Source organism: Talpa occidentalis, unplaced genomic scaffold (genome assembly GCF_014898055.3).
Source record: "Talpa occidentalis isolate TD23 unplaced genomic scaffold, MPIMG_talOcc4v2.1 talOcc4.15, whole genome shotgun sequence".
Taxonomy (NCBI): Eukaryota; Metazoa; Chordata; class Mammalia; order Eulipotyphla; family Talpidae; genus Talpa; species Talpa occidentalis.
This window is the reverse complement of record NW_023601543.1, coordinates 28,464,353-28,581,419: the sequence shown is the minus strand read 5'-3', so window position 1 is coordinate 28,581,419 and position 117,067 is coordinate 28,464,353. Positions and strand designations below refer to the sequence as shown.

At 46.3% G+C, this 117,067-nt stretch overlaps 1 protein-coding gene across 4 annotated transcripts; it reads right to left on the bottom strand.

The window, feature by feature from the left end:
* Positions 1-15,380: 15,380 nt before the first annotated feature.
* TSC22D3 (TSC22 domain family member 3) lies at positions 15,381-87,446 on the bottom strand. Of its 4 annotated transcripts, XM_054695617.1 has the most exons (4): positions 87,260-87,446; positions 86,588-87,004; positions 17,974-18,025; positions 15,381-16,871 (listed from the first exon to the last, which is right to left on the bottom strand). In XM_054695617.1, the coding sequence occupies exons 2-4, from the start codon at positions 86,905-86,907 to the stop codon at positions 16,641-16,643; spliced, it is 603 nt and encodes a 200-aa protein (XP_054551592.1). In that variant the 5' UTR covers positions 86,908-87,004; positions 87,260-87,446; the 3' UTR covers positions 15,381-16,640. The 4 variants fall into 4 exon arrangements, with proteins under 4 accessions (XP_054551592.1, XP_037368006.1, XP_037368005.1 ...); XM_037512109.2 differs by lacking the exons at positions 86,588-87,004; positions 87,260-87,446 and adding an exon at positions 25,883-25,958; XM_037512108.1 differs by lacking the exons at positions 86,588-87,004; positions 87,260-87,446 and adding an exon at positions 18,740-19,089.
* Between the last annotated feature and the right edge of the window lie 29,621 nt (positions 87,447-117,067).

The window sequence follows — 117,067 nt, the reverse complement described above, 5'->3', positions numbered from 1 at the left end:
TGTTCATGAGAGATTTTTTTTAAAGATTTATTTTATTTATTTATACTAGAACTGGGGTACAGGCTAGATGCACGGGAGGGTGACAGGATTCACCAGAGACAGAGTGGGGAGCAGAACAGGCAAACTGATGAAATACACTGCTGAGGGGAGCAGCGGGCGAGATAGGAGAGGTCTGCCACAACATGTGGGATTCTCACCAGCCGGCCAGAATAGAACCCGTGCTGTAGAGGCTGCGGACAGCTTCACAGTGCGGCGTTCAACCGCCTGCGCCACCAGGGAGGCCCCCATAAGAGAGATTGATCTACAGTTTCCTTATAAAGTCTTTGTCTGGTTTTGGCATTAGGATACTACTGCTGTTATAAAATGAGTTAGAAAAGTTATTTTCTCTGCTTCTATCTTCTGGAAAAGATTATAAAAATTTGGTATGAGATCTTCTTTAAACGTTTGGTAGAATTTACCAGTGAAACCATCTGGGCCTGATGCTTTCTGTTTGGGAAGGTTATTAATTATCGATTCAGGGGCCTCCCCGGTGGCGCAGTGGTTGAGCGCTGGGTTGCGAATCTGCCCGCGGCCTCTGCTGCGCCGGTTCGATCCCCGGCTGCTCCCAGGCCACCGGAGGAGGGTCCCACATGGCGCGCAGACCTCTCCTGCCGCCCGCTGCTCCCCTCAGCAGTGTACCTCGGTCCTTCTGCCTGCTCTGCTCCCTGCTCTGGCTCTGGTGAATTCTCTCACCCTCCTGTGCTTCTGACTGTACCCAGTGCATCATGTATAAACAAAACAAACAAATAAATAAATAAAATAAACATGCCTCTATAAAAAAAAAAAATTATCGATTCAATTTCTTTAATAGATAAGGCCTATTCAGATTCTCTATTTCATCTTGTGTGAGTTTTAATAGAGTATGTGTTTCAAGGAATTTGTCCATCTCATCTAGGTCATCAAATTTGGGGCACAGAATTGTTCATAATATTCTTTTATTAACCTTTGAATGTCCATGGGATCTGTCATGATAGCCCTCTTTAATTTCTGACATTAGTAGTTTGTGCCTTCTCTGTTTTTTGGTTTTTTTTTTTTGTTTTTTTTTTTTTTGTTAGCCTGACAACGGGCTTATCAATTTAAAGCTCTTTCCACATAACTAACTTTTGATTTTGTTGATTTTCTCTACTGATTTCCTGTTTTCAATTTCATTGATTTCTGCTGTTTGTTATTATTTATAGTCTTCTGAATACATTGGGTTTAACTGCTCTTCTTGTTCTACTTTCCTCAAATGGAAGCTTAGATTTTTTCCCTCTCTTTTCTAATACAAGCATTCAGGGCTATAAATTTCCCTCTAACCAGAGTTTTCATTGCACCCCACAAATATCAATGTTTTACTTTCATTTTCACTAGGTTCAAAATATTTTTAAGTTTCTCTTGAGAGTTCTTCTTTGACCTATGTGTTATTTAAAGTGTGTTGTTTAATCTCTATGTATTTTGAGGTTCTCTAGCCAATTTTCTGTTAGTGCTTTCTAGTTCAATTCCACTGTGGCCTGAGAGCAGACAGTTTATGATATCTAGTCTTTCAATTTTTTTAAGGTGTGTTTTATGGCCAAGTGTACAGTGCATCTTGGTGAATGTTTCATGTAAACTTGAGAAGAATGTATACTCTGCTTTATTGGATGAAGTAATCTATAGATGTCAATTACATCCAGTTGATTAATGGTGTTATTGGGATCAACTATGTTTTTACTTATGTCTAATTGCTGGATTTGTCCATTTCTGAGAGAAGCATGTTAAAGTCTCTAACTGTAATAGTACAGTCATCAATTTCTCCGCACTTCTGTTGTCTTATACATCTTGCCACTATGTTGTTGGGTGCATATGCATTAAGGATTAATATGATTTCTTGAAACTGGCCCTTTTATCACTATGTAATGCCTCTATCCCTGATCACTTTTCTTGCTCTGAAATCTTCTCTGTCTGCAATTAATATAAATACTCCTATCTTCTTTTTTTTTTTTTTTTTTTTTTTGTGGGACCCTCACCTGTGGCCGGGGAATGAACCAGCGCTGCAGAGGCTGCGGGCAGCCTCGCAGCCCAGCGCTCAGACGCTGCACCACCAGGGGAGGCCCCTACTACTCCTATCTTCTGTTGATTAAGGTTAGCATGGTACATTTCTCTTTGTCCTTTCCTTTTAATCCATGTGTCTTTATATTTAAAGTAGATTTCTTATATATAACGTATACTTGGGTCTTATGTTGCGATCCACTTTTACAATATCTGCCTTTTAATCACTATATTTAGATCATAAATTTTTAAAGTGATTATTGATACAGCTAAATAAATATCTGCCATATTTGTTACTGTTTTCTATTTTTTTCTTCACACTTTTTCTGCCTTTTGTGGTTTTAATTGAGCATTTTTGCATGATTTAATTTTCTGTCCTTTCTTAGTATATCAACTATAATTTTTTTTAGTGGTTGCCCTAAAATTTGCAATGTACATTTACAATTAATCCAAAACCACTTTCAAATAACAGTATACTACTTCATGTATAGCATAAATTACATCTTATAATAACAAAATATTTCTAATCCTTTCTCCTGACCCTTGTATCATATTTTGCCTATATATAAACTTATATAATCAAATATGTTATTGCTATTATTATTTTGAGTAGACCGTTATCTGTTAGGTCAGTTTAAGAATGAGAAAACAAAAGTTTTGATTTTACCTTCATTTGTTCATTTTTGGTTCTTTCTTTATGTAGATCTACATTTCTGACCTATTATAGTTTTCCTTGCCAATTAAGAACTTTCAACATTTTTGTGTGGTAGGTGTACTGGCAACTAACTTCCTTAATATTTCTTTCTTTGAGAAAGCCTATTTTCCCTTCACTTTTGAAGAATAATTTTGCAGGATTCAAAATTCTATGTTGGTACCTTTTTTCCCTCAACACTTGAAATATTTCACATGCAAGGTTTCTGAAGAGAAAAATAAAACCCTTACATTCTCTTATAAGTATTTTATCCTCTGATTTCTTTCTAGATTTTTTTTTCTTTGTTTCACTTTCTTCAGGCTTGACTGTGATATGCCTATGTGTGGTTCCTTGGGCATTTATTCTGCTTCGTGTTCCCTGAGCTTCCTAGATCTGCAGTTTGATGTCTGATGTTAGTTTGAAGGAGTAGGTATTTTTCAATCATTTCTCCTGTCCTTTTCTCTTTCTTTTTTTTTTTTTAAGATTTATGTATTTATTTATTTACTTATTTTTTTTATTTATTTATACAAGCACTGGGTACAGTCAGAAGCACGGGAGGGTGAGAGAATTCACCAGAGCCAGAGGGGAGAGCAGAGCAGGCAGACTGACGAAGTACACTGCTGAGGGGAGCAGCGGGCGGCAGGAGGGGTCTGCGCGCCATGTGGGACCCTCCTCTGGTGGCCGGGGAGCAGCCGGGGATCGAACCGGCGCTGCAGAGGCTGCGGGCAGCTTCGCAACCCAGCGTTCAACCGCTGCGCCACGGGGGAGGCCCTTCTCTTTCTTTTCCTTCTGGTATTCCCACTATGCGTATGTTATACCTTTTGTGGTGGCTGTTCCGCCGTTCTTGGATATTCTGTTCTGTGTTTTTTTCCCCTCTCTGCTTTTCAACTTGGGAAAATTTTATTGCGATATCCTCATGTTCAGAGATTCTTTTCTCAGCTGTGTCCAGTGTATTAATGGAACCCATCCAAGGCATTCTTCATTTCTTAGTGTTTTTGAACTCTAATATTTTTTATTCCTTCTTAGACTTTTCAACTCTCTGTTTGTATTATCTAACCTGTTCTTGCAGGTTGTTTACCCGTTAAAAACCTCAGCACATTAATCGTAGTTTTAAAAAATTCCTAGTTTGCTAATTCCAACATTCCTGCCATATCTGACTCTGTTTCTGATGCTTGTTCAGTCTCTTCAAAATGTGATTTTTTTGCCCTTTGGTGTGTTTTATAATTTTTTGTTTCATGGCTGGATACAAGGAACTGAAATAGGGCCTCCCTGGTGGTGCAAGGGGTTAAGATGCAACCTATGAGGTTATCCGCAGCCTCTGCAGCACAAGTTCGATCCCCGGCCAGGGAGCTACCCACATGGTGCAGCAGACCTCTCCTGACTTGCCCGCTGCTCCCCTCAGCAGTGTATTTCCATCAATCTGCCTGTTCTGTTCCCCACTCTGTCTCTGGTGAATCCTCTCACCCCCTCCCCGTGCCTCTGGCCCGTACCCCAGTTCTTCTATGCATAAATAAATAAATAAATCTTTTTTAAAAAGGAACTGAAGTAAAAATGCCTTTAGTAGTGTGTGGTAAGACGGGGGAAGGGGAGTAGTCTATGGTCCTAGGATCAGGTATGAGTCTTCCAGTCATGCTGTGCCACTGGACTGTGAACATCATTAGTGCTTCCAGATTCTTTTCCCCTCTTAGGTGGGACAGGATGTTCACAGAGTGGGCTGGAGTTGAACATTTCTCTATCCCTATGTGGAAGGCTGGAGCTGAATATTTCCTTTCCCCAGGTGGATTTGGGTGTGATATAACCCAAGCAGGTCTGGTTCTGGTAAAATAATTTTACCTGCAGCCAGGCTTTATTAAAAACAGAATTTGCTGCTCTGACAAACTTCAAAATGGTGACTTCTCCACTCCCCCTGCCAGAAGACAAGGGACATTTTTGTAATATTCGCTTGAAAAATCTGGTTGAGCTTCTGGAGATAACATTCACAGAAGCATGGTGGCTTCCTTTAAGTCTGGGCTCCTTTGATTTTTCAAATCTCAGACTTGTCCGTGTTGAAACATCGGCGTTTCTTCGATTATAGTTCAGGTTTTCCTACTCCAGTACCGATCCTAGGAGGTTTCTGCTCCCTGTTACGATTCTTTGTATTCTTGTCTAGCTCTCCAATTTGAGTTCAGTTTTCCCTGCGAGTTAATTTATCTCATGGATCTAAGAAGAGTTGTTGGTTTTTAAGCTTTTTACTTGTTGTTAGAAGGGAATGATGACTTCCATGCTCCTTACATGTGAGACCGGAAACTGAAAGTTTGCGTATGCATATACAGTTTGTCTCCTTGACAATATTATAAGTACTGTGAGGACAGGAACCATGTCTGTCATGCCTCTTATATCCTCAATGTCTCCCGCTGTGCCCGGCACATGGTAGGTATTCAATGTTCAATAAATGTTCATGACAAAAACGAGGGTCTGGGAGTCAGAAGACCTGGACTGTGTGATCTTGGACAAGTCCTTTCCTCTCTCCCAGTCCCAGCTTCCTTTGTCCGAACTTATTCTTGTTTGCTTCTCTTTCGTCTCTCTCCCTCCACTAGAATGGAGGCTCCGTGAGATCAGGAGCCTTACCTGGCAGAGATTCTGAAACACAATTTGTTCTTTTTTAATATTTGTTGAATGAATAAATGAATGACCGAACGATCGAGTCGACAAAAGGAAGGGGTGGCCCTGATAATTTGATGGTAGGGGTTTCTGAGAACTTCCCCTTTCCCATACTCTAATGGGGTGCCTGTCTGGGCTAGTTTCATGTACTCCTAAGAGAACTTAATGCCTTTCTAGGAGAGGAATGCAAATAGGTCACGTGGGCTAAGATGATCAGAAGTGTATGGAAAAACAACTTGCCAAACTTTGGAACTCAGCAATTCCCTTTGTGTCACTCAGGAGAACACAGGCCGTGCTCCAACATGTGTGTCTGACAACAATGTGCGGCTTGGTGCTGAGCCCTCCAAAACCACATAGGCTTCGGGTAATGTGACCCAATTCCTTGGTTTTGCAAACAACGGGGTGTGCAACTGGGAGAAGAGAACACACTTATTTACAAGTTTCTTCCTAAGGGCAAAAACAGAATGTTCAGCATTCGTGGGAGGGGCGGGAGTTGTGTTCTGCCTGAGGAATTCTTACTCCCTGGATGGGCAGGGTCAGGGGACAAACTTCCATAGTTTGGCTTGGCACCAGAATGGGTCCTGCCCAGAGGCAGGAAAAATGTTTTCGTTAAGTCCTAGTTTCCCCGGAAGTTTGTAACAACGCCCCAGTGTCCCAATTCAGACTTGATGGTGCAGGTTGAAGGTAATTAAGTTATAGGACCTTCAAAGGAAACTCTTGTAGAAGGGATCAGTTAGTATCCACCCCCACCCCCAGGACCAAAGTTCTAAAAAGCCCTTTGCCTTTTGCTAATTGCATGAGAAATCCTCTGCAAGGCAGAAAGTGTCCACATGATATGGATGCCTTCGGAGTGAGAAGAAGGGACTCGCAGGGAGCATCTCATTCAGTGACACGTAGTTGTCTATGTCATTCTCTAAAGGGTTAGCAACTGCTCTTCAGCAAGTTTGAAGACTGTTGAAACAGATCCTGTATTCCTGGTTTGGGGAACTGGATATTATTGGGCAATTTTTTACCCACAAAAATCTTTTAGTTTTGAAAAAGCTGCATTCCCATAGAAAACAATCCCCTCAAATGAACTTCTAAGGCAGCCTGTTTGTTCCAAGAGCGTGAGGTTGAAGGGTGGAAGGTGGTGGTGATTGGTGGCTGAAGCTGCACTGAATTACTTGTAAGGGTTATTCCAGATTTGAAGATTCTGAGCTGCTGTTCCCTTTACAGCCACCAAAAACTAAAAGGGCCTTTTCTGGACTTTTGGCTTTGGGTCCGGGAGCCCCAGATTTTGACCCGAGGTTGCCTATTCTAGAAATCACTATCCATTTTTGCCTTTATAAAGATGTTTAAGAGGATAGTCTGGGCTTCCAGTTCCTGGAATCTCTCTGGTGAGAGGCCTCTTGGGTTACTTCCTAGGGCCCCTTTGGTTGAGCCATTCTGGGAAACCCGTTCAACAGCAGCAGAGACTTCCCAGGAGTTTCTGCCCCATTGGAGTAGGCACACGTCTGGTGTGGAAGTCTATGGTCACAGACCCTTGTATGAAGACTTTTCTATGCTCTCTTACTCTTTTTTCTTCTCCCTCCTTTCCATCTCTCAATATACCCAATCACCTGAAGAAGAAATTGCTAGTTGCTCCTCAAATTCATTCTTCTCCTAATAAGAGAAACTTACATTTGTGTGGGGATGGCAATATACCCATTTAACAAAGGCTTCCTATTGTTGTTGTCAGGAGTGACCAGACTAAGTTCCAGCCAATGAAATGTAAGCAGAAGTGTCCTGCAGTATTTCTGGGAAGTGTCCTCAAGGAAGCAATTCTTCATTCCCTTTTTCTTTTCTGCTTATGGATTATGGATACAGTGCCTGGAGCTTGGATACAATGCCTGGAGCTTGAGCAGCCATTGTGGGCAATGAGATAGCAAGGTGAAGCAGCATCATGGAAGAAGTTTGGGTTCCTGATGAGCATGCAGTGGTGAACAGAATAGTTATGGGCCCTGCCCTCAGGGAGCTTCCAGAGTAGTAAGGCAGACAAAAACATGAGAAGTAGTTATTACAATCTGGGATAAGTACAATGAAACAAACAATAATGGTAAACCTTCTTTAAATAGGGTTATGGATGAAAGTCTCTCAGAAGAAGGGAGAGAGCTGAAGGATAGGAATAGTCATCCAAAGAATGGGTTGGCAGTGCTGGTAGAAGCATCCTGAGCCAAGGGAACCACATGCACAAACACTCTGAAGTGTGATTAAGGAAAGAAAGAAATTCAGTAGGGTTGGAGGTTGATAAGAGCAGGGGAGTGACACTTGGAAATATTGAGACAATCAGCAGAGCCAGAACACGTAGGCACTTGTAGGTCTTGGGAAGGAGTTTGGACTTTATTCTAAGAACAATGATAAGCCATTGATAAGCTTAAAGCAGGGAACACCATGATCTGATTTTGCATTAAGAAAGTTACTCTGTCTGTTGTGTGAAGTTGAGCAGAGTCCACAGTGCAAGCAGGGAGACCAACGTATGTCTCCATGTGAGCGAGGAGAGATGGGGGGTGGTGTGCGTGTTCCCTTCCCCAATTAGCAAGACTTGCCCTGCTTCCCCTTCCAAACTCCCAGCATGTCTCCTTTGCCACATCCATATGGAGACATGAAATGAGCTCCAGGAGTTCAGAGCCCATATATGATTTGCTCTGTGCCTGGCACACAGAGAGACCAGGTAGTTCAATGGAACTAGAGAGAAACAGAGTGATTTGGGTCAAGAACTGGAGAGCAAGTGCACCACACTGATGTACTGAACATGAGGGGGTGAGAGAAGTTGTGGGATCTGGTGTGAGCAGCTATGAGGATGGTGGTATCTTGCACAGAAATGGGGTACACTGTGGGAGGTGGGAGTCAAGACTTTGATTATTGTCATGTAGTTATTGACACACTTGTGAAAAATGCCAATGGAGCTGTCCAGTTGAAAGTTGCATATGTGAGTCTGGAACTTCGGGGAACACTCATAACTGGAGACAGAAATTTCAGAGATGTTACTTAAGTCCTCAGGAATACATGGAACTGAGGAAGAGAATGTGGAAGGTTGAGCTCAGTGACACCCCAGGGGTGAGAGGAAGAGAGCAGCCCATAAAGGTGACTGAGAAGGAACCACAGAATGATTTGTCTACTGCTGTCATCCCCAACAGAATGTTTTAGAGTTTGAGGAGGCTGATAAATAGGAGCTCTTTTTTTCTGCCTGAAATCAGAATCACTCAAGAGAGACATGCACACCAGTCAGACAGGAGATAAGAATATTGTTTTTATTAATCATTCAGCTGCTTGGAGAAAGAGGAGTAGAGTTGCTGCTCAATAGGCCTGTTAATACACTCCACTCCCCAATTAGTTAAATTTACCCAGCCTATCCCTGCCACAGATGGATGAGCACAGGCCTCCCCTGCTGAGCCTGCCACACTCCAGCTGCTGCAGGGGGTCAGAGCAGCTGAGAGCATGCATCCGGTGCAGGCTGAGAGAACCCAAAGGGTGGACAGAGAGAATGGGGTAATGCTAAGTGTGCCCCACTCCCTCTTTCAAATTCCCCAGCCCATCTACTTTGCAACCCATGTATGGAAATATGAAATGAGCTCCAGGAGCAGGGGCCCATGTCTGATCTGCTCGGGGCCTGGCACACAGTAGGTGGACATTGCTGAATGAATGAATGAATGGATCCAGATGGCAAGATTGAAACAACCCTCAGAGTTCATCCAAGAATCACCTGGGGTACTTAAAAATGCCTGCCATAATCCCCGGCCAATTTTATAAACATTTTGGCGGGGGGTGAGGTTCAGGCATCAGTATCTCTTTAAACGCTCTCCAGATTGTTCCACTTTACAGTCAAGTTTAAGAACTATTGCTCTGGTCCAATCCTTCATTTTACAGATGGGGACACTGAGGCCTAGAGCAAGAGGGCCATCTGTAACACTAGGGGCTGGTCCTGGCTCTGCTGTTGGGTGCATGAATGTCTGGGATAAGCATGTTTCTCTCTCTGGGTTTCACGGGCTTCCTCTGGGAAATGAGGAAGTTGGAGCTGTTGATCTTTGGAGCCCCTTCCAGCTCTAATACTGTATTGCTCTCGTCTCTGACCCAGGTGTGACTTAAGTCACTGGAACATGGCTTGTGCCTCACAAGATGCTCCTGCACAGGGGTTAGATTCGTTTTACACTTGAAATGATTGGGCTCTGAATTGCAATGGACAGCAAAGATGTGATCTTTGGGACAGTTCAGGACCCACAGAACCAGTCTTTGATGGAGAATTTTTCCTGTTTCCTGTTAGGTGTTGGCAGTGGGAAGTTCACCAGTGGGAGAGCTTTGAAATAGCAGAGGCACTCAGCTGAGGAAGTGTCAATGGGCTGGAGCTGCCCTTTTTGTTCACACTCCTAATTCTTGTCTTCCCCTGTTTACCCACTCCAAACCATCTTTTCCATTCCTTTCCTACCCTCTCCACTTTATCTGTACCAATCACAAGTCTTTTAAAGGCAGCCTGGTCCCTCTGCCTACCTAAGCCTTCTCATGAATTCCACCCACCTCTCTTGGTCTTGAGAAGTGGGTATTTCCTGGAAACTTGATAAGAACTAGAGATGACAACGAATAGAACCTGGAGGCTGGAAGGGAAACCCAGCTGTGGAGCAAAGAAGTAATGTGTACAAATCTCGCAAGTGGATGGCTTTTTCTGGCCCAGACAACTGCTAAGCTCCTGGCTTAGAACGGAACCTGGGTAGCCATTTTGCTTTGCAAATTGGAAAACAGGTCTGGAGGCGCCAATGACTTGCCCAAGGGCATATGGCTTGCTAGCCAAAAACTAGGACTACAGCCAGGGCTCCTAACCCCTCTTACTAGAATACCTCAGCTGCCTTGCTCTTGCTCAAAGAGACCTTTAGGGACTAGTTTACTTTTCTAAGCTGGTGGGCCTTGTGGTAAGGACCCTGAAGAAGAATTGTCCAAAGGAACAGACAGAAAGATAAAAATGCAGAGATCCTCAATAGTCAGGTTGCTTGTGGCTTTTTCTATCTGTTTCTTTGATATCTGCCCAGTGGACCCTTCCTCCTCCCTGGGAAGGCCTCACTATGGGTGGCTCTGGGCCTTCTGCTTGGCATCCTTGCTTCCCCCTTCATGGGTGCAGGTCCACTCATAGCGTTTCAGCTCTGGTAACAAGAAGACACACCCACATTTGCTGCCTCAGCCCTGGACTGAGCTAGTTCTGGGGGATTTCCAGATGTTTAGCTCAGGCAGAAATTAAAATTGGAATTCATCTTCTCTCTGAAAATCTATAGTCTCCATTTGCGTCGGTGCTTCCATAGTCTCCCAATTCCCCAGACTTAACTATTGTGTCATCGGAGATGGGGGAAGGTGTACACAGCAAGTGGTGTTTAATGGGTCTACAATTTCAGTTTGGGAAGATGAGAAAGTTCTGGAGATGTATGGCGGAGATGGTCACATGACATACATGGATTTAGCTACACTGGACTGAACACTTACAAATGGTTGCAATGGTAAATTGTGTTATATGTATTTTACCACGATGGAAAAAAACACAAAAAACCAAAATATCTTTCATGGCAACCTTGACTCATGGCTACTTTGCTCTCCCCCACCCTGCCCCCAAACTACTCCGTCACCAGGTCATGCTGATTTTGGCTTTAGTGGAGGGTACTCAAATGTTCACATACTCCCACATCGCTAGGGAAGCTTGCATGAGTTACTGATTCCTGAGCCCCAAGCCCCCAATTTAGTTTGAGGCTGGGGTCTGTGGTCTGCATTTTATTTTTTTAAAAGATTTATTTATTTATGCATACAACAGCTGGGGTACAGGCCAGAGATGTGGGGGGTGAGAGGATTCACCAGCGACAGAGTAGGGAGCAGAACAGGCAGACTGACTGAAATACACTGCTGAGAGAGCAGTGGGCGAGACAGGAGAGGTCTGCTGTGCCATGTGGGTAGCTCCCTGGCCAGACAGGGATCGAACTCAAGCTGCAGAGGCTGCGGATTGCTTCATAGTGCGGTGCTTAACCCCTTGCACCACCAGGGAGGCCCTGCGGTCTGTGTTTTTAAACAAACTTCCCAACAAACCTGATGCGAGTGGACCGCAGGCTTCGCTTGGAGAAACACTGCCTCTCAGTGTTTTTCGCTTCTGTCTCCTTTCCACCACCCTCTCCTGGCCCGGCTGGTCCTTGTCACCTCACACCTGGATTACAGTAACAGCTGGCCTGCCTTCGGCTAGCCTCTCTCTGCTCTAGCTTTTCCAGCTGCCAGAGCCCATCTTCTGCGCATATCTTTGAAATCACATCACTTCCCTGCACAAGTGCCTATCGTGGCTCCCCGGACCTGTTAGATCCTATCTCAATCCATTTGGCTGGGCGCCACATAAGTGAGCCTCCCGTTCTCCCTCCTTCATCCTTCCCTGTTCCCTCCCATTCCTCCGGGCTCATGGGTCATTTGTTATTTTTTCAAATTAATTTCCATAGCTTTGTGTTTATTCCTTTTAAAACAATAATTTAACTTTTAATTTATTTAATTATTATTATTTTTAAGATTTATTTATTTATTTATACAAGCCCTGGGTACAGTCAGAAGTGGGGGAGGGTGAGAGAACTCACCAGAGCGGGGAACAGAACAAGCAGACTGATGAAACACACTGCTGAGGGGAGCAGCGGGCGTGGCAGGAGAGGTCTGCGCGCCATGTGGGACCCTCACCACCGGCTGGGGATCGAACCGGCGTTGCAGAGCCTGAGGGCAGCTTCACAACCCAGTGCTCAACCGCTGTGCCACCAGGGGAGGCCCATTTAATTATTTTTAAATCGAGGTGACATTAGGATCCCTCCATCAGGCCTCAGCACCTTGATGCTCCACCACCAAATCACCCCTAGTCCACGCCCATATGCCATTGTGCTTCCTCCCCTCCTTGTTCTTACCCCTCCCCCACCAGTCATTTATAATCTGTGAGTCCCTCTAATACTTGGGGTGATCTCCTTTCCACCTCCCCTCTTTCCACCCCCAGAACACTTTTGGTTACATGGCAGGAATTAGCAAAACCCTTGCCATTCTCCGTCTTGTTTCTCAGTGCATCCATCTCCCCTCTCTCCAGCCTTAGCTCTGCGATCCCCCAGCCTTATGACTTTGGGCAAGTTGTTTCACCTCCCCCCGCCCATACCTTGGGGTTCCCATTTTCTCATCTGTAAGATGGGGATCTTACTGGTACATCCTCCTAAGTTTGGGTGAACATTTAAAAAAGCAATCAATGTAAAAGGGCTTAGAATAATAGTGTCTGGCACAAAGTGGGTGCCATGTAAGTGTTAGCATTTTTATCGATTGCTCTTCTGGCCCCTTCCAGCTCTTTCCTTCTTGGAAATCACTTCAGCTTGGGAGAGCTAAGCAATGGGGTTCTCAGTCAGAATTTGCTTGACCAGCAAGTGGAGGTGGTTAAGTATTAAGTCTTTGGGCTCCACTGAGATTGTCTGCATGACCACCTGAGGAACCCGGCTGCCTACGAAGCTTTAATTATGCCCATTAATTTCTAACCAAGTAGGAAGAGGGGAGGTGAGTTTTGAAAGCAAGATTTTTTTTCCAGGATAAGTAAGATGATGTTAGGGATGACTTCTAAACACCCTGAGAGGCAGTGAGTTGTGTGCCTTTCTGCCCTGTGGTCTGTACCCCCCATGCTCTGCATCCTCGTCTGCTTGGCCCCTGGGCGGCAAGAACACCTTTTCTGCTGTCCCTTCCTGACCCGACGGCTTTGTGCCTTGCATCCCAGCTGTCCTTGTCTGCAAATAACTGTCTGCCAACATTTCCACTCTACTTCTCAAATCCACCTCTCTGCTTTGGTGGCAAATACAATATATTCCTTTAAAAGTCCTGTTGAACTCACAGTCAGTTTGCCATTATGTGTGCTTGCTTTCTCTCACTCAATGAGAGACATTTTGACATCTAAAAAATGTCAGGAGGCTGGAACCACTGACTCCTGGGATACCTGGGGACCATGGGAGTAGCACCTCGACTCTCTGGCTCTGTTTTCTTGTCTGTCCAATGGAGGTAAATCGTAACTGCCTCTTTTTCGAAGGGCAGGAAGCTCTGTTCCCTATTCTCAAGGAGGGGTGCTGAGCAGCACTCTTGTGATGCTTGTGGGAGGGGTACTTCGAGGACTAGATCAGACAGGAGGCCCCGGCCTAGGGGTCCTGCCTGGGGGAGGGGTGGGGAGTTGCCTCTGCTCCTGTTGTTCTTTTCCTTGTCCTGGCTGCAGCTGCTCCATCTGCGTCCCAAAACCCAAAAGCCGTGAAGGCCTTTCCAGGAGCACCGTGTTCTCCTGTTTGTCCCCACCCTGGTCTGGTTTGGAACAACAACGAAGAGCTACTCCTATATATGAGTAACAAACAGCCGCCAGTTCCTCTTATCTAGTGAAGCAACCGCTGTGACCTCAGAAGTTGCAGTGTTTGTCTCTGTTTAGTGGGGTTGCCAAGGAAACAAAGTTCTCTCTTTCCCACTGTGTGACTGTGGGCAAGTTTTTCCCCTTTCTCGTAGGGAAGGGCAGGATGACCAGAGACGCCTGTGTGTTTGCTGGGCCCATCTTCTGGGTTTCTTTTTTTCATCTCTTGACTCTTGTTTGCTGGAAATCGGGTGTGGGAAGTCTACAGATGAGCTGAGAAGTCAAAAGTCTCTCAGCTCATCTTGAAAGGCGAGGGCTAGGAGTAACAGAGGGCTTGGGAGAGCTGAGTTGAATTTGGGTCTGGGTCTGGGGCCCAAAGTTTGTATCTGTTCCAGCAGCTGTGGAATCTGCACGCCATGACCAACCTGGCAGATGAAGACCATGAACTTGGCATCATGAATGAAGACTTTAGGGACTGGTGGTGAAATTGGAATTTGAGAGGCCAGCAAACAGGTTTGCAACTTTCTGAAGAAGAGACTTGGTGGCTGGAAAAGAAGAGGCCACTGGGTGTGACCGTTACAGGAAAGAAGCCTGATATTTGGAATAAGTTTGGGCAGTGATTGACACAGGGAGGTGGCCAAGACCTCTTCTTCCTTGAGGGGTGCAACTCAGGAAAATCAAGGAGCTCTGTTAAATTTGGGGTGTTAAAGGGCTAGGTATATATACTCTAGGAAGCAGAGGTTGGAGGGAGTCACTAACATTGGGTTGACAGCCTCCCCTGGCAACACGGCTCAGAGTCCAGGGTGGGTCCTGGTCGGGATGTGGTTGAGGAGACATGGATTGCACACCTATGAATCCGAGAAATGGCAGGATTCTGGATGCCCCAGATAGAGCCAGGTAAAGGGTTATGGGTGAGGATGAACCCCAAAGAGAGGTGGGGAAGGGGACCTGGAGCCCAGAGCCTCAGACCTGGCCTGCCCACACAGCTGGTAGGTTTAGGGAGTGAACTTTCCTTGGTGCCAAATGGAGCAGCAGGGCCTGAGCATCTTTCCTTGTGCGGTGTGGGGGATGGGATGGGGGGGGGACATCATACACCCTTTTCTCACCAAGCCCTTCCAAGCGCCTTCACCAAGGTCAAGGGTCTCATGGGGATCGGTATTAAGGAGAATGCACTAAGTGCTCTCCATGGGCATTTTCAGAAGAGAGAGAAGGCCCACCTGTATTCATTCCGTTTTTCTTTTCTTGTTCCCTCACAGGTATGCTCTGCCTCTTTCTTTTGGGCCTCCTTCGGGGTCTTTCTACCTAGTCACCCCCTCAAGCTGAGGTTGGGTCAGCAGTCACCTTGCCACCCACCCCGAAGCTGTCCCATGAGAGCAAGAGTGAGACAGAGGGGAATGATGATGTGGGGGTGAGCCCCATTTTACCAAAATAGGGACAACACCTGCATTGTCTCGCTTCCCTCACCTGTATGCTGGGTATCGTGAGAGTTACAGAAGATGGTGGATACAGCCCGGGTCTGCCACTCAGGGGAGCTTGTGAATGTTCAGTGGGCCAGAAACACAGCGTCCCTAACTATGCCAGGGCCCCCTACCACCCACTCCATTTATACTCGGTCAGACACCAGGGTTATTTTTAGAAAAAAAAAAAAGAGCAAAGTTTATTGAAAGTTCAAGCTTACATTTAAACAATCAAAATCCGAATCCTGTAGACATACATTGGGATATGGTGTCAGAAAGTGGAATTCACTGCTACAGAACCCTCTGGAGACAGGCTCCTTGAACACATCACCCAGGCACCGTGGGATCGAAGCCATTCCCTTGTCTAGCCCTTGTCAAGAGGAAACCAGGAAACCGATCTCTGTTCACTTGAAAGTTTCCCACCAGCATTAAGAAAGTTTTTGAAGGACACCGTGAAACCCTAACTGATCTCCTCTCAACCCCATTCTATGTAATCAGCACCAGTGAATGGTGGGTTTGGCGTTCAAAAGAGGACCTCACGTGTCCGCAGGGGACAGATGGGACAAGGGTCACAGCAGCAAGGCATCCGTGGCTGCGTTCAGAGGCTGGCCCCCTGCCTCCCTTTACTCTTCGCTCTCACTTAACCTAAAGGACAAACTGGATCAACGTGGTAAATGAACACAGTCAGAGATTAGGGACCAGTCAATACTCCCGAAGCTGGTTAGGCCCTTCAACGCTTAGATGTATGTGTGTATGTATACAACCTACACTAAGATATAGATCTAGCCCTATGGGTATATATACGCATGGATGGCTATATAGAAAAACTAAGCCAATACTAACCAAACAGAACTTTGTAAGCGGTCATCCCAAAGCCATAATCCCACACTGGGCTGTGCACAAAGCCATGCATTATATCGTATTAACCAACAGAAGGCGGACTTGGCTCAATCTCTCCCATCTGGGACCCTGCCTTGGCGGGACAGGGAGAAGAGAGAGGTTGCCTCTGCTTAAAACACAAGTGGCTTCTCATAGGAACAGTCGTTGTCAGATGAAGCTGTTGAAGATGTCCATGGAAATGAAAACAGACCCCTTATACTTTCTGGAGCAAACTGGCATTACATCGCAAACTACCTTTCTCCTTTGCCAGCTGCAGCTAAGTTACCCAGGCCCTGGGAGCCCCCAGGGCGCGATGGCATGAAGAGGCTCACTGGCTTGGGGTGATAAGGCCCCAGTGCAACTCAGCCTCCAGAGACCTGCTCTTTGTCAGGGGTCTGTCACTGGAGTGGACCCAGGTGGCCATGTCCTTGGGACATCTCTTGGCACCAGCTATGCTAGGTGTAAAGTTCTCCACGTGAGATGACGCTTGGGGAGCCAAAAACAAACTGGAAAGAACTAGGTAGAACAAGTTTAGTGGCTCTGCCCACCCTGAGGACAGAGCCACTTACACCGCAGAACCACCGGGGGCCTCAGGTGCTTGCGGGGCTTCAGGAGCGGGCTCTTCAGGGCTCAGGCGCGACTGGAACTTCTCCAGCTGCTCTGGGCTTGCCAGGGTCTTCAGGAGGGTGTTCTCACGCTCCAGCTGGGAGTTCTTCTCCACCAGCTCTCTGATCTGCTCCTTCAGGATCTCCACCTCCTCTCTCACAGCATACATCAGATGATTCTTCACCAGATCCTACACAGGTAACCACACCAGAAGAAATCACACCAGAGCCACTCATCGGCTACCACAGCCCCCTCCAAAGCACCTTCACTCTGCCGGCAGGGTCCCCGCATTGTCCCTCACACCACTGACCGCCAACCTGCCTCTTGGCACCCTGGCCAGTCCTCCCGTGCCCTCATTCAGGACACCTGAAGTATTGGAGCCAGGTCTGAGTGGGGAGCCCAGTTTTGAACTACAGAGCAGCCCCTGTCCCTGCAAGTTTCTAATGATGTTCAAAGCTGGCTGCTAAGGAACCTTCTGGGTGAAACTTCTGCTGGCAGCTGGTGGTTTGCTATGTCCTCGTTTTCATGTTAGGTCCTGCTGCTGGCCCGGATCCCAGGGAGGACCTGCAAGGCACCCCGGACGGTCTGTCTACTTTACACATCTTTACTGAGAAAATAAAATGGGCTATGGGGGTGTCTTCCTCCTTTCCATGCAACCCAGCACACTGAGTGGTAGCTGCCCTGCAGCTCAGCCAGACTAGACCTGGGGCCTGAGGGAAGGTGTGGGTAACTGGGATTGCTGCATCCTTGGGGAACTGTGTCATTAGGCCCCAGGGCACAATTAAATGGTTGTTAGCGGCTGGAAGCCCTAGCCCCCTGCAGCCATTCTGGCAGCTCCCTGGACTGTGACCTCTACCAGGGAGGGAGAAGAGGTGGGGGGCTTTGCTTCCTGTTTCCTCCCAACTCCTGACCCCAGCCCGGGCTCTGCAGAGGCACTGCAGTGCGCTTGTATCCAATGAGCTCTAGGCCCTGCCAACTGCAGGAGGCACATAAATGCAAGCATCTGAGCTCCCGATCCAACACCCGACCCAGAAGGGAGCCAGAGGCTGAGGCTGCTGCAACGCCCCAGCCCCCAGGGTGGGAGAAGGAAGAGAAAAAGAAGGGTCCCTGCCAGGTTACACAGGAAATGCCTGAAAGGTGCCACTGGGATGGACCTTGACTCAAGGTCTCTAAGGGGTAGGAAGCAGGCTGTTTCCTTGGGCTTTTGGCTTGGGACCCATCCTCTCAGTCCTGCCCCATGTTACATAAGCAGCAAGGTCTGGGGATGGGAATGACGCAGTGATGCCACTTACCATGGCCTGCTCGATCTTGTTGTCTATGGCCACCACGCTGGCTCCGGAGGCACTGCCAAGACAAAAAGGGAAGCGTCCACGTTACCCACTCGGTTCCCATCAGACTCCCTGGCAGCTGCGGTCAAAGTCTTCCATCTGTCCCTGCTCCTCCTCTCCCCCGCCTCCGTGGCCCCGTGCACCGTGCAGCCTGTCCCCACGTCCCTGCCTGGTCCCTGCAGGAAGCTGCACCTCCCCACCCTGGCTGGCTCCCCGCCGCCGCCCAGAGATCCGCGTGGAGCAGCGCGCGGGTGGGTCATGGGGGCGCACGGACCAATGTGGCCTGCTGGGCCAGCCCAGGCGGGCGACGTGCAAACAATGGGGCCGCCCAGAAGGTCGGGGCAAACCTACCCGGCTCCGAAGCTAGCTAGGAATTCCTTCCCTGCTGGTAAGCTTCCGGCCTGCTCCCCAGCGGCGCTCGGCGTGCCACCAGCCCCCTGCCCTGCCCTGCCCGGCCCTGCCCGGCCCCGCCGCCCCTCTGCCTCTGGCTGCCTCCGCCTCGGGCTGCAGCAGCTCGTTTTCACGGCGCAGCGGCCGCAGGGACGCGCCGACGGCGACGGATCCCAGCGCGGCGGTGACCCCCCTCCCTGCGTCCCCTCCCCCCGCCCCTTCCAGGATGCCGCACCGCGGGGAACAGGGACGGCGGCGCAGTGCTCGCTCCGAGATCCCGCTCGCAGCCCAGCCCCCGCTGGCACCCTGGATCGACTGGGGAGCTGGGACCAGTGGTTACCTGTTATCCAGCTTAACGGAAACCACATCCCCTCCAAGCAGGGAAGAGAAGAAGGAGATGTTGAAATTGTGCAGTTGATAAACCGCCACCTCCATGGGGGTCTGATACATTTCGGTGTTCATGGCTCGGGCTGCCGGGGAGCGCTGCCGGGCTGGGCGGACTGGGAGGGCTGCTGGAGCTGCTGCTGCGCGGGGCTGGGCTTTGCGTCCGGCCTGGGGCTAGGAAGGGGTCGAAGGCTGCCGCGCAGAGCCAAAGTCGGTCAGAGCTGAAGGAAGTGACTCGAGGGGTGTCACCTAGTGTGTCACAAACTCCAAGGCCGCCAGTCCAACCCAGACTCGGAGATATTTCGGCTCCTGCTTCTTTATATAGGAGGAGTCGGCTGCGTCACATGGCGTCAGGGGCCATGCAAATGAGTCCTGTACCGAGCTTTGTGGCCCAGTTAAACCACATCCCCTCCCTGAACCTTAGGCTGGGACTGTAAACAGTTCAGCACTTTCTTGTGCCAACTGGCATCTGCAGAGAGGGCTCTGGAGATTGGTAAAAACCAAACTGGAGCGGATTCGAGAGAAAGAAGTCCAAATGCCAGAACAGGAGGTGGAAAGCATTTAGTAGAGGGAAGAGCTGGTTTTGAAAGCTCTTCTTGAAGTGTCAGCCGATCTCACCCCCCCCACCCCCACGGCTTTGCAATGCTGTCCACACCATTGTCCCTGCACATCCACCTTACAGCATCGGGAGTCTCACCTTCTTCCCTCAGCCTGCCTTCTTAGTTTCGCTCCTGCACACACAAACTTAGTCACCTGCATGTCACCTCATCCAGCCAGCTGGCCCACTCGCCTGTCCCCAACTCCAGCAACCAGCCACTCACATCCTCCTTTGGAGTCCCTGTCCATGTTGTTGACTCATACACAGATCTGTGACATGCACCGGGCAGTGCACAGGTCTGAGCCAATCTGTGCATGCCAGAAGGCATATATGGAGGAGAGGGTGTCCAGGAAGTCAAACATGTACCAGGGAGAAGCTGGGGGCCAGGTGGGAGCAGGAGGGAAGGGAATGGGTAGGTGAACACGGGCCATTCTACAAATAGAAGTATCCAAGCCATTCCCTACTGCTCTAGCCCAGGCAGCCCTTTCCTTTGTGGTCTTCACACCCTACTCTGCCTAGAAAATACATTCAACTTGATCCAGGATCACGTGATGCTACCTTAAAAAAAATTTCGATACTTTACTATAAACAGCAAACGACAACAAAACTAAAAACACAGGCTATGTATATAAACCATCCCAGGAAAACACCTGCCCTGGGATGGGTCCAGCCAAATTTAGGGTTAGAGGCCATTCAGGAACAAACAGATCTCAAATCACAGGCAAAAGGAGGTTATTGTTGCCTGCTAAGAATTACATGTTTCCGTTAAAATATATTTTTGGTTTTTTCCCCAGCCTTAAACTTTTTTTTTTAAAAAAAAGGCATCTGAGGCTTGATAGCCTTTTCTCCCGCTTTTTCCTTAGTGCTCCATCTGGTGGACAGACGCAGAATTGCAGCAGCCAGAGGCGCAATCTAGACAGTACAAGGGACAGGTGATGCAACTGGGAGTGTTATTTACACCAACTCAGGGCCATAAGGAGAACATTGGGTTCCACTACATATACAATAGTTTGGATGAAGTTATGGCCAATACCCATGAATCCGTCTGTGATTCAGGCTGCGGTCCAAAGAAATGCTGAATGCAATCGTGCTGTTGGAAAAGTACCGGGGCCTCTTATCAGCAAAGAAGGTAATTATTATTTGCTTCAGGATATTTCTCCTAACCAGGTGCCTGGCACTGACACCCTGGCCAAGGCCCCAGTTAAGCCTGGTCCGAAGACCTTGATTTTTCTCCAGGCTGCCAGTGCAACCTATGCCGCTGAACAGACAGTATTTCTCACAATGACTTGTGGCTCCCACTGGACCCCACCAGTGCTAACATGTGGACAAGGACCACACTGTTTGCAAAGGGCTGACCAGTATTCCAAGCAACCCCCTACTGCACTAGCCCAGGATGGTGTTTCCCTTCACCCCAGTTTAGATGGGAAACCATCCCAATCTCAGGATATTCTGTTAACTTTGGGCCATAAGCTTTTCTGAACACGGTGTTTGTACTAAGCTCCATGGAGTATATAGAACAAAGTTCACACTATATTTATAGGTTATCAAGAACATTAGCTGAGAAAGAACAACACTACCTTCTTAAATGAGGAGCTTAATTGATAGTGGAATTCCTTGATCTATTCATCTGCCCTTTGTGCTACACAGAGCTTTCTAGGTCCAGGAAGAGCCTCTAGGTCGACCTCTCGTGGGTTTGCTAATCTTTTCTAAACTAAATATTACTACCCACCCCGAGATTCCAAAGAGGTGATAAAATAAAAGGGACAGAGATAAATTAACTGGGTTGGAAGGGAAAAACACCACCAGGAGAATAGGACAGGGGTGGAAAGGCTCCTTCAGTGGGACAGCTTATATGGCGACGTTGGGAGAGAAACCCAGGTAGTTTAGGGAGGGAAAGGAAAAGAGGTTATGTTTGCTAGTCAGACTTGCCTTGGAATTGTATGTTCATTATACTTGAATTAAAAAATAAACTGGGGCCTCCCTGGTGGCGCAAGGGATTAAGCACAGCACTGTGAAGCTAACCCCTTTGCAGCACGAGTTCGATCCCCAGCCGGCCAGGAAGCTACCCACATGGCGCGGCAGACCTCTCCTGACTTGCCTACTGCTCCCCTCAGCAGTGTATTACAGTCAGTCTGCCTGTTCTGCTCCCCACTCTGTCTCTGGTGAATCCTCTCACCACCACCACCCCCACACCTCTGGCCTGTACCCCAGTTCTTGTATGCATAAATAAATAAATCTTTAAAAAAAACTGTATTTGAGACCCACTAATAATAGCTGTCATTAGCTGAGCATCAGTTATGGGCCAGACACTGCTGGCTGTGCCTTGAACTCTGAACCAGTCACTGTCATTTTACAGATGAAGAAACCGAGGGTCCTAAAAGCTACCCAGTCGAAAATGGCACAGCTAAGAAAATGCAGAGCTGAAATTCCAGCTCATGTCTTCCTGCCCTTGAGAACAGTTTGGTTTTATGATGCTTACAAGTGAGCAGGGAATAGGTCTGTTGAATGCGGGAGTCAAGGCAGTTGGGGGATGGGCTGGAGGTGGCAGGAAAATGGTGAGGAGGAAACTAGGGCTAGAGGCAGGAAAAGTGCCTCCAGGCTGCCTGCAGCTCCTACTCAACAGGGACCATCTAGCTTTTTGGCCATTCACAGTAAAGCAGCACTGGGGTGCCAGAAGAAGCCCTGGGGTGCCAGAAGAATATCCAAAGCGCCTGAATGAATTTCATAAGAAGGCTGTGTTCACCCATGTTATTTGAGCCCCAGCATCCTCAGAGTTCCCCCTGTCTTAAGAAAATAGGAAACATCCATCCAACCACCTGGCTTCCAGAATGGACCATGTAGTCCCCGGGCATACAACATCCGCAATAGGTTATGGAGCCCTGCAATGATAACCGCAGTCTAGTCAAACCTCCAGTTCGGAGGCCCCCACCCCCCAACCCCGCCCCTCCTGCTGTGCTCAGCTTTTTAGGACAATGAAGTCAAGGAGAAAACAAGCTCCTATCAGGAATTTCGTTAAGAAAACAACTTGCGAAAGGCTGTCCACACTCAGTCAATCTCCGGTCCCCTCTAAACCTATAGCTGGCCAGTGAAAAGTGCTCACCCCGTGGCCTCGTGATCCTCCATGAGCAAACAACGGGCTGATCCCAGGATCCTGGGCTAGCCAAGGAAGACAATGGAAGTAAATGTCCTTGGAAAGGGATTCTCAAATAACAAGGGCATGAAAGTTCGGGGTCAAATAACAAGGGCAAGGAAGTTAGTGGTGAAGCTGTAGGAGGTTTCCTGTGCCATCCCGGGCACACCGTAAAATTCCTCTGGCTGCACCAAACTTTGTCGTGAGTGGAAGTCTGTGCTGGACAAGACATCTGTGATCTGACCTAACTTTTCTGAGCAAGGTGCTGATCCACGAGGACCTCAGTGTCCTTGTGTCCTGTGGCGGTGGGCCCCAGGCAGGAATGCGTGGCCTTGGGATTCAACAGCTCAACAACTCCAATGTTTCCAAATGTTTCCAAACCTCCTTTTCTCCACCCTCCCGCAGGGCTGGCTCTGGACAGCACCCAGCTGAAAAGTGAGGTCCTTTGCCTGAAGGCTATCAGATCTAGTCCTAAGACCACATGATTCTGCAATGAAACAGACACAGCTGGCCCCCTTCACTCAGGGGGGACTTTCTAGATGGAGGGGAACAGGATGAGGACCCCAAGACCAGCTCGTTCCATTTTAGGAGACCCTGGAAGCCACCTTGTTCCCTTCGACCCGGAAGAAGCGTCTCAGCATTCTCACCAGTCTGTTCCCCTTCCAAAGCCAGACTCTTTAGGACATGAGCCTTTCCTACTCTGGTTCCCACAGGGCAGTCTGGGCCACAGAACCCGTGGGCAGGAACTCAGCACGCGGGCAAGGGGTGGGGAGCAGACTCAGGGTGGGTGCGGTAGGTTGGGGGTTGCGATTAGGGAGAACATCTCACTTCCCTTTTTGTCACACTCGAAGCATTGTGTACCACACAGCCCAGAGGAAACTATTTATAGGCAAGTCTTCCTTATTTTCTACAGGGAACATTCCACCCAGAGATTCGGCAACCTTGCCAGCAAAACACAGGGTCTTGTGTCAGGAGAGGCGGAAAAAGACACGATGCAAGAGGTGCGGGACAAGCTACAAAGCAAACACTGGGTTAGGAGCTGGCAAAGGAAATCAAAAAGGATATTGAGCACTGGAGCGTTAGCGCAGTTAATGGGACGGCTGAAAAACAGCCGTCCTGGCTGGGCGGACGCCTCCACCGCGGGCCCCCTTCCGGCTGAAGCTCTGTGTACTGATTACTTACTTGTCCCTTTTTCTGAAGAGGCTGGGGGAAAAAGGAGGCCGAAACGCCATCACTTAATCTGCCCTTGTTTCTGTCTTATCTTCTCTCTTCCCCTGATCCCACTCCAGTGGGGAATATTCTAGACGGGAAGGCTGCTGCCACTTACACGGTTACTCTGGTTTTGTGGAAAATCCCCAAAGTCCAGAAGAAGGGAAGTAAGCAGGAAAGACGGTGACAGAGAAAGTGCCTTGTCCTCGGTGGGTCATGTGAAGTGCCCTGTGTGGCCAGGGTCCAGAACCCCGACTTTGAGGGTAGGAAAATGGGAGGAGGAGGCAGAAGGCTCTGGTGGGCGGGAGGGAGCCCAAGAAGAATCCTAGTAGAGATGGACATGCTATTGAAAAACCAGCTCCAGCAACTGATTTGGGCCCAAGCCTGGCAGGGGATGATGGCAGGAGTGATGAATTGTGCCTTTCAGCTCCCTCCAGGACAGGGTCCCATGTGAGCGTCATAAACAATCTCTGAGTGACACCAAGGATGACAGGCAGAACCAAACCCCATTTGACAGGGCCTTCTTCCCCTCCCACCCGCGTTCAGACAAGTCAAAAACTGTTCTTGTCAAATCCCCTCCATCACCCCAACTTTGATGGCTAACTCAGTGGGGGCAGGGACAGCGTCCTGTCCTGGTCTCAGCGGGACTGGAAGTATCGGCAACATTATCCAAGAATGCAGTGTAGCTTGGTGGATCTTAAATTTCGTGAATCTTGTGTCAATATTTATGCCTGTCTCCCTTCCCCGTATGCCCTGCAGCTGAAAACTGACCTCCATGACTCTTCCTAGCCCTCTTCTCATTTTCCGGCCTTCCCTTGCCCGTCTCACAAGTACCATATAGGTAGTCCTGAAAAAAGAGATTTCTAAAATTCACTTTGGTAAATGGAATCACCTCCTCGTTCCCCCTCTCTGCACTAGTTGCCAGCGCCGTTCAAATCAGGTCAAAGTCACCTGCACGCCCAGTCAATGTGCAAGGCACAATTCAGGGAAAGTTTTTACAAAACAAACTGGTAGTGCAAGTCAAAAAGTGTGCTTCTTTCCACAGTATCCTGGGCCTGTGGCAAACTCAGAAGTTTCCCTACTGGTTAGATCTCTGTGAAATGCTGGCTTCAGGGAAAAAAACAGAGCTTACAGATAGTAGGGAGGGCAGCCCGGGGTTCCAGAGGGCTGCGCCGCTGCCAATCTGGAACCTCACTTCATTTCTCAGAACGGGGCAGTGCTTTTCCTCTCCTCGCCCTGGCTCTTGGCCCGTGCCCACTAAGATGGAGATAACACAGCAGCCACATAAGCTTGCAGTTTCTGTGGGCCCTCTGGCTTCTCTGGCTTTGGGGGCCACAATGCCAGGGTCCCTCACTCAGATTCCTTTTCTTAACCCCCCAGGTTTGGAAACCAAGGGAGCATAGCCCAGTTCTTTGCTCTCTGAGCCTGTCCATTCCTTCAAAGAAGGGGGGGGGGCGGTCTATGTGTCTATGTTTAACACTCTGTGTGTGTGTGTGCTGGGGGGGGGTCGCCTCTACCTGCCAACAGCCCCTTGACCTTCCTTCTTTGGCTGTCTCCTCTTGCTTTTACCCTTGCTCTGTCTTGCCCTCCCAGACCAGTGTGTCTCTTCAGGCAACAAACACCCCCAGGTCTCAGCCCACCTGCTGGGCCCACTGCTGTTGCAGGCATGGAGAAGCGCTCATCAAGGACGCGGTCTCTCTCCACATTTGCTTGTCTGCACCAGCCCTCCACTGGCCTGCTGGAGCAGGGACACACTGGCGGGGACTCCCCTTGTCCTTTCTGCTCTGTGGAGTTGTCCCAAAAGCCAAACTGGCAAGTCATTTTTTTTCTGACAGTTGCCAGGGTTACTTTGAGAGGTATGCAAAGGTCTTGGGGCCAATGGTACTGCTTGGAAGATGAGGCCCAGGAGGATCTTGCTGGGGACGCAGAGCCAGCAGGCCTGGGGTCTGTGAAGAGGTCAGGGGCTCCGAGGTGGAGCACCTGGCTCCATTGTGGGCCCCCTGCTATAGAATGGGTGACCTTTGAAGTGGCACAGGTTCCCTGGGAAACAAAATGACGGTAATAATGCTGGCCTCTTCAGGCGCTGGGCTCTTGGGCGATGATGGGTAGGCATTATGAGCCTCCCCGGGCCCTCACATTGTGCTCCCCAGGCCCTCGCTTACCTCATAGCAGAGCTATTCACCCTGGGCTCACTTGAGGCAGCTCCTTGATCCTCTGTTGTGGGACTCTATGACTTGTGAAGAGGGGCTCTCTCAGCAGATTGCAAAGGGGCTGCCAGGCCCTCCCCATCCCCACCCCCACCTTGGACTTCCTGGATGGAAAGAAGGCAGCCCAGCTGGAGTGGGGGCAGTGGCAGGAGGGAGGTAGGGGTTGCAGGGGGGGGGCGGGGGGGGGGAGACACTGCTCCCAGAACAGAAAGAAAGGAGAGAAACAAGGCCGGCTCCTCCCTGGGCAGGGCCCCCCAGCCTTGGGAACAGCGCCAGGGAACTCAAAGGAGTGCTGGGAGGGGTTAAGAAAGGCCTCCGGCCCAGTTTAAGAACTGCTGACATGAAATACACACACCTTATCAGGAAGAAAGAGAAGCACAGAAGCACACGCACTTTTATGCAAACACCCTCTACGCCTTTCATGAACTCCAATTCACTGAGATAAGCCGGCAGAAGGACATCATTCTTTCTCTCTGCCTCTCTTCCTCTCCCTCCTCCCTCACTCAATCAATCCATGCATCAATCTCTCTCCCCTGCTGCTGCTGTTACGAATGCCACCTTCCCCATAAACCCAAAGGGCAATAAGGCAGAGGACGTGGCAAGATGGCAAGGCAGGACACTGATGTCCAGAGCTGTGCAGGGGTCCCCGGTGACAGGGTCTCTGGGGAAGCCCTGGTGCTGTCAGGTCCCCTGTTTCAACGATGTCAAACACATATTCAAATGAAGAGAAATGAAAACAAGCACCGTTTGTGCACAATTGTATCAATGCTTAAGAAATGGTTTCCACAGGCTCCTCTTGAGGACAGTTCTCTCTGGAGGCAGGCTGGGCTCAGATGCCCTAGGTGAGTGTCTACCTGAGAGGTGTGATCGGAAGGGCACCGAGACCAAATTCCTCTCAGTCCAAGCTATTTCCCCAACCTGACTACTACTCAGTGCCTACCCATGTCACCCTCTGAGTCATACCCTTGGGATTTAATGATCTCTCCTGAAGTTCCTTGCCCGTTCAGGAATTAGGAAATTTTTTTTTTTTTTTTTTGCAATGCAGAAAAACTTGGGAAAATGCCATATTCTACCACTTTAGTCCCAATACTTAAATGTGAACTATATTTGCATATTACTTTCAATAGAGTGGCCTTAGACAGAAGGCTGGGCTCCCAGAAGGTAAACCTTGATGGTGGACTATGTCAGGAAAGAAATGGGTCCAGAAAAGGCGCTTAACATCAGGATCACCTGAGGGAGCTTGTGGAGAGTACAGACGTACTGGCTTCCAGCCCATGAAAATCTAGTGGAATGGGTCCGCACTGGAAAGGTATTTTTCAGGTGAGGTGGAGGCAGCTCTTCTGGCCCCAGTTCATGGAACTCTTGGGGGAGCCACAGGCCTAAAGATGAAAGCCAAGATGGGGTCTACCCAAAGAGCCAGTGTCACCACAAACCACTATGTATGACACGCCATGTATGACATTAGGCGTATCTCAGGGCCTAATGTCTATTCGGCCATCTCTTTCTCTCACCCCCACAAGCTGGATCAGAATGTAAATAAATGAAAGCTGCTACTTAGAAGGCTAACCCGAACCTGCTCTGATATATAACCCAATCTTTGGTAAACGTTGCCTGTCTGTTACGAGGCGCAGATTGCTTCTAAGATACTGCACAGCTGTCAGTGGGAACCCTTGTTGGCCTGAGAGGTTGAAGATGTGGGGGGTGGGCATCACAGGGTGCGAAGGGAGAAAAATCAGGGGAGAGCAGGGAGGGGCTAATTTTTCTCCAACTGGATAGTTTGGTCCATTAACTGGCCCTACCTCCCTTCCACGGAAGCCGGCGCTCCTTCAGCCCTGTGGCTGTCACTGCCAGGGTCAAGTGTGAGTCTGTTCCAAGGTTGGCTGCAGGGGTATGACTCACGGCCCCCTCAGGAGCCTGCTAGGGCTGACTACAAAGACTTGCCAGGATCTCTGCAAACATACCCATCCCCACCCTGATCCAAGCCTTGCCCTCCTGGCCCCTGCCATCCTCACCCCACCCCATGGCTGTGAGCCCCTCCCTGGCAAACTTGCGGTCTCACTGGTGCTCACCGACACCCCTCTCCCAAGAGAAGGCAGACAGGGAATTGGCTGCTCTCTGTGGTACACATCCGGCCTGTGTTTTGGTATTTTATTTTATTTTTATGTTTAATTTACACTGCCTGCTAGGTTTGGGGCTTAAATAAACAAAAGCTATGCTTCCCCCAAGGCCTGAACTTCCTGGTTGCCTGTCAGCAACGGAGTGACCCTTTAACCTCTTCTCTTGCTCCTTGAGACAGGCAGTGCGGGGGCGGGGGCGGGGGGTTGGTAGGGGAAGATATTTTGGGTCAAAAGCCTGGAAATTCTTCCTACCAGCCTAAAATACCACCCCCAGTCGTTCTTGACAGCTGGAACGTTAAATCCTGAAGCCACCGAACCTACTACAAACTTCTTTGAAAGGCCACAGCAAGATGGTAAGGGTAAAGCACAAAAATGGAAAATTCAGAGTAGCTGCACTGATTTGGGGGGGGGGAATCTTTGTCTCACTGAGCAAAGACAGAGTGCCTGTGTTTGCGGCATGAGCAGTGCTGCAGACCCAAAGACTGGGCGAGCGTGGTGGGCCTACCCGGGAAAGGGTTTCTGCCAAAGCTCATAGACCTTAAAAAATAAGAGGAACACTGGCCCCTATGTCCCAGGACAGAGCTCTACCAGCAAGGTAACGAATCATGGTCAACAGTTCTGACATCCTGTTATTTGCTAAAACTAATAATACTGTGGAGTTTGTTGACAGAGTTGCAGAAGAGCTAAAGTAAATATGGAAACTGAGGAACAGCCAAGTATGGACAGTTACTAGCTCAGCAGTTGAGAAGAAGGGAGTTTCACAGATATTCCTTGGGCATCTTGGGGAAGTAGGGCCTAAGCACAGTGGGGAGACCATCCAGAGCCATCTGTCATGTCACTGCGATTTCTCTGCAGCTATAGGTTGCAGCAGTAATGGGCTTGGCCCACAGGACTGGTCCTGAGTCCTTTGACAGAGTGTAGGGTAAATGGTTTTCAGGCTGTTCTGCCCTCCCCATTAGGATTGCCCTGCCTGATGGGGCTCCTGCATTTTGTTACATTGTTATAATTATATTGTTTACTTCTGGGAGCCATGACTGCCCTATGGAGATATCTGCCAGGAGAGGCAGAGGCAGGAGAAAGGAGAAAGACCACCAGAGAAGGCCAGAGTGAAGACTTGTCCGGGGCTCAGAGGCCTACCTGCCCCCTGGCCCTCCTGCCTGCTGTGTACCTGGTTGCTGCACTACATGTAAAAGCTAAATAAAAGCCTGAGAAAGCCACCGAGGGCTCCAGGATTCTCCTTTACCTCGGTCTGCTCGTATCATAGAAATCCTGCTCTGTCCCATCCTGCCCCTACACAGAGTTATGATAAGAATTAAAACAGCAAGTGCTGGTGAGGATGTGGAGAAAGGAACCCTCGTGCACTATGGGTGGGAATATAGACTGGTCCAGCCCCTATGAAAACAGCATGCTGGTTTCTCAGAAGATTAAAAATGGATCTGCCACAGGATTCAGCATTTCCACTTCTAGGTATCTACCTGAAGAATACAAAAACACTAATTGGAAGGGCTGTATACACTCCTATGTCCGTGGCAGCACTATTGACAATAGCCAAGCTGTGGAAACAACCTAAGCGCCGTCACAGATGAGTGGATCAGGAAGATGTGATATATGTATGCAATGGAATACTACTCAGCTATCAAAAAAGATAAACGTTTGCCGTTTGCAGTTAGCATGGATTATGCTAAGTGAAATAAACCAGAAGGAGCAAGACAGACAGGGGATATAGTGTCGCTTATGTGTGGAACATAGAGAGACAAAACAAAGCATCGGTTAAAGCCAAACCAATAACAAACCCTAGAAATCTGACTGTAGAACTGAGGCTACCTGAGATCCCGGGATGAGGAGGGGAAAGGACAAAGTGGGGAGGGAACACTGTAGACTATGGGTGCTTTGATGGGGGCACATGGGGTTGTAACAGCACCTGAGGGGGAAATACTATATTTTTAAAAAAAAAAAATATTTTTTATACAAGAGCTGGGGTCTGTCCCCTCCTGGGAAATATAATCCCCAAACTATTTATTCATTTCATTTATTACAAGTTGGCAGAGGCGCGGGAGGGTGAGAGGATTCACCAGAGAGAGCGGGGAGCAGAACAGGCAGATCTACTGAAATACACTGCTGAGGGGAGCAGTGGGGGAGATAGGAGGGGTCTGCCGCGCCATGTGGGTAGCTCCCTGGCCGGCTGGGAATCGAACCCGCGCTGCGGAGGCTGCAGATAGCTTCACAGCGCTGCGCTCAACCCACTGCGCCACCGGGGAGGCCTGAGATCCTATACTTCTAAAACACAAACATGATGTCAGCCAATGGATCATTGCCTCAATAACAAAAAAAAAAAGATTCAAAAACAACCACTTAAACAATGAAAATACAAAGGAAGGACTCCCCTAGTGCTTAAGCTGGGGAAGGTGCCCCCAAAGATGCCTCTAGCACTCGTAATAAACAACTTGGTCAAAGGGGAGAGGGAGCACATACGTCAGGAGACCAGAGTTCATTTTCTACCTTGGCTCCACGCCAGCAACAAGATTGCTTAGAAAGTTTTTAAACCCCTTGTGGTGCTAGTTCCTCATCCATGAAATGGAAGTGATCCTCCCCTCTCCGACAAATCCACCACACCAGGTGTAGACTGTTTATGAATATCCAAAAGTCTGGAAACAGAGATAATGTTGTCTTTCTTTTTCTTTCTTTCTTTTTTTTTTTTTTTTTTGCAGGCTATGTCCTTGACAACACTATACATATTTGTGTTTTCAGACTTGGTGGTCATCATGTGGGCAGCATAGCTGGGTTCTTTGCAGAGTAAGACCAACCATTTGACTGTTACATGCTCTCTGAAGAGTAAGGGCCCTGGTCCCCAACACTGCCGGCCCATGGCTGGCCAAAGAGCAGCCCCCTCCTGGGAAATATAATCCCCGAGCTATTTATTCATTTCATTTATTACAAGTTGGCAGAGGTGATACATTGCCCCTGCCCCCAGGAATCAATGCTGTTTCAAAGCCTAGTGTTTCTAATTCTCTGTCTAGTTCTGAATTTGGCTTCCACAGTTTCCCCTGTTACCCATACTGCTTATGGGGAAGGGGCAGTTTGAGGGATTGATGTTAAAATGGAATCAGCATTGACATTTAGTCTCTGGAAGGTCTCAGCTATCTTACCCTGTACGTAGGCCTTGAAACTTGCATAACTTTTTGGCCTTGAGAGGCTCTGCAATGGTACAATCAGCACAGCCTCTGTTCTTTGCAGCGGAACAGAAGGCACAGCCAGATGAGACCAGGACCGATGTGCAAGGTCTTGAGTGAGCATCGATCGGCTTCCTAGACGAGAAGAAGCTGTGCCAGGGCAGGGGCTTATTGTAGTTACCCGCACACCTCCAGCGTCTGGACCTGGGCTTGGCACACCGGCTCAGTGCAGTTAAATATGTGCTTAATAAATGAATGAAAGTTTTGGAAAGTGTTTGAACTTTGCTCATGGCCCCAGTGAGGCAAAATTATAGGCACATTCACGAATTCACCTTCTGCTAGCACTTTAATTTGGGGATGATCATTGTTTGAGAGCAATTCTGCAGTTAAAAACATGAAAGAGGATGAAAAAATCACACATACTTGGAAAACCCAACCCAAACACAGTTTAATTGAGTAAGTGGCCACTAAATGATCTGGAACCAAGGCCCGACCTCTTCAGGAAAAGGGATGATTCACCCAGAGTGTGTGCTCCTGGTTCTCCACTAATGCTGAGACTTTGGCCATTTTCCACCTTAGCTGAAGGGGCTGGGTCAGTTGGGAATAGGGCACCCATAGGCAGCAGAGGGGGGTGATGAAGCCCCAGGGCAGGGCATCCAAATCTCGGCTGGCAGCAACATCAAAGAGGGATTTCGGACTAACAGTCTGATTCTGAGCAAGTGACAGTCATGGAACTGGAATGGGGGGGGGGCACAAAAAACCCATCCTGACTAAAAATACCCTGCTGTCCGCCAAGATGAAGGAAATTCTCGCCATGAATGTGACCCTTGGATTTGAAGTCTGGAGGATCCCTGTTCAAATGCTGTTTAGTTGTTCTCAGGGAATGAACAATGTGGGCTAAATAGTAGTGGGGGGGGGGCGAGGGAGCTTCTAGAAGAAATAAGTACAGACTGAGGGACTACCCAGGGTGGGGTATCACAATGGGTCCTGGGTAACCATTAGTCTTGGGCTTTCAATTGATAAGTAAATATCTCCCTATATTCCTGGACTCTGTCAAGAAACCAAACTGCCTGAGTGGGCAGCTCTAAGAGTTAACAGAGTTTACAACAAAGGAGATTGTTTTCTCCTCCCCTCTGGGTCAACATCAGCAAGTTGTTCTGAAGATGCGCGAGGAGCGTGATAGGCCCCGGCCTTACCAGGGACATTTATCATCAGCCTTCCTTGTTCAGGTGATCTCCTTTGCTTACTCATCAAAGTTTCCTCCTGGGACACAGGGCTCCTCAAACTCGACTTTCTCAGCTATAAACTGTAATAGGTGAGAGATTGAGCCCCAGGAAGCTTCAGTGGCTGATAAGGGGTGGATGGATACTCCTTCAGGGTCATTTCTTTTTACCGACAGCCCCCTGTTAACCCGAAGGAATGAGTCTAGTGGGGGAAATGCCAGGCAGAAGGGCAGGTTACTCGGGGAGCTTTCTTTGGCCATTTTCCGCCACCCTCTCTTGGCAGTTGGCCTTCTCTGCCTGTGCACCAGACAGCCCTGGCAGCGGACACAAGACTCGCACCAGAGCTAGCCAGGCGGCCCCTACCTACCTTCAGCACCCCTCCTTCTTGCCTTGTAAAATTCTGGCAAAATCTTAGCCCTGGAGCCCCTCTGGCTTCACCAGGGCATGGCCAGCCTTCTGACGCCAAGCGGAGCTGAGCCGATGGAGGGAGGCAGCAGGGGAGAAGGCCTGGGCAGCCCCCCACCACCACCGTGGCCCTGGTGTGAGGCGCTGACAGCTGGGAGAGGACCTGAAACCAGTTAGTCCGGGGCTCTCAGCCAGCAGTGTATTTTCATCTTGTTTTGACTGGGACTGTCCTCCCCTGTGTAAACACATCCATGTCAGGGGGAAGAAAATGTAGAACAGCTTAAAATAGGTGGGTGGAATGCATCCCACCCATGAATCACCAGTACAGGGAATACCCTGCAGGTGAGCCTCGCTTTAAGCAAACCCGGCATATGAAAACCATGCTGCAGCCAGTAGGCAGGGATGGATAGCTGTGAGATCTTAACCTATCACTGGGAGAGTGCAAAGCCACATCTGGTTCAAATAATAACATCAGCAGCTCCTGGGTACTGATTACTTAGCGGGCACTGTGTGAAAAACATTATATACATTAGCCTTTTGAACAGAGTCAGCAGTTGGACAGTTGATGGTAGAGGCTGGGGAATCTTATCATCTAGACCCATTTTGTAGATGAGGCAATGGAGGCTCAGAGAGGTGAAATAACCTCCAGGGTCACTCAGTAGGTGGCAGAAGCCAGATCTGAACACCTGGCTTCAGTTCAGGGCTATGTCTGGCCAGGCATTTTTTTTTTTTAAGATCTATTCATCTATGCATACAAGAGCTGGGGTGTAGACCACAGGTGTGGGGGGTGAGAGGATTCACCAGAGACAGGGCGGGAAGCAGAACAGGCAGATCGCCGGAAACACACTGCTGAGGGGAGCAGCGGGCGAGGCAGGAGAGGTCTGCCGTGCCGTGTGGGCTGCTCCCTCGCAGGCCAGGGATCGAACTCCTGCCCTAGAGGCTGCGGACCGCTCCAAAGTGCTGTGCTCAACCCCTTGCGCCACCAGGGAGGCCCTTTCTTTTGTTTTGAGGAGCTTTCCCGGCAGGGTCCTATTCTGGGAACCAAAGTTCCTACACCCTGAACGAACCCCCTTTATTGCAGCTGCAGGCTACTCAGAGACAGGCATATGTGGGGTCAGGGTGGGGGAGACCTCGGGCTGGGGCTGGTTCTCTCCCTGTCCCACCCCCCCATCTCCCCAAGACAGGAGGGGCCTACATGTCAATTCAGGGACAAGCAGTCTGCGGGCCCAGCCTCAGGGAAGGCCCCTCTGTAACTGCAAAGGAGTCCCAGTGACTCAGACACCAGGCTGAGGAAGGGACAAAGACTCAGTATGATGCAGTGTAAGGAAAGACCAAATGTAAATGTGTATTTTGAAATAAAATGTCACCAATCCCAGTGTTAGTGCAGGGCTGGCCCCGGGCTGAACTGTGAAGTAGGAGTCTGTCTTCAAAACCTTCCTGCTTCCTTTTCAGGTACCTTCCTCCTGCCTGTCCCCTCAGGGAACCTCTGCCCTCCTACTGCCTGAACTTCATGGGGCCCCTTACTGTCTCTGGGGGGCGGGCACAGTGCCCTCCCTAGCCATGTCTCCCCTTAAGAAAGACTCAATCTCCTGCCTCCTGAATCAACAGTACCTGGCCTTGAGGCCAATCCTATAGGACAAATCGGAGAATTGTGTTTGTGTAAATGGCAGGTAATGGCTTAACAAGTTTTTCTCAGTCAGGTTGCAGGGGGATTTTAGCCAGTGGCAGTGCTTGGTATGGGTGGGGAGATGGGGCGAGAACTAGCAGGGGGTGGGGGGCAAGGGTGGGATGGGGGAGAGGGTTTATCAGTGATCTTCCAGTCTTCCCAAGAAGGCCCCGTGCTACTCTGACCATAGGTAAGGCTGGTTCTACATATAGGGACACGACATTCTTACTATGCACTGCACTTGCTAGAACATGATGAAAAGAGCACCGAATAGTAGGCAAAAATACCCGACTTCTGGTCTGCTTTTGCCCTTAGCTAGCAGTACAACCTTGGAAAAGTTGCATGATCACTGGGGGCCCCGGTTTCCCCTAAATGTAAAATGAAAGGATCAGGACTATAAAATTCTATTTATGTGGGTGTTTATTTGATGAATGGTACCTCTATTTAGACTGGGAATGCCATGATGCCAGGAGCCAAATACCAAGGGTCTATCAGTGTCTGGCACATGGTAAATACTAAAGAAATGGAATAACTGAATGAATGAATAGCAAAAGTGACTTCTAAGGTTACTGACAGTTCTACCTGACCCAGCCTTCACTGCCTCAAGTGCAGCTATTTACAGTTGTGCCCATGAGTGGAGAGGCCCAGGCCAAGGGCTGCGTGAGGCCTTTAGGCCCCTGTCCTCAGGATGATCAGGTGCAGGGGCAACCTCTGGGACCAAAGGCTGAGGCGCAAGCCTCCATGAGGCCCAAGAGGCTTACAGGACATTAGGAGTGGTGGAGGTGAGTGCCTTAGGAAGGGCAGGGTAGGCAAAAGAGTCACTTTTTACAGTTTTCTGTAAAACGGGAAGCTGAGATAACAGACCTGATGGGTGTCTGGGCTGAGGTAGGAAAAGTGCCGAGTTGCATGGTGACTCAAGGTCAGAAGCTGGAATGGGGCCCAGTGCTCTCAAGCCTCCGCTCACCCCCTTGGGACTGGCCCCTGGCTCCAGGCCAGCTCCCTGAATAGCTCGCTCCCCCCTCCACAGTTTCAACTTCTTCGGCCAACCTGCTTCCTTGTGCAGCACCACCTCTGCTGCCCTCCCCTCCGTCTCCCCGGAGGCTACATGGAAGTCCTCCCCCAACCTGCCTCCAAGGACTCCGGTGCAGGCACTCATTAGAGGTCTCTGAGGCCAGCTTCTGGGCCTACTTGCCCCCCTTCTCAGTGAGGCTCACATTTGCACTCTGACGCAACCCCTCCCCTGGTTACGCAAAATGGGGAGGTTTGCCAGTGCTGCCGTCTCTGCCCTCCCCTCTTAACACACCCCCTGTCCTCTTCTCCCCCACCCCACTCCATGACCCCAGCCCTCTCCTGGGAACATTCCCAGGTCTTATTCTGAGGGGTGGAGGTGTTTCAAGCGATCCCCCTTTTTCTTTCAGCACCTTTCCACATTTGAACAGGGACCACAGTTTCAATCTAAAAGAATGAATCTCTAGGAGTGAAATATCAGGTATTAGTAGCAGGGAGAAAGTGCTTCATGGGGCAGGGGTCCTTCCCAGAACTCCTGAGGTAACACTGTGGAGGTGGTTACCTTTATGCACTGGACGCACATCAGGTCTTCACCACTTTGGGGGTCAGGTGACAAAAGTTTTGGTCCCAACTCTGGTGTTAAAACTGTCTGTGTGACTTTGGGTTACTCACTTAAGCCCTCTGTCAAATGGGAGTAATTAATTACCCTTGCTCTACCCACCTTGACAGGGCTATTATGAAAATGAAAGGAGATATTGTGTGTGTGTGTGTGTGTGTGTGTGTGTGTGTATGTGGGAGGCGGGGAGAGGGAAGAGCAGAGAAGGGAGAGAGGAGAGAGCTTGCTAAATAGCAAGGTTCTGGACAAGCAGGAAGGATTATAATTTCTTCTCTGGTGCTATGCTTGAAGGACTCATTCAAGTTACAAGGTGGAACCCTCTTTACAGAAAAAAATGGTAGTGTGCCTTCAGCTTACCCCTTTTCTCTCCCCCATTCTGTTTCTCCACCTGGACTTGGCCCTTAGCTAGATTTGGTCCCCTGTGTACCTCCACCCTGCTCAAAGAACATCTCCCGCCCCATTCCTCTAACCACCCATCTTGTCACCCTGGGGTCTTCCTTCATCATCCAAGGGCCTCTTATCACGTTCTCTCCCTCTCTGGCCACCCAGGGCCATCAGTGGGTGTGCTATGTGCTGCTGTGCTAAATGACCCTGTTCTCCAAGTCCTGACAGCCACCCGTTCCCATCAAAGCTTTCAAGAGGAAGGACTCTGGGGGGTAATGACTGAAGTTGACAATTTGCGACAAAGGCCAAGCACAATGTGGGAACACCCAGCATGGGCTCAAGAAACAACATTGTTTGCTTACATGTGCTGACGGAGACTTTGGGGATGGAGTCTGCTTTGGGGCCCCTGAAATCATGCCAGATAGACAATGGTCTGCTCCACCTCTAGTTGACCAGGCCCTGCTCACCTGCTCTTTCTACCCATCTTCTCCTTCGCCTCTCAACATAGAGAATGGGCTGGGCTCTTTCATGTCCGGGACCTGCACACTAGAATGTGATTTCAGGTTTCCCTGGCCTAGTTCCAATGAGTTTCTCTGGTGTCTGCACCTTCCCCCTATGGATAAGAGGCTGGGAACAGTTTGGGGCACCCTCTGAATTCCCCAGAACAATCAGCTCCCTCTGGAGGGCCACACCCTAGAGTCTTCTTACCTGGGTTTCCCTTCTCAGAATTAGGGGCTCCTGGGCTCTTCCAAGGGCCTGAGAAGAAAAGGTCTGCCACAGTTCAGCGCAGACCTAATGAGCTCTCATCCAATACAAGGCCCAACAGTTCCCTGGCTGGAATGTATATTGGTCTGGCAAATACTGCAGAGAGGGTTTCTCCCAAATGGAGGCGGAAAGACCTTTCTCCACCTAATGCTCACTCAGGACTTCATTTCAACCCTCCTCTCCCCAAAGGAGGAAATTAGAAGCAAAAGGTGACCTTGCTAAGGCCTTGCCAGGGAACTGGTGGCAGGGCAGCAACGCATGGCCTCATTTTGTTGGCCCCTGCCACCTGTCTCCCTCCCTCCGCCTGCTGCTGGGGCCCCAAGTTGGCAGGCAAGTTGTGAGGAGGTGGGACTCTCTAGAATGACCACTGGGGAAAGCTGGTCTCTTCATGAAGATAATGAAGGTGGTCTCAGGCTCATAGCTCGGCAGCCAAAGCTCTGGTGGCAAGTGTGGGAAGAGGGAAGGTGATAGCACAGGGCTACGTCTTGATTGGCGCGGGAGGTTGGTGAAAAAAATTACAAACTCTCACATTTGTTAAAGCAGTAACAAAAAAAGTTATGCTAACAGTAATAGGTACTACTCATTGTGAGCTTATTATGTACTAGGCATTGTGCCAAATAACTTTTTGGGCATTATTTCAATTTTTTCTCACAACAACCCTGTGTAAAAAAAAATATATATGTGAGCAAACAGAAGTGTCACAAACCTAAAATTTACTAGAACTGGGATTTGAGGTGGATTCTGGAACCCAGACTCTTCATCCCTATCCAGCCCCAAGCATGGTTCTTGTCACTGAAGAGTCCACCGGGCACCACCCAGTGTGTTTAGGACATCCAAGAAGTGGATTTTCTTCACTCCCGTTTTTCCCCTAAGAGGCCTCCAATTCCATTCAGGGATTGGTTTAAGAGCATATGACAAGTGGGGCAGGAGTCACACAAGAATACTGGGGCCTGTTATCAGGGGAGACCAATTATTGTTCACGTGACCACAGACGGGGGGGGGGGGGCTTGGTTTCCACAGGGATCAGTCAGACACAAGATCCAAGAGTATCAAGGACTTAATGATGGGCCCCTGAACATCTTCTCCACCGTGCTTGAAGAAGGGCTGCCAATTTGAAAGTTTCCCAACTTCCCACGTTCCACATGGGTTTGGTGAGTCTGCTGTGGCACTCACCAACACCCTCAACATCTGGTCTGAAGCCCACTTAAGACCTCCATGCCAGGTGGTGGCTCATTACCCTCTAAGAAAGCCCCCTCTCACCAAACATGCATCAATGTCCTTTCCCATCACCACTGTGAGAAGATCTTGCCTTGCCTTTTCCTTCCCTTTCCCCTTCGTCACTCCCCTGACCACTCTTGCTCTGGGAATACCATCCTTCTTTTCTTCTGACATATGTGTCTGAACCACACTGGCTAGCTTCCTCCTGGAACACACGATTCTCCCCTTTGGCCTATTTGGCGTCTTCTAGCCTCTTTTTGTTATTGTTGTTTTTAATCTGCTCACATATTGGAAGGAGATATGGAAAGAAACTTGAAGATCAACTAGTTCAATCCCTTCCTGTTATGTATGGGTGAGGGAACTGAAATTGAGATAGAGCAAATGACTTGCCCAGGGTCACACAGTCAGGCAGGGACAGAGCTAATAATCCATCCAGATCTGTCCAATTTTAGGGCTGACCTTCTTTTGCAGTGCTGCCTGGCCCTGCAGGCAAGGCCTCAGCCCAATAGCCACCATTGCCCTGCCTCCTCCTCCCCAATGTACCAATTGTCCATGTTACATCATTGAGCACTGAGTCTGTCCCCACGTGTCTGTCTAGGTTTTCCAACAACAAATTGGGGAGTGGGTACCAACTCCTTCCTCCCACTTGGATGAGGTACAAAAAGGGGAAACGACCTGCCTACAGTCCTGAGTGGCAGAACTGGGAAGGGGATCTCTCAACTCAGGGCTACTTCCACTACACTCCAATGTCGTGCCCCCCTCCTTTTCCCCCCCTTCCTTACTGCACTGGAATGTTCCATTCTTGCCCTTTCTTCTCTTCTTTATATCATCCTCCTTCCTAATGTCTATACGTTTCACAAAACTGGTGGAGTTTAGAGCTGAAAGGGACCTCCACGGTCGTTTAGCTTCATCTATCACTGAGCAGAAGAGAAAACTGAGGCCAGGAGAGGGGAAGTCAGTGACTTGAGATCAGGCAGCCAATGAGTGACCCAGAGGGGACGTCAGCCACCCAGGGCTAGCTCAGAGCTCTTTCAACCATCTTCTTCCTGTCTGAGTTTCATGTTTAGCGTCTTTTCTGCTTGAACAGCCCCCCCCCTCCCCTGCCACGTAGGATTAGCAGGATCTGAGAGTGTTTGGGCCCTGGGGTCACACACAGGGAAAGGAGGGGAAGGACCAGACACGCCTGTAACCCCCTACATCCACCCGTGTCCTCCCACATCCCACGCCAGGAGGCCCCAGCCTGGCCTTGCCGAGAGTGGTGACTATCAAGTATGTGTCGAGATAAAGCCATAGCCTCGGAGTCTAGGTTCATGGCCTAGAGAGTGGCGTCAAAGCCCGAGCTGGCTGCAAAACGAGGTCAGTTCACTGTCCTCCCAATGGAAAAATCTTGTAAAATCAATAGCACTTATAACGTCAACAGACCCGGAGACCTTTCCTCTGTTTATTTTGTCCTCCTGGGCCGCTCTTTCTCACCTACCCTGCTGTGAAGGCATAGACAACACAGGAATGTGGTGAGCAAAGCTGTAAAGGCCAGACCACAGCTCCCAGAGCCCCTGGCCCGATGGGGGAGAAGGGCCATGCAGAGGTATGAGTGACTTGCAAAGACCGTGGCCAGGACCCTCCTAGCTCCCCGAGGCAATGCTCATCAGATCCAAGGCCTCTGCGGCAACTGACACCTGGTTGGGAATAAGCGGGAGCTTCTGGAAGCTCGGCCCTACCCTAGCTTTGCCACACTGGCCTTCACTAAGGAAGAGAACAACTAGCAAGACAATTAGACAACACCATGGGGCCTTCCTGTGCTGGGAAGTGTCTGAGGCCCTCAGACTGGAGTGGATGTTGGCCCTTTTCCCAGACATCCTTCCCCCGTCCCCAGTGGGTGTAGACTACCTCCCATCCAGGCACACAGAGGGTGGCTGCCCCCATGCTGTTACTTGCATGGTCACAAACAGGCTTCCTTCTCCTGGCCTCAACCTGATCCTACCATGGAGGCCGAAAATTCTACCAGTAAATGCAGTCCTTTAGATGACAGCCTTGTGAGTTTACTCCAGCCTGGATTCCTTTGACAAATATTTATTGAGCACTTACAGTGTGTGAGACACTGGTAGCTTCTACCAACTGTGTTCTGTGCTATTGAAGACTATTAGAGCCTGATGTGTTCCCACCGATCACGTAAAGCCAGGTGAAATAGCAGACCTGTTGCTACCTGGCAGAGGAAGCCTGGGTAAGTGATATGAAGGCAGGGCCTGAGAGTAAGTGTATACCCCTCCAGGGGTCTCTGCACATTGGGGATATTGAGGCATGGGCACCTGGGGTGTTGAGCTGGGAGATGCATCTTCCGTACAGATTCCTAAGCCCAAGGACAAGGAGCACATTGCAGGGAACTTATCCTGAGAGACAGAAGAGAGGACAATCATAGGTCTTTCTGCACGAAAGACTACTGTGCCCTCTCTCCTCAGGCCTTGCAGTGAGGTTCCTTGCTTCCCAAGAAAAGCAAAGGACAGGACATTTCAGAAGAAGCAGAGTCCACTTTTTTTTGCCCTGTCCCCTGGGCACCTGTTTCTTCCTTTGCTCGTCAGGATACATGCAAGGCATTTAAAGGCGCCTCTTTGGTGGAAAGTTTTCCTGGTTAAACACCCCATCCCTGCCTCCCAAATGCATGAACTGGATTTCAGAGCTCATCTTCTCCCAGGCAAGGCTTTGGCCCTGTGCCTGCTCCCCCAACCCTGCCCTCTGGGTGATCTTGCTCAAGGACGCCAAGGGAGTTGGTGGCAGGGGCTGGGAGCAGAGCCCAGGTTTCCTGGATCCTGGCCTGGCACTCCTGCCACCAGACCCCGCTGCTGCTGCCTCTCCTCTCTTGCCCTTTGTGCTCTGTCTGTACCCTCTGGAGGCGCACGCCCCATACCCCACTAGCTTTCACTGGGCGAGACGTTTCTGTCCAACACCAGTCAGTATTTCAGCCATATGGGGCATAGGCAGTCTGGCCATCTGCTGCCCACGGGGTCAGGCCCTAGCAGGGGAGTGGGAGGGGAGCCACTTTGCTGGTCTGAGACCTGCAGTGCTGGGTCCCTAAGGCAGTCGTTTTTATTTTTTTACGAAGGGTCCTAAGTGGAGCCCTTAAGTTTGGGCCAGGTCACCCCGGGGCCCCCACTCCCAGGCCTGTTGCTATGCCACATGGTTCTACAAGTGCTGAGCGGCATTGTCCGGGCCGGATGCAAGCGGCACGCAGCAGGGTCTAGCTGTGAGCCAGTTGGCCAGCTGACATTTCAGGGTCCAAAGAGCTTGTGTGTACTGGACAAGCTGTTTATTGTGGTCTTGGCACTGCCCGGCCCTTCAGACAGCAACAAATGCTCCCAAACTGGGAAAGGAGAGGAAATAAGGAATCAGCCGTAGCCAGAGAAGACCTGGAATCTCTTCCCTCACACCATTTGCTCCCTGCAGCTGACATGCTGCTGGTGCCAACCATCGGAAGTGCCCCTGCGAGGGAACTGGAGGGGGCAAGCCCCAAAAGTCTCCATTCGTGAAGACTCGGCTCACAAATCGTGTCCGTGCTCACGTCAGCATCCTTCAGAGGCTACTGCCAATGGAAAGTCGAGCAGTCAGTATAGGGACCGGGAATGAGAAATCTTGATATCACAAGATTTAAACACGCAGAGAAACCTGGACCCCAAAGCTGCTGGCCGCACACACATACACACCCCCTCAGCAACATGGTCACGAGCAGGCCATAATAGAAATGGTCTCTTCAAGTGCTGGTCTCCAGTACCTTTCAAATGCCTTCAAGGTTGACCACTTGCTGGGGAAGCATGGCAAGGCCATGTGTGTTACAGCACAGGGTGGGGGGGGGCAGGGGAGACCAAGAAGACCCCAAATGAGGGAAGCTGGGAAGCCAGAGTCAGAGAAGTCTGCGGGGGAAGCCTTCCAGAAGCCATTTGGTTCCACCCACCCCCTGCAGCCTACCTGGTCTGCCCTGTGCCCTGAGGGGGAACCCCACTTAGGAGAGGTGCAATCAAGAACAGAGTTGAACTCTGCCTCAAGCTCTTGACTTCTATACCTTGTTCCACTTAATGGTTACCAGGGCTGGACACATGGAATTGCTCAACTGTGTTCTGAGTGACCCAGTCAGGGTCTCTTGTATGTCTGTGGCTTAGCACACAGTCAGTCCTATGAGCCCAGCTGTGCGTGAAAGACCCCTCAGTCACTGCACGCACACACACAAAAGGCAGCAGTCACGACCCCCGGCAGTTCGCATTCGCTGAGTGCCTTGTATGCACCAAACATAGTTGAAAGCACTTTCTACACAGTACATATATATTATCTCAATTAATGCTCCCCAGATCCCATAGGGTCAGTATTATTTGTATCATTCTCAGTTTACAACGGGGAAATCAGGCTCAGAGAAGTGAAATAACTTACTCAAAATCCCATCAGGTAGAGTGAGTGGTTGAATAAGGATTTTTGAGGTCTGTCTGGCTCCAGAATCTATGCTCACGACACTACACTCCCCTTGTGACTAGGTGTATGGACACCCACATTTGTACAGGAGCCTCGGGGAAGCAAAAGGAAAAGAGGGATAAGAGGGAAAACGTAAGAACTTGGCCTTGGGAGAGCCATGATGGTGGGACAGTGGGTGGGGAAGAGCAAGGGTGGGCAGCAGAATTCCCACCAGACACCAGGAACTAAGATGACCTAAGTTTGCAGTCTCACCACTCTCGAGAACCCCCAAGTCTCTGGCATGGTGCCTGCCATCTCCCCAGTACTCATTCAATAAAACTGCTTGAGAGTCCAACGTGGCAGTCTTGGGGAATGCACGCACATCAAATTGCTGCCTCCCACTTGGTAAGACCAAGTCACCAGACCCTGCCCTCAAGAAGTGGCTGGGCTGGCAGAAGAGATGATAGATTTGTTCTGAGCCATCCCCAGGATTCAGTGGAGTCCCAGGGGGCAGGCCGTACAGCATCAGGGAACAGAATGAAGCCCCTGGGCTTCCCCAGGGATTAGGTTGCTGCCTTTAACCCCCGCCACCCTGCCCAAGTCCACCACGCAGGGAGCAAGGCAGCCCTGGGGGACACCACTCTTCATGAAGTTGCTTCCACAAACGCAGCCCTTCAGGACTTTAGCAGGCGAGCTGGGAGTCTGCAATGAGCGAGACCTGGGAGAAGGGGTGAAGGCCACAAGTGGTTACCCCCAACCTCTCTCCTTGGCATCTGACAATGTGCCCCCATCCCCAGGAAGGGAGATCACCCCTCTTCAGAGTTCTCCCTCACCCGCACATCATCTCCTCCCTCCCTGGGAAGCCCAAGGCTTAGAGAAATGAATCCAAGTAATTAACTAATTAATGAATATGGATGACAAAGTTGCTGAGGTTGCTGGAAAACACCCCACTGCCGCCAACACACACAGCCCAGCCAGGCACCTGCCTCCCACTGTGGTCGCAAAGGAGGCTGCGGGGCACTATTCCATGGTGTCTCCCCTCGCCTCCAGCTGCAGCAGGAGCGCCCTCCACCCAGCAGCCCTTCGCCCAAAGCCAGGAGACCCCGCTTGCGGGCAGCGCCTCCCCTTGCTGTGCCAGCCTCCCCCAGCACAGCAGGGGTTGCAATCTGCACAGCTACTCCAAGGAAGTCCATCTGTGGGTTCTCCCAAGCAAAGTGCAGGGCTGCAGGAGATAGATGGACGGAGATAGGAGAAGGGGAGAGAAAAGGAGGAGAGACCAAGAGGCACACACAGCTGGCAGGAGCCCATCTCCAGCTGTTGGGCGGGCTGTTTCCTTTGATAAAGCACTTGGCAGTACTCCCAGTTCTGTAGTTTCTGGCCTGCAAAAGCACACCCAGAGCACGAGCCTGCCTGTGGGAGGACTTCAGCCTTGCTTTGTTTTCCTTCCTTGTTTCTCTCTCTCTCTCTCTCTCTCTCTCTCTCCCTCCCTCCCTCCTTCATTCTCTCTCTCTCTCTCTCTCTCTCTCTCTCTCTCTCTCTCTCTCTCTCTCTCTGTAAGCTTCAGAAAAATGCCCCTCCCCTTTCAAGGAACCCTGCCCCTCCCCCACACCTGGGCAACCTAAAATTCAACCAATGGGTGACACGGGCTGAGCCACCAGGTTGTCTTCTCAAACAGTCGGTGCCAGAGAGCTACACACGAGGGCCTGGGACAGATGTACAGTGCGGCTTCACCATACATGTGTACACATGCACGTGTGTGTGTGTGTGTGTGTGTGTGTGTGTGAGCGAGAGAGAGCGAGCGAGAGAGACAGAGACGGTTTAAGCCTGTGTTTGTCTGAGAGCTGTGCTTGTTCGTTGTGGCTGACACTGCCTTGTCGGTGGCACATCATCACTGTTTCCCTGCCTAAGATCTTTCCAGCTCACTAATGTTTCCCCAGAAAGGACTGGGAAATAGGGGGGAGTCCCGGGGTCACGTGATCACACAGAACAATCAGCCCTCCCTCCGCCCCTGGTCCTATGACTTCGTGGAAACCTGTCTCTTTCCTCCCTTGAACAAAGAGGAGGCCTCCAAGCTCCCCTGAAGTTCCCTCTTCTCAGGAGCCCCGCCAGAAGCACCCACTCTGGCAGTCAGCCAACCTGGGGTGCCTGGCAGCCCGGGCCTCTGAGAGGACATCTGAGGCTGCCATCAAGGGTGGAACAGATGGGCATGAGACCGAGGCTCAGCAGGAGTAACAGAACTTCCTCAGGTGGAGCCCCAGGTGGAGGTGGTCGCCTGGGGCGGGGCGGCTCAGGGGGGCCACGAACCACTGACCGCCCTCTGCAGCATCCGTGGTCTGAAACAATGTGGCTGTTGGCCCTTAGCGATGGGAGAAACCAGCGGGGAAGAAGCAAGCACAACACCAAAAGCAACACAGCCTGGGAATTTTGGGGGCCATCTTCCAAACTGAAAGTCCTTAAATTTGAGAATTCTGCTTACCCCTGCCCTCCAAAAAAAGCATTTATCTGTGAAAAAAAAGAGGAGAGGATACTTAGATTCACAGGATGTCAGAGCCAGAGGTATCTTAGGGCTCAACTAGCACAACCATTTCATCTTACATATAGGGAAACTGAGGCCTAGAGTGAAGCAGAAACTTTTGCTGGTTAGCAAAAGAGCTAGCACTAGACTAAGTCAGGGCATTATCCCAAAGACTTCTGGTCCTTAGCCATGACTGGAAGAAGATATACCAACCTAAAGCCCAAGCAGAAACTTTAGGGCTAAGGAGGTATAGACCTAGCTACCAAGTTGAAGTTGACAGAGTAGCCTGACAAGCTAAGGTTGGCCTGAGTGTGGTATGGGGCTGTGAACACTCCATACCCTGTTTTCTTATCAAGAGACAGGGCTGTTGGCACTGCTGGGCTTGGTGGGCATCACATCTGAGTCTTAATGTCAAGCCTGAGTTGATTAAAGATTCCTGCTCCTCCCTGCCTTTATCCTTTCTAGAATATTCTTTCTATTTCGGGCTCAAGCTCTGCAAGGGGGTAGAAGCCCTGCTTTAGTTATTCCCAAAGGTTACAGGGGCAGTGTAGGGGGCAAACCCAGGTATGTGACCTTTACCACTCCTTTGGGATTCAGAGACCACTTTGCTTCTTCCTAGCCCAGATATAATACTCCAGTTATAAACACGGAAGTGGGTGGGTGGGAGTGCCTACCAGTTTTTTTTTTAAGATTTATTTTATTTTTATGCATACAAGAGCTGGGGTACAGGGCAGAGGTGTGGGGGGTGGGGTGGGGTGAGAGGATTCACCAGAGACAGAGTGCGGAACAGAAGAGGGAGATTGACTGAAATACACTGCTGAGGGGAGCAGCAGGCAAGTCAGGAGAGGTCTGCTGCACCATGTTGGTTTCTCCCTGGCTGGGGATTGAACTCATGCTTGCAGTGGCTGCGTTTAGCTTCATAGGTTGCATCTTAACCCCTTGTGACACCAGGAGGCCCTGCCTACCAGTTTTGATAATGTGATAAGCCACGGATAGCATTCTTAACTTTGAGCAAGCACTGGGGACAGATTGTAAGCCGATGGCAAGGTCCACAAGGCTGACCTTGGCATGCTTAGACCAAAATTAAATCGACCAAGTCTGTGCTCAAGTCATGGGCTGGAGATGAAACTGAGAGAGCCATGTACTCTCTGATATGGCCAGCCCTCTACTTCTAGAAGCAACCAACCCTTCACTATGGCCTGTGTGAAGCCAGTACCTGCTGTTTTCTGAGACAGGGTGACTTGGATATTTGGAGAGCCGCCATTAACAAAAAGAGCTCAATAATGGACTATAATGGAGGACTATGGGTGCTTCGGTGGTGGGAGAGCTACAGTGACCACACCTAAGGGGAGAAACCCTAAACTGTCAAAATATTAACAAGATGTAAAACAATGGTGCTTCAATTAAAAAAATGATAAAAATAATAAAGAGTGCAGCAAGGAAGACAATCATGCCCACTGCTTTCAACATTTAAACACATATTTTGGAACCTACTCTAACCACCTCCACATCCCTAGAGTAGGCTCCAAAACATAAGTGGGTGGTGGTATGCAAGTGACACATAGAACAAGTGACACATAGAACTTCCACTCATAAAGTCCTGCACTAAGATTCTAGAAAGTTGCAATTGCCACTGCATTCCAGAGTCTGTGATCTTATAGGACCTTTTGGCATGGGTTATTTTGTACCTGTGCACATTTATGCTTATAATTGTTCTTCTGTCATGTCTTTGCATGTATTCTGTCTCCTTTGCATGTATTCTGTCTCCTTGATTTGACCCAAAGCTCCCGAAGGGTGGGAAGCAGGCCTCTGGTGGGTGTTTTTGTTCTTCCCTCCTCCCTCCCTCTGTGGCACCCAGGACAGTGGTATGACCAAGAGGATAGTCTCAATAGTGCTTGTTCAACTCAGTAAAAACAATTGGGGAGGCCAGTATAATTTCTGAATTCATCTGCAAGTGAATCCAGTGATGACGGAAATCTGCAGCTGGATGTGTCCATTACAGCAAAGAAAGAGCTATTCTTGAAGGGAGGGCCACCCAAAGCCAGCATGTCAGTTGACTTAACCACCTCCTCCCTGTCCCATCTTGATGAAATAACAAGCAAGCAGTTGAGAGAGGGTGTGGTACCTCACACCACGCAGCCATTAAGCCCAGGAGCTGGACATTCCATTTCCCAGCATCTTTTATCCTGTTTCATCTATCTCTTTGGCAACAGGGGTTTAGGCTGCTTTCTAGGTTCCTTTCCAGAAGTGGCAGTCCCTCTGCATCTAGCTATATGACAACATTGGCCTGAGAGTAAGTTGTTGATAGGAAATTCTTTGAAATTAAAGATCTGGGTTGTTCATTAATAGGATTAATTAACATGCACCTTGTTGATGGGTTTACCTAGGAGAAGATATGGAAGGGGACTAGTTTTGAGAGCAGTTACACATTTATGGATGGGAATGCTAGTATTTTAGAACACTTTTCTGGAAACATTCATTCCAATGGGAACGGCCTCTATGTTTTCCTTCTTTCTTCCTTCACAAGTGGCTTCACAAACGAAGTAGGTAGAACTCTTTCATTCCAACTGGAAGGATACAAAGGTAGCCTAGAGACCTATGCTATAGCTAAGACTGAGAGTTTAGCTAAATTCTTTTTAGAGTGAACTACTTACTATTAACCAAGCCATTAATTAGGATCATGTTTGCACTTCAATTGTCAGCCCCAAACATCTATTTGTTTAAACCCAGGTCACTTTAGTTTATTACAGTTATAGTCACTGGTGAGATAATCTGCTTAGATTTCACAAGTATGTGTGAATTGCCTACCTCAGCCCTTATTTTCACAGAATAAGAGTTCTCTTGAAGGCATAGGGTCAGACTAAAGATAATAAATGATTTTCCTTCTCAATAGAACTAAAAACAAGGCTTAATTAATTCATCAAAATTCTAGGATTGAATATCTATATTACATTTCTTAATGATGTTAATCCGTCCAAGACTGACCCACAGGATTCTCATTGATCCAAGAACAATCTTTAGGCAGACATTTCATTGGCTTGGGGATTGTTTCCCAATCACTGAACACTGCCTTTTTCAACGGTGGAGTCACTCCCACTTTGTTGGGAGAGACAGCAGGTGGCCTGGGAGAGGGGGTTATGATAGAGATCATGAAACAAGAAAGGGGGGCATTACAGGGCAGAAAAGATTTCTCTAAAGAGGAGGAAGCTGCAGCAGAGAACTTAAGAAGTGGAGAAAAGAGAATAGGGGTCAAATAATTCTCCCAGGTAAGCCTGAGACTTGATAGCCCAGACACATATACCCTCACAAACCCTCAACACACACACACACACACACACACACACACACACACAAGCACATAACTCTTTCACATCTACTTTTCTCACCCTGACTCTCGAGCCCCATATACAGAAACAGACCCAGACGAACACCAACCCTCCCGGGTGCCACCCTTCCACCTGTCTTTTCACAAATACAGATATCCCACCTGCACATAAATATAGTTACCATACATTTTTTCATAGCTTGCTTTCCATACAATTTAAATTTGTGTACATTCACATTACTACACAAACCTCCACACACCCAAATCCTGACATGTGTACATAGTTACACACGCTCACATACATGCATTCTCCTTCCAACAAAGGCCAAAGGAGTCTGTGCTCAATAAATCCTAGTGCTTTCTTCCTTGGCAGGCAGGATTTGAAGGAGGGACTGGATAGCTAGGTGAACTGCAGAAGTACTTTTTTGAATGGTTCTTAGCATGGTGGAAAAGTCCATCAAGGACATTTAAAAACCCTCACAGAGTTCATTCCCTTGGCCTATAGACAAGACACCAGCAGTAACCTTTAGTGACTGCCAAAAGGCTCTAAGACTCTCTTAGTCCTGCTATGCTAGCTGACCTTTGCAAGGAATCCTGGGTATTCTGAACTAGGAACATTGAGTATAAGAAACAAAACAAAAGAAAACAAAAACAAAAACTGTTCCCTAACATTCAAGAACAATAGTCTAGTGCCTGTCCAAATTCACCTGGCAGGCCTGGCATGTGGCAAAATGGTGAAGAAGGAAAAGTTGATTTTAAAGTCCACTGGTCATGGATAAACCTATGGAGCCTGCTCCCCTGCCCTCCCCATACATGCCTGGAACCTCATCTTGCCCCCACCAGGCTTGCTCTGTTCTGGCCAAAGAAGACTAGAACTGGGGAAAAGGCTTTTGGATTCCACTAGAAGAAAGTCATGCACCAGCTTAGAAGGAGCATTGAGTCTGTTAGGTCTAAGATCCAAGTGGTGGGCACTGCCATCTCTGCAGTGTCATCTGCATTGAAATCTAAGGTTCGGTGAGTTTTATCCAAGTCCCACCAGCCTGCCCATTAAAAAAGTTCAAATGTGGCTTGGCTGCAAGGCAATCAGATCTGTTATTGACACTGTTTCGTTCTGAATAGTGCAGAGGACTAAAGGCTTTCTTTACTTAGTTCATTAGTTAGCTAACAAGCATTTTCCAAGCACCTACTGTGCATGGGGCACTGTCCCAGACACTCAGCTCTTGCCGTTGCTGCTCCTGCTATTGAATTTCTGAATACAGACTGTTGCCAGACATCCAATTTTCTGAGTGCTTGCTCTGACAGGGAACAATGACTAATGAACCAAACATCAGGGAGGGCCCTCAGATCTCCAGCACAGAACATGCCCATAAAGGCAGAGTCTAATTTGTTCAGCAAGCAGCTGCCAATTCTTCTGGGATCTTAATTACCTGGAGCAGTTTATATGGGTGAATCCCCTTGGGAGAGAAATCCTGAAACCTGTCTTTCTCACACCTTATCATACCCCAGGCACCTATAAATGGACTTAAGTCCCAGCCACTGCACATGGGTGCAAAGTCCAGGCTATCGCAGTTCACCAAACAGGTATTTGGGTATAGCACACAGCCCTCCTTCACACCTCTACACAGAGACACACATGTATACAAGTGTGCACACACACATGTGCAGGCAGCAGTGGGTTATAGCAGAAAGCACTTTGGACTGCAACTTGGGAGATCTGTCTTAGTATCAATCCATCTCTGCACCTCTGCTTCTCTGTGACCTTGGGCAAGACTTTTTTTTTTGTCTCTGGATTTCTGCTTTCTCTCCTACAAAACGAGGGTTAGAACTAGATATCTTTATGTGCCTTTGAAGTTCTGGGACTTGATGTTCTGCTTCCTAAATCTCAAGGGAGCTGTGTGACTAGATCAGGTTTGTAAAATGCAGATGAGCCAAGTCGGGGGCAGTGGCTGGCTCAGGAGCCTTAGCCCCAGCAGCCACCCTTATCGAGAAGGGGGAAGTTCTCTGCCTCAGTGGGTTGGCCCTTGCTGAAGTTCCATACTACTTCGGAAGCATTTCGTACATAGGCCGTACTGGGCTTTGGTCTTCCCTTCAGCCTCATCTCCCTTCCAGGTCACTGGTTTTATAACTCTTGTTCCGATTCTTGTTCTTTTTAACCAGCCCTTCAACTCATACTGACTAGTTCCTTTAGTCAGTTCTTCAGAGAGGCCAGTGATTAAATGGTCTCCTGAGTCTGTAAAATGTAAATAACAGCCCCTTCCCTGGCTGCCTTCACAGGCTCTCCAAAGAACAAACTAGATAAAAGTGTGTAAAAGTGGTTTGGAAATCATCGAGTGCTATGCAAATGTGAGGGATTATTGATGGGTAGGGAGGCAGCCATGAGATGCTATGAGGAGCAGGGTGCCACCAACTTGCCTGCTCTCCTCACTACCTTCCCTGGGTAAAGACACTGCCAGCCAGTCTCCAGGCAGCTAACACCCCCCCACCCCATGGTCCCCTAGTGTAGCCCGAAGAAAGACAACAAGTAGTAGGTTAACTTGGGTATTGAGAGAGAAAAGCCAATAGTAATGATTTAAAAAAAAAAAAAGTGGACATTTTCCTTGACACAGTTTCACATGGAAAGCCCAATTTATAAAACAAATGAAAAGCAGAGCTACTCTGAAGTTGGGGAGAAGGGCATGGAGCCCCAGTAGTTGGGCCCTCCACTTGCCTTTGACATCACTCTGGTAGATCCCCAGGGCATTCGGGAAGCAGCTAGAGCCAGTGTGCTAGACGGGATGGGGTCAAGGTTCCAGTCACAGGGAAGGGGATGAGAGAATGCTAGAGACAGAGTGAGAGGCAAACCCTCTGTGGGCACCACAGCTTGGTCCAGGGTCCCAGGCCAGCTTGCTCAGGTGACCCTATAATGGGCTTGCAGCTTCGGCAAATCACTGCTGGAAGCCTTGTGCAAACCGTGGCTCTAGAAATGGATAAAACAAAGAGCAGGACGAAATGAACATGAAAAGTGTTCCTCTGTTTTCTCATTTAGCTTTGTGGGGGAAGGAGTCGCTCCCCAGGGTGAGTCTGCTGAAACAGCTCCTGCTAATCTGTGGCCCCACCAGGAATTCGCATCCCTGGCAGAGTGAAGAGGAAAAAGCCAGAAGGAATTGGCTAGACAGCTTTAGGTGGGCTCAGTGGCCAGAAACCTGCCATCAGCCCAGGAGCGGAGCAGAGCAGCAGCCCTGCAGGCAGGGAAGACTGGGCCTGGCCAGGAGTGGAGCCCAGAAAGAGGAGCTAGAGAACAAGGAGGATGAGCTGGGGAGGTGGGAGGTTGGGGAACGGAGAAGCGCTCCCTCCTGGAGCGCTTGTTCCATCTTCCCACCCTCCCCACCCAAACTGGCTCAGCCACAGGGCACAGATGACTGACTAGGCAGAAAGTGATCAGATACCACGGGGACAAGTAGAAGGATCCAGGCTGGATACGGGTATGTGTGCCCAACTTTCACACAGCCAGGACATGGGTGGTTGCTAACTCCCTGAGGCTGATGGAACTGTGTCAAGGCTTTCGTTAGAGTTGCTGCAACTAGAAAGATATAATAATAATTAAAAAAAAAATCACCTTAGAGTAAATGATGCTGGCATCCTAGAAACATCCGGTGCTGGTATTTCTATATTATTCAGGCCCTTTGCAGAGAGAGAGAGAGAGAGAGAGAGAGAGAGAGAGAGAGAGAAGCCCAGCATCTTTCTCTAGGAGATTCTTATTCCACATGTGTCTTGCCCTGATTCCTTTTCCACATGTGGTGGCCTAGAGCTCCTTCTCAAATTACCCTGAGGTGGCTGCTACAGAGACACGTTTGCTGTGCCAGGGCTGAGCAGGAAATGGGTAACCCAGAGCAGAGGATCAGCAGCAAAAGCCATTTGTGCTCGAAGGAAACGAGAGCATTTGGAATTCCGGTGTCCTTGGGCGGAGGGGAAGAGGTCGTTACATCGGCCCAGACAGTCTTTGTCCCTGCTCTTCTGGAAGGCAGCAGTGGGACCATCCCAGAAAATGTGTTGGATGAGAGAATTACTTGGCTAGGGGTTACTTCCCCTGCATAAGCCTGTGTGAGCACAGACATCGGGAAGGAGGTGGAGAGGGGGCTCCTGAGGGGCCTGGAGAAAAGAAGAGCAAATGGGCCAAAAATAGCTGTGCAGCAGACCCTCGGAAGGACCGTAACCCTTGCTCTGTAAGTGGTCAGAGCTCCTCCCTTCAAGCCAGAATGGTTTTGCCATTACAAGTAATTGCCTCGCTCTTGCCTTCTCTGATTTTTAAAAAAGTCAGCGGAGCCAGGTACACACAAACAGGGGGGCATTTTCCAGTTTCTTCCCTGCATCTTCCGAAAGTACAGACCAGGCTGGTGGGGGCAGGGCGCAGAGGTCCCTGTGTTGCGACTTCTATGGGGCCAGGGCGGGCACAGCCAGGACTTTCTGAGTCTCCTTCGCTAAAGCCAACCACCTCTCCAGGGATGACCCTACACAGATGGAGAAGGCGGAGGGGCTAATGGGCAGAGGAAGCCCGCCCAGAGCTCAGCTCTACTAGTCCGCGGCTGAGCCTGCAATTCTCACTTTGCTTACTGCTACTGAAGTGCCAGGTTTAAACAGCATGGTGACTTGGGAGCGGGAAACACATCCAGCGACTACCAGGTGTTTACGCGGAGTGGGATTCAGTCTTAACACCTAAGCAGTAGCAGAAAGTGAAAGCATTCCCCAAGGGAATGGCCACGAAGCCTGGAGATCAAGAAAGTTCTGGAACATGAGCTATGACTCTATAGTTGAGAGCCCTAAGCAGCTGGGGTAGTTGGAAGGAGTTTGTGCTAGGAGTGGGGGAGAGAAGAGAGTATCAAAACCAAATTCTATCCAGTTCCCTATTTTCACAGGATGTGCCCACTTGCTCTTCCCCTGCTGAAAGTGGTTACAACTAGACAACTAGGTTTACAGTGAGGGAGATAGGATCTCCTCTCTAGACTGAGACATTTCCCCAGAATTCATATTCATTTCTTCCTACGGAATGCCGGGACAGGTGTTGGCGAGGAGGGACAAGGTCAAGATCTTGGGTGCCATTCACCTTCCCTGTTGGGCTTCAAGGTCTGGCATGACCTGCTCTTGCTTCCTGAGAAGAGGTGTAGTGAAAAGTCATGAAATTCTTTGTCATGGCAAGGGATGGGGAAGTGGATCCCTTGGCCAAGCCCCTGCCCTAGAAACAAAGAGCAGGGAAGGAATGCATAAAGAGCTGTACCTGGAGGTCGGAGGCCTGTGGCCATGGGTGCTGGGCACACGTGGAGTGGGGGTTCCCCCAGACAGCTGGCTTGGATTTTGCAGTTGGGGTCCCCTTGCACTGGAGCGCTTAGAAGCCATCTGGACAACTACAGCCCTAAAGACGGAGCACTGCTGCCCAGTTTAGATTCCCCAGAGATACCACAGGAGCCTAATGAGGTTGCCAAGGGAGCAGGTCTGGCAGCTTCGCAGCAGGGGAAGGGACACGGAACGAAGGCACAGTCCCAGCAGAGGGCCCGCAGCCAAGATTCGCACAGCAGGCAAAAAGGCAGAAATCAATTCACAAACACAGCAAGAATGAAGTCTAGAGAGAGTCCCTGACAGAGTGAACCCCCTGGCTCCTGTAGGCGATAGGCACTGGAGGAACCCCACCCGCCCAAGTTGCCACAGCACCAGCCACGGTGACATGGCATCAGCTGCAAGGCTGCCGTGGCCGGCTCGAGGGCCTGGAGCCATCCCCTTGGCCTCTAACTGCAGTACAAGCCTCTGCTCTCCTCCCTCACCTACAGCTTGGCTCCTGGCAGGGCACACCTGGCCAGCTCCTCTTTGCTTTCTTAAGTGTGTGTTGAGCCAGAGAGAAGCTGTGAGGGAAGGAGGAAGGGAGCGAGGGAGAAAGGAGGAAGATGGACTTGAGAAAGAGGAAGGGCTGGGGTGCTGGCCTCCTGAGGAAGCATGGATTCTGAAGGAATCCACTACTGACTGAGAAAGGTAGCAGTGCTGCCTCTTCCAATTCTAGCACTTCTGGGAGTCATTTCTCAGCTCACACTTCCCTCCTGTGACAGATACATAAATCCTTGGCTGAAGAGGCTGCCGTGCCCCTTCCTGTCTCAGACGTGATTTTCCTCAGATGAATTGCACCACCTCCTTCAGACTTGCATAGATTAGACGACCAGACCAGGCAGAGATATGGCAGATCAGGCTATGGGTGAAGAGGGAGCAGGGAACTAGCATTCTCTGAGTTTGTGTCTCCCCAGGCCTCTTAGACCTTCCTGGACAAACCTGTGGCACAAACAAACATATGACACATTCCAAAGACACCCAGAAATGACTTCTGTATGTCTGAAAGTGAACTGCCAAGTAGTTCTGGGTGATTTTTCCACTTTGTGAAATGTCTGTGGCAATCTTTGGTCTCAGCTGAGTTTTTCCCTATGCCCAGTTTCTCCTCCCAGTTTCCGTATACTCCAAGGACACAAGCTTATTTTCATATCCATACAGTCCAAATAATTAGAAAGGCAGAACCACTGAAAAAAAAATTTGGACCCACAGTGCAATTTCAAAGCTAGTTATCCAGGATTCTTTGTCGCGTTACCTTTTATTCTGGATTATCTATGTTGCACGTCTGATGTTATGAGCTACACGAAATTTAATCTTGCTTGGATTTGGAATCCATGTGTGATAGGATCATTCCTTTTTTGCAAGAACCTTCTTTTATTAATGCTTGACTTGGACTGGTGTCAAAGTGACCCTGCATGCCTGAGTCCAGAGACTAGCTAGAAAGGGGGATGGGGCAATTTGGGATTTAGCAGCTGCCATGGATAAAGTGCAAAGTGGACAAGGAATATAGGAATACTCGAAACGTGACTGAACCCCGATACAAGAATGGGACTGTGTGGGTAAAGCAGCTAAAGGCCGAGACGGCAATGCAATGAGCTGCTAACACACACTTTAGTATCGTTAAGGAATGAGCATGATCCTGGATGCTCGAAATAGGCCAGAAGCATGTAGGAACCGTGAGGTCATCTTCCTTCTCTATTCCATGGCCATCGGCCACTGATGAAACCCTACACCGCTCCAGTTTTCTGTAGGACAGCTAGCTCCGAGGGTTAGGGCAAGCGCTTAGGTCTTCCTCAGCCCAGTCATTTTTGCTCCTTTTCTAACCTGCCATCTTGCCAATCTGTGTCACTGCTCAGAGGAGAGACGGGCGACTGCCTGAAGACAAAAGTGTGCCTGCTGCACTCTCAGCCATGACAGAGGACAGAGTGAAATCTCTGGGGGTGAATGTAGAGAGTGTCTAAAAAGATAGAGAAATACAAGCTGGTTCAAAATGTTTCTCTTTAAATAGATTTAGCTGATGTGGAAAAGAGGGCCGACGAGGGACATAGGAACTGTGTAGGCATATGAAGAGCTGCCTAAGAAAGCTGGAGGAGTGACTTGAGAAGGAACAGTTTAGGGGAGCAGAGGTTTTAAAACACTGAAAGGGAAGGCCAGGGAACATCAGGCTCTTTCTTTTCCTTGAGGTGTTTGAAGCTCAACACCCTGTCGGACTCTGCTCGAGTCTATCGCTAAAGACAGTTCCAGGGACCACACAACACAAACGAGACACTTGGGGCTCCTGAGGTACAACCCTGTTACAACCTTTATTAACCTTTCTGCTTCCTTCCAAGGTTCACCCTCAAAATCCACAAGGTGAGCCCTGGAAGGAAGCAGGACTAGGAATCATGCTCTCTAGTTCAGGGCCCTGGAAGGAGAAAGTAGACCAAGCTTACGTACACAGAGCACATCACAAACTCCTGGCAGAAGTGAGAACCTTCGAACAGTTAAGATTTTGTACCAATTTTCCACCAAATCTGGTCCAAATCCATCCGGAAATGGGCAAAAGTCCATGTGAAATTGCCTCAGTGACACGTTTCCTGTCCTTCTACGGCTTTGTGCATGCAGGGAAAGATTATAACCTCTTTCATTTGCTTCCGGGAAACACCTCCTTAAACTTGGTGGAATATGCCCGCGAACAATGCTGAGAAGAAATCAGTGGACGCTGGTGAGAACAGCCCCACCAACTTTCCAGCGGCTGTTTCCCCATGTGTTCAGGGAGCTTGGGAGAGACAGTGCCCTCGAGCAAGGGAAAGGCCTGCTGCTAATCTGGAGTGTTGAGTGTCACAGGGCAGAGCAGGACACCAGGGATATAAAAATAGCAGGATGTCCTTACACTTGGAATAAGGCTGTCAGAGAGGGCCTACAAGCTAGGTCTATGTGGAAAAGCCCATCTCCAGCCATGCTGCCTGTCTCCTATAATCCTCTGGTTTCTCTGGCCCACCTGTGCCAACACAGGGCGGGTAGCACAGTGCTCAGAGCCAGGGCTTTGCCCAGTATGGAGATTCTGGCCCCATTTGAGTCCCACCAGCCAATATTGTTATTGACTTTATATTTCATCTAAAATAACTTTAAGCAGATTCACCTTTTCAAAACACCTCCGCCTTCGACATATTTCTGAAATCTTAGGGTGTATGCATAAGGCATTTTCCCCCTGTGGATACATGGTAAATAAATAAATAAATAAATAGCAATAAAAGTAGAAAAACAAAGTTCGTCCGCCTACCACCTAAAATCATTTCGCACACCACCAGCGTGTTTACCACACTCGGGGAAACAGTGCTCCCTGTATGGCGTCCACAGATGGTCCCCACCGCCAACAAGCGGGCCTTTATTTCCTCCCGCAGTGTAAAGCGGGCAGGGCTGTAGACCCCGGGAACGGTCAGCATACCATCCTAAGCCTGGCTCCCTCAGCCTTCCTCTCAGGGCTAGGGCCGGGCCCTTACTATTCTCCTCCCTTTCAGGTGCCAGCCCCAGCCAAGGCTGGAGTTTGCAACAGAACACAGGGCCCTTATTCTCAGTCAAGTGCTCCTTCCCTCGAGCTATTTCCCCTGCTGAGAATTCCACACTAGACCTCACTTAACTAGGACAGTGCCCTCCGTGGAGTGGACTTCCTCAGCCCTGGCCCCAGGGGCTGCATGGGCTAGAGAGCCTCAAGCCCACATCAGTAGCCTGACTGTTCCGCGCTCACACAGGCCCCGGGAACTGGCTGGAGAGCTGGAAGCACATGGTGCCCCTAGCTGGGGACACTCTCTTCCCTGGGAGGCCAGTGACCCCATCCCCCTCTCTGAGTCTGCTGCCCAGGTGGTCAGGAGACAAAGGAGCCCTAGCCCCCAACACAAGATGGGGGGCCAAAGTACTCTGCAGGCCGGAAAGATGTGTGCAGATGATACTGGCTCAACAGAAGGACGAGCAATCAGGGCTGACCAACAAGGGAACTGGTTTGTGCTTAGATGCCTTCAAGTCAAGAGGGCATGTCCACCCCCTGGAGACGCTTTAGAAGAGATTCCTGTTTCAGATGGAGTTGAAGTTCTACGTGGCTTCCAACTTTTGTTCTTGAACAGATAATCATCTCCACCCTCTTCCCTCCCCTGGGCTAACATGGATGCTCTCAGGGTTTCTGGACACAAAGTCCATAGAGGAGCAGAACTGCCCCGAGGGTGGAGGCTGGTCTGAGGTGGGGAGCTCCGCCCACCCGGCTCTGGGCACTCCCACCACCTGACTTCCACCACCCTGGTGAAGTCGCTGTGTAGTTCAGGGGAGCCCAGCCTGAAAACCCTCTGATGAAGATAAGCGCAAGCCAGGTGAGGCCCCAAAACCCTACAAACTTTGAGACACATGTAAATTCTTATGTGACCTTGTTTGCTTCAAGGTGTAATCTCTACTTGGTGTGGGCAGTGGCACAGCTAACCTTCCCTCTTTCTTTTTGTCCTCCTCCAGACTCTCTCCCCCTGAAACTGACCTCCTCCCCACCCCCAAACTCCTTCCTGCCGTTCTCCCTTCTCCCCTCTGGCAGCCAAGGAGGACCATAAGGGCTATATATAGTGCAGCACTGTTCTCCACAGGGGTTCTCAGATCCCTTCCAACCTTAGGGATTTATAATTGGTAAATGAGTGGCAAGAACTGATTATTGAACCAACTGAGTCAAGCAGAAGGAGGGCTAGTAGTGTGGAGGAGGCAGAGAGTGGTGGTGAGGATGAGGGTGCTGGGACAGAGGGCAGGTGTCTGGACAGGTGGGGGGTGGTTCCCCTTCTATTCAGTCCCCCCAGTGCAGTTTCCCCAGCAGTGCAGACGCTAGTGGGTACGTGGTTGGCAGAGGGCATTGGAAGTGATCTGGCATACAAGAAGCCCCGAGCTCTCATGCTTAACCTGGCAAGGAACTCTGGGATTAGTGAAATGCCACCTACTATGGCTTAGAGAGCCTCACCATATAACCCAGGGAGGGATGACCAACTTTGAGGGAATCGGAATGCTTTGAAATGTACCAAGCACCAACATTTACCCAGCAGATTGGTTGTTGGTAGCTCATCTGTGCATTGGGGGGAGGAAGGGATAGTAGCTATATATATAAAAGCTGTCAAACTCCCAAAGGGACCCACATTAAGTTATGCAGCGGTGGGTCTGGTGAGAGTGGGGGGTAACCAAGAAAGTGGGTTTTTAAGAAAAGCTGGTTCCTCTTGGTAGGCTCCTTTTTAAATCTGGATGTGAAGATCCCAGACCTGCCCCCGCCCCCGCCCCCATCCAATTGAAAATTTCTGTAGAGAGAGACATGGAGAACTCAAGAAAAAACATTCTAGGCTGAGTACCTGCATTTTGGCACTGAAGGGGCCGCTGGGACACATTTGGTGGAGCAGCTCATTAGCAACTGTTCGTTGACCACACCCCCAAACACCCTGGTTCTCATTACTAGCCCATTCTAAGTTCATCATCCTTGAGCTCTGAAAAGCGACCCTAATGTTCTGTTCAGCCTGGACCCCCTCTTGGGGTCATGACACATTTACCACCTTCTCCTTCCCTTTCCTTATTCATGTAACCCCCCTCTCACCACCCCCACCATTCTGACATTCGGGGATTCAATGACTTGTCCACACATCCCATTCATATATCTCAAGATTTTAGGAAGTATAATCTTCCAGAATATTTGAATTGCAAGAGACCCTAGAGACCATCTTGTCTCTCTCCTTGATTGCATTCTGTAAGTAGGGAAGCAGCCCGCAGAAAGGCAGGGATTACTTACTCAAGCTCAAGCATCAGATTGGTAGCAAAGTCAGGACTCGAACCCAGATCTTCTGGATCCAGATCTGACCCGCTTTCCACCACCTCGAGCTGTAGCTCCTCCAGGAACTGTGCCTCCTCCATGAGCTCAGGGTCCTCCCCAAGCTGGGGCTCCTCCACGAGCTGGGGCTCCTCCAGCCTTTCCCCCTTCATCTCACCGCTGCCCAGGGAAGCCTTGCCTTGGTTGCCAGGCTGGGGTTGGTTCTCTCCCCCCTGTCTCTATCTCTGTCTCTGTCTCTATCTCTGTCTCTCTGGCTCTGTAGCTTGTTCTCTCTCTCTCTCTCTCTCTCTCTCTCTCTATCTCCCCCCCCCCAACTCTTCCCCCTCCCCTTTCTGTAGCTGCCGGGCTAGGGCGGGAGCAACTGGAAACTCTTTCCCAGGCTCAGAAGAAAAAGTGCTCAGGGAGCCTCGGGGCCAGCCTGGGCTGGCTCAGCTGTGGAGGCGGGAGGAAGTTCCCGGCCCTGAGTGCCTTCGGGGGCTCCCAGGCTCTGAGGGAAGGCTGGAGCTCCTGGGGAGAGTGCTGCCCTCCGGATCTTCTGCCGAGGCCGGGCCAGTTTCCTAAACTAACTCCCAGACTGAAGGGGAGGGCCGGATCCTCCGGGGAGCCCAGACGGCGACTCTGCCAGCCAGCCCCTGTGGTTGGAACTTTCAAAAAGACCAATGTTTCAGCAACTGATTTCTTTTCCAACCCGAACAGCAGGCCTTTCTGTCCCCCTCGCATGACTGTGGCTGTGGCATGCAGCCCCAGCCCGAGGAGAAGCAGGATTCCAGGGCTGGGGCTCCATAACACCCAAACCACTGGTCAATTCCATTAAATAAAATCAAATAAAAAAACACCGTTTTTGGCATCAGGTGGACCCAACGCTGGTCTCCTGGCAAGGAGATATTGTGTACCTACTGGGATGGGATGTGCACAGCCGTCTAGAGACCAAAAGTCGGCAGACCATTGGGTCAGAGAATCAGGAGACATGGTTTCTCTTCCCAGCTGGCCATTAATTGGCTGTTCAGTTTTGGGCAGGTCCCCACCTCACTCTGGGCCTCAGTTTCCTCCTGGGTAATGGGAGGTGGTTAGACCGAACAGCTACAAAAGCCCTACCAGTTCTGAGCCTCCACATCTGGGTCTAAGATGCAGCCAACCCAGGGGAGGGGGCCCGCTCAGGGTGCTGAACAGGCAGAGACTCTCCGCTTCCACTGCCCTCTGAAATCCCTCCCCACTCAATGGCCATGCCAGTAGGGTGCCTTCCAGGCTTCTGTGGGTTTTGCTCTCTGATAAAAATTTCAAAGCTTGCCTCTCAGCAGGAGGAAAAAGCCAATGGCTCCTCAGTCATTCACACTAGAGTGTAAATGAAGAAGTTTCCCTAAGACAGAGCAGAAGCCTTGACAGGGTTTGCCAGGCTGCAGTCGCAGGTGTCAGCTGGCTTGGGGCTGGAGAGGCTGTGTGACTGATTGGTGGAGCAAGGGGAGGGGTCGGTGAGGGGTTTGGTGAAAGAGGAAGGGCAAGGTAGTCAGAAGTTTCATTCTGGCTCACCATCCGACTTGCCTAATGAGATTGGAGGATTCCCCGTACTGATTAGGAAGCAGTCTTCCCACTTAACCTTCCCAACCACACTTCCGCCACTTTCTAGGTGGACACACTGAGGTCCAGAGAAGCTGTTACATGTCAGCGTCAGAGTCTGTCAGCGGTAGTCTGTCAGATGCCAAGCTTCATGGCTTAATGAGCATAAGGTAGCCGATGTCCTTCTTTGTTCCTCTGTGGCTTCCCTTTAGGGCCTTGTGAGGGCAGAGAAGCCCATCCCAGCTACCTACATCAGGGAGAGAGAGATGGGAAGGCAGAATGGGGCCCTGTCTTTCTAGGATCCTGGATCTCCAAGACAGGGCTCCTGTTCAGTAGTCCTGGGCACACCTAGAATATTCTAGCAAAGCCTCCCACACTTGAAAAGGAGCCTGCAGACGCGACATTTTGGAGACATGGTCATTTCAGAGGTGTCAATTTAGTTTTCAGTGAACTAGTTCTTAATAGTCTTCATTGACTTTCGTCATGTGCCTAGCAGGTGACGAGCTCTTCAAAGTCTTTCTGATCCTGATTTTCAGCTGATAGGCCATAATCAGAGATTGTAATTAGAGAATCACCTGGTCTAAATCAAGACTGATCAATGTTGGCAATGAGAAAATTTCCTTGGGGGGTTGCTCCTATCTGAGGGCATCAGTGAGCCAGAGCAGCTTCAAAATCCACATCTTAGGGCATCAGCAGTGACTGGGTTCATTTTGTCTTTCCTGGCTACTGATCTGGGGCACACTCCTTCACAGAGGGGCACATGCAGTGTCCATGGTTTTCACAGGATGACTTTTCCTCCGGTGGATTTTCTAATCCTGGGTGAAGCCACCTCTCCCCCTTACCCTGTATTCTTGCAACTTCCTGCACCTTTCCTTCATTATGATCAACTGTAATGATAGAGTTATTTGTCTAATTATTATTTGATGTCTGTCTTCACCACTAGATTGTAAGGGATCCTGCCTGGTTTCTTGGTTGTCACTGTATCCCCTGCATCTCCTTTTCATTGCCCGAGTGGAAGGAGAAAATCTTCTCCTGCTCAAATATGTGGTGCGGGCGGTCTGACCACACAAGGGTGCTCCCACTAATTGTTAGACTGGAGGGTGGGTACCCAATGAGCCTATGTTGGTCAAGAGATGAGAAGGCTGAAGGAAGCGGGAAGGAACCCTACCACTTCCTTAGTCCATCTCTCCACACCATTTCAGTCCCAGGGGAGTATATGCTAATTGGGATGACTGACGGCCAATGGAAATTTCATGGACATTTTTACGATGAAAGTATTTTCATGAAAACACTCTCATCTATCACACACACACTTTCCTTTTCATGAGAAGCACCTGCTTCTGACTCCTTTCCCACCTGTCTGTCCCCTTCTGTCTATGGTCCTTATAACCTGCTTTCTCATACTTTTATCCAGTCCCTCACTGCTGTCATCACCTTCCTATATTTATAAATTACATATAACATTCTCTGGTAATTTCATCTAGCTTCTCTGGATGCTGGTAGTCAGGAAGTCCTTTCTGCTATCTAATCTCAATTCTTCATGCTACAGTCTAGGCCTGTTTCCTCTTGTTGTGTTCCTAGTGTGGTCTGGAAACAGCTAGTCACCATCTCTGAGTTGTGACTTTTCTTATAATTGAAGATCTACTCTCTTCTCCTTCTCCACCACCCTTCACCACACTCTTAGACCTCTCAGATCTATTATCTTGGTTCCTTTATTCTAGCCCCATGACTCTTTCAAGTTCCAGGTTTACCTCCTGTTGGCTATACAAGTCTTGTTCTTATCCTTATCTTGACCATTCACAATTAGATTCCCTTGGATCACACTGAGCTCTCAGCTGTCACCTACTTTGCCTGTGTGTGTGTGTGTGTGTGTGTGTGTGTGTGTGTGTGTGTGGTGGGGGTGGGGGCAGAGGGCATCTTTTTCAAATAAACCTCCTTGGAGTTCCTTGATCAATTTACTTATGCTTCTCAGAGGTGTAGCCTCCCTTCCCTTCAGCTTTCAAGTTCTTTTCAGCCTGGACAGATACCTGACATTTGCAACCCAGAAAAATGTAACCCTGCTAGAGTCCTAGAAGTGGGTGCAGCCTGAAACTCTGTGCCCAGTGCTCCTCTACCCCTACAACCCTCCCCCCACAATGACAAGAGTTCATAACTCATAAGGAGGCCCGCAAAGAGGAAAAGAAAACCCAGATGACCCTCCCTTTCTTTTTTCTTTACAGCAAATAATTTACAAAAACAAATTTTCCTCCCCACAGGCTATACCCACTTTATCACCGGTCCCCAGGGCCAGCCAGTACACATTTCCATACTGTCATGAACTATTTTTAGCAAAGGATGACATTAAGTATTAGTTGCCCCCTGGGTTTGAAACTCATCTCTTCCTCTTGTCACAATGTCAGCTCTCCCCTTTTGGACCTGCTGGCCACTCAGGGTCTGTAGATATTTCCCAGGGTGTGAGCAGCTACCTATATGGAATGACTTCAGGGGTTCATTAGAAAGTTCTTTGTCTAAAATGTCCCCTTTGGCCTGGATCTGACTATTAAAATTTTATCATTTGAGATTCATTTCTTTAACTCAAGTATCACTTCCTCAGGAAGTCTTGTCTGATCCTCATTATATTCTTGGAGAGAAGCTTAGTCTCCCCTGGCACTTACTCAGTTTGTAATTGTACATTCATTAATTTGATTATTTGGTTAATGTCTGTCTCCCCCACTCCACCAACTGTTCTATGATGGTGGTGACCAAGCCTTGTGTGCATTTCCCATTGTATTCCCACCACCTAAGACTGAGCTGGGCACATGAAAAGTGTGTAAGAAATAGCTGCTGCTGACGAAATCTTTTCATGAACTTACATGTGAATTCTCCAGCACACTAGTGGGGAATTTCAAATGTGGACACAGGCACACAGGACACTAGTTGGGGCAGAGGACCCCAGAAAGTCAGGGTAGAGTGCAGACCATAAATAACACCTCCCTTCCCCAGGTTTCCTGAGTTGGTTCCTCCCCTGCCCCACCATACCCAGCTCCCTCTCCTTTCCTGTCAGCCTGAGGCTCCCCTCCTTCCTCAGTCCAGCCTCAAGACCTTCATTTCCGGGGCATCTGAGAAAGAAAGGTCTGATCAAGATCCAAACAAGGCCATACATGACATCCTGCAGGGCGCCGCATCTTTTTTTCCAGAGAGACTGGGGAGAGTGGAATATGTGTATATTCTCATGGCAGCGCCTGGCCGTGGCCCTGGTTCTATTGCCCACCGCAGAGGAGCTCTTGTGGAGACCCAGGCCAGAGGCGCACAGATGTGAAGCCATCCCACTACCCACCCCAGCATCCTCTGGTGCCTGTCCTTGACTGCACTCCCCACCTCAAGCCTCCTGGTTCCAATGGACTTTCTTCCCTCAAGAAGAGCTGCCTTCCTGCTCCCAGATGCCACCGAAGGCCTCCATCTGCTTAGAGCTAGCCCAGGTACTCTGAGGAAGAAAGGGTAGCAGGGACAGCTACTCAAGGGAGCGGCAATGAGATGGGGGCATTTTCCTCTTGTTCCTAAAGCTTGGTGACTGGGGTCCAGCCCAGAAGAATGGAAAGTATTCCTCGCTGTTCCCCCCCCCCCACCGCCCCGGCCAGCCCCTTTCTAGCCATGATCTGCACTGAACTGGCAAGGTTCACGTCCTTCTTCCCTCCCAACCAGCCAGCTGCTTTGTTTCGCTTCCTACCCTGCCAAAGCCAAGCCATTCTTGAAGGCCCTGCTGGAAGCTGCTGAGGTATAAAGACTCTCACTTTCTAGTTTGCTTTGGCACCGCCCAGGGGCCTTGGGACCCAGGGGCAGTAAGCTTGAGATCTTTCTCTCAAGACAGGCTGGCTCTCCCAGGCCTGCAGTCACTCCAAGGGATGGCTTTGTACCCAGGTTTCAGCGCAGCTGCCCGAGTCCCACTCCCACACCCTAGCCTCTGTTGCCTCATGTCACCTCCATGTCCTCTACAACGCTCAGCAGGGTAGGTACTCAATAAATCCACAGTGGGCACTGGATAAAAAGCAGGCCCTTGATCAATAAATGATGGATTGATTAACTGAAGTGCTTGATCACTCAGCACAAGGCCGAATGAGGTGCCGCCATCATTCATTTGTCTGTGCACCTGGGCAGGCGGACTTAAAACTGAGCAGGGCTTTTTCTTATACTTTCTTTCTTTCTTGACTGCAAGTAAATATTAAACTGAAAGGGGGGAATAGAGAAGACAGAAGCAGGAAGCCGGGAAAGGGTCTCAAGAAAGGGAAATTCTACACCTCCACCTCACTCCATTTTCACTGGATTCTGGTTATCCTCCAGCGGGACTGGCATGCCCAGTTTTCCTGAACCCTGAGATAGTGGTGGTCTTGAGCTTGTCTGAGTATTCACGAGTTTGAGCTTTGGATGCAAACATGCTTGCTGACAATTCCCATGTCACCTTTTGGACTTTATTTCCTTGTTTTATTGGAGGAATAGTATGCCCTGAATGAACCCTACCCACTGATGTTTTACAGACTCCAACCCCACCTCTATGCCAAAGAGATCTCAGACACTGGGGTTTACAACTCCCATCATGCCATGAATCAGCCATGATGCTTGACTGCCTGAATGGGGTTGCTGGGAACTAAGGGTGGGGTTAAGTACTCATGCTTGGTATAAAACTTAACACATGTGGGTTTGTGCTCTCTCTGGCTTTTCCTGCTTTCAGCTTGCATTGGGGTCTCAGCTCAGATAATGTTGCCAGTAGGACATAATAACCAGTTAGTTAGTCTCTCTTTCTCACTCCCTTTTGAATATATTTTATATTCAAGTTGCCAGTTGGGCAACACACAGCTCCAACACAGCTTCCTATACATGGAAAAGTGTGCAAGCCCTCTCCTTGGTCATGACCTCTTAAGTAAACTTAATGTGCAGATTACTTTCTTGCCCCAAGATCACAGGCTGCAATTACATGTACCCTTAGAACATGTTCTGCAGTTTCAGATGCTACTCATTCAAGATGCTCCACCTAAAGGTGAAGTGCTACCTCCAGACATCTTCGAAAGAGTAAAGTGGTATGGCTGATGGAACCCCAGACATGCCAAAAATGCAGAGTCTGTAAGGATAGAGGTGGTGGAGGGAAGCAGAACCCCGGGAAGAAAGTGATATCCTTTGAAAGAGGAGGTCTTGAGGGGAACTAAGCTAGTACTGAAAAATTTTCTTCGATCTGGACTCATTTTGCCCTGGTGCTTCCCATACAACATGCCAATTTTGCCAGTAAAGAAACCCCACATAAATGAGTACCGCTTTATTAAGGATTTGAGGGCCATTAATGAAATTGTGCAGAACATACATCCAACTGTACCAAATCCTTACACCTTATTAATTTTAGCCAGACCTAGAGATTTTTGCTGGTTCTCAGTATTAGACTTGAAGGATGCCTTTTTCTATATCTCGATAGATGCCTGTGATCAGTTTCTCTTTGCATTTGAATGGAAGGACTCTAATGGAATGGAAGGACACTCCAATATTGCTGTATTGTGCTTCCACAGGCATTTGAGAACTCCCCAACTATTTTTGGAGAAATAATGGTTAGGATCCCAGAAATATTCAACTAAAACAGGGCATCTTATTACAATATGTGGATGATTCACTAACTGCCAGCCCAGACTATGAATCTTGTTTAGAGAAGACAAGATTGGTTTTGAACAACCTTGTGGGTTGTGGCTAGAAGGTGTCACCTCACAAGGCACAGATATGCAAACAAAAGATGACATATTTGGGGTTTGAGATTTAGAAAGGCAAATGAAACCTGATGACTGGGAGAAGACAGGTAATTTCAGTCTTCAAAGTCCCTGGCAGTACAAGACAATTACATGGGTTTTGGGGAATGAATGGCTTGGTTTTGTAGAATTTGGATCCCTAACTTTGGATTAATAGCAAAACCCTTATATGTAACTCTGAAAAGCCCAAACTCTGAACCTTTGTCTTGGATTCTGGAATATTAATGAACCTTTGATAAAATAAAAGGAAGGTTGACCTCAGCACCAGCCTTAGGACTGCCAGATCCCAGGAAGCCATTCAGACTCTATGTGCATAAAAGGCAGGGAGTTGGCCTATGAGTGCTAGTCCAATTATTAGGACCAGAAATGAAGCCCATTGCATATCTGTCCAAGCAATTGGCCCACACCACTTAGGGATGGCCTCCATGTTTTCGTGTTGTAGCTGTCACTTGTGACCTTCTACATGAGGCAGAGAAATTTATATAAGGTCAGTCCATCACTGCGCATGTGCCACATCAATTTTTGACATTGTTAGAGCAAAAGGATGGAATTTGGTTGACTGCTAGGCACATGGGAAAATATCAAGTAGCTTTATTAGATATTCCTAAGGTGAAGCTGCCAGTTACTAGTTCCTTAAATCCAGCTCCATTTTTTTCTAAGCAATGGAGAAGGACTTGAGGATGAAAACAGCCCATAACTGTTTGGAAACCACTGAAACAGTGTATGCCAGCCAACCAGACTTGACTAACCAGCCTCTGCCAGATCCAGAGTGGGAGCTATTTACAGATGGCAGCTGTTTCATGGAACAAGGCTGCTGATGTGCAGGTTATGCAGTGGTGACACTTCAGAACACCATAGAAGTCAAGGCCCTTCCAGCAGGATGTCAGCACAGAAAGCTGAATTGATAGCCCTGACCTGAGCCCTGGAACTCTCTAAATGTAAGAGGGCAAATGTATTTACTGATTTGAAGTATGCCTTCATGATTCTCTATGCACATGGGGCCATCTGGAAAGAGAGGAGACTCCTTACAGCCAGCAATAAAGACATTAAGCACCCATTAGAAATCCTGGTCTTGGTGAAGGCAGCAGCTTCACCATCAGCTGTAGCAGTGAAACACTGCCCCAGCCACCAAAGGGACAGATCTGAAGTTGTAGAGGGCAACAGAGAAGCTGACAATGTGGCTGGGGCTGCTGCTTGCTCTGCTATCCAGGGCGCACTCACGTCTCTCATGAACTTCTCAGTTTGCTCCTGAATTTACTGACTGAAATGAGGAAAGGGAGTGGACGGGGATTTACTAATTTTGACCTCAGCTCCACTTGGAGAATAAACTCACATAGTATGATACTCCTCCCAGAGGCCCTGGTATATCCAGTGTTGAACATCTACTATGGGAGATATACCCTACTAGAGTCTGTGTGCCCATATGTGAAGACCCCTTATGTACACAAAGTAGCTCAAAAAATACCCAAGGTTGCCAGATATGTGCCAAGAATAACCCCAAGGCTAACTCGAACCCTAAAGACACTTGGGTCCAGTATCACAGTAAGTGCCCTTTTGAGGACTGGCAAGTGGAATTTACTCATGCCCAGAACCACTGGCAACTATAAGTATCTATTAGATTTTGTGGATATCTTCTCAGGATGGATGGAAGCATTCCCCACCAAGTCAGAAAAAGCTTTAGAGGTTGTTAAACAGCTGTTGAAGGAAATAATTCCTGGATTTGGACTGCCCAACTCCATTCAGAGTGATAATGGACCTGCAGATAATGTCTCTGAAGTTACTCAGAAAATAAGCAATGCCTTACAGCTCAGTTGGAAGTTACATGCTGCTTGGAGACCACAATCTACTGAAAAGATAAACTGAAAAGATAAACCATACTCTGAAAAATACTTTGGCGAAACTATGCCAAGAAACCCACATACATTGGGATCTGCTATTGTCTTATCCTTCGGATAAGAGTGGCACCTGGAAGTGGGCTATGATTAAGCCAGTTTGAAATTGTGTTTCGGAGACCCTTTCAGGCCTCAGTTGTGAATGCCACACCAGAAATAGGACAAGACTGAGCAACAAACTATATAGAAAACATATTCAAGAGATTTTGGTGGTAACTCATAACTTTTCACTCTCTAGGCTCTCTAAGCTTCCAGATGAACCATTGCATCCCTTCAGACCTGGCGATCAGGTCTTACTCAAGACCTGGCGGAGTGGAGATACCCAAGCTCAACTGTCAGAGAAATGGTCCAGTCTGTATGGTGTTTTATTAACCACTCATACTTCTTTAAAATTTGCAGTCTTTTTAAAACCCTGGACACACCATTCCAGAGTTTAGAAAGCCCCAGAAGGTATTGACCCGGAGCCCAAAAACCATTGGTCTTGTGAACTTGCTGAAGCCCTGAGATATCTGTTCAAGAAAAAGACAAAAACTTAAATGTTATCTTCTCTTTAAGCTACAGCTTCAGGATACCCCAGGATTAATTTCCTGGGAAACCTTGAGATGATGAATGAGGCTGTGAGCCTCCCATGGTAATTGCTACAACTAAACTTTTTTTTTTCTTTTCAAAGTCTAAGGCATGTGGAATGGCATCTGGAACCATGTGACTTCTGCTGGCAATACTCCACTGTTTTTAGTAATTTGATTTTGATTCCATAGAAAGAACTTGGTCTTGATTTTGGCTTTTTAACTTTTTTTTCAACTTTGATTTCTTTGAGAGGTTTTTCCCCTGAGCCTATGAGTAAAAGTGCAGTTGCAGAAGGTATTTCACATGGGATAATAGAAGACAGCTAAGGGAATGGTCTGTATCTATATATTGTATGTCTGTATGTCTTCCCCTTTCTGTCTGGTTGTTTTGACCACCAGAAGATATAAAATTGGTATAGATGGTGTCTACAGACATTTTGAGCTTAGAAATATAATGGGAACTGGTACAAGTAGTTCCAGGAAGCATGGTCTGGGATATTTTTTGGCTAATGGAAACTAATTTGAAATTTAATGGGTTGTTTTGAAACATGTATGCCTATAAGGTTGTATTGACTGTAACTTTTTTTCTCTTCTATCTGGGTTATTGATGTTGGGTACACAAAGTCTTTTCATGTCAGGTAGAATGGGAATTGGGAAAATGTAAGGTTTTTTTGAAAGTTAAAAGAATTCAGTTAAATAAAAGGTTATGGCTTGACTATCAACATTGTACTGCTGAGCTTGGCTGGAACTTTCATAAAAATGAAATGGTTTTTCAGTTTGTTTGTTTGTTTGTTTTCTAATACTTATGACAAAACTTCCCAGAAATTTAAAATGAAAAAAAAAATTGGTAGTCTTTTATTTGGTAGATCAGAGGAAATTTTGTGGAACCTCAATAGAGCTCCTGAAACACTCCATAAAATTTCTCATTTTTCGAGATGTAGGAACAGAGAAAATATTCCAGGAGATAATTGAAGAGAACTTCCCAAATGTGAAGAAGGAGCTGAAAATTGATATACAAGAAGCAAGAAGAACACCAAACTTCCATGACGAAAGGAAAAATACAGCAAGACACATAATAGTGAAGCTCCCAAGAATCCAGGACAAGGAAAAAATAATGAAGCTGACAAGAGGGAAGAAACAAATAACATTCAAAGGAAAACCAATCAGGCTGACATCAGACTTCTCTGAAGAAACACTATGGGCAAGGAGAGTGGAAGGACATAGTCAACAGACTCCAAGAAAACAGATGTCAACCAAGAATAGTCTATCCCGCAAAGCTTTCCTTCCTCTATGAAGAAAGAATAAGGACCTTCCCAGACAAACAGAAACTATGGAACTTCATTACCAATAAACCCCCACTCCAAAAAATACTACAAGGAATCCTAAAGCCAGAACCTCAGAGGGACGAATAACAACGAAAGAAGGCAAGGAAAAAAAAAGATATTAAAAGAATAAATAAATCAAAGGAAAGACAAACACAATGGCAAATACAGATGCTAGCATATCAATATTAACCCTAAATGTAAATGGACTAAACTCTTCAATAAAAAGACACAGAGTTGCAGCCTGGATTAAGAAACAAAACCCAACCTTTTGCTGTCTCCAGGAAACACATTTAGCTACAAAAGATAAAAATAGACTCAAAGTTAAAGGATGGAAAACAATCCTACAAGCAAATGGACCAAAAAAGAAAGCAGGAACAGCTATAATCATATCAGATAAAACAGATTTCAAACTAAAAAAATAAAAAGGGATCCCAACGGTCACTACATTATGATCAAAGGGACAATACCTCAAGAAGAAATAACACTCATTAACATATACTCACCAAACGAAGGAGCACCAAAATATATCAGACAACTGTTGTCATCTCTGAAAACAGACATCAGAGAAAACACATATGTAGTGGGAGACTTCAACACACCACTATCAACAATGGATAGATCAACAAGACAAAAAATAAGTAAAGAAACTAAAGCTCTAAATAAGGACCTAGAGCATTTGGGCTTAACAGACATCTATAGAACACTAAACCCCCAAAAAACGGAGTACACATTTTTCACAAGCGCACACGGATCATTCTCCAGGATCGATCACATACTGGGGCACAAGACAAACATCAACAGATACACCAAGATTGAAATCATACCAACCATCTTTTCTGACCATGAAGGCATCAAGCTAGAAATAAACCATAAAAAGAAGGCAAGGAACTTTCCTACCTCATGGAGACTAAAAACCACACTACTGGAAGACCACTGGACTAATGAGGAGATCAAAGAGGAAATTAAAAAATTCTTTGAATTGAATGACAAGGAGGACACCAATATCCTAAATGTATGGGACGCAGCAAAAGCAGTAATAGAGGAAAATATATAGCAATAGAAGCTCACATCAAGAAAACAAGAAAGAACTCAAAGAAACAACCTAATCTCGAAGCTCAAAGATCTAGAAAAAGAACAACAAAAAAACCCCAAAACCAGTAGAAAGAAAAGAAATAATAAAAACCAAAGCAGAAATAAATGAAATTGAAACTAAAAAACAATGCAAAAGATTAATGAAACCAAGAGCAGGTTCTTCGAAAAAATCAATAAAATAGACAAACCCCTAGCCAGGCTCACAAAGGAAAAAAGGGAGAAAGCACAAATAAACAGGATCAGAAATGAAAGAGGAGAAATCACAACGGACACAGCAGAAATAAAAAGAATAATCAGTAACTACTATGAAGAGTTGTATGGAAACAAGTTCAACAATCTAGAGGAGATGGACAAATTCCTACAACTCTACAATCACCCAAAGCTAGATAAAGAAGAAATAGAACACCTAAACAGACCAATTACAAGCAGCGAAATTGAAATGGTAATCAAAAACCTCCCCAAAAACAAAAGCCCAGGACCTGATGGATTTACAAACGAATTCTACCAAACATTCAGAGATGAATTGGTGCCTATCCTTCACAAACTCTTCCAAAAAATTGAGAAGGAAGAGACAATACCAAACATGTTCTATGAAGCCAACATTACACTAACACCAAAACCGAATAAGGACAACACAAAAAGGAAAACTACAGGCCAATCTCCCTAATGAACACTGATGCAAAATCCTCAACAAAAATTTTAGCTATCAGAATCCAACAATGTATCCATAAGATAATTCACCACGACCAAGTAGGATTCATTCCAGGGACACAAGGATGGTTTAACATCCGAAAATCAATCAACGTTATCCAACACATCAACAAAAAGAAATATATAACCATATGATAATATCAATAGATGCTGAGAAAGCTTTTGACAAAGTGCAACACCCATTCATGATAAAAGCCCTTGAATTCTTGGGATACAAGGAACATACCTCAACATCATAAAGGCCATCTATGACAAGCCAACAGCCAGTATCATTCTCAATGGTGAAAAGCTGAAAGCATTTCCATTAAGATCTGGAACAAGACAAGGATGTCCACTCTCACCACTGCTTTTCAATATAATACTGGAAGTCCTAGCCAGAGCAATAAGACAAGAGAAAGACATACAAGGAATCCAAATAGGAAAAGAAGAAGTCAAACTATCACTATTTGCAGATGATATGATAATATACATAGAGAACCCCAAAAACTCCACAGAAAAACTAATTCAACTCATCAATCAGTTCATAAAGTGGCAGGATACAAAATCAACACACAAAAGTCAGTAGCCTTCCTATACACAAAACATAAATCTGAAGAAGAAGAAATCAAAAAAAACATCCCTTTTATTATTGAAACAAAAAAAAAAAAACAAATGTTTGGGAATAAATCTAACAAAAGAGGTAAAGGACCTATACAAAGAAAACTATAAAACACTGTTAAAAGAAATAGAAGAAGACACAAAGAAATGGAAAGACATCCCCTGCTCATGGATTGGAAGAATAAACATTATTAAAATGGCCATGCTACCAAAGCAATATACAGATTCAATGCTATTCCAATCAAAGTTTCAATGTCATTCTTCAAAGAAATAGAACAATTATTGATGAAATTCATATGGAATCACAAAAAACCCAAATTGCCAAAGCTCTCCTGAAAAAGAAAGAAGGGAATGGAGGCATCACACTCCCAGACTTCAAATTCTACTACAAAGCCATAATCATCAAAACTGCATGGTATTGGAACAAGAACAGACATACAGACCAATGGAATTGAATAGAAAATCCAGAAATAAACCCACAGATTTATGGTCAACTAATCTTTGACAAAGGAGCAAAGACTATGCATTGGAGCAAAGAAAGTTTGTTCAATAAATGGTGCTGGGAAAACTGGGTCGCTACATGCAAAAGAATGAAGCTGACCACTACCTCACACCATACACAAAAATCAACTCAAAATGGATTAAAGAACTAGACATAAGACCTGAAACCATAAAATATATAGAAGGGAATATAGGCGAAACACTACGTGATTTGCACATCAAAGACATCTTTACAGATACATCACCCAAAGCAGTGATAGTGAAGGCAAAGATAAACAGCTGGGACTACATCAAATTAAAGAGCTTCTGCACAGCAAAAGAGACAATAACAAAAACAAAGAGAAACCCACTGACTGGGAGAACATTTTTGCACCCAACACTAATGATAAAGGACTGATCACAAAAATCTGCAAAGAGCTGATGAGACTCAACAACAAAGAAAATAACCCAGTCAAAAAATGGGCAGAAGAGCTAAAAAGAAACTTCTCTGAAGAGGAAATGCAAATGGCCAACAGGCATATGAAAAATTGCTCAACATCACTTGTAATCAGGGAAATGCAAATCAAAACTACCATGAGATACCATCTTACACCAGTGAGAATGGCACATATTAAAAAAAACTAGCAACAACAAATGTTGGCGAGGGTGTGGAGAAAAAGGAACTCTCCTGCACTGTTGGTGGGAGTGCAAACTGGTCCAACCACTATGGAGAGCTGTGTGGAGATTTCTGGACCTACTAAACATAGAGCTTCCATATGATCCAGCAATTCCACTCCTAGGTATTTACCCAAAGGACACAGAAACAACAATTCCAAAGAGCACCTGCACACCTATGTTTATAGCAGCACTGTTTACAATAGCTAAGCTTTGGAAACAGCCCAAATGCCCAAAAATAGATGACTGGATCAAGAAGATGTGGTACATATATACCATGGAATATTACTCAGCATTCAAAAAAGATAAACACATGCAATTTGCAGCAACATGGATGGCGCTGGAAGGGATCATGCTCAGCGAAATAAGCCAGAAAGAAAAAGAAAATACCGGATGGTCTCACTCATAGCAGGAATCTAGAAAACTTAAATAAGGGACCAGGAAAATGAATAACTATAGAAAGTGAAAATCAAAATCAACAAAAAACTATGAACCAGAGACACTTTTTGGGGGGTGGGGGGCGGGAGGGGAGGGATTGGGGTCAGAATGGGGGGGTTGCAATTGTATGGGGAATATAAAAATAAAATTTATTATAAAAAAATAAATAAATAAATAAAATAAAACACAAAGTTTTACATAAATGCCCGTCTTCAAAAATAGCAGCTTTGAACAATAGCAACAAAAATGATATTGTGTTACACAGGGAAAATGGGCAATTTCCAATATATTTATGGGTGAAGAGGTAACAAAACCTTTTTCATCCTGCATGAGAATCTGACCTTCATTTAACTTTATGCTAGATTAATCTGTTAAGGATAGTTGGCTATGTGGCTAACTAATGTTAATAGTAAGATGTGATCCATGGTTAATAAACTGATTAGGAGGCACAAAAAAAAATTCTCATTTTTCTCATGGGAAAGACACTACATTAATTGGACTTATTTGGTATTTATCTGATAAACTGAAACTTAATGGGCAAGCATTGTCACTCAGAAAAATTTAACCTTGGCATATACAAAAATATTAACATTGAGGTTCTAAAATTTACATAAAACATTTTAAGTGTCTGATATATAAATTGCTTGTCAGTTTTGATTGTTGTTCTATAATATTAAGTTATAAAGCTGAATACATTTCTTTATCTATTATGTTATCAGGTTTTATTTTTGGTTGTTTCAACACATGACATTTGCAGAAGTTGTTTCTGGAGAAATTAATGGGAGAAAGACCTCAACTAATACTAGTTGATGAGAGTGCAAATTTCCTACATGGGACTGAATGAACTACTGGAGATGAACACAATTTTTAATGAATTTTTGTTTTAAATAATACTTTTTACTGTTGTTTTATTTTGACTCATTTTTTTTTTCTTCTTTTAGCTGACCAGGAACTGCAGCAATGTTTAATTGCCTTTTTGCAAACAGAACTAATTTGTGTTTGCATTTTCTCTCTCTCCTTGATAAAATTCTACTATGAAAAATAGTACTAAGTATTCTTTATACTCATGGCAATGTGTCTATCTTTGCATAATCTCAGTAGGGAATTTTATTTGTCTCTCCTTAAACTAGAGAACTGGAAACATGTTTCACTATGTGGCTTTGATGGAAGCTCTTCTGGGAGTTCAACTTGAGCTTAACCAAGAAGAGGAGAACCTGCCACATTTCTTGCCGGGGCCCTCCAATGAAAGTGGGAAAGCTTTTCACCACTGGCAGGACTGGAAAACCCCCAGAGAAAAATCCCTAAGAACCTCGAAAATAGGGCATCTGAGGTGGAGTCTAGTAAGCCCATGGCCTTGATCCTGCAGCCCGTGCTGACCGGATGTTGAGAGCTAGCTCACTCTCAGGCCTTATGCAGAGTTCCAAACAAAGTCAGCAAAATACTACTTGGTTATTCTGCCCTTTGAGTTTATGCAAAAACAGGTCAAATGGATTGGAAATAGATTCGGTTTACAAAAGCATTTTGCTGAATATTAGGACTGTGATGAAGGTGGAGCAAAAAGGATTTTAAACATGTAGAACCAGTTTTAAGATTCTTCTTGTTTTTTTTTTTTTTTCTCTCTCTTAGTTTTCTTGTTCTTTCTGATATTGCCTGCTATTTTTTCTTTTTTTTGACTAATGCCTCCAGATGTTTTTTCCTTTTGGCTTGGACTGATCAACTATTTTCCAGAAATGGAAGACTTTGCCACACTGGCCACCCATGAACAATGCCCGGAGACTGTTATTTCTTTTGAAACCCTGGAACCCTAGAAAGGACTGCCTTCTGAGGCTGCATCTCAGCTGACCGACACATTTGACCTTCATCACCATAGAAATGGTAACAAAATTGAAAGGGGGAAAATGTTGAAGGAACAGTATGTCCTGAATGAACTCCACCCACTGATGTTTTACAGACTCCAAGCCCACCTCCATGCCAAAGAGATTTCAGAAGCTGAAGACTACAACTCCCATCATGCCATGAGTTGGCCATGATGCTTGACTTCCTGAAGAGGGGTTGCTGGGAACTTAGGGTAGAGTTAAGCATCCAAGGTTGGTATAAAACTGAACACATGTGGGCTTGCATGCTCTCTGGCTTTTCTGTTTCAGCTTGCACCTGGGATCTCAGATCAGACGGTGTTATTGGTAGGCTGTATTCACTAATTAATCTCTCTGTTCTCCCTCTTCTCATTTCCCTTGTAAATAAACATTTTAACTTTTCTCTGCATGTCTGCTCTTAAGTCTTGTCCTGAGTTCTTAAGCCTGCGGGTGAGGACTCACACCCAGATCATCCTGTTTCCCTTTGGGGCTGCCCTGTAACAGCTTCTTCCTCTTTTTCTCAGACTGGAGTGCAATGTCCCCAACTACCCTCTGCCTATAAGCCATTTACCTGCTGGCAACACATGGGAACAGACCAGACAAAGGCAAGGGAAGAGAAGAGGACCTATTGGTTTAGTCACAAATGCAAGCTCTTGGAATATCAAGTTGATGAAGCCATTTTGTGTTGTAGGTCATCAAGTGAGCTTATTAGAGAAATATATGACAGAAGTCAGCAATCCCAACTTCACCGGGTGTTGTGCACCAAGGCATTAGTAGGACTTTCTGAACAGGCCAGGAAGAGAACCAAGAATCACTGTCAATTCAGGCCAGCTTGAGGACTTTGAGACTTCATGTAGACTTGGCTGGGACTTTGCTCCTTAAGGTTCTTGCTTTAAACAGCTCTTCTACCTTCTGGTAAACCCTTCTGCCTAGGGACTCCAGAACAGTCCCTGAACCTTAATAAGCAGATACAAAAGGAAGAGATACTTCTGAGACCTGTTCTGGGGCCCCTCCAGATATGTCTGGTTGTCTCTAGCAGTGTCCTATCAGAGAGCAGGAGCACCCTACCTTTCCCCCAAATGTCCCCAAACCTCACTTAGCCCACAGCAGCTTACCTGCCTGCTTACATTTGCTGCTGAGTGTGGGGACTCAGGACAGAATCACTTTTGCAGCCTAGCATGTGCCCCTCAGCAGACTGGCCTGACACTTGGAAGAGCAGGCTTTTCTTCTACAAGTATGATGAGTTTTTCTCTTGGACCCTCAGCAGGCTTCTGAATACCTGGCCCCAGGGAAGCCTGCCACTCAGCAAGCAGCAGCTTGAAGCCTTGGTAACCTGACTGTGTTACATAAGGGGACTATAGGAGATATGAGTCAGGGCCCTCAGGCTGGCCTAGGCCCAGTCTAGTCTGGGAGTAAGGCTAAAGGGGAGGGGAGTGTGTGTGTGTGTGTGTGTGTGTGTGTGTGTGTGTGTGTGTGTGTGAAAGAGAGAGAGAAAGAGAGGAATGGGAGGGGGAGTAAACCAGGTAAGGAGTCTCTGAACCACTTTCCTTCCTCTCACTTCTCATCCCCCTTTCTTCCTCAGGGATAGCCAGAGCCAATCACCTGCCTAGATGGCTGGAGCAGGAATCCCAACCAGACCCCTTACTGTGAGCAGCTGCTCTCCATCTCCCCTGATAAGAAGACAAGAGGAAGTGGGTTGCGTGCCCAGGGCTATTTCATGAGTAAATTCTTTCGAGGAAGGATGGGGAAGGTCCCTGTGGGGCTTTGTCCACAGGAAGGGGCCTGATTTCAGGCTGGGCCTATTTAAGGAAAGTGGCTTCCAGGGAAGGAAAGCTGACAGCCTGCCTGGGGCATCACTGACTGAGGAGCCTGCTTCCAGCTCTTACTTTTCCTTGGGCTAGTTGTCTGCACCCTGGGACGCCTTGCCTTGAATACCTCTGACTTAAACTGCTTCCAAAAGTGCAATAGCTTCTTTGGGGCTAGAATTTCTAGCTAGAAGGTACCACTGAATTTGCCGTCCCAAGGGATAAGAGTCCCTCCATCCTGGATTAGGAGATTTCTACTCTCGCAGATGCCTATGTTGATCCCGCTATGACACTTTAGGGAAACTGGATTCAGCATGGTTACACAGAGGCCTTCATGAGCCATTTTCCCTGCCCTGATTCCTCATCAAACCTGTTTTGAGAAAGGGACCTAGCCTTCTGACCTTCACTGGGCTCCCTTTAGCCCTCGGGGTTCTATGGAGAACCCGCTCTGCCAAAGTGATGGGCCCACAATGAGGCCCTAACCCTTGTCCCATTATTGCGGGCGGGCGTTGATTAAGACAGCACAGCATGTCTCCAGCCATTGCTCGCTTCATCTGAAGGGGAAATTTCATCTTTTTCATCCCTGTGGTCACAGAATGCTCTCCCTTAAATGCACTGAGCACACAGAGTACCCCACCAAATGGGCCTAAGCTTTAGTCCCACTCAGTTATTTGGCTTCTGTGTGGCTCAAGAGGCTATTACATGATACCAAGCAATTTGTTATGTAAACCCAGCCAGCCATGGCAGATTATGGCTTTGTAGTTATCTTGAGGGATGCCTTACATAAGAGGAGAAAGTTCAGGTAGGAGCAGAATCATGATGAGCAAACACAGCTCAACGGCCACTGCCAGGTGCAGACACGGCAGACGGTCCTCGTTCCTCTCAACCAACCCACACGGAGAAGGGGGCAGTGCTCTGTTGGGCTCCATCACTCAGGGGACCTGAAGACCCTGGCAGTCCTGGCCAGACATGTCCATTTCCTTCTACCCAGACACCCTAGCCTTTAGGACCTGTTCTGGAAAGGAGCCAACACTGTACCTGGAATTGTGAGCTTGTTAGTTTATCTGGAAGTACAAATATAAGCAGGAGTGTTAACCTTCTCTTCGGGTAGTGAGGGAAAATAAGGTCACCCTGGAAAGAGTTATTTTCTGAGGTGTGGGTTCACATGGACCCACTTCTGGCAAACTCAAGGAACAGGTGAAATTCATGCTCTGTTCTTGCCACCTTTTTTTAAGACCAAAAACCTTCCACCCAGATCTCTTGCTGCCCAGAGCCCCACACAGCAGCAGTCTTTTCATGGGCCCTGGCCTGTGTCTTTACCTCCCAGACTTGCCTTTCTCACGTCCCATCCCCATAGAACACTAACCGCAGTGAGCTGTCTGATAAACAAATCCACACAAAGTAGCCAATGATGAGCAATGGTGTCACACACCACTCTTTCAAAAAGTACAGTAGATACTGGCCATTAATCACAGAGACACACTAAAACGAAAAGTTCTCTGAACACCACGAAAGCATATCCTGTCCCCCATAAAACTCCCACTTTCATCACTTTGTTAAGCTTCTTAGTTTTCTTTTCACTGCAGACCACTAGCACTAGCAGCTGAGACTGAATGGGCATCTCCTTAACCAAACAGACATTTGCTTATTTCATGAGAGTTGCTACGTATGGCTGGTCTATGAATAGAGGACCCCCAAATTGGGTTAGAAAGTAGGTGCTGGGCAATTCCATTCCTAAGTAGAGGCTCCAAAGAATTAAAAGCAAGGACTTAAGAAGATACCTGTACACCCATATTCACAGCAGCATTATTCACATTAGCCCACAGGTGGGCAAAACCCCAAGTGTCCATGGACAGACGAATGGCTAAACAAAATACATCCATACAACGGAATATTCTTCAGTCATACAAAGAAATGAAGACATTTCTGTTGCATGAGACATCGTGGATCAACCTTGAAAACATTATGGTGACTGAAACTAGCCAGACACAAAAAGCTACATACTGCGTGATTCTACGTCCATAAAACATCTAAATTGGTAAATTCAAACAGACACAAAGTAGAATAGAAATTACCAGGGTGCCATGGGCAGAGGAGAGTGGGAAGTTATTGTTTAATAGGTACAGATTTCGGTTTGGGATGATCAGAAGTTTCTGGAAATGGATAATGGTGAGGGTTGCACATTGTGAACGTACCTAATGTGACTGCCTGGATATTTTTTAAAATGTCTGAAATAAATAGCAAACTCTATGTTTTACATATTTTACTGCTATATATATAAAATATAGGTGCATATCTATAACACATGTAACACACATATACAGTAAGTGCTGGTAGAGCCCCTACAGTCATTCACTGGCAAAAACCTCTTGGCACACAGTCACATCTAAGCCTCAGCAAAAAAACAATTTCTTGTATGTTGGGGTTCTCATGATGTATCTAAACCATGAATGTTAAGTTTGCAAATGCATTTGTGTTTTTAACAGGGATTGTGTCTTAATCCAAGAGTGCATATTCTTTATCAGACCACTAGGCACTCAGGAAATAGCTATTTTAAATTACCTTAGGCTAGGGAAGCTTGATACCAAATGCAAAAAAATCACAAAGACAAAGAATGACAGGCTTAACCACAGAGAAACCCAAAACCTTTCTCCGGCAAAGAACTCCATCCTCAAAATCAAATGGCAAATTAGTTGACAAAGGGTTGCAATCTCTAATTCAGGGTTTCTCACAGTGTGGTCCACATACCACTGGAACTACTGAAGAGGAGTTTTAGATGGTGCATCAACAGAGAAATGAAGTTTAGAGAATGAATTTAGTAGCCTTGCCTCCTCAAGTCACACTGTGTCAGCGGCTACCTCCTCAGAAGTCAGGTAGAGGAATATAAACTAAATCATTAGTTCTCAGACTCACTAGAGAAGCAAGGAACTTTTCATGTAAAATTTTCTTGGAAATCTGATCTCTAAATGTATATCCTTCCCCTGGCTGGTATGTATCAGCTCAACAGGGAAGGTTAGATGAATGAGCACACATAAAGCAATTAGAAAGCTTTGCTATTATCATTTTGTGAGCATCTAAGTGTAGGAACCAGTTGTTGCCAGGTCAGAAGCGTAAAGGTAGTCTCTTAGGGATTTTAGAGTTCAGATTCAGAGTATCTCAGACCATATTAGGCAGGTGTGCTCAGATTGAGTAAGAAGTTTTGAATAAAATCTTGGAAATAACTTTGAATGACAATAGAATGTGGTAAAAGCACCATTCTAGCTTGCTACACCTTACAGATGAGAAGCTCAGACCCCTCAAATTTAACCTTCGCAAGTTTCTTTCCATGGGCTACATTTAAATGGGAACTTCTGGGGCCTCTTTGGTGTCGCAAGGGGTTAAGATGCAACCTATGAAGCAATTCGCAGCCACTGCACCAGGAGTTCGATCCCTGGCCAGGGAGGTGACGCACACGGCACAGCAGACTTCTCCTGTCTCTCCCGCTGCTCCCCTCAGCAGTGTATTTCAGTCAGTCTGCCTGTTTTGTTCCCCACTCTGTCTCTGGTGAATCCTCTAGCCCCCCACACCTCTGTCCTGTACCCCAGTTTTTGTATGCAAAAATAAATTAAAAAGTAAAATAAAATACATGGGAAATTTTAACTGCATATCCTAACTCCTACCTAAGATTTCCAGTTTCAGAAGCATATTCCAGTGATAAGGTAGAGTCCCCTAATAACAGTTTCATGGGGACTCTTCCAGTTTGAGCATTGAAAACCCTGTGTCTCCAGGCCAAGATGGTTGGTCACCTTATCGAACAAGAATTTTTGATGCTCTGGTTAGTTTCTGGGTTAATATTGACCTCTGCCTAGCAATTATTTCTTAATGCATAATTGTTTAGTGTCTGACTGATCTTAGGTAGAGTTCTACTATTCATTGTGAGGCATGGGGCAACTTATTTAATTTTCCCAAGCCTCAATTCCCTTCATGATCAAATGAACAAGGGTAGTAATAGTACCCACTTCATTGAGTTGGTGTAAACATGAAATGAGGTTGTGCTGATATAATATTTAGGATATATTACAGACACTCAAAATAAATGTTAGCTATTAATCTATTATAGCTATTAGTTACCAAACACAAGATTGAAGGGATAGTGTTTAAAACACTTCTCTCCTTCCCCCCCTCAATATAAAGTTTAGAGGCACCATTTACATACCAATGAGGTGCACCTGCATGCCCCTTAACACTGATCCCTCTGCATACACAGCACTGTCCACCAGGACATCTACCAGGCTCTAGAGTACTGTATGTGATTAGACATCCCCTCCATTACATTTAGACCTTAATAAGGATTTTTCAAAACCAAGTTAAATTTGTAAAATCTTTACATGGAACCATACCAACAATTAAGCAGTTGTCTAACTAAACCCTTTGCTGACTACTGTTTGTACAACTAGAAGCCCAGTAAAACCTAAGCAAGTATAAAACACAGCCCTACCTTCAAATTGCTTACACTCTTGCGCCCCAAAGAAACCAAGAGGTGGGCCTCCCCGTGGCTCAGCAGTTGAGCGCTGGGTTGCGAAGCTGCCTGCAGCCTCTGCAGTGCCAGTTCGCCAGTTCGATCCTGAGGCCGCCGGGCGAGGGTCCCACATGGCGCGCAGACCTCTCCTGCCGCCCGCTGCTCCCCTCAGCAGTGTACTTCGGTCCTTCTGCCTGTTCTGCTCCCTGCTCTGGCTCTGGTGAATTCTCTCACCCTCCCGCGCTTCTGACTGTACCCCAGTACTTGTATAAAAAAATAAAATAAATCTTAAAAAAGAAAAAAGAAACCAAGAGGTAAGCTGGGAGTCTGGGACAGGTCAAAGCACACAACTAGACAGAAATGAAGAATGTGCCCCACCCTTCCTCCAAAGAATACAGGAGCCCTGGCAGTAGGGGAATGAGCTGCAGAAGGAAGGGCAAGAAAGTCGCTTCTCCAGGGGAAGAGACGGCCTTGGAAGTGGACAAAGTGGAGGAAAAAGACAACTGAGCAGGAACTTTAAATATCAAATGATGAAGTAAAACAGAGGTAAAATGGGTGAACTGGTGGTGGGAATTCTATGGGAACTACACCTGAGAGGAGAAAGCAAACATCGTACAAAAATGAACAATGATGTAAAATATATATATAACATTATATTAAAAAGTTAAAAAAATAGGGATTTGAAAGTGATGAAAATGTTCTGGAGTTAGTAACAATGGCTGCACAACATTGTCATTATAGTAAGAGATCACTAAATTGTATTCTTTACAACGGTTAACACGGTGAATTTTATCTCAATTAGTAAAACAAATATTGATCAAAATAATCCTCACTAAGATGTAATCACTAATTCTGTGAAGTAAAAGTGTATTTTAATGAATGTTTTGAGCCTAAATAAAGTCTTGACTTGGAATTAATTACCCAAAAAATGGTGGCACTTGAAATATTAAATCATTAAATGGAACTCAAGTAAAAATGATAGCCAAGGCGTGAAGATAGAAGCTCTGCAAATAAATGAAGTAAGAAAGAGGAACTTTTTGCTATGGAGCAGGCTGCCCAGCTCAGGCATGGGGGAAGTCTCGTGACCAGCAATAATGGTCTCCTGCTTTACTAATGAGCATGTCATTCTGGGAAAAACCTAACCCAGTTCAGAACCTCTGATTGTGAAGGTCCCAGTGATCAAGGAAAATGAGAGAAAGCTTTGTCCTGCTATAACTAGAAGGACCACAGGATCCTGCCACTCTCCAGCCTCAGCAAAGCCCGAGGGCTTGCTGGCTCCCTGCTCAGCTGTTTTGGATGCTGAGTAGCTCTGATCCCAAGAAGCAGGGTGCTCAGGTTCCCCTTTCCTAAGAATTCACCCTCCTCCCCGACCAGTGCCCTCTGTGCCCCCTCACCTCTACCCCGCAGCATTTCTAGGCTTTGCCTAGAACCAAGCGTGGACAAAGGAAATCTTTCCACTCGGGAAACTCAGACAACCAGAAGGCCTCCCAAAGTGTGGCACGAGGGAGCATTTTGATTGCAGACTCTTAGCCCCACACCTCACTTCCCTCTCTTATTTCTCAGCCCCGAACCTAAAAACCAGAACTGAAGGAGTGCCCCCTCTTACACTTCATCAAGGTCACCCAGGGGCTGTGTCTCTTCCAGATGAAAGAGGGCAAATGCTACAGCCACTCTTTCCAGGTGTCGCTGCCACCCCTCCCCGCCTGCGCAACTCTCCCAGCGAGCGAGCGGGATTGCTAGGAGTCTATTAGGGCTTTAGCTTGGCCAGACTCTCAGCGTCTGTGGTCTGAATACACTTGTAGTAATCTTTCCCCAGAAATGAAGATTCCCTCAAAAACTGTTTTATATGTGGCCTGGTTTCTTTGAAGCAATGAGATCATTTGATCCCTAAAGTGAGATAATAGATGCGAAAGGACTTTAATGACGATGTGGAAAATACCTGAGAAATTCAACTTGTTATCATAATGCTAACAAGGTCTGAGGTCTGCAGCCTGGCTTGCCCTCTTCCCGAAAAGTCTGGGGCTGAAAGGAAGAGATGTGATGGTGGGTTTCGCCTTGGGATTAGGGGAAGTAAACCTGGTTTGTGCACAAAGTGGCAGTAGCTCCTGCATTTCTTGATTTCTTAAAAATTTTTCTTATTTGTGCCTCACCGAAAAGCCATCCATTCACCTGCCACCAAAACACCGATACGGCATGTGCACCTATGGACGGGTAAAGTCATTCTCTCGAAATTACAGTGCTATAAACAACTACAAACCAATAAAATAAAGTCATCCAATTATTCAAATATTTTGTGGGCAGGATATTTCAATTCTTTTCTATTACCTTGTCTGCTTACAACCTAGAATCTCAAAACTAGAAGGATATTTACACACCAGAGAGGTCAGGCAACTTCTCCGGCTCACAGAGCGAAGTAAAGTTATAACTTGAACTACAACCCAGGTCTCCTACAGTGGCGTTCTCTTTCTCTTACATAACCTGCGTGGTTGAGAAAGAATAAAATCCACCCCCAGTCACATATACACCCTTGTCCCAATGGCTCTAAGAACACCAACCCCACAGCTGGGTTTCCTGAAGTTGCCTCCTCTGTTTCTTTCTCTAAATTGTCTCAACTGTCCCTCAATACTAGCTCTTACCAGAGTCTGAGACTGGAGGCCAGCAACCACCTTGGGTCTTCTCACTGTGTTTCTCCCCTGTTCTCTCCCTTTCCCTTCCGGGGGGATTTCTAGAAAGTCTGACCCACATTCAACACGCGCCTGTGATGACAGGGATTCATCCACCAACCCATCCTAGAATGTTCTCTGGGGCTACTTTAACCGTCATTCAAAATTAAAGGTTGTAATCCAGGGAAGAGGTGGGGGGTCTTCCCAATCCAGAGTCTCCAGAAATTCTCAAGGTCTCAAATTTTTCTATTTCCCTGCACTCCCCCACAGCAGCAACAGCTTAATTTGTCTTGACATTTTGCTTGCCTTTACTCTCAGGGCCGCCCAGACATTTAAAGGCCCGAGTTTGCATGTTTAGAAATGGGCTTTTGAGAAGGTTGGAACCCAGATCCCAGGCGCAGAATCTCCAAAGTGACTGTGGAAATGTATGCATTTGAGAAGGTGGGGCGGGGGCACGACGACAGGCAGCTAGCTACACCTAAACCATCTGGGGGCACTGCCCACCATCTCGGCCCCAGCAACTCCCTAAGAAAGCCCCTGCAGGAACACCTCCCCAGACGGGGCTCCCTACTGCCAGGCCTCCCCTGGGCCCCAGACGCCTCCAGGCAGGCTCCAGGTCGGGTCCTGGCAGCAGGGAGCTGACCTCCCCACCCCTCCCGGTGAACTTCCTGGTCGCCCCTTTGGGCAGAAGTGAGGGTTCAGCAGAAGCGGGTGCGGGCCGGTCTTGTGCCCACTCGTGTGCTCGGCCACTCACCTGTGGAAGAAGAGCAGTATGGACAGCATGGTCTGGTCGATGTTTCGGTTGCAGATGCCTTCGTTGATCAGGTAGCAGGGGTCCCGCAGCACCGGCTCTAGCGAATCCTGCCGCATTATGCTGTTAAGCTTGTCGGCGTTAAGGTTCTCGAAGACCAGCTTTTCCTGCAGCTGCCGAAAGTTGCTCACGGTCGGGCTGCCGGGGTTGTTGTTCTCCCCGCTGCTGTCGCGCTGGAGCCCGCTCCGGTGGGCCAGGTCCAGGCAGCAGTTGCAGCAGTCGAGGCCGACAGGTGAGCGGCACTCGCTCTTGGGCTGGGCCATCTTTTCAGGCTCGGGAGCCGCCTGGTCTGCGAGGTCAGGGGCGGCTGGCAGGTGCGCGCCCGCCGGGCCGGCCTGAGGGGACTCCAGGGTGTCTAAGCTGCGGGCAGAAGAGTTGGAAATTTAGCGCCTAAAGCCAGCCACCCTCGGCTCGGCCCCCTTCTGGCAGCGCAGCTCGGGGTGCGAATAGAAACAGCTGGACAAACAGCTCCGAGCGGATCCTTCGGGCTCACTTCCTCCTCTTCCTCCTCCCCCTCCTCTAGAGGCTGGGGCCGCCCCCCCCCCTTCCCCGAGGTGCCACCCGCGGTCCCAGCACGGTCCCAAGTTTCCCAAGTGTGAGCGGGGCTGGGCGGACCTGTGGCAGCAGGAAGGGCGGGCGGCGGGGCCGAAGGAGAGCCGGGCGCGCCCTCGCTCCCTCCCTTTTTTGCTCCCTCCCTCCCGGCTCGCAGGCTCTCCCGCGCTCGGGCTCCCCGGGGCTGTGCCGGCCGAGCGGTGGCAGAAGCCGAGAGCGGGCGAGCTGCACGCCCAGGAGTCCGCCCGGGCGGTGACAGCATGTAAATTACCCTAGAGGGGCCGGCGGAGAACGCTCCTCCGACGCGTCCCTGGCGGCTGCTGGCCCGGGAGCCGACTCCGTCCTGCCCCCCAACCCCCGCCCTCCCGCCCCCTTGCGCCCTCGCCCCCACGCGTCTCGCACCCTTGCCCGCGCTCCCGGGAGCCGGCCCGGCTCGCCCTCCCTCCGCGCGCCCGCCGCCTGGCTCCGGCTCTCTCGCGGCTCGCGGCGCATCCTCAGCTAGAAATCCTCACGCAGCCGGCCCGGGCCGCCGCGCCACCCTGGGCTGGAGCTCGGCGGGAGGCCAAATCTCCCTTGTCCCGCCGCGGTTGGGTCCCCCTACAGGAGAGACGCCGCCCCTCGAGAGCGCGTGTCTTCAAAGGTTTACACCGCCGTCCGCCACGGCTTTTCTGGGGCGTGCAAAGAGAATGGTTGCCCCTGCAGAGAGTTCCAGAGTGCCGGGCACGTATCAGAAGTACCCGCTAAAGACCTCGGGGCGAAACTCGCAGAAGCACGCTCAAAGTCGCCTCAGTTTTTGGCCCTTTCTGTTCACTTCACTCATCTTCCCCTTTTCCCCGCAACATGTTTCTGAGCCCCATCTTGGGCGATCTCCGTCCTGGCTTCCGGGAATGCCAGTTGCCTATAGCGGGGTCCCCGCGTCTTGCCCCTTCGCCCTCTGATTTTTTCTTTTCTGTTCTTCCTTTACCCAGTTCCCCCCTCTCCCTTTCTTTCTTTCCCCCCATCTCTTTGCTCATTTCTTTTTCTCCTTTTCTCTGTTTCTTCACTCGCCCCTCTCTCTCCCTTTCCTGTTTTCTCATTTTTCTCCCCCCTTCTTTCCCTCATTTTATTTCCCTTTCGTTTCCCTCACTGAGTCCCCCTCTTTCTCCCCACTTCGCTTATTTGCCTAAACTTGCTTCCCCCTCCCATGTTCTGAGCCCCCCTTGCCACCTTAGGTTATCCTCTGTCCTTACCCTTCTAAGAAATGTGATTGACTGTTCATGGGCACTGGGAAGGTGCTCAAACTGTTGGTTGAGGGGTTCTTGTGTCTAGGGAGAAGGCGATTCTAGAGCTGAGGTAAAGTGAAAGAGCGGCTCTGTGGATAGTAAGGCTGGCTCGTGCCCTGGGTCGTACCCCAGGTTGGTGAGATGCGGGGATGTGCTGGGTGGGCAAGGGGTAAGATTTCAGGGTGTCTCAGGACTTAGAGACTTGGCATACGTTGTATAGGTAGAAGTCAATATTTTTTGGCTCCTGAAAATAATTAAAGTGTACATGATATTCAGTTTTCACATCTAACAAGTAGATTTCAGTTTGTCAGCACTCCCTACCCCCCCCTTTCGCTCGCCTCATCCACAGGTCCACTGCTGTTGCCATCGAACGGTGTATACTGCCATCTTGTGCTGTAGAGATGGAACGTTCTTCGCTTAGGTCACAGAGGCGGAACTTTGGGACATGCCAGAGGCGCCTCCTAGTGCAATAAGCACTGCCTTGGGTCTGAGCGTAAGAAGGAGGCGCCATATCATTTACACGAGGGGGTTTCGTGGCCAAACTGTGCTCCTGAACAGTAGTCAGGGTCAGAGCCACCCCTTTTCTGTTGGAGCTTCATTTGCCTGGGTCCCTGTGAACTGAGCTTCCATAGATTTGAAATGCCCATAGATCTGTGCACAGTGGCAAAAAGCATCCAACTGACTTCTGCTCAAGTTCCCCCTGGGTGTTACAGGCGCCCCTGCAATTTGTGGAAGAGCAGACTGCTGTAGGGGCCAAACATCTAGAAACAAACTGTATCCCTGGTACCTGACTGCATCCCAAGATGGGAGATGAAAGAGGAGGTTGGGGGTTACTGATCAGACCAGCAGAACCGACAGTATGAGCCCTGTTGTACACACAGACTGCTGAGGATTCAGTGTGTTCTCTCAAAAGTCGACCTTTAATTTATTTTTATTTGTTCAACTGTTTTCTTGAGTTTTTTTTAGTATTCTTGAGTTCTTTAATATTCTTTCTTAATGTTCTTTTTACTATTCTTTTATTGATAGAACATTAATTTACAACAATAGATATATAATTTTAGAGGTATAAGATCACTCCCTTTTAGGTGTTGTTACCACACCACAATACCCACAGTCCACCAAAGTTCATTATGTGCCCTTCCCACTTGTTCTCTCCTCTCTCCCCCTCTGGCAGCCTTAGTTTTGCAATGAGATTTCTAGGGTTTCTTGTTGGTTTGCTTTTATCTGACCCTTTCTTCTGTTTCTCTATATTTCACGAGTAAGTGGCACTATCTGGTATTTGTCTTTCTCCTTCGGACTTTTTCCCTTAGCATAATCCCCTTATCCGTGCTGTTGCAAATGGTAAGAGTTCAACATTTTTTTTTTTTTGTAGCTGACTAGTATTCCTCTCTCTCTCTCTCCCTCTCTCTCTCTCTCTCTCTTTCTCTGTGTGTGTGTGTGTGCACGCATCACATTTTTCTGATTCAATCATCTCTCCTTGGACACTTAGGTTGTTTCCATAACTTGGCTGTTGTAAGTAAGGGCTGCAATGGACATGGAGTGCTTGTATCCCTTTAAAATAGTGTTAAAATGATGTTTTTGCATTTTTCAAGTAGATACCTAGGAGTGGACTTGCTGGATCTTATAAAAGATCCATTTTTAATATTTTGACAACTCTCCTTACTGTTTTCCATGGGGGGAAAGGCAATCTTTTAGATGCATTAATTTCCCTCTTTTTTTTCTGGTGCTTTTTATTTTTAAATGTTCTTGGGTAAAAGCCAGAGGAGGTAGTAGAATATGAAATTTCATATGCATTCTGTGTACTTATAGCCTACTGAATTGTTTTTTTAATTACAGTGTTTATGACTTTCCCTCTTGTTTATAATTATTTTATGTTAAATGTTGTAACAATATATTAGCTCCATAAATGTTTGTTTAAATTCTGTTTTGAGAATTGCTAGGGCCCTTTGCTTGGATACATGTCTGAATCCTCATATCTTTGTGTATAACCTTGAGCTGAGGCCTTGGTGGAAGTACTTCCTTCTTGGCACTTCTCACCATTAAACTCAAGATTTTGTCCCCTTGATATTTACTTCGTTGTTGTCCTTGCTCTTCAGCAAGTATTGTTAATAATTCAGTATAGCTTTGCATACTATATCCATGGTCATCCAGAGCAAATATAACTTAGGATATAGAAAAATCTAGATAGTTCAGAGAGAGAGAGACAGTTCAGAAAGCTGTGGTGTGTGTGTATGCAAGTCCGGAGTGTACTGACATATAGCATACTTCCCAGGGAAGGCTGGTTGGGCAGGGCCTCCTTGGCTCCTCTCCGTGAAGTCTTGCTTTGCTCACATAGCAAACGTTGCATGGAGAGACTCCAAGTAGCAAAATATTCTTGCATAAATCCAGGGAGCAGAGAGGGGCCCTACTTCCAGACAGAGCTGGTTTCTGGAAAGAGCAGAGAAAGAAGACAAAGGGTGGCTCCTTTCCAGATGGAGTACTTCAACCATCCCTTACTCTGCGCTTGCCCTGTGCCAGGTACAGTGTCAGTGGGCATTCAGAGGTAAATAGGACAGACCCAGGCTCCCACAGAACTAACGGTCTATCTGGCAAAACAAATACGGAAACAGAGACAGTCCAAATCAGAAGTGATGACAGAGGCCTGGTGTGTGGAGAGGGAGGGTGCTGTGGGAATGTGGAGGAGGGGGCAGCTAGGAATAAAGAAAGGCCCCTCTAGGTGGAGAGACTAGGGATCAGAGGCCTGGAGGTGAGAACAATGTGGATTCAGGGGGGTCAGTTGTGGATCACAAATCCAGGTCAGTGTTCTTGGAGACAAAATTGTGTGAGATGAAACAATGAGAGCTGAGGCTCAAAGGGATTCAGAGACCAGGTCTCAGGAAATCTCGTATGAAACACTAAGGAAATCCTCTCACATCACAGGTTTGCCGTGCAGTTAGCAAGTATTAAGAAAAAGAGTAGATACTGTTTATTGAGGCCCTGCTACGTATTTTACATATATTATCTCATTTAATTGTCATAACAACCCTATGATTGTTATCATAGGTACTATGATTCCAGTGCAGAAATGCACTGGAAAAGTTAAACCCTCATGTCATATCAATAGTAAGGAATGACATTTGGATTTGAAGCCACAGTTCTCTACCTCCAAGGCTTGTGCCTTTAACCATTATGTGACTTTTTAACAATGGCTTTATCAAATACTTACGAAGCATAAAACATTTGTTTTAAGATTGTGTACTCAAAAAACAGTGCAATCAATGATTTACTGACTAATATGTGTAAGCACTTTTATTTTACTGTGGAGAGCCAAGAAGGAAATTGGCAATTCTGATATAATGGTATTATTATAGCTGAATTTTTGATTGCCTGCCATGTGCCAGGCACTGTGCTAACTACTTTACATGGCATCATCCAGTTTGTCACAATGATACTATTAAGAGACAAGCTATTACCATCATCACCTCTTAAGAGACAAGGAAACTGAGGCTCAGAGAGGTTAAGAAAGCATATCTAGAGAATAAATAGCTGCTCTCTAAGCACTTACAGTGTAGTTAGGGTCAAGTTAATGCACACAACAGTTATTTTTATGCAAGTCCATTTCGCTACCATTGATATTCAATTTTGCAAACCTTTCCCAACAGGGGAAAGGAGATTCTCCTTCCTGAGACTTTTCACAATTGTTCATCACCAAATTGTAGGCTATTATAATTGGTATTTAAGACCTTCTAGTTCAGGGATTCTTAACCTTTTTTTGTGACAAGGACCCTCGTGACAGTATAGTGAAGTTTATGAGCTGCTTCTCAGAATAAAAGCTTTTAGAGTGGGCCTCCCTGATGGCGCAGCGGTTGAGCGTTGGGTTGCGAAGCTGCCCGCGACCTCTGCGGCACCGGTTCGATCCCCGGCTGCTCCCCGGCCACCGGAGGAGGGTCCCACATGGCGCGCAGACCTCTCCTGCCGCCCGCTGCTCCCCTCAGCAGTGTACTTCGGTCCTTCTGCCTGCTCTGCTCCCCACTCTGGCTCTGGTGAATTCTCTCACCCTCCCGCGCTTCTGACTGTACCCAGTGCATGTATAAACAAAACAAACAAACAAATAAATAAATAAAACATGCCTCTATTAAAAAAAAAATTAAAAAAAAATATTTATAAAAAAAAGCTTTTAGATATAGAAAATATTTAAAAAAATGTATAATCACAAAGGCAATCTATATTGAAATGCAGTTATCAAAATATTTCAAAGAGAAAAGTGTGATATAATTATATAAGTGCTTGTTATGGATGTAGTAAATAACAAGATCGAGATGCAGTTCTGGAAACCATGGCAATTCCAGAGTAATGAATATAAAAATTATTTAAAGACACTTGTGATAACAGTAATGTGACATAAAACTATTTGTGTCACAGGTACTGCTAATACTATTCCGAGCTGTTCTCTGCATTTATAGTTATCATTTAGAGGTTGATAAAAGTAGAGACGTAATCTTTTTCTATTGAAATTCATTTATTTGATGAAGTTTTAAGAGTCCCTGCTGTAGATCAATCATCTTAATATATTAAAACAATAACTAGCATGAATGAGTCTATTTTCTAAGGGGCTTTGCCATTTTCCCTTTATTACTCATTGCAAGTCTATGAGGTATCCTTGTTTTACAGCTCTCAGAGAGATAGAATTAATTTTCTAGGGTTATGTAGCTGGCAAGTGGAAGAGAATGGCAGACATTTATTTTCTTATAGTTCTAGAGGCTAGAAGTTTGAGATCAAGGTTGCGCCATGACTGGTTGTTTCTGAAGCCTCTCTCCTTGACTTGTAGAGGCTAGTCCCTCTGTATCCTCACGTGGTCTTCCCTCTGGATGGGAAAAGAATGAGGGGAAGAGGCATTTTAGTTTTATCATTTGCCAAAATTTTGTATGTTTTGCTTCCATAAAATAAAATTTTTTATTACAAAAGTAATACAGGATTATTTTAGAAAATTGTTGAAAAGAAGCCTTTAAATTCACCCATAATTCTGCCACCGGAGAGCAACTTTTATCTCAGCCCCTCTCTTTCTAGAACTGTTTCATGGAGGTCGTGTGTTATTTGCATCCTAATATCTACAGTGTTTTCTTCTGGAGCTGATAGGCTGGTATTTGAGTTTGTGTGTGAATATGGGTGTGTGTGTGTGTGTGTGTGTATGAGAGAGAGACACACACAGAGAGAGAGAGAGACATTGCAAAAGAAGGAAGCACAGGGTGGTGTTGGGGGGAACAGAGAGTAAGCATACATAACCCCGAGTGGAATGGTCAAGGAGGACTTCCTGGAAGATGCGAAACCAGAAGTGGGCCTTGAAGGATGAACTGGGAAGACCATACCCATTTTCTACTGCCTGGCAGGCTGTCACCTAATGAAATCGTGGCTATAAAACACTTCATGCCTGGTACATAGTAAGAGATCAATAAACGGTAGCTATTATTATTACTACCTGATTATTTTTCAAATGAATTTGAATGACAACTTGTGTTTATTACAAGGAATAAATGAGTTGATGCATGTATTGTAATTGAGATAACGGCTGGCGCATAAGTGTACAGTAAATGTTGGCAGTTGATAGTGTTGGTGGTTGTGTTTTTACTATTTTTAAGTTCTATTGGACTGAGATGGAATCTTCTGTGTCTGATCTATGCAGTTTTTTATATTATTTTAGATGTCTTATGATATTATTTTAGACATGATGTCTCCAAGCATGATTATGTTCAGAGCCATTTTTTTTTTTTAAAGAGGCACGTATTTTATTTATTTATTTATTTGTTTGTTTGTTTATACAAGCACTGGGTACAGTCAGAAGTGCGGGAGGGTGAGAGAATTCACGAGAGCCAGAGCGGGGAGCAGAGCAGGCAGAAGGACCGAAGCAGCGGGCGGCAGGAGACGTCTGCGCGCCATGTGGGACCCTCCTCCGGTGGCCGGGGAGCAGCCGGGGATTGAACCAGCGCCGTGGAGGTCGCGGGGAGCTTCGCAACCCAGCACTCAACCGCTGCGCCACCGGGGAGGCCCTCTTTTTTTTTTTTTTTTTTTTTTTTAAAGTGTTTTTTTATACAAGAGCTGGGGTATAGGCCAGAGTCACGGGAGGGTGAGAGGAGTCACCAGAGACAGAGTGGGGGAGTAGAACAGGCAGACTGACCGAAGGCACGGCTGAGGGGAGCAGCGGAGCGAGACAGGAGAGGTCTGCCTCGCCATGTGGGATTCTCTCCGGCTGGCCAGAATTGAACCGGCGCTGCAGAGGCTGCAGACAGCCCCACAGTGCACAGTGCGGCGCTCAACCTGCTGCGCCACCGGGGAGGCCCAGAGCCTTTCTTTATAATCATATAAGGAACTCAAACACCAGCACCATCACCAGGCACATAGTGTACTCAGGTTGTAGTCTACAAAAACCTAGAAAATAGAGGTGCTGGTGATGAAAAAGTGAAGCAAAATGCTGCTTGCCTCAGAAAACATTTTCCGCATAGTAGAAGGATAGCCTCTGATTTTCTGATTAGCATGACCCTGTGTTGTTAGCTGAAGATAGCTGGTAGAAGTAAATCAAATACTTTTCCCTCTTTCTTGAGCACATTTGTGGTTATGGGCCAGCGTGTAGTGTATAGGGTGTGCAGAGGCCATAAGTAGTTTCCTTATCATACACTGTCGTCTCATAACAACCAGGAAAATTCCTTCCCCACTAGCAGGTGGCAGGAACCTTTTGTCCTTGCTAGTACAACTCAGTGCTCGCAGAATCTCATGGATATTCCAAAGGACATTTGCAAATAGTGGGTCTATTTGCAAATAGCTTGCTGCCTTCTTAATCCAGAGTTCCTCCAGATATAATCCATCTTCTTTTTTTAAAAGATTTATTTTTTTATGCATATGAGAACTGGGTGCAGGCCAGTGGTGCAGGGGGAGTCAGAGGATTCACCAGAGACAGAGTGGGGAACAGAACAGGAAGATTGACTGAAATACACTGCTGAGGGGAGCAGCGGGTAAGACAGGAGAGGTCTGCTGTGCCATGTGGATTAGCTCCCTGGCCAGGGATTGAGCTGGTGCTGCAGAGGTTTCAGATAGCTTCATAGTGCTGAGACTTAACCCCTATGCCACCAGGGAGGTCCCTAATCCATCTTCTTCTAAAGACTTCAGCGAGAAGGCACAAACTCATTTGGCCTTTTCATGGTCCTTTGTAAGTAGCTCCCCACCCCTCCTCATTCTGAGAACACTGTTTTTACCAGTTATCTCATTTTAACCAAGATAGGAGTCTTCTTCCTTTTCGTAAGGAAAAACAAGAAGCTTTGAAGTTCTCCAGAAAGAAGGAGGAGATGGGCAGGGGAAAGCTGACTGAACCTGGACAATGGCTGTAGGAGTGTGGGGTGAAGAGGATTGAGAGGTGGCGGTAGGGACTCTGCTCTGTCGTACCCGCAAATTGCAGAGAGCAGGGTGGGAGGAGGTAACCGTCTTGGAGACATAGCTTGTAAAGCCTTGCTATTTTTTGTAGATCCTAAACTGCTGATTAAAGGTCTCTGACCTAATATAGTAGAAAACTGGTTTTTCGATGTTGTTACTGTTTTTCAATAACCTTTCCTGAGGTATATTGTTCTTCCTGTATTAGCTTTCTAAATCTTGAGAGTGTGCCCTTATATTGATCTATTTGCCCTACTTTTCACTCCTTTTAGCTTTCTCATGGACCTTTCAGTCACCTCTGGAATTTTGGAATTAGTTTATCTAACTCATTGTCACCTCCCCATATGTTGACACACAAGCAGCCTCCCGTTGTACACAACTGGAACTCAAAGTTCATTCTGAAGGCAATTGTATGCAGTTTTCCATGGGAGAAAAAAATATTATAGTTATATTTCCAGGCCAGCCCACACAAAAAAATATTAGTTTCAATGTACTAGAAGCGCAGGCTATTTACAATGAAAAAGTAGAAAATCTTGGCAATTCAGGAAAATAAAAGAAAAGCAATCTAATGGAATAAGAAATGCTTTAGCTTGATTGCTGGCTAGAGACAAGGAGGAGCAGATGGGGCTTCCACGGAAGCTCTTAAGGGAACTTTCGGGGACTTTGGAAGGCTGCAGAGGGTCATTAATACTACTTTTTATTATTTCTAATTCACTTCGAAAGTGATGGTTTTCAATAGTAACGGATACTATACACTAAGTACCTACTGTGAGTTAGGCACTGTGCCGGAAGGTTTACATACTTTTTTCTCCACTCCTTTTCATAAGGGCACTAGGAAGAAATTACTATAATGACCTTTATTTTACAGGCGAGAAGACCGAGGCTAGAATAAGCCAAAGATTATTTTATTGATTTCTTTCTCTTCTAGTTCATTGTTTGCATATAGGAATACAACCAATCTTTATATATTGATTTTGTTGCCTTCCACTTTACTGTATTGATTTATTATCTCTAATAATCTTTCAGTGGAATCTTTAGAAATTTTTTGTATATATTATCATGTTGTCTGCAAAAAATGATAACTTTACTTCTTTCCCAACTTGGGTTCCTTTATTATCTTTCTCTTTTTTTATCTTTCTCTTTTTTAATTGTTCTAGCTAGGATTCCCAATGCTCTGTTATAGTAGGGGAGATCCTTGTCTTGTTCCTGATCTTAGATGAAAAGCTTTCAGTTTTTCCCCTTTGAGTATGATGCTGGTTGTGAGTTTGTCATATATGACCTTTATTATGTTGAGGTATTTTCCATTTATCCCCATTTTTGAAAGTTTCTATTATAGATTTTGAATCTAATCGCCAAATGCTTTCTCTGCATCTATTGATATGACCATGTGATTTTTGTCTTTCCTTTTGTTGATGTGGTGAATAACATTGATTAATTTGTGGTAAAATTCAGATTATTGTTCAGTAGGTTTGGAGTGGGGCCTTAGAGCATGCATTTCTATCAGGCAATGCTGCTCCTGTTCATCCATGTGTAACACCTTGAACAGCAATGTTACATAAAATAAATGATAAACTTCATGAAATTTAAGCAATCATTAATACATTCTTCCTAACTTAATCAGGTTCAACTTCCACACTAAAAAGCCACCGTTTATTCTCTTTTCTACTGTAGGCTGTCCAAGGCCACTGTCTCTGATTTCGGCCTGCCTGTTCTACCCTGTGCTCAAATGCTCTTTTATAAACAGGTACTAAAGACACATAAGCATCTATACCTCTCCGAACTCTAAGTAGTCACATCTAGGTACTAGCTTCTTTTGGTTTTTCCACAACCTGGATCTGTGGCCATAGGGAACTTCCAGAGCAGGCCTCAACAGCTACTCTCAGCTATCTTTCTCTACCACTAGGAATAGTCTATAAAGGTAAGGCATATACCACATATACCACTACTTTCTTTCTCATTTTCTTTCTAGGAGCTACTACCTTCATCTGGAGCAGGAAACAACATGGCTTTTTAAGAGTCCAAATCCTGATTTCTTCCGCCCAGTTGAAATAATAACCAAGTATTAATTTAAGGTAACATTGGAAAGGTCTTTTGCAGAGTCTTCCCACCAGTTCCAGTGGCCAGTAAAATTTGTTTCCTGGAAGGTTATTTGCTTTATTTTCCCACTTCTCTCCCTCCTCTTAGGATTTTGATTGTGCTCATTTTGAACCCCTCTCTAAGTTTTTCTTCTAGGTTTGAATTTTCTGACTCATTCTTTCCCAATAGCAAGAGTCACGGAGGGCCTTCTACTATAGCCAAGCTCTGCACTTTAAAAGTAGGAAATAGTTTCTCCTACTGTCTACAAATCAGCTTGATCCGTGGCCCACAACAACTTGATTGTTTTTTCCATCTTCTGTAAGTATGGTCGTTCTGGGCCTCCCTGGTGGCGCAAGGGGTTAAGCTTAGCGCTGTGACGCTATCCACAGCTTCTGCAGCATGAGTTCGATCCCCGGCCTGCCGGGGAGATACCCACATGGTGCAGCAGACCTCTCCTGCCTCGTCTGCTGCTCCCCTCAGCCGTATTTTCAGTCAATCTGCCTGTTCTGCTCCCCACTCTGTCTCTGGTGAATCCTCTCACCCTCCCGCACCTCTGGCCTGTACCAGTTCTTGTATGCATAAATAAATAAGTCTTTGAAAAAAAAAAAAAGTATGGCCATTCTAACTTCCTTCCCAGGTTGATATCCAGCTGCCCCCACTTGGAACTTTACATTTCATCACTGGATGAAGGAAAAAGAATCACAATTTTCTCTTTGTAATTTCTTTTTTTGTTTAAAGATTTATTTATTTATGTATACAAGAATTGGGGTACAGGCCAGAGGTGCAGATGGCGAGAGATATCACCAGAGACAGAGTAGGGAACAGAACAGGCAGACTGACTGAAATACACTGCTGAGGGGAGCAGTGGGTGAGGCACGTCTGCTGCGCCATGTGGGTTGCTCCCTGGCTGGCCGGGGATCGAACCTGTGCTGCAGAGGCTGCAGATAGCTTCACAGTGTAGTGCGTAACCAACCCCTTGCGCCACCAGGGAGGCCCTCTTTGTAACTTCTAAACATTAATCTTGCTTTTACCATGTTTAGCAGAAATAACCCTTTAAATGTTTCCTGACATCTACCATCCTCTTTTAGCCATCTCTTTACTAGACTAAACATGTCCAATACCTAGTCAGTCCTTAGTGATTTCTTGGCCCTTATCTAGATGCGCTATAGTTTGTAATTTTTCACTTAAAAATAAGGTACCTAGAAATTGACATACTGCTCCATGAGTGGTTTGACCAGCACTGAGTCTATTGAGATTGTTACTTCCTGTGAGTTACTACTGCAATTTTATGGTCATGTTGACTTAAGAAAAGAGTAAGTGCTTTCTTCACAATTATTGAACACCTACTCTGGATGAGGGGCTTAGCATCTACTAAACCACCTCTTCAAGTTTTTTTTTTTTTTTTAAAGATTTATTTATTTATTTATACAAGCACTGTGTACAGTCAGAGGCACGGGAGGTTGAGAGAATTCACCAGAGCTAGAGCGGAGAATAGAACAGGTAGAGTGACAAAGTACACTGTTGAGGGGAGCAGTGGGAGGCAGGAGAGGTCTGCGTGCCATGTGGGACCCTCCCTGGCAGCCGGGGATGGATCTGGTGGCCGGGGATTGAACCGGCGTCCGGGGATTGAACCGGCGGCCAGGGCTGCGGGCAGCATCGCAACCCTGCGCTCAACCGCTGCGCCCCTGGGGAGGCCCCACCTCTCCAAGTTTTGGTGGTAGAGTTTCTCTGTTCTCTCTTACTTGGTGAGATGACTTCTAGTCTTTCCTACTGTTACCTACTGTCCACCACTTATTGAGGAACTCAGCACCTCATTAATAATCTTATTCCTACCCCAATACTAGCCATCATTTTGAGTGATTTTAGTGTCCTTGTAAATGACCTATCCACAAGCTTCATCTTTCCAAACATTTATATTTCTTCCACTTCATCCACCTATTCCCATGATCCACTTATTCTCAGCATGACCTCACCTATTATTTCATTATGCAGATCTAGGCCATCAGAGGCTAACTTTCATTTTTCTTCCCTCACTCCACCCTGCCACATAGCTGTGTCCCTGCATGTCCTAACTGCCTTTCTTTTAGTCTAGCAGCAATAGACCTAGATTCTCCAGTTCAAGGATAATCCATCTACCTATGGTTTAGAGCTCATTCTCTCCCACCTCCTTCGGAAACTTACTTTATTTGTTATCCCCGTTTTCATCTGTATCTTCAACCACTCTTTTTCCTGCTACTGACTACTTCCCATCAGCATTTAGATATGCTCATCTTTCTCCCACTTAAAAAAGGAACAAGCAAATCTCTCCTTCAACTCTGTCCCCAACTGGCACTTGCCCTATTTCTCTACTTCCACCATCATGGAAGATTTTCTAAAGAGTAAAGAATATTCTATACTTGCTGTCTCTATTTCCTTACCTCCTTTTGAAAACTCCCTCTCCCTAATCTGGCTTTTCTAATACCACTATTAATTGTTCTTGTTAAGGAACCAGTGACAAACTGATTGCCACATCCAACAATTTTTAAGTTTTTATATTACTGGACTTCTTTGTGCTGTATGTAAGGATGGATCACTTATATTTCTGTCTACAGGCCTTTGTTGAAAGTGCCTACTGTTTGGCTTGTGTGATGCTGCTCCTCTCCTGACTCTTCTCATTTCTCTTTGATTACTCCTCATGCTCTTGTGGACTCTTCCTTCATCACCCTTTCTTTTTTTTTTTTTTTTTTATTTTTATTTTTTATAGAGGCATGCTTTATTTATTTGTTTGCTGGTTTGTTTGTTTGTTTTGTTTATACATGCACTGGGTACAGTCAGAAGCGCGGGAGGGCGAGAGAATTCACCAGAGCCAGAGCGGGGAGCAGAGCAGGCAGAAGGACCGAAGTACACTGCTGAGGGGAGCAGCGGGCGGCAGGAGAGGTCTGCGCGCCATGTGGGACCCTCCTCTGGTGGCCGGGGAGCAGCCGGGGATCGAACCGGCGCCGCAGAGGCCGCGCGCAGCTTCGCAACCCAGCGCTCAACCGCTGCGCCACCGGGGAGGCCCCCTTCATCACCCTTTCAATGCCAGTCTTTTCCAGTATTTTTTTTATTCTATACCATTTACTTAGATCATCTCATCCACTGTGCTGATGTCTATATCTATAGACCCAGATCTTTCTTGTAAGTTACAAACTTGAATACTCAATTGAGATTAGACACGTAGGACATGGTGTGTCCATAGGTGCCTCAAAACCAAACTCAGTATTGTCACAAATTAATCTTTTTTACTCATATCTGCCCCTCCTCCTCTCCCTACCCCACTACCATCATTATGGTGATTCAGACCTCTATCCACCCAGTTGTCCAAGCCTGAAACTTGGAGTCATCTTAGACTCTTCATTCAAGCTGCCAAGACCCTTTACACCTACCTTCTAAGTCTCTATTTGGTATCTTTCTGTGTGTTCCTACAGCATGTTAGTTCAGACTCTCCATCATCCCTTTTTTTTTTTTTTTTTTGGCTACTCAAACAGCTACTTGACTGATCTCCCTACCCCTTGCCTTACTCCTCTTTAATGTGTTCTTCACCGTGATGCCTGCATTTTCTGTAATGCAAATCAGATCACATAACCCCTGTGCTTCAAGCCCTATCATGACTCCCTATTGTTTACTGGTAGGGTCCAAGCTGCTTCACATGCTTTATAAGGCCTTTCATGACCTGGCCCTGTCTATCTTTCCAGTATTATCTCCTATAATCTTTTCGTTATCCTCTTGCTCAAATAATGTCAAACCAAACATCCCATTTTGCCTATGAACACAGTTTTCTCTGCTTTCTCAGTTTTCTTTGTATGACCTCTTGTCTTCCAGCCAAAGGCTTATTCAGCTTTCAAAAGCAGATTCCAAAAATGTCCAGATAGCTCTGTAAGAAACCAGTGATAGTGAGTTGTTTCTGTGCAAAACGGAGTGGGGTTGTGAGTGGGGCACAGGGCTGGGAGGAAGAGTTACTTTATTCATCCTATACATTTTGTATTTTACACCACAAATCTCCATTGGTTATTCAAAAAATAAATATAATGTAATCATTTTATAAAAAGATTTTTTATTTATGCATACAAGAACTGGGGTACAGGCCAGAGATGCTGGGGGGAAGAGGGGTGAGAGGATTCACCAGAGACAGAGTAGGGAGCAGAACAGGTGGATTGACTGAAATACACTGCTGAGGGGAGCAGCGGGTGAGACAGGAGAGGTCTGCTGCGCCATATGGATCAGACAGGAGAGGTCTGCTGTGCCATGTGGGTCAGCTCCCTGGCAAGGGATTGAACTCGTGTTGCAATGGATGCAGAGAGCTTCATGGTGCTCTTCATTACAGGGAAGCCCTGTAATCATTTTTAAGAAGACGCAGGGATCTTGATATCTAGGAAGTTGTCTCCCACTCCGTAGTTTTCCCTCCCTTTACAGAGCTGCCTCTGGACCTAATATATGCTCTTGTAATTAGAATAATCACTTTGTATTGTAACTTATCTTCTATGTTGTCTGTCCTCCTTGAGGGCAGAGCCTGAATCTTTTTTTTAATGTTTTCCCAGAATCCAGCACAGTGCTCCATAAATGTTTATTCAGTGAATGAAGAAGGAACATCATGCTGTACTTTTAGCATGTGTTGAATCTAGAAGTTGTACTTTCTATAAATTGTTGTCCCTCACCTTGTCAGTTTAGGTTCAGCATCATTCCAAGGCTGCCCAGATCATTTCAAAGTCCTTCCTACCTTGTGTCACCTGCAGATTTAACATATATTTATATGTCTTCATTTTAGTCACCAGATCACAGAACTAGAATCATTCTTCTAATACCTAGTGTTCATTGAATGCATACAGTGTGTCAAACACCATGCTGGGTGTTTTTTACATATGATATTTTCATGGCATTTGCTGCAGGGGAGGTATTTTGATCCCGATTTATAAATCAAGAAATTAAACTCAGTATGGTTAAGCACCTTGCCTGCGATCACAATTGCTGGAGCATGGAGAATCTGAGATTTGAACTGAGATTTTTTGATTTCAAAATTCAAGCTTAATTCATAACATTACACTGGTTAAAAGGGGCCTCTCCACTGCTTGACCACAGGGCAAGCTGTTCTTAAATCCCTCAGTGCCTAGGGTTCAATGCTCCCTGAGGTAGCCCTTTGGGCAGTTCTGTTTTAAAAGCTATTATTTGTAGTTAGCCAAAACTATAAATGCTGAACAAGACTCTGCCAACAATAAAGACTATTGGCTCACTGCTAGAATTTCTTTTCTAGTCTGACACCAAACCAATTGTTTAACTAGTTGCAGACTCATCTCAACAAACAGCTGGAGCATCTAGCCTATATTTTGCCAATCTCATCCATGAGGAAATCATTGGGAAATGTGTCCAACTCCTGGAAGGAACGAAATCCACGATAGCTATCACATTTTCTGATCTTCCAATCTTGTAATCAGTTTTCTTTTTGAAGGAAATGAAGTCTGGGAGGGATATTTGTTTTTTAACGGGGCAATTTGTCAATGACTCAAAGTAATGATTTTCCAGTGGCAGACTTTCACATATAATGGACAGGCTGTCAAGAAGATGATTTTTGGGCAGTGGGCTTTCTACTGCTCTTCAAATGACATCTAAATGGGCAGGACCCCCATTTTCATTGCTTTGAATTATGCAGCACTGTCGTTTGCACCTGGTTTTATTTATGCTTGTATTTCAGTTTCTGATGCTTTTATTTTTCCTTGTGTTCCACCCTTGCACATGGTTTCTCTATCTGGCTCATTCCCTAAATTTCTACATCCTCTTCCAAAACACACACACACACACACACACACACACACACACACACACACACACTCCTTGTCCTTTTAGAGTCAGTGTGTGCTGCCCTATTCTCTGGAAACTTTATCTGATGCCCGATGCTGGGTGACTGCTTCTCTTCCTGTGTGAAATATTGGAAAGTGCACACAGTATCCTGTCATGAAGTAGGGCATCAATAGCTCATGAAGGGCCTCCCTGGTGGCGCAGCGGTTGAGCGCTGGGTTGCGAAGCTGCCCGCAGCCTCTGCAGCACCAGTTCAATCCCTGGCTGCTTCCCGGTCACTGGAGGAGGGTCCCACATGATGCGCAGACCTCTCCTGCTGGCCCGCTGCTCCCCTCAGCAGTGTACCTCTGTCCTTCTGCCTGCTCTGCTCCCTGCTCTGACTCTGGTGAGTTCTCTCACCCTCCCATGTTTGCATAAATAAATAAATAAATAAATAAATAAATAAATAAATAAATAAATAAATCTTAAAAAAAATTAGTTCATGAAGCATTCATTCCCTTCTCATGTTCTCCCTTGTATATCGCTAAAATAGTATTGATCGCACTGCATTGTATTTCCTTGTTTACTTATCTAGTTTCATCACTCAATTATTTATTTATTTATTTGTTTGTTTGCTTATTTATTTATTTATTTATATAAGCACTGGGTACAGTCAGAAGCGTGGGAGTGTGAGAGAATTCACCAGAGCCAGAGTGGGGAACAGAATAGGCAGACCAACAAAATACACTGCTGAGGGGAGCAGCGGGATGGCAGTAAAGGTCTGCGAGCCATGTGGGACCCTCTCCGGTGGCCTGGGATTGAACCAGAGCTGCAGAGGCTGAGGGCATCTTCGCAGTCCAGCGCTCAACCGCTGCGCCATCAGGGGAGACCCTCATCACTCAATTCTGAACGTATGTGCTTCTTCATTCAACAGACATTTATTTCATGGCTAATATGTATGAAAGTTGTTGTTCATGCTAGGTGCTGGAAATACAGTGATTTCTGAAAATAGTACTTCCACTATGTCTTTTTCATTGTTGTATCCCTAGAATCTAGCATAGTGCCTCTCAAATAGAGAGTGCTCATTAACTATTTGTTAAGGAAAGACATTTCTTCAGTAGAGTTTATCCAAGTATGATCCTTGGATATCTTGCATATGGATAGCTAAGGGGTGCTGGTGAAATAACAGTTCCTGGGTCTCACTGTAGAGCTACAGAATCAGAATCTCTTAGGAATCTGCTTTTCCAAGCAACAACAAATGTTGGCGAGGATGTGGTAAAAAGGAACTCTCCTACATTGCTGGTGGGAGTGCAAACTGGTCCAACCACTAGGGAAAGCTGTCTGGAGGTTCCTCAGCCTACTAAAAAATGGAGCTACCATATGACCTGACAATTCCCCTCCTAGGGATCTACCCATAGGACACAAAAACATTGATTCAAAAGAACACCTGTACACCTATGTTTATTGCAGCACTATTTACAATAGGTAAAACCTGGAAACAACCCAAATGTCCAAAAATAGATGACTGGATCAAGAAGATGTGGCATATATACACAATGGAATATTATTCAGCAATCAAAAAAGATAAACTCATGCCATTTGCAGTGACGTGGATAGAACTGAAGGAATTTTATGCTCAGTGAAATAAGCCAGAAAGAAAAAGAAAAATATCGGATGGTTTCACTTATAGCAGGAATATAGGGGAACCAAATAAGACATCAGTGTAAAAACAATAATAACAGTACAAAACACTGCAAAGCAAAAACAGACAATTATAAACCAGAGACATCCTGCAGGGGAGGAGGAGGGAGAGGGATCAGAGGGAGGGAGGGAGGAGCACAGGGGACTGAGGTGATGGTGCACGGGTGCCCTGGGGAAGGAAACTCTGTGTGGACTACACCTGAGGGGGTGAGGGGAAGCAAATACTGTTTAAAAATGAGCAATGATGTAAAAAATTAAAAAATATATAAATAAAATATATAAAGAATTAAAAAAAGAATCTGTTTTTCAATGTAACTCTGCAGGTATTTATTTCACACTAAAATTTGGAAACCATTGCAAAATAAGAAAGGGAGGAACCATTGCTTATTTCCAAAAAATATAACTAAAACCAACTTAATAATTTTAATACCCCTGACTGCTGTGGGAAAATTTAATAAATGGTAAAAAGAGCATTAGTTAAAATTGTCTGAGAAGGGTTTTTTTTTTTAAAAAAAATAGACTTGTAATATTCAAGTGATTAAATAAAAGCTCTTCTGAAGTCTAAGATGACAAGTGGAATTATTACTAATAAAACCTAACCTTGATTTAGGTCAAATTTAAGATGTCAGAGTTTTCATTTCTATAGAGCTACTTGTATACTTGATAGTATATATCTCTCTGTCTAACCTAACAATATAATATATTGCTTACCATGTATTATTATATAGGAATCATATAATATAAACTTAAATCACAAATGTATTATTTTAAATTATGAGGGTATGTCTTACCTGTATTTGTGTTTTGTTTTTTTTTTTTTACAGGAGGATTTTTATTTTTTCATGTAATGATATAAAACACAAATGTTGGCTTGACAAATATTCACATATAACATCTCACATTAAAAACTCAACAGACTGGGGTCCAGAGGAACTGTTGTATCACTCTATGGAGCATACTGTGTTAGTATTCCAAAAGTTTATTCCAATCCATTCCTTCTTTTATACTCTAAAACAGCTTCATTATGCTGCTTGATGAGATAGAACCACAGAAAGGCCGAGGTGCCCAAGGTCAGGCCAACTTTCAGCCAGTCTGGCTGGGCGTGTGGCGGGTTCCGCATGTAGAACTTCGCCCGCGCAGCGGAAACGCTCGGGAGCCTGGCCGGGGCCAGCAGCAGGGAGCAGCGGCTCAGCCACACGGGCGCCGCCATGTTGCCGGTCTGTATTTGTGTTTTGACTGTTATTATATATATATATGATTTATTTGAGCCTAGTCCTTTATCAGGAATAATATCACTCATTCTCCATTAAAATTTGATACATTCTACTGTTTCATGTGACACTTTCCAAAAGCATACTGTTAAATAAATGTGTTCTTTGCTAATAGATTATTTATGTAAGATGAGTCAACCAAAGACAGCACAACTTCTTTTGAGGAAGACATGCACAATTGGATTTGATGACCATATTCTTGAGACCTGGAACTGTACGTTTTGGGTTTGCTTTCATGTGAGCCTCATAGTCAATTGCTGAGGTGTTCTGATATCTGGACCCACACCTTGTAAATATTCAATGTTTTGTATTCTTGCTTCCTTTCTTGTAAATTTTCTTAAACAATTAGAGTTTTGTTAGTGCTGCTACGGCTGAACTGGATTATGAACTGTGGAAGCCGTGGTGCCATGTTCAACAACCTGAGTTCTGCTAGCCACTCCTCCCTGGAGCTGAGTGAGTCCAGGCACCAGCATTTTGGTAGAGATACAATGAGCATGAAACATTATGGAAGGAAAGCCCTGCACTATATGTGGGGAATCTTTCTGCTTCTACAACTAAAGAACAAGTGCACGAGCTCTTCAGTAGATGTGGTAAAATCAGGAATATATTTACAGGCCTGGATAGAATAAAGTGCATGTGGTTTCTGTTTTGTAGAATACTGTAGTAGCTGATGCTGAAGGTGCCATGGGGTTCCTAGATGGGACCCAGTTAGGTGACTTGATCATACGCATGGATTGGGATCTGGGTTATACAGAGGGCAGTAGTATGGTTGTGGCCTATCTGGGGGCCAGGTAAGAGATGATATTTGTGAAGACTATGATATTGGCAGAGGAGGCTTTGGAAAACAGACTCCACTCTGTGACAGGACAGGAGGCCACCAGTGAAAAACGGCAGCTCTAGCCCCTCAAAAGAGTGGACTAAAGAATACCACCAAGGTGCCCTGGTATCCTAGGGGTTAAGTCTCAGCACTATCACCTCTACAGCCTGAGTTCAATCCCTGGCCAGGGAGCTACCCACATGGTGCAGCAGATCTCTTCTGTCTTACTTCTCCCCTTGATAGATTGCCTGTTCTTTTTTTTTTTTAATGTTACCACTGATTTTATTTATTCATTCATTCATTCATTTATTTATCTATTTATTTATTTTTAAAGATTTATTTATTTATTTATTCATACAAGAACCGGGGTACAGGCCAGATGTGCAGGAGGGTGAGAGGATTCACCAGAGACAGAGCCTGGAACAGAACAGGCAGACTGACGAAATACACTGCTGAGGGGAGCAGCGGGCGAGACAGGAGAGATTCACAGCGCAGCGCTCAACCGCCTGCGCCACCAGGGTAGGCCCTAGATTGCCTATTCTGCTCCCCACTCTGTCTCTGGTGAATTCTTTCACCACCACCACCCCGATCGCACCTCTGACCTACACCCCAGTTCTTCTACACACACACAAAAAAAAAAAATTAAAAAAAAGGAACACCACCAGGTCAGCAGTTGGCCCTTTACATAACAGGTTTAAATTGCTTTTCTTGCTCAGCAGAAACCCTTTTGATGTATTTTTCTTCTCTGAAAAATTACTAAATGACACACAAAAAAACACACAAAAAATCATGTCTTAATTCTGAAAATGGTTTGACCAGCAATTAGACCATCAGGTGGTCAAAATTAAGTGTTCTTCAGGAAGAAATCAGGTTTGTAAGATTTGAGTCAACGAAAGCACAACTCTCCTTTCACAGGAGGCCTTCCGTTGGATTTCATGACTATGTTCCTGGGGTCCCAAATGATCATCGTTTAAAGCTTACATAAAATAAGCTATCCTATGCTTATACAAAATAAGCTACCCTATGCTTAAACAAATAGAAGTCTTAAAAAGTACATTATTTAAAGGGCCTCCCTGGTGGCACAAGGGGTTAAGACACAACCTATGAAGCTATCTGCAGCCACTGTGGCACAAGTTCGATCCCCAGCTGGGGAGATACCCACATGGTGCTGCAGACCTCTCCTGACTCGCTTGCTGCTCCCCTCAGCAGTGTATTTCAGTCAGTCTGCCTGTTCTGTTCCCTGCTCTGTCTCACCCCCTGCATCTCTGGCCTGTACCCCAGTTCTTGTATGCATAAATGAATAAATCCTTTTAAAAAGTGCATTATTTAAAACATTGAAAAAATGCGGAAGAGTTTATAATGAAAACAAAAATCCTCCTCCTCTTCCTTTTCCAAACCAAGGCCTAGTCCCTGGACAATAACTTTTTAACTTCATTTTGTTGTTGCTTTTTTCCTGGTAGTTTCCTCCGTATTGCTAAATAAACATGGTTGCTTATACTGTTTTGTTGGTTTTTTTCATTTTAAGCCTCAGCTATTGACCCACTTTCTAGGTGAGGATTTAGTTCACTTATACCTCCATAAGCAAGTCTGTGTCCTCTAAATAGAGTTTGCAAAACTTTTCTTACTCATTCTATTACCGCAGCATAGCATAGGGTAGGTTATCTGGCAGTAGCAAACAACCCAAAATGTCCTACTGGCTTTAAACCACTAAGGTCTATTCTTCATATTATAACTCTATTGTCAGTTGCCTGGGACCTCTGTTCCATACCATGATCATTCTCCTTCTGGGACTTAGGCCGATTGCATGACCACCGTCAGAGATGATGGTGACAGAGGTAAAAATGGTGTCAAATCATGTGCTGGCTCTTCAAGCTTCCACCCAGAAATGACAGTCCATCACTCTTGCTCACATTTTAGTTTTTCAAACATATCTCTGGCCAAGTCTGACCTTAGAAGGTGTGGCAGTGACTACTGGGAGACTGTTAGCGATGAGTTAAACAGTTTACTGCAGAGATTTTCATAATTTTAATTGAAGTGCACCTCTATTTTCAGTTCTGTTATCAAGTACTCCCCACTTAAATCAGGATGTTAATACTCCTTCAAACTTCCTTCATCGCTCCTCTTTATTTACTTTCCAACTTTGTTCAGCTGGACTTTTATTGATTTTTGTAAAGTTTTATTTTGATTTACTTAAGCCTGCAAGAACTGGGGTACAGCCAAAGGTGCAGGGGGTCAGAGGATCCATCAGAGACAGAGTGGGGAGCAGAGCAGGCAGACTGACTGAAATACACTGCTGAGGGAGCAGCAGGTGAGACAGGAGAGGTCTGCTGCCCCACGTGGGTTAGCTCCCTGGCCAGAGATCAAACTCATGCCGCAGTGGCTGGCGATAGCTTGATAGTGTTGAGATTTTAACTCCTGTGCCACCAGGGAGGCCATAGCTGTACTTTTAATTTTACATTGTCAGAGTATTAAGTCTACTCTATGTTTTCAAGTTGATTTCCAAAGCTTAAAATTAATAAAGACTACTGTATTATTTTGACAGTGAAATATATTTCCCTGCAATGCCAGGGAAACCCAATGATTATATCTTTTTCCCCTGGAATTTCATTAGTTATTTCTTATAACTAATAGAGTTTGCAACACTTCTCTTACTTTTTCTATTATTGCAGCATAGCATATCTTAGGTTATCCTGCAGTAGCTGGATATTATTACATCCTTAATTTCCTTCAAATTCTCCCTAAAAATCAAGTTTTTGGTGGAATTTCTCCCATTTTATCCCTCCAAACATAATGTTGAAGGGACTTTCTCCAGAGTATAGTCTTGGTTCCTTTGTCATAGATTAACTGTCCGTATAAATATGGGCTTATTTCTGGGCTCTCGATTCTATTTCATTGGTCCATGTGCCTATTTTTATTCCAATACAATACTGTTTTCAATACTATAGGTTTGTGGTATAAAGTCTGAAAGCATGATACCTCCATTCTTCTGTCATCAAGATTTCTTTAGCTATTCAGGGTCTTTTGTTATTTCATATAAATTTCAATACTGTTTGCCCTATTTCTTTGAAGAATTCCATTGAAATTTTGATAATGATTACATTGAATCTGTGTATTGCTTTGGGTAAGATGGACATTTTAACAATGCTAATTCTTCTCATCCATGAGCATGGATTACCTTTCAGTTTCCTTGTTTCCTTTATTTATTTCTAGCAATATCTTATGCCTTCCACTGAATAGGACTTTCACTTACTTTGTTAGGTTTATTCCTGAGTATTTAACACTTTTGATGCTACTGTAAAAGGGATTTTTAAATTTCTTTCTCTTCTAGTTCATTATTTGGATATAGGTATGCAACAGACTTTTGTGTATTGATTTTGTAGCCTGACAATTTGCTATCTGATTTATACACTAATTTCTTTTAGTGGAGTCTTTAGGGTTTTCCATGTATATTATCATGTCAACTGAAAATAGTGATAGTTCTACTTCTTCTTTTCCAATTTATCTTCCTTTTGTATCTTTCTCTTGTCTAATTCCTCTGGCTTGGACTTCCAATACTATGCTGAACTGTAGTGGTGAAAGTGGACATCCTCACTCTATACCTGATCTTGGAGGAAAAGCTTTATTTTTCTCACTTTTGAGTATAATGTGAGATGTGAGTTTGTCATACATAGCCTTTATTATGTTGAGATATGTTCCTTCTATCTCCATTTTGTAGAGTTTTTATCTATATGTATTTGGAAGTATTATAGGTGGATATATGGTTAAGAGAGATTTTTTTTTTCCTAAGGTCAGCGATACCAGAACATGCTTTAACTCTAATGGAAATGATCCAAAGGAGAAGGAAGGGTCCATGTTGCAGAAGAGAAAAGAGATAATTGAAGGAGAAGAAAAAAGATGGGATTCAGAACACAGTGGAGGGACTGAATGGCCTCTTGTGGTTTAAGTTCATGAACATGAAAAAAATGAAAGCTATCAGCTCAGTTGTGATACTGTCCTTTTTAGCTACTTGGTGTGGGCCCCCAGCAAGGCAGATGGAGTTGCAGTTCACTGGAGTTGCAGTTTTGCCATTAGCATTAACAAAAAGAGAGATATGTAATGGAATTGAGTGCATTTAAGGATGAAACCTGGATTCAAAACTGTGCAAATAATGAAATTAAGTCAGGAGGGACACTGATGGATAATGAAAAGAATGATCACCAAAGTATTAGAGAGTCTGGTGTGTGTGTGTGTGTGTGTGTGTGTAAGTAGGAGGCAAAGTCATCTACAGAATGTAAGTCAATCAATGTGTTTGTTCTTTTGCAAAGAAGCCATTATTTGCATTTGGATTTTAACTCCCCCAATCCTCAAGTGGGCCCCCAGCAATACTTGGTAACTGAGTATTTCCCCTGAACAGCTATTTTAACTATAAATGTTACAAATTAGGCGTCTTTTCACACTTCATAGATGAGGTTGTCTCCCATTCACAAGGAAAATAGGCCATCAGGATGGAAATATCTCTCCCCAACCCCTTACTTATAAACTTACTTACACATGTACATTTCCATGATTTTTTCCTTAAGTGGAAATCTATCCATTCTCCTAAGACTGTTGTTCCGTCAATGGGGAGCTCCACCAATGTGCCCCATGTTAACCATATGATCCCTCTCTTGTATCTTTACCCTGTTTCTACTAGATGTTTCCCCTGAAGGTATAAATTGATACAAATCTGCCCCATCTGTACAACAGCAGCAACTTCAACTATTAACACACTGTCCTTCCTCTGGCCATCCCTTCGCAGGAAAACTCAGTGTAAAGTTTAAAGCAAAACTGGTTGAGAAGTTGTTGTTTCCATATCTTTATGTCAGAATCACTCTCCTATGATGCGATGTTGTTGATGTTTGGGCCACGTTTTGAATAGCAAGGCCATTAAAAGCATACAACCGTACAGTCAGAGAAACTTGGATTCAAATCCTAGTTTTTTTTGTGCAAAAGAACTGGGGTATAGGCCAGAGGTGCTGGGGCGGGGGGAGGGTGAGAGGATTCACCAGAGACAGAGTTGGGAGCAAAACAGGTGGATTTACTGAAATGTACTGGTGAGGGGAAAAGCGGGCAAGACAGGAGAAGTTGGCTGCACCATTGTGGTTTAGCTCCCTGGCCAGGGATCTAACTCAGGCCACAGGCCATAGAGGTGATAGCCCTAAGACTTAACCCTTGGCCATCAAGGAGCCCCCTCAAATCCTACCTTTGTGACTTAGTAGTTGTGCAACCTTGGGCAACTTACTACAGTTTTTTGATCCTCAGTTTCCTCTTTTATAACATTGTATGAGAGTGACTCATTGTGCTGTTGTAGAGATTTACTTTTAAGTGTACAAATTGCTACAGATATAGTCTTCTGAAAACTCTAACAATGCAAATTGAACTCACTCTTCATCTTCATTATGCAGACTAATTTGAAGAGACTATCTTTACAATACTGTGACTTCCTATACAGAAGTATGTTGTTTTTGCTCCTTTAAAAATGTCCTATCATTAAATTAAATTAAATTAAATAATATTTTAAAAGCACTTAGCATGACTCCTGGATATCATAATCACTCAGTACATGGTATTTTATTTTAGCATTTGATTATGAAAAATTTCAAACACACACACACACACACACACACACAGAGAGAAAGGACAGTATAAGTGAAATTCCATGTCCCTATCATCACCCTGTTTCAACAATTATCAACACATTTTATGTTTCTTGTGTACACCAATGCAATATGTACCTGTCACCCTGTTTCAAAAATTATCAACATGTGTTTTATGTTTTGTGAATACATCAATGCAACTTTCTCTCCTCTGGATTAATTTAAAGCAAATCCCAGATACCCACATCATTCCCTCCATAAACACTTTAGTATGCATCTCTAAAAGATAAAGTTCTCTCTCTCTCTCTCTCGCTCTCTCTCTCTTCATTATGCCATAACTTTCACTTAAAAATTTTACACTACGTCTTTAATATTGATAGAATCAAATATCCAATCAGCATTCAAATATCAGTTGTCTCATAAGCATCTTTTTGAAGTTTGCTTGTACAAATCAGATTAAAGGTGGCAGTTGTATTTTATCATCAGCAGCATCAATCATGTAACTCTCCAGGCTGGACCCATGTCAGCTCCGATGGCAACTCATTGTTTCTTTGGATAACATGACTGTGAGGTTTCCATTCAACTTAAAGAATTTCTGTCTCCCTGTATCTTCCATCCATTGCATTTTACACAGAACAAATCTGCTGCCTCTGCTCCATGACAGCCAGTATTGGTTTCATGTGGTGGCCTTAAAAAGTACCACAAACTGGGTGGCTTAAACCAACAGAAATTTATTGCTCACAGTTCTAGAAGCCAGAAGTCTGAAATCAAAGTGTTGGCAAGGGATATATTTCCTTCGAAGGGTCTAAGAGAGAATCCTTCCCTAGTACTTCAAGTTTCTGAGGGATCCTTTCTTGTTCTTTGGTTTGTGGCAGCATAATTTCAATCTCTGCCTCCATCTTTATATGGCTGACAGTTACCTTTGTGTCTGTAACCAGATTTCCTACTTATAAGGACACCAGTTACATTGAATTAAGGGTCTACCTTATGCCAATGTGCCCTTTTTTGAGTGAATTACATCTGTAAAGACTCCCATTTTCTTTTTTTAAAAGACTTTATTTATTTATTTTTGCATTGAAGAACCAAGGTGCAGGCCAGAGGTGTGAGTGGAGGGTGAGAGGCTTCACCGGAGACAGAATGAGGAGCATAACAGGCAGATCTACACTGCTGAGGGGAGCAGCAGGCAAGACAGGAGAGGTCTGCTGCACCACTTGGGTTAGCTCCGTGGCCGGGGATCGAACTCAGGCCATCATGTGTGCCTTTCTTTGAGGTGGTAGCACTGAGACTTAACCCCTGGACCACCAGGGAGGCCCCAAAGATTCCAATTTTCAAAGATGGTCTTATTCTGAGATTCCAGAGCTGAAGACGTCAACTTATCTTTGGGGGTCAAAATATAACCATAACACAGCCCTTTAAATATTTGAAGAGAAGAATGAAATCCCTTATAGCTTTCCCTTACTTATCATGATTAAATCTTTTCCTTCAACTATTCCTGAGTTTTGGCTTTAATGTTTCCAAATGTTGGCATTTATTGAATTATCCAGGTTAGCTCAGTTATTGAAATGCTGTTTGACCTTTTAAAATAGACCAACACTCCCTCTTTCATGGCTCCTCACATTCTATTTCTATTATTGCAGCCTAAGATTGATTTATTACATTTTCTCTAGCTCGCTTTATCTCAGGCCACGTTAGGTGTCCCTCTTCTATTCTTTTGTTTTACCTCTATTGTCACACACTATGTACTGATTCTTCGTGTGAAAAAATAAATAAGGGTGTTATAAGTCAACTCAGTAAGCCAACAGTGTGTTATAGCCATAAAATAGATGACATGTCAAACAATAATCAAATTATTGCTGATTCATCAAACATAAATTGATGCCTTGCTATGTGTCAGGCACTGTACATGGTGTGATGGACACACTTTTGAATAAAGTGTATTCCCCGCCCTCAGGGAGCTTGTAGTCTAATGAGGGATACAGGCCTATAAACAGACAAGAAAATATGATGGTACAAATGCTATGAGACAAATTCAGAATGTTTTGAAAGCACAGAAGAGGAGTATTTAACACAGCCCAGCACGGGAAGTGTTATGGGACACTTTTCGCAAGGAGATACTGCCTGGGCTGAGTCTGAGAGGATGATAAGAGGTCTGCCAGGTAAAGGAGGAGTGAATGCCAGGACAGATGAGCATCAAAGAAGAGGCTGCAGCATGAGCTAGGTCATGGGAGTGTTTAGAGAACTGCAATGTTGCAAGCAGTTTGGTATTGCTGAAACACTAACTGTGAGACAGTAGTGGCAAGTTTGAGGCTATATATATGGCCCCGACATCACTTGGCCTTCATCTTGTAGACTATGGAGTGTTACATGGCCATATTTGGACTTTAAAAAGCTAATTCCGGGCCTCCCCGGTGGCGCAGCGGTTGAGCGCTGGGTTGCGAAGCTGCCCGCGGCCTCTGCGGCGCCGGTTCGATCCCCGGCTGCTCCCCGGCCACCGGAGGAGGGTCCCACATGGCGCGCAGACCTCGCCTGACACCCGCTGCTCCCCTCAGCAGTGTACTTTGGTCCTTCTGCCTGTTCTGCTCCCTGCTCTGGCTCTGGTGAATTCTCTCACCCTCCCGCGCTTCTGACTGTACCCAGTGCATGTATAAACAAAAACAAACAAACAAATAAACAAATAAATAAAACATGCCTCTATTAAAAAAAAAATCTTAAAAAAAAAAAAAGCTAATTCTTATATCTATGTGGAGAGTTGAATAGAGTCAAAATTAGAGGCAAGGAAGTTAGTTAAGAGTTGGTTATAGTTACTAGGTGTTTGATGACTTGAGAAATATTTGAGGAGTAAAATTGTCGAGATTGGGTTAATCTTTAGATATGGGGGAGGGAGTGAGAGAGAGTGAGGAGGCAAAAGTGACTTTTAGGTTTCTGGTCTGGGAGTGACTAGGTAATGCCATCACTTGAAAACAGGGTATATAAGAATAGTAATAAGTTTAGGGAGGAGACAATGAGTTTGGGTTTCAATGTGTTAAATTTGAAGTGCTTGTGGGATTTTTCAAGCTTGGGTTAAGTTTTAGTCTAGAGATACAGATTTGGGTATCATCAGAACAAAGGTAAAAATGAAAACAATGGGAATGGATGGGGCTATCCAGGAGAATTTGAAAAGTGGGAAGAAGCAAGGCTTGGGGATGGAATCCTGGTCAACACCCATGTGTTGATAGAGGAGGAGGAGGATCATATGAACAAAGTAAAAATGCTCTTAGAAGTATAAAGGGAGCTTGGAAAGTATGGTGTCATGGAAACGAAAAATGAAAAGAACAGCAATGTTAAATGACACTGAAAGGTCTAGTAACATAAAGGTTCCAGGAAAAACCTTGTTTAATGCTTTGCTAAAATCCAAAGTGATCCAAAATTATATTTCCTGTTCCTTGTTCTCCCTATTATTAGCCGTACCAAAGAAGGAAATGAGGTTAATCTAACTTTTTCTTAGTGGAAGCTGTCTTCTTTTAAAAATCCAAGTGGTGAAGGAGTTAAAGTCTCAGTGCTATCAAGCTATCTTCAGCCACTATGGCATGCATTCGATCCCCAGCCTGGGAGCTAACCCACATGCCTCACCGGCCGTATCCCTCAGCAGTGTATTTCAGTAGATCTGCCTGTTCTGCTCCCCACTCTGTTTCTGGTGAATCCTCTCACCCCCTGCACCTCTAGCCTAGACCCCAGTTCTTGTATGCTTGTAAATATTTTAAAAAAACAAAAAAAAATCTGAGTGTCCTAGAATATTTTTTCAATGGGCAAATATTTATTGAGCACTTCCTGTTTGCCAGGCATTGTTCTAGGCTCTGTTCTGGCCTCATTATTGGTAAATAAGACAAATGAGATCCCTGCACTCATGGAACTTATAAGTGAGATGCAGTATAGCTATGACTTGGACTTCAGTTCTCATGTGTAGCAGG

Excerpts from the sequence above, each read along its gene's own strand:
- TSC22D3 (XM_054695617.1), bottom strand. The coding sequence starts at position 86,907 with ATGGCCCAGCCCAAGAGCGAGTGCCGCTCACCTGTCGGCCTCGACTGC. Across the intron at positions 18,026-86,587 it reads ATACTGCTCTTCTTCCACAG|TGCCTCCGGAGCCAGCGTGG; the intron begins GTGAGTGGCCGA and ends TTGTCTTGGCAG. Across the intron at positions 16,872-17,973 it reads ACAAGATCGAGCAGGCCATG|GATCTGGTGAAGAATCATCT; the intron begins GTAAGTGGCATC and ends TTACCTGTGTAG.